This window comes from Rhodamnia argentea, chromosome 10, assembly GCF_020921035.1.
Source record: "Rhodamnia argentea isolate NSW1041297 chromosome 10, ASM2092103v1, whole genome shotgun sequence".
Classification (NCBI taxonomy): domain Eukaryota; kingdom Viridiplantae; phylum Streptophyta; class Magnoliopsida; order Myrtales; family Myrtaceae; genus Rhodamnia; species Rhodamnia argentea.
The window spans coordinates 24,155,060-24,274,152 of record NC_063159.1 but is presented as its reverse complement, the minus strand read 5'-3'; the positions used below and the strand labels follow the sequence as shown (position 1 = coordinate 24,274,152).

The 119,093-nt window shown below is 39.6% G+C and overlaps 6 protein-coding genes and 1 long non-coding RNA gene across 19 annotated transcripts; 5 read left to right on the top strand and 2 right to left on the bottom strand.

Moving 5' to 3' along the window:
* The first annotated feature begins 27,764 nt into the window (after positions 1-27,764).
* On the top strand, positions 27,765-46,507 carry LOC115730342 (glutathione S-transferase L3-like). Its single transcript, XM_048271861.1, has 12 exons — positions 27,765-28,069; positions 28,162-28,242; positions 28,384-28,444; positions 28,557-28,643; positions 29,020-29,118; positions 29,366-29,468; positions 29,543-29,619; positions 29,827-29,934; positions 30,541-30,621; positions 39,752-39,765; positions 46,232-46,264; positions 46,504-46,507. Exons 1-12 carry the CDS (start codon positions 28,059-28,061, stop codon positions 46,505-46,507), a joined length of 759 nt encoding a protein of 252 aa, XP_048127818.1. The 5' UTR covers positions 27,765-28,058.
* LOC125312745 lies at positions 36,157-36,780 on the top strand. Its single transcript, XR_007196791.1, has 3 exons — positions 36,157-36,206; positions 36,299-36,368; positions 36,552-36,780. It is a non-coding gene; the product is annotated as an uncharacterized LOC125312745 (long non-coding RNA).
* A 6,030-nt stretch (positions 46,508-52,537) lies between the features above and the next one.
* On the top strand, positions 52,538-55,456 carry LOC115735065 (glutathione S-transferase L3-like). 4 transcript variants are annotated; one of them, XM_048271893.1, is made up of 10 exons: positions 52,538-52,674; positions 52,773-52,844; positions 52,986-53,049; positions 53,162-53,248; positions 53,629-53,727; positions 53,815-53,917; positions 53,992-54,068; positions 54,276-54,383; positions 55,019-55,099; positions 55,236-55,456. In XM_048271893.1, exons 1-10 carry the CDS (start codon positions 52,664-52,666, stop codon positions 55,245-55,247), a joined length of 714 nt encoding a protein of 237 aa, XP_048127850.1. In that variant the 5' UTR covers positions 52,538-52,663; the 3' UTR covers positions 55,248-55,456. The 4 variants fall into 4 exon arrangements, with proteins under 4 accessions (XP_048127850.1, XP_030521975.1, XP_048127848.1 ...); XM_030666115.2 differs by having other exon boundaries at positions 52,773-52,847; positions 52,989-53,049; XM_048271891.1 differs by having other exon boundaries at positions 52,605-52,674; positions 52,767-52,844.
* A 15,623-nt stretch (positions 55,457-71,079) lies between these two features.
* LOC115735064 (TBC1 domain family member 8B) lies at positions 71,080-86,811 on the top strand. 5 transcript variants are annotated; one of them, XM_030666112.2, is made up of 18 exons: positions 71,083-71,255; positions 71,954-72,023; positions 72,380-73,358; positions 73,494-73,621; positions 73,742-73,855; positions 76,355-76,413; positions 76,856-76,922; positions 77,061-77,112; positions 77,212-77,304; positions 77,441-77,524; positions 77,623-78,044; positions 80,063-80,124; positions 80,781-80,850; positions 83,108-83,188; positions 83,275-83,376; positions 85,311-85,435; positions 86,048-86,132; positions 86,566-86,811. In XM_030666112.2, the coding sequence occupies exons 1-18, from the start codon at positions 71,209-71,211 to the stop codon at positions 86,644-86,646; spliced, it is 2,721 nt and encodes a 906-aa protein (XP_030521972.1). In that variant the 5' UTR covers positions 71,083-71,208; the 3' UTR covers positions 86,647-86,811. The 5 variants fall into 5 exon arrangements, 4 of the variants coding, with proteins under 4 accessions (XP_030521973.1, XP_030521972.1, XP_030521971.1 ...); XM_030666111.2 differs by having other exon boundaries at positions 71,084-71,255; positions 72,380-73,363; positions 73,475-73,621; XM_030666114.2 differs by lacking the exon at positions 71,083-71,255 and adding an exon at positions 71,430-71,750 and having other exon boundaries at positions 72,380-73,363; positions 73,475-73,621.
* Positions 86,812-88,038: 1,227 nt separating this feature from the next.
* On the bottom strand, positions 88,039-93,222 carry LOC115735096 (WRKY transcription factor 44-like). Of its 4 annotated transcripts, none has more exons than XM_048271889.1 (7): positions 92,952-93,222; positions 92,804-92,864; positions 90,427-90,725; positions 90,212-90,343; positions 89,376-90,097; positions 89,086-89,241; positions 88,039-88,601 (listed from the first exon to the last, which is right to left on the bottom strand). In XM_048271889.1, the coding sequence occupies exons 3-7, from the start codon at positions 90,643-90,645 to the stop codon at positions 88,415-88,417; spliced, it is 1,416 nt and encodes a 471-aa protein (XP_048127846.1). In that variant the 5' UTR covers positions 90,646-90,725; positions 92,804-92,864; positions 92,952-93,222; the 3' UTR covers positions 88,039-88,414. The 4 variants fall into 4 exon arrangements, with proteins under 4 accessions (XP_048127846.1, XP_030522033.1, XP_030522034.1 ...); XM_030666173.2 differs by having other exon boundaries at positions 90,427-90,726; positions 92,805-92,859; XM_030666174.2 differs by lacking the exons at positions 92,804-92,864; positions 92,952-93,222 and adding an exon at positions 92,632-92,771 and having other exon boundaries at positions 90,427-90,723.
* An 11,350-nt stretch (positions 93,223-104,572) lies between these two features.
* Positions 104,573-107,366, top strand: LOC115735200 (zinc finger CCCH domain-containing protein 11-like). Of its 2 annotated transcripts, none has more exons than XM_048271793.1 (8): positions 104,573-104,884; positions 105,165-105,246; positions 105,345-105,485; positions 105,618-105,706; positions 106,018-106,206; positions 106,363-106,493; positions 106,642-106,744; positions 107,018-107,366. In XM_048271793.1, the coding sequence occupies exons 1-8, from the start codon at positions 104,711-104,713 to the stop codon at positions 107,189-107,191; spliced, it is 1,083 nt and encodes a 360-aa protein (XP_048127750.1). In that variant the 5' UTR covers positions 104,573-104,710; the 3' UTR covers positions 107,192-107,366. The 2 variants fall into 2 exon arrangements, with proteins under 2 accessions (XP_048127750.1, XP_030522184.1); XM_030666324.2 differs by having other exon boundaries at positions 104,575-104,884; positions 105,162-105,246.
* Positions 107,367-114,601: 7,235 nt separating this feature from the next.
* Positions 114,602-115,797, bottom strand: LOC115735120. 2 transcript variants are annotated; one of them, XM_048271366.1, is made up of 4 exons: positions 115,621-115,797; positions 115,318-115,481; positions 115,099-115,275; positions 114,602-114,950 (listed from the first exon to the last, which is right to left on the bottom strand). In XM_048271366.1, exons 1-4 carry the CDS (start codon positions 115,765-115,767, stop codon positions 114,677-114,679), a joined length of 762 nt encoding a protein of 253 aa, XP_048127323.1. In that variant the 5' UTR covers positions 115,768-115,797; the 3' UTR covers positions 114,602-114,676. The 2 variants fall into 2 exon arrangements, with proteins under 2 accessions (XP_048127323.1, XP_030522078.1); XM_030666218.2 differs by having other exon boundaries at positions 115,099-115,481.
* Positions 115,798-119,093: the final 3,296 nt, after the last annotated feature.

Sequence of the window (119,093 nt, the reverse complement as noted above, 5' to 3'; positions counted from 1 at the left end):
AGGATGGAACAAGAAGAGCTCGCACCTCGTGTGGGTAATCCGGAGAATCAAATGAATGTGATCGCCACAATGGTGGCGGAGATGAAGGCAATGATGATTGCAAGCCGGGGGAGATACCCCGTTGACCCTAATTCTCAAGCTCTGCGGGGCCATCCGATGGAGCAAACGCTAATCCGGCGCCCGCCGCCAATCCAACTCCGAATCCGGAAAGACCGCCTAAGGATCCTCCCATTGTGATTGACCTGGAGAAAAAGGAGAAGCAAGTCCTCAAAATGGAAGAGGAAATTAAGAGGCTCGCTAAGATCGAAGAGTGTTTGGCGAGTCAAGGTTATGAGCTCTCGAGATTCGACAAGGTTGCACCGTTCGAAAAGATAGAGGTTCCCGCGATTACAAGGAGCCGACTTTGTAAGAAAATATAATGGGACCGGGTGTCCCAAGGCGCACTTGAAGTATTACTTGCGTCGAATGTCGCAGTTCTCCGACAACATTCCACTCTTGGTTAACACTTTCCCGGAAAGCCTATCTCAGGGCAGCCCCGGCGTGGTTCATTGAATTGGAGCCGAGAGAGGCTCGCCGATTGGGATAAACCGGCGCGGGCGAGTTCCTTCGGCAATACAAGTTTAACACTTTGACCGCCCTAACTAGAGAGGACCTTTTAAGGACAAGTAAAAGGAAAGAGCGAGGCCGTTCGCGCCTACGCCCGAGAGATGGAGAGCACCGGGCGTGTGCAAGTAAAACCGCCCGTCCCGGAAGATGAACTAATAGATCTGTTTTCTCAAGGCCCTTCCGTTTGAATTTTTCGACAAGCTGAACACCTCTGGGTGTCGGACATTTGCACACCCGATCAAGGTGGCGGAGCGTCATGAGTGGGCACCGAGAGAGAAGAAGATACCCGAGGCGCATTTCAAACGCCAATACCCTTTGAGAAGGGATATTAGGGAGCAAACCGGAGAAGTAGCTTTTGTCCCTAATCCGCCAAAGCCCGTAAATTTCTCGCCTTCAATTCCTACCCAAGGAACGTCCTCCCGGACCGCTTCCAACCCACCGGAATTCGAAAAGAAAAACCCGGTTGTTTTCACCCCACTACCCCGACCCTTATCCAAGTTGTTACCCATGCTTTTGGAGAATCGTTTAGTTGCAAAAGAGCCACCTCGAGCTCACCCGCCAAGATTTCCTGGGTATGATGAGACCCGGACATGCGTATACCATATGGGAGAAAGGGGGCATAACGCGGATAACCTGTCTCGCTCTCGAAATTCAAGGTGCAAGCATTGATCGACGGAAAAGTTCTGGAATTTGATAAAGCCGAACCGAATGTGCAGCGAGAACCCGCTACCCGAGCATCGTGAGGTGAACGCGATCTTTGGAGATGAAGAGGAAGAGGTTCGGAGAGTTCATAGTGAATATGGATAAAATGCGGGATGTCTTGACATTAGCCTCGCAATACCCGGAAGGAGAGAGTATTTCCCGGGAGCAAAAAGAAACTTGCTTGGAAAAATTAATTAGCTTGGGCGTCATAGGAAGAATGGAAAATGTCGCTTTCAAGGGGACCTACATGGCGGTGAACATGCTTTGTCGAGGAGTTCGCAATGAAACCTACGAGGGGAGCTCTTTTGAAAATACCCTCGGGATATTTGATGAGCGTCAAAGATGGTCAAGAAATTGAAGAGATAGACGAATATGAAGTCCGTCTGGATAAGGCCCGCCGGGCGACAGGAGATTTTTGCGAAAGCCCTAGAGAGGGGCGAAATAGTTGATAACCTGGGGAAGATAGTGGTGGGTACAACTTTAAAGTGCTATATTCGGCGCCCCCAGTTTCTTTGTCAATTCTGGAGATGTAGTCCCCGATGGGTGGGGTGGAATGGATGACCCCACAAGTGACGAATTTGTGGGAACGATCGATGAAGTTAAGGACCAAGCGGCTCCTCGGGATGAACAGAGGAACCAAGAGGTTGATATGCGACTTTCTAATCTGAGACGCATATACGTCATTTGACGACTATGGTAGCGAGAATTATCGCAATTAATGGCCGGGAACAACGCCACAAGAATAGAAGAGAATATGCGGATTCTGGAGATACGGCGGGCCATGGAAACACAGAATCGAAAGATCGCTCTACTACAAGAGCAAGGAGATGACGTGTCGAGGAAAATGGATGAGTTGAAGGAGCTGATTACGCCACTCACCCAAGCGAGAAATGTCCCGCCTCAAGGTGTGAACCCGAGGGTGGTCTTCCGCACGAAGTATAATGGCGCCGGGTGTCCTCCGGCGCATGTCTCATACTATCTTCGCCAAATGGTTGGCCACCATGAAGATGACGAAACACCGATCCGGAACTTTGGACAAAGTTTAATGGGCCTCACGGCTGGTATGGTTTCAATCAATCGATCTAGACCGGGTCCCGAGTCGGGAGGATTTATCGAGCACTTCATACGACACTTTGAAGCTGGAATCGAGGGTTATTTCACTAAGGCTAATCTGTTGAATATCCGGAAAGGGGAAGACGAGAGTTTTGAACTCTTCACTAGGAGGTGGAAGAAACACGCTGTGATGGTACAACCGCCACCTGTCGAGAGAGAGAAATGTTGGAGTTCGTATCGAAGTCACTTCCGGCGGAATACTTTGATCGCATGTATGCATACACTTACTCGTCGTTCCAACATATGGTGGAGATTGGTATGAGAATTGAGGGGATTATCCTAAGAGTCAAAAGGGAAAGGCGAGAGAGATCCGGATGAAGAAAACGCCACGCCGATAAGGCCCGGTCCGAACATAACCCCGAGGAGGTTCATGAGGATGAAATGATTGGGATGATAGATGCCCCAATTCGTTTCGTGATTGATTTGAACAAAGTTGATAGCTGGGAGTTAGAAGCTTCTAGTTCGGAAAAACCATCAACATCCGAATCACTACCGAAAAGATCATACCGGTGAGGATTAAATTACCGCTCGTGGAAGAGTACAACTCAAGGGCGCTTCATTGGGATTATGGAACGGGCGAGATTGACGCCATAATGAGATCCGGAAGATGTTATCCCCGAGAGAAGTGGATTCGAAAAGAGAATCCCAAGCTGCGGAAGAGGTTGAGAAGTTGCAATCGGTCGTGAGGACCGGTGAATATGATGTCGTTGACCAACCTGCGGAAGATGCCCGCACGCATTTCCTTCTTGGATCTCTTCAAAAATTCTGAAAAGCACAAAGACGCCCTTTTGAAGGTGCTGGATGAGGTGCATGTTCCGAGAGACAATTAACGAAGTGCAATTGGGAGACTTTGTGGGTGCTATCCTTCCGAAGGACCGGATATCCTTCTCGGACGAAGACTTCCCGAAAGAAGGGCGAGTTCACAACAAAGCCCTTTACATAGCTGTGAGGTGTCACGGAAAGGAGGTTCCTCACGTCTTGATTGATAATGGTTCCGCTTTCAACTTTGTGTCCACTAAGCACTTTGAGAAGCTTGGGGATCAATGAAGATTTTGTGAAGACATCCAAGGCCACCATCCGATCATTTGATGGAGTCTCCAAGAATGTTGTAGGAGAGATTGAGCTGGACATTGACATTGGACCGGTAACTTTCTCTATACCGTTCCAAGTATTGGATATTCCAAGCGCCTTCACCTTGCTCCTGGGAAGACCGTGGATTCATGTGTCCGGAGCGGTACCTTCCTCTCTGCATCAAAAGTTAAAATTTGTGGTCAAGGGTCAATTGATCACCGTCCATGGCGAGACAGGACATCGGGCCGCTTTAAAAGGGATGGTTCCATACGTCGAACCCTCAAAAGAGGAGGAGCTGAGTTATCACACCTTCGACATTGTATCTGTCATGCATGTGTTACCGGATGCAAAGGTGGCTATACCCGCAGCTTTCAAGACCTGCAACTATGGCGGGAAAAGTGCTACTCTCGAATGGATTTATTCCGGGTCTGGATTAGGGAAATATGGTCGGGGAATCCGTAACCCTTTGAATTTGGGCTCAAATGACCACAAGGTTGGTCCGGGTTATAGCGGAATAGTGGAAAATAACATAGGTCGAGGCCGAGGTCGAAACAATCGTTATGGAGACCATGGACGCCGTGGACGCCAAGGTGGCCGTTTCATAGGTACCGATGTATGGAAAGCTAGAGGAAAAATGCTCCTAAACCCTTTATTCGAGGTATTCTCTAAGGGAGGCAAATGGCTGGAAGATGAAGACATCTCCGAGGATGCGAGCCAGGACTTATTCAACCCGTTCCTGGATAATCGGGTGAACGTGATAATTGAGTGGCTGGACGATGATTTCCCCACCCCCGAGTAAAAGGCTCTTTCTCGAACTTTATCTTTTAATGCATTTTGATTACTGCATTTGCTTTAAAGCTTTTTGATGTTTTTAGCACCTTTGGGTCACATGCTGTGATCCGGAAGTGCAGATCTTGTATTGTTCTTAGTTGCATTTATTAATGAAAAACATTTCAAATTTGATTACGAGACATGTGGAGCAACGGATTGGTCCGATGATGACAATTGATTCTACCATGAAACTTGAGGCCCGATCCGCCATATGATCTAGGATTTTAAACGAGCTTTTGAGAACCGGGATGTCCGGGAAGATCGTGGACTAGTTCTCCTTTCCTTATCTAAGAAAATTGAAATTTGAAAAATGTTTTCATGATAGGAATCATGCATCCTTCAATTTTATCATCTTTGAATACTAACCTATCATGGTGCATTTCGGGCATGTCATCCCACCCATACATAACGAGGTTAATATGTGACTCATATCAGCTCGATGACTATGCATGCGAAGTTGATATAGACGAGGTTGATGTGAGCGATATCAAGAAAGAATGGGATTGTTTCGAAGAATCTAAGCCTCCTATTTCGAAGAACCTATCATCATTAATTTGGGAGATTCTGATTGCGTCAAGGAAGTGAAAATAGGAGGACACACGTCGGCAGCGAGATATTTTAAGAATGACGGTGTTACTCAAGGAATATCAAGATATCTTCGCCCGGTCGTATGTTGACATGCCGGGTCTAGATCGTGAGATTGTGGAGCATGCTTTGCCCACAGATCCTTCTTGCACACCAAGTAAATCAATCACCCGGAAGAATGAATCCCGAACGGCGGATAAAATCAAGGAAGAGGTGATGAAGCTCCTTAAAGTTGGATTTATCGAGGCTGTCCCATATGTTGATTGGGTCGCCAATATCGTACCGATTAAGAAGAAGGATGGGAGAATTAGAATATGCGTGGATTATCGGGACTTGAACAAAGCTAGTCCCAAGGATGATTTTCCCCTACCGCACATTGATGTGCTCGTCGACAATCTTGCGGGTTTTGAATTGTTCTCCTTTATGGATGGATTCTCGGGATATAATCGAGATCATCTTTGAAGGAAAAGATAAGATCAAGACCTCATTCACTACACAATGGGGAACTTTTTGTTACAAGGTGATGCCATTTGGGTTGAAAAATGCAGGTGCAACATATCGTAGGGCTATGGTGACCCTTTTTCATGATATGATACATAAGGAGATCGAGGTCTATGTGGATGATATGATTGCCAAGTCCAAGCCTGGAGAAGACCATGTTAAAGTGCTTTGAAGAAGTTATTTGATCGATTGAGAAAGTATAAGCTCAAGTTGAATCCTGCGAAATGCGTATTTGGCGCAAGATCCGGAAAGCTGCTAGGGTTTGTGGTGAGCAGACCGTGGTATTGAAATTGACCCTTCCAAGATTAAAGCCATATGGGAAATAGGAACTCCTGCTTCTTGTTAAAGAAGTAAGGGGTTTCTTGGGAAGATTGAATTATATATCCAGATTCATATCCCAACTATCGAAACGGCAAAACCCTTCTTCAAGTTGCTAAAGAAAGGTACAAAGGTGAAATGGGATGCGGAATGCCAACAAGCATTTGAGAAGATCAAGGAATATCTCGGTACAACCTCCAAGTATTGGTACCTCCTATCCCCGACGTTCCTTTAACTCTATATCATTGGTAATGATGAGTCCTTGGGAGCTTTACTTGCCCAAACTAACCCCAAGGATCGTAAAGAGCGGGCCATATATTATTTGAGCAAAAAGTTTACAACATCTCGAAGTCAAATACCCAACAAGTGGAAAGGACTTGCGTAGCATTGGTTTGGGTCCTCCACTGATTGAGGCGAGATACACTTGCATTATCATATAGAGCTGGTCACCGAAAATGACCCCATCAAATACCTTTTGGAGAAGCCAACATTGTTGGGAAAAATGGCTAAATGGCAAATACTTGCTTTCGAGTTCGATATCAAAACCTCTCCCCAAAAATCTGTCAAGGGAAGAGCAATTGCGACATGCTAGTCGAGAATCCTCCTAAGGACGTTTCGAGCAAAACAAGGGAGGTCAAATCCTCGAATATATCCGAAGACAAATGGACAATGTACTTTGACGGTGCGGTGAACCTCACTTGGATCGAGCATTGAGGCGTTCGATATCCCCCGAAGATCAACATTATCCAGTTTCAGCCAAGTTGGTATTCCCCTGCACCAACAACATTTCGAATATGAAGCCTGCATACTAGGATTACAATTGGCTATCTCATTAAAGGTGAAGAAGCTACTTGGTATACGGAGATTCCATGCTAATCATTTTACAAACTCAAGGGGAGTGGAAGACAAAGGATCCCAAGCTTATTCCTTATCATAAATACCTCGAAGAGCTGATCCAACACTTTGAGGAGATTACTTTCGAATATCTCGCGAGAACTCGAACCATTTTGCTGATGCTTTGGCCACATTATCAGCCATGTTACAAGTGCAAAATGGTCTTGAGATAGAACCGTTAAGGATTGACATCCTTGAGCAACCCGCATCTTGCATGGTCATTGAAGAAGAACCCGATGAGGAACCGTGGTATCATGACATCAAGAATTACCTACCGAAGGGCGAATTCCCTTGAGCAGTCAACCGAGAAGATAAAAAGTACATAAGCAAGATGGCATCTAAATTTTTCCTCGGCGGACAGATCCTATACAAGAGATCCTTTGACTCGATCCTGCTGAGGTGCGTGAATTCCAAAGAAGCAAATCTCATTATGAAAGAGATTCATGAAGGGGAATGTGGACCGCATATGAATGGCCACCTCCTCGCCAAGAAGATTATGAGACTCGGGTATTACTTGGTTGACTATCGAGTCGGATTGCAACCAAGCATGTTAGATCCCGTCATCAATGCCGGGTATACGGCGACAGGATAAATGCGCCGCCAACCGAGCTACATCAAATGTCGAGCCATGGCCATTCTGCATGTGGGGAATTGATATGATTGGCCCTATCAACCCAAAGGCCTCAAACGGACATCGCTTTATTTTGGTGGCTATTGACTACTTCACTAAATGGATTGAAGCCGGCTCATATGCCAATGTCACTGCGAATAGTGTGGCTAAGTTTATCAAGCGAGATATCATCTCAAGATATGGAGTGCCAAGAGCCATCATTACGAGACAATGGCTCAAATTTGAACAACAAGGTTGTCGATCAACTATTGGAACAATTTAAGGTACGACACCTTAATTCTTCGCCTTACCGCCCGCAAATGAATGGAGCCGTGGAAGCGGCAAACAAGAACATCAAGAAGATATTGGCCAAAACTGGCGAGAAATATCGAGATTGGCACGAAAGATTGCCATATGCTCTCATGGCCTACCGAACTTCAATTCGTACTTCAACCGGGGCAACTCCTTACTCTTTGGTATACGGTATGGAAGCAGTCCTACCAAGTAGAGGTGGAAATCCCCTCTTTAAGGATTACTGTCTCAAGTAGGGCTCACGGAAGATGAATGGAGTCGACGAGACACGAACAATTGAATTTGATTGACGAAAAGCGATTAAGGGCTATCTGTCATGGTCAAAGTTATCGAAGAAAGTGGCCGAGCTTTTAACAAGAAGGTTAAACCTAGAAGTTTTGAAGCGGGGATGCTAGTTGTGAAGAAAATGCTCCCAAACGCACAACACCCAGGAGGCAAATTCATGCCAAATTATGAAGGCCCCTATGTGATTCAGAAGGTCTTATCCGGGGGAGCTCTTATACTTGTAAACATGGATGGAGAAGAATTGGCAAGTCCAATGAATTCGGATGCCGTGAAGAGATATTTTCCTTGAAATAAATTGAGCTTCGGAGCGGTTGATGAGCAGATATGAGTCACATGAAAATTTTGCATTTGCATGACATCTCGCATACATGCATTTGCATACGTTTGTATTTTGTAGGTGGACTCGGGAATCATGAAGAACTTTGCAGAGCAACCGATCAAAACAGGGAAGTTATCCATTACTTTGGATCACGGATTTTGAATATCTTGGACTAATTGTTTCCTTTTGTTCTTTACGAGGAAACAGGAGTCGACACCCGAAAGAGGAGACAGGAGTCAACATCCGAAGGAGATAAGAAGAAATCACTTCGGGATTTGAAAATTTGAATATCTTGGACTGATTGTTTCCTTTTGTTTTTACGGGAGACAGGAGTCAACGTCCGAAGGAGACGAGAAGAAATCGCTTCGGAACTTAAAATTTTGAATACCTTGAACCGATTGTTTCCTTTTGTTTTTACGGGGACGAAGCCAATATTTGAAGAAGACAGGTTTGAGGTTCTCTTTCTTTACAAAGAATTTTCATACGCCGTCGTGCTTGAAATTGAAAAAACTTGGAATTATAGAGCCACAAGGCCCTTTCAAAGAAATATTCCTTACAAATTACAGAAACATCTTTTGAATATTATCTTTGATGAGAACATTTGGCAAACGATGAATTTTGATGAAAACGCCCGAGTTTCTATAAAAGGGCATGCTTTGAAAGCTTTTCAAAAGAATGATCCTTCAAATGAAAAGAGGCAAACTTTGTCCTTAAACACGTCCCCGACACACTTGAGTGATGAGTGAGAGTGATGGAGCGAAAGAGCTTAATTTTGGGACGTAGGGATCATTCGCGGTGATTACATGGATTAAAATGATGAAAGGCATTTCCATTTCAAAATTATCCATACACATTTGTATCCCTTGATAACCACTCGAGCCAAAAAGGGAGAATTTTATGAATATAACCCTGTCAAGAACCACCCCACAATGGGGCATATTTGGAGGTTCATTGGATGATTCCTTGGAGAAAAGGTCGTAAGACTTTATTGTACTCGACCTGCATCAATCTTTTTGTGATTAGCTTCAGGTGATTTCCGGCAAAGACTTGGAACACCTCAAAGTGAAGAAAAGCATTTCATCTCTATATCCCAAACACTTACCCTTTGAAAAGCCAATTTGAGCCTTTGAATATTCATTTCTAAACCCTTGTTGGTGATCACCCCCCCACACTGGGGCAAAGCAAAGGAATTACCAGCAATGAATCAAAAAGCATGATCGGAAGAATTTTGATACTTGGTCTCAAAAGAACCGATCGGTGCGAAAATGATGAAGAATGAAAGGGCTAGAAAAAGCAAAGTGCCTGGTAAAAGCAAGGCCAAAGCCCATGAAAAGAGCATCCCGAAAAGGGGCAAATCCTAAAGAAAAATCATTAAGATGAAAAGAGGAAAATCCTCAAAATCAATTGGAAAAAGAATGATTGTGAATCTTCCGCAAAAGGCAAATGAAAGCTGGAGAAATGTCAAGGTGATCACCAAAGTTCACCCTCTTTTGAAAATATGGCCGTTCTTAAAGAGCCCACCTTAAACCAAAATACAACCTGTCACCGAACTTTTCCGATCTAAGAGGTGTTTCGGGTTAATGCAAGAAATCATACAGGAAGCTACCGCTTAAAGAGGTAAGTACAATCCTGTCTTATCATGACTTCGGGGTTCTTGACTTGTAGACCCGAAGAAGCTATTTCAGATCAAAATTCATTTCTAAACTTCAAAATGAATATCCTTTGAAAAGCCTTTGACCCGGCCTGAATTACGGTCCCTTTTAAAATGCCTTCTCCGATTAGTCGATTGTATGAATCTCGAATGATCCCGAAACCTCGAGGTTAGGTTTCCTGTGAGCGAGATTTGAATTTTAAGAAAAGCCTTCCTAAATGGTGAGAAGCCCTCTTGGATGAAGGAAAATCCTTTTGAAAATTTTTTAAAACAACCTTTTTGAAGAACACTCGGGATGTGTCATTCAAAGTCCATCCCCAATGGAGATTTGAAATTGTGATTGGAGACATTTCCCTCACAAATACACTTTGAAAATTTGTCTAGAATTCTTGAATTTTTTCCAAGAACTTAAAGTTGTCATACTAATGATGTTTGATTGAACTTTCGCAGGTTCCCTGGTGACCCCAAATCCTCGGAAAAGTTGCATTTTAAAGATTTGATTAACTTGGATTTTCTGCAGGTCTTTTGGCATCCCCGTGTCCTCGGATCCTCTGCTTATTTGAGAATTTGAAATAGGGTTTGAGCTCGTAGGTACACTAGTCAACCTAGGTCCTCGAGATGGCACCCTCTCGGACGGTTAGTAGCTTGGAGAGACGAAAACCGATCTGCTTATTTGAAAATTTGAAATAGGGTTTGAGCTCTGTAGGTACACTAGTCAACCTAGGTCCTCGGATGGCACCCTCTCGGACGGTTAGTAGCTGGAGAGACGAAAACCGATCTCGCTTATTTGAAAATTTGAAATAGGGTTTGAGCTCTGTAGGTACACTAGTCAACCTAGGTCCTCGAGATGGCACCCTCTCGGACGGTTAGTAGCTGGAGAGACGAAAACCGATCTGCTTATTTGAAAATTTGAAATAGGGTTTGAGCTCCGTAGGTACACTAGTTAACCTAGGTCCTCGAGATGGCACCCTCTCGGACGGTTAGTAGTACTGGAGAGACGAAAACCGATCTGCTTTTTAGATGGTGAGTCCCCGCATGGAGGATAGCCAATCTTTTTAAATAGGTGAAACCCCTTTGTTACAAGGGTGAACCTCCCCCTCGAACGGTTAGTAGTTGGAGAGACGAAAGCCGATCCGCTTTTTAGATGGTGAGTCCCCGCATGGAGGATAGCCAATCTTTTTTAAATAGGTGAAACCCCTTTGTTACAAGGGTGAACCTCCCCCTCAGACGGTTAGTAGCTGGAGAGACGAAAGCCGATCTGCTTTTTAGATGGTGAGTCCCCGCATGGAGGATAGCCAATCTTTTTAAATAGGTGAAACCCCTTTGTTACAAGGGTGAACCTCCCCTTTCGACGGTTAGTAGTTTGGAGAGACGAAAGCCGATCTGCCCCCTTTTTAAATGATGAATCCCTAGTGGATAGTCAAACCCATTTTAAATAGGTGAAACCCCTTTGTTACAAGGGTGAACCTTCCTTCCAAATCTTCAAACCACCACTCGACATCATACGGACGCCGACCATTGCAAATCTCGTCGCGCCATTCACGAGTAATTCCATACACTGAATCTTTCAACCTCGGATCGACAAATCTCAAACCATAGACAGGTGAGCTACGGGTAAGTCTCTCTCTTCTCATTTCTCTTTCACATAAAATGAGCATGAATCGAAATAATTCCCCACGGAGTCGGAGCTTAAACTGCGAAGGTAAAGCAATCGAATGTCAAAGACTTATTTTCTTTAGATTTTTCCCCAGCAGAGTCGATTAAGGATCCAGGTGTCACCTTGTCTTTGAAAGCAACCTCTAACCGAGATTACTTTCAAAGAGGGGCAATGTTGACACCCGAATTTTTAGTCGGTTTTCCTTTAGTTTTATTTTCCAAAATTCATTAAAAATTCACAAAAAATCAAAAAATTAAAAAATCAACATTGGAAGCCTTGGCCAAGCTTAAGGAACCAATTTGGAACAAAAATATTTTTTCATATTTTTCGCATTTTTTTTATTTTAGGAAAATAGGAAAATACTTGAAAAATTCATAAAAAATACTTTTCGAGGTCGCAAAAATACATAAAAATGTTCAATATTTTTCTTTTAATTCCCTTTTAATATTGACCTCAATAAAAATCAAAAATTGAGTTTAATCTTAGGTGTTTCTTCACAACGCCTAAGGTTGAATTTGCACAAAAAATACCAATTGAGTCTCTTTATTTGCAATTTTTGCACATTTGTTGTCTAGACATTCAATTGCAGTCCCTTTGAACTTTAATTTGATCAATTCCACCCTCAATTGCACGAATTGCACGAATTAGGCAAAATCCCCAAAATATTTTCAATTTAGTCCCTCAATCGGTCAATTTTTGAAATTACTTTTAATTGAGGGACTATCATTGCAAAATCGGACTGTCACCCTATGTTTTCATGCATTCTAAATCGATTGGAATGGGTTTCAGGATCCAATTTGGTCAAATTGACACTCAATTGAACATTTCCCCAATTTGGGATTTTAGAAAAATTTGGGGTTTTTGTGCAAATTGATAAGAAATTTTGGGCGAAATTGCATTTCTAGATAATATCCAGGCCCCTAAGTGCAATTTTCAAATTTAATTGCAAAAATTCCAAGTCAATTTTGTTTAATTTTGAAAATTACGCGAAGTTCATTGTCCGAACCGGTTCGGACCGGTCTGACTACCGGTCGGACCGGTCGAACCGGTCCGGGACAATGCTTCGTCTTCCTCAGAACGCCCGTGCATATGAACAGTGAATGGCATGATTTGGACGATCAAATTGACAGGCCAATTGGTGATAATCGAAGCAATTAATTTAGGCGTTTTGTTCCCCAGGTTGATACGCGTTGATTGAGCCAAGTATCAAGATCAATGGCCGCCGGAGGAGCTCCGGCGAGCCGGTCAAAGTCACGGCGACATGAAAAAGTCAACAGCCACGCAAATCAAGTGCAATTCGCGCGTAATTGACATCGCCGGAGCACCAAACGGAGTCCAACGGAATTGCATTCCGTTCTTGACGCCGTTTAGACCATTTGGCACACTTGAGCACGTGCGGAGGAAGCTCGGCCAGCTCACATTCGACGCGCAAATTCGAAAGTGGGTATAAATAGCTGGGAAGCTTCGCGAATGAGGGAGGTTCATTTGCTCGCCCGAGCAACAGAATAGAGATAGAGAGAGAGAGAAAGCGAAGGAGAGCTCACCTTCTCGCCCGAGCGATCGAAGGTTTGAGCTCGGTCTGTGAGTTCTTCGCGAAGGCAATCCGGAGAGAATCGAACCTCGCCGCTACTTCAGGAAGCTTGCCCGAACCTTGGAGAAGCGATCGCGGCCTCTGGATTAGCTCGAAACCTTCAAAATCGGTGAGTCGACTTCTCAAGCTTCTTCTTGTGCAATCATGGCGTCGCATCATCCCGAGCATGATTGTTGCAATTAGTTTGTGCGTTTTACTCCTTGAGCATCATCGACCACAATCGCACTTCGTTTTTGCATCGATTTCCCTCGAATCACGCGAGTCGAACCCCCAACCTTGCTCGGTGCGGCCGAACACCGGCCAGGCTATTTTAGACCTTGCGAGCTCGATTCGAGCTCGAGGTAAGTTCACTTACCTCTTATTCGCTTCGTGTGATATGATTTGATTGTTATGCTATATGCTTTGTGCGTTTGAAGTTCGGGTTGTCGCGATCGTGATTGATCCGATTCTCGCGATTTAGTGGATAAAATACTTAGATCTTTGGATATGTTATAGAGGAGGTTCGGGTGAGTTGTTTGGCGTTGGTTTCACGTTATTCCGGCGAGATCTCACCGTCGGATCTCGCCGGAGGGATGTCGGCCCGTCCGTTTAGTGGTCGTCGCGAGGAAGAAGAAGAAGGTGACGTGGCGGTCAACGTGGTCGGCGGTCGACGTGTCGGGCGCTGGGTTGGTCCAGCTAATCGGCCGACTCTCGGCTCGGCCGTTGGCGCGGACGAGCCGAGTCGAGATCTCATCCAACGGCCCGGATTATTAGTTGAGTTTGATTACGGGCCGTTGGATCTTTATTTTTATATTTTTGGATATTAGATATATTAGATTAGAAAATAGAAAATGTAAAACGGTGTCGTTTAATGTAGGCGATTCGGCGTCGTTTTGGCTATAGAATGGATGGACGGTCCGGGATCAAGTCTAGGTTAGATCATGACCGTTCATGCATTTAACCGATCCGGCGTCGTTTTAGCAAGAGTAGGACGAATGGCTGAGATGAGATCTAGGTTAGATCTCGGCCGTTCATTCGATAAGCGGATACGTCGTCGTTTTGGTTCCGAAAAGATTGGACGGTGCGATCGGGTTTAGAATTAATCGCAGCCGTTCATTGCTATAAGTGATGCGGCGCCGTTTAGACTAAGACCCGTAAGCGTCGTCGTTTTGATTAGGGTAGAGTCAATGGCTGAGATTGATTTAAGAGTTGATCTCAGCCGTCCATTTCTTTTATATATTTTCGAATAATAGGAAATTAGTTTAGAAAATAAAAAAAAATCAAATAAATAGCATACGGCGCCGTTTTAGCCGTAGAGGGGTCTGCGAGCGGTCGGACCGGGTTGACCGGCCGTTGACCGGTTTGACCCGGTCCGGTTCATTAATAAAAAATAATAAAAAATAAAAAGAAATTTCCAAAAATCCAAAAAAATTGTAAAAATACTTAGAAAATTCATAAAAATTCCCGATTTTCACAAAAAATTTCTAAAAATTCCTAGATCGATTCGGGACTCATAAAGTCTGGATCGAAAATTTTTGAGACTTCAAGGGTCGATTAATTTCGATCCGGAAAATTTCCAATATTTTTTAAAAATAAATAAAAATTCCAAAAAATAAAAAAAATTAGAAAAATTCAAGAAAATCACAAAAAATGAGAAATGGCCACATTCAACTGGCCAAATCGAAATTTTGTGATTTTCGGTCCCGAACCCCAAAAAATGACCATTCTACCCTTCCGGGCCATTCGCCCCAAATTTTTACCAAATCACCCCGATACCCAAAATTGATTTTTGTGTGGGCCGATAGGGCCATTTTAGACATATCAAACCCCGATTGATTGATTTGATTGCTTGTAATGATTTTGACTGCGCGTTAATTCCTCCGATTGTGATTGATTAGGATAGAAAAATCCCATCTCGTATGAATACTTAGATTTTTTAGGACCTACCTCATCTTATATCGCATCCGCATGAAATCTTAGGTTAGAAAAACAATCAACATCGGTAACCGAAAGGGCGTCAAATATGAAACTTGGCGTAACCAAATCCCCGGACCCAAAATCTCTGGTTTTCGCGGAACCGAACGGTTTCTCCCGACCGCTCGGTAAGGTTTTCCGATCGTACCTTCCAATAAATCGATCGGTGGCGACTCCAAATTGCATGTACATCTCGCACATGCCACCCGACCACACAAGGTCAATTTCGATATTTGAAAAATTTTACCCGACATCGCGATTCGAGTAATGGGTCTTGGGAGAGACTCGCGATCCCCCATATATATGCCTATAAAAGGAGGGATCGGCTCGTTAGCCCTATTCCACCCCGGGAAGGAAATTTCCGGGAGGGTCACGACAACAGAGAGCCAAAGTATAAGCTCTCAAATGGATGGTACGAAGGATAGTTTGAACGATTCGACTTGTGGTAGCAAGAAGTTGATAACGGTCGAATTAAGTATCAAGATTGATTGTTGCCGCCTTATGAGATGATGATCGAACTCGTTTAAGGAGTCACGAGAAGCATGACCCCGAGGAAACAATCATTATATGCTAAGTACGAAGAGTACGAGTTTTGGATCCGAAAAGGTGGAATTCATTGGTCGTGTGAAGTCCAAGAGAGTGGATCCCTATGAATCCTTCATGGGTAGAAAGTGATGATGGATCGACAAAGGTCGATGTGAGTTATTGAAATTTGAAGTTTCCTGGAATTGATGGATTGTCACGGACGGATCGTAGGAAGATTCCCCATAAGAACTATTCTATTGATGAAAAGGATTAAAGACGAGACGTAGAGTAAATGGATGAAATTGTTTACGGAGATGGGAGTGTTGCTTGTGCAAGGAATGACCTCGCCACTATGTGAACTACAAGAGTTAGAATTATTAACTGCCCCAAAGAGGACTGAAGGAAAGGTCATGACTGCGATGCCCTTATTGCTAAGGAATGATGAATAAAGAAGCGGATGCATACAATTGAAAATTGAGCGTCTTGCATTTGGCAATGAATGGACAGATCTTACCTCGAGGAATAAAAGATTCAACTTCTAAATTGGAAGTTTGTCAATTGACTAGTTTGATGGCTACTTGAAGCATCAAGCCTGAAGGTTAGAAAGGAATTGAGATGTGGCGATGGATGGACCCGGACTTCTAAGGGTTATAGAAATGAATAGAATAGGGAGGAAATCCAGACTTCTGAGTACTTGGAAAAGAAACCTTGAAGTTGGGTACAAAAACCGTGAAGTCCCATAGACGAGTGTACGAGTTCAATATTGGAAAAGAATCTAAAAACATGACCTCATCGGAATTTGAGGGGAGAATTACGGTGTCTAATGGAATGAACTGAACGTTGAATTAGTCTCACATGTGGTCAAGGATTAGACATGCCGGCCAAAAAGAGGCATGACCTTGAAGATCGAAATACTACTATGACCGTTGGAGGTTTTCGAATGGGATTGAGAGCGGATTACTACGAAAGTAATCTTGAACTTGCTTAAGAAGTCGAGAAGGTTACAACTCGATTTGGATAATAGAGGGCAAGTTGATAAAGGCCATGAGTCCCCGATGGTACGAGAGGACGTTTGGAGGGAGTAATATGCCAATGGTATGGGCACCAAAGAGTGCATTCTTGCAATGGTTTAGTAATGATGATAAACAAATACATGAATCTTATGCGATGTTTTGGAAAGACCTTCGGTCCGTAATTAGAAAAGCTAGATTGTAGTAAGGTATGCATGTTATTCTTGGACCAATAGTCAATGGAAGAGGTGATTGGAATACTCGAGGGCGTACTACCAACAGATATTGTGAATGTCAAAAGGGAAGAGGAAGGTGAACACAGTTGAGGACCAAAGGAAACGAGTTTTGAAGGATGAAAACAATTACCGTTAACGAAGTGTCAAGTGACGACAAGAACTACTTTGAAAGGCATGGTAGCGATGAGGCATCGGTACCCCATAAGACGAGATGATTGGAGGATTGCAAATTTCTAGGATGAAATTTTTGTAAGGGGGAAGAATTGTGACATCCCGTATTCCGACTCACTTTTGAAGCTGTGAAGGAATGAAATGTCTCATCAATGTATTTCAGCTAAATCTCACTCGGAATTCATCCCTCTCGAGTAGACTAATCAAATGGAAATGGCTAGCTAGAAAAATCAAGTACGTTGACCTAAGAACTTGATCCTGGATTGACTCTTTAGCCCCGAAAATTGTCGATGGAATATTCCGGACCAATATAGGTCGATCTTAGAATGATTAAGGAACGATTTGGATAATACCCTACGCTTGAATCACTGGTCATTCCGTTTGATCTCGTATGGGTTCCGAACGTTCATAAATTATTTTCTAACGATCGTGTCCATCGGGACTAGTGATTGACCCTCGCAATTGAATGATAACCAAAGTCGCCATGGCTCCAAAAATTCTTAACGTGATATTAATCACGGATCGATACGCGTAACTCGGAAAAGCCGCCCGTTAGTTTGAGATACGCTGAAATTTCTATTGATAGAGATTGATCGCGAATCGAGCTTCAGAATTTGACATCGGACTTTCGGGGGTTTCAATAATTAAATTTTGGACATTTCTTCATCCAGTGTATGATTTCTTCGCGGTTCGCCCAAAGGGTTCGGGAAAAATAAAATTTGGACTGAAATGGGAAAAGACCCATTTGCCCTTGGAGAATACCCAATTTTTCACTTGGACCGAAGGGCATTTCGGTCATTCCTCCCTCTTAGCCAAAATTTGACTAGTCTTGTGGGGGAAAATTCCATTTTTGCCCCTCTTGCATTCAAGACACCAAAAATATTTAGCCATAATATTATCTTACCCTTTTATTATTAAGTCTTGGTCTTCTTCTTCTCCAAATATTTCAAGAATACACTCTCTCTCACCTCACTCTTCCCTTGGCCGAACTTCATTGCTCTCTTTCTCCCTCACCGAAAATTCTTCAAACAACCACCATAGTCGCCTTGAATCGCCGAGGCTCAACCATCACCGTGAACCACTTTGGATCGCTGGAGTATCTTGAATTTTAGCCCAACAAAGGGAGTCGCCGGAGTCGTCGGATTGGGGTCAAAACTTCTCTCGATTTCTTGCCGGAAAACTTGCTAGAACTGTGGTAAGTTGGTCTCTAACCTTAGATTAGGTATCCATGATGCTAATAGACTTGAGATTGAGTTGTTGTGATGAAGAATTTGATGATTTTGTGCTTGATTATGGTGTTGGCCGAAAATGAGAGGGAGAGGAGAGAGAAAAAGATGTGTTCTTGAGTGAATAGTGAAATGCAATGAGTAGAAATGGATGGCTAGGATTTAATCTAGTTGATCTTGCTTTAATTGGACGGTCCATGTTGAATCTTGCTTAGGAAGATTAATCTGATGGCCGAGATTAAATTTTGTTATACTATAGATTAATTGAGTGGTGGAAATTTATTGCATGTGGGGATATTTTAATCGGACGGCCCCGATTAATCGCCACGTTAGTATAGTTTGATTAATTGGTGCGTATTAATTGTACATTAGCGAAATTTCAATCGGACGGTAATAATTAATTGCTATGTTAGTATAATTCCGATCGTGTGGTGCAGATTAATTTTTGTGGTGACAAAAATTAATCGTGTGGCCCGGTTGGCCATTGGTCTTATGTGACATAATCGGGTGGTCCCAATTTATTAATTCTCTAACGTGAGTGAATCACGTGGTTCCGATCGAGTATTTGCCCAGTACAATTTAATCGAGTGGTCTCGATTGGGCAAATGAGGAAAATTAGAAAGATCGTGTGGTCCCGATCTTTTGTTGAAGAGAAATTGAGAAGCTCGTGTGGTTCCGATCTGTTGTCGGAGGAAATGGGTGAAACCGGGTGGTCTCGATCTGCTAATCAGGAAATTTAGCAAGATCATGTGGCAAAGATTGATCGATCGGAAGGATTTAAGGGACCGTATGGTATCGGATGAGCGATCGACGAATTGTTGTTGTTATATGATCTTAAGTGGAATAATTGGGAGGAAGTGTGGAAATATACCCCGAGGCGTTATTACGCTGGGGTTTGTGATTGTAAGACCATATTTACCCCGAGGCGTTATGACACGGGCTCTGTTATTATTAATTTACCCCGAGGCGTTATGACGCAGGGTTCGTATTTTGTAAGACCATATTTAGCTTGAGGCGTTATGACGCAGGCTCTGTTATTATCATTTTACCAAGAGGCGTTAAACGCAGGGTTGTGCTTATTATAATATCTTAAGGCATTAAACGCGGGATAGTGACACGAGGCGTTATTACGCGAGTCCGTCTAGTTATATAATAGCCTAATGCGTTAAACGCGGGCTCTGGACCAATGTGGAATTTTATATGATAGCCTGATGTGTTAAACGCAGGCTGCGGATCAACGTGGAATATTTATAATGGCCCGATGCGTTATTACGCGGGTTTGTCCATTTATATTATAGTCTGATGCGTTAAACGCGGGCTCTGGACCAACATGGAATTTTATATGATAGCCTGATGCGTTAAATGTGGGCTTTGGATCCACGTGGAATATTTATATATGGCCCAATGCGTTAAACGCGGGCCCTGGAGCACGTGGAATATTTTATTGACGATCCGAGGCGTGGAACGCCGATATGGGAGTAACGTAGAATATTTGTGAAGGTGTGGGAATTTTCGGAAAAAGAATGGAATTTTCCGAAATTTAATTGTGGAATTTTTTATTGAAAGAAAGATTGTTGGAAATTGTTCACCGAGGGCGTGTCCGGAGGCATTAGAGCCATAACCTAGGATTAGAGACTTTCTTACTAAGATTTTATCTCACCCCGTCGTGGGATTAACATTTTCAGGTCTCAAGTGATGGATCATGTGATCGCCATGGAGTGACATCGGAAGCCATCTTTGGGAGGACTTAGATGTTAACCTTTTGTAGCCTTAAGAAATTGATAATTTTGTATTGTCTGCTTTGACTATGCAGCTAGTTTTGATGAATACTGAGAGAGGTACCATCCTTCGTCCTAAGTCATCTCTGTTTATACTGAAAGGAGTTTTGCATTCGTTTCCGCATGTGCATTTCTTTTGCATTAAGCTTGAATTGGATGGCCGAGGGATCCTCGGAGACTAAAGGAAGTCAAATGGCCTGGTCGGATGTTTGCGTGCCTGTTGGGTTCAGGGCGTGACAATAGCAATACTAGCAGTGTCAATTTGCCACATACTCTGAATTAATTTCCATGCTTTTCACTGCTGAGCAAACTAATGAATTGCTGCTCAAAAATCATGATTTTAGACCTGCTAGCTCAAAAGCATTGCTTGTAGCACATGCTAACATTGAGAAAAATACTGGCCATTTTAAGGGCTATAAGCGCCGGCAAGAACATACTCCTCGAAGGGGTGGCAAGAAATTTAATCGCCCTAGGAAATCTAACTTTGGGCCGAATCATGACAAAGAAAAGAAGCCAAAGAAGGTGACTAATTAAAGTATTTGCCATTGTTGTGGCATGATTGAGCACCGGTCACGTACTTGTCGTACGCTAAAACATTTTGTTGATCTATACCAGGCATCTTTAAAAAATACAGGCAAGCATGATGAATCTCACGCCATTAAAATTAATCCTACTACTATAACCACTGTTGAGGCCAACAATATTTCTATTGGTGGGACTTCTCTTGCTCCTGAAGTAGCAAATGCATCCTTGGATGTCTCCGATTTCTTTGACGATTTCTAATCGCTTTAACGAGGCATCAAATTGGTGGATGACAACTTAGCCTTTGAATTTTATGATTCTAATAATTTTTTTTCTAATTGCTTTTCTTTAAATGTATTACTTTTTATTGTTCTCTAATATGATTATGTAATGAGATGATTATAAAGCTTATATAATTTTTGAAAATTTTGATCCTATAACTAATGTGCAAATTTTATAATACTTAACACCTGAAGTTGTCAATATAAGTGCAAATGGAAAATACCGAGAAAAAGGAAGATGTTTGTATGCTTGATAGTGCATCAACACATACTATATTTCGTAGTAGACACTTTTTCTCAAGTATGACATTGCGTAAGGCATATGTCCATACAATATCGGGTTCCGTTCGGATTATTGATGGTTTCGATAATGCCACAATTGTTTTTCCAAATGGCACCGTCCCGCATGTTGAGGGTGCATTTCTAAGCAATAGATCAAAAATGAATCTGCTTAGTTTCAAAGATGTATGCCGTAATGGGTACCATATTGAGACTATTTATGAGCAAAATAAGGAATATATTGGCATTATCTCTTATAAGATGGGCTTGAAGACCATCAACGAGAAGCTAGAAAAGCTTCTCCTATAGGTTTGTATTGTGTCATGATTAAGGCCGTTAAAACCTATGTTACCATGTCCTGGAAATTGATAAACCCTTATCAATTTGGACTGTGGCATGATCGCCTTGGTTACCCTGGTGCTTTAATGAAGTGCAAAATAATTCAGAATACAAAAGGACACCCTTTAAAGGATACAAAAGTATTGATGTCCAAAGATTATAATTATGAAGCTTGTTCATAAGGAAAACTCATTACCAAAGCTTCTATAACGAAGGTTAATCTTGAATCCCCTTTATTCCTACAAAGAATTCATGGTGATATATGTGGACCAATACAATCACCAAGTGGACCGTTTCGATATTTTATGGTACTAGTGGACGCATCCCGTAGATGGTCCCATGTTTGCCTATTATCCACGAGCAATGTCGTCTTTGCACGTTTACTTGCACTGATTATAAAACTTTGGGCACAATTCCCTGATTATCCAATTAAAAGCATAAGGATGGATAATGCTGGTGAATTTACATCAAGGAGTTTTGATGCGTATTGTGTTTCACTCGAAATCGAGGTTGAGCACCCAGTCGTATACTTTCATACTCAAAATGGATTGGTAGAATCCTTGATTAAACGTATCCAAATCATTGCCCACACTCTATTATTGAGAACGAATCTCAATGATACAGCATGGGGTCATGCGGTTTTGCATGCAGCAACATTAATTAGATTGTGCCCCCCACTACTAGTCTCTTACAATCTCCCCTTCAAATGGTTCTTGGTTATGAATCTAATATTTCACATTTAAGCACTTTTAGTTGTGCGATACGATGCCAGTATCACCACTAAAGAGAACAAAAATGGGTCCCTAACGCCGTTTAGGCATTTATGTTGGGTTTAATTCACCGTCCATCATTAGGTTCTTGGAACCAACTACTAGTGATCTTTTTACTGTAAGATTTGCAGATTGTCATTTTGATGAGACAGTGTTCCCATTAATTGGGATACCTACAACTTCTATGGCTCAAAAGCAAAAACCGATTAAGGTTATCTCATGAAATGAAAATAATTTATCTCAATTAGACCCAAGAACTCTTGAGTGTGAAAACGAGGTGCAACGCATAATTCATTTACAAGCTATGGCCAATAGACTTCCTAACGCCTTTAATGATGCTACTAAGGTAACAAAGTTTCATATTCCAGCTACAAATGCTCTAGCTAGAATAGTTGTTCCCAAAGGAGATGCTAAAATGGATCAAAATCCACCACACTTAAAGCGTGGTAGACCGATAGGATCAAAAGATCTTGTTCCTCGAAAACAAAGAGGAAAGAATCATGAATCCGCTCTAGAAGAGCCTAGTGTTGTGCTTGCTCCCAAAGAACTTATTGCCCCTGAAGAGGCACAAACCCATGAAAAGATCACCAACCCTCGGAATACTGAGAATTCTATTATATATTGTAATGAGATTTGGGATCAAAATGAAATCATCATTGACAATGTTTTCACATTCTCGGTTGCTTATAAAATTATGGATGATGATTGTGAGCCGCAATCTATTATTAAATGCCATCAAAGGCAAGATTGGCCTAAGTGGGAGGAAGCAATTAAGGCTGAATTAGCTTCTCTAACTAAACGAAAGGTTTTCGGACCTCGTAACTCGAACCCTCGATAATGTAAAACCCATTGGATATAAATGGGTATTTGTCCGAAAATGAATGAGAAAAACGAGGTTGTCGGGTATAAAGCCTAACTCGTTGCCCAAGGATTCTCCTAGAGACCCGGGATTGATTATGATGAGACCTATTCACCTATGATGGATATGATTACATTTCGTTTTCTAATTAGCCTGGTAGTCTCTAAAAGATTGAAAATGCGTCTTATGGACGTTGTGACGGCATATCTATATGGCTCATTAGACTCTAATACTTATATGAAAATTCTCGAGGGATTCAAAATGCCCGATGCATGCACTCCCCACAACTTATTCTCAATAAAGTTACAAAGATCTTTGTATGGGTTAGAACAATCCGGTCGCATGTAGTATCAACGCCTAAGTGAGTACCTACTCAAAGAAGGGTACAAAAATGATCCTATCTGCCCATGTGTGTTTATTAAAAAATCAGAAACCGGATTTGCCATTGCAGCAGTTTATGTTGACGATATGAATTTAATTGGAACTCTAGAAAAATTATCTAAAACTGCTGAATATTTGAAAAGAGAGTTTGAAGTCAAAGATTTGGGTAAAACCAAACTTTGTCTTAGTCTAGAGCTTGAGCATAAAGCAAATGGAATAATTGTCCATCAATCATCATACATTGAAAGATTACTTAAACACTTTAACATGGACAAGGCTCACCCATTGAGCACCCCTATGGTTGTAAGGTCTCCAGAACCCCAAAAGGATCAATTTCGTCCTAAAGAATCTGATGAAGAGATACTTGGTCCTGAAGTACCTTATCTCAATGCTATTGGGGCTTTGCTGTACTTGGCATAATGTACAAGACTAGATATTGCTTTTGCGGTGAATTTGTTGGCACGTTTTAGTTCCGAGCCAACTCGGAGACATTGGAATGGAGTTAAACATATTTTTCGTCATCTCCGAGGAACCATAGATTTGGGATCATTTTATTCCAACGATTCCACTACCTCCGATTTAGTTGGATATGCTAATGCTGGATATAGATCTAATCCACATAAGGCTCGCTCTTAAACCGGTAATTTATTTTGTTATAACGGCGCCGCCATTTCTTGGCATTCTACAAAGCAATCGCTAGTAGCTACATCTTCTAACCACTCTAAGATTATTGCTCTATATGAAGTTGGAAGAGAGTGTATTTGGTTAAGATCCGTTATAACGCATATTCACAGTTCTTGTTGTTTAACACCGGTTACAAATTCTCCCACTATAATTTATGAAGATAATGCTGCTTGTATTGCACAAGTTAGAGGAGGATACATCAAATGAGATAGGACCAAGCATATCTCACCGAAATTTTTCTATACTCATGAACTCCAAGAAAGTCGACAAATCGATGTTAAACAGATTCAATCCATAAATGAACTTGCAGATCTTTTTACCAAACGTCAACTTTTGAGAAATTAGTATATAGCATTGGTATGCGACGAGTTCACAAGATGCAAGATTGAATAGCCCCTGCAGTAGCTCTATGGCTCAATTGAGGGGGAGACATGATAAACTATGCATTGCACTCTTTTTTCCTTCTGATCGGTTTTTTCCCACAGGGTTTTTCCGGCTTAAGGTTTTTAACAAGGCAATTAATACATCCCTAAAAGGGAGAGATCATAAAATTTGTGCTATGTACTCTTTTTCCCTTTTGTCCTGTTTTTTATCCCACTAAATTTTTTCGGCTTAAGGCTTTTAATGAGGCAGTATCATTCAATGCACATAATGAATATTCAAGGGGTAGTGTTATAAAATACATGAATGAATATTCATTATATTCATGTATCTATTATGGTATATTTGTATCTTACATTCTATGTACATCTCCATATCCAATGAATGTTCATTTCTTTACCCAACATATGTATTAATGATAAGTACATCCTTATTCTCCTATAAATAAGAGCTTACTTTTTGTCATTTGTAGTGAGTCGGAATAAAAAATCTCTCTATTGACTTTCTCTACTCTCTTTGTTTTCTCTCTATTGGATACTTGCAATATAATATTTTACAACATTGATTTTTTATGTAATCTAATTTTTCTGATATTTCCTTTAAGTATTTGTTCTTTTCTTTTAGGGTTTCTACTATGTTCTGACAAATTCTATTATTCTTTTCTGAATGGCGTTCTAGGGAACTTCCTAGGCTGATTAATAGATCTATTATACTATTCAGATGTCGATCTTCACTATGTAGCTTATGCTTGTAATCTCTAGAAAACCTGCAAAGGATCTTATGATGATCTAAGGTTACTATAGTTCTTTCTTTAGATCCTAATTCAAGATCTAAATAATCTATTCTTTTAAGATCTATGTTGTTATTCTATAGATTTCTGTAAGTATTCTAAAATACTCCCTAGGTTCTAAAGAGTATCTTCTTGTCTTTAATAACTGTATAAGGAAAAGGTCTGTAAATTCTCTGTGTTTTCTTACAATATTGTATTTTCTCTCTAAAGGGCTGCTCAAAGTCTCTAAAACTCAAAATTTTCTTTAAGTCTATCCCAGAGGATAATTTTATCTGGTTCTTCTGTAAATGCCTCTATAGTATTATGTATCTCAGCTATCTGGTTGTCTACTGTCTTATTTCTTAGTTCTATGATATTGGTTCTGCTCGGTTCTAATAAGCAAAGTTCTAAAGCAATGTCTTCTGGACTAAGAAAGCTCATCAAATTTGCGGATTTTTCCTTTATGATGTAAAATCCTTACTCGGTACTCGCCTTTTTCTATTAGGTTATAAGAAGCATTTTCCCCTCCTTCAAAGAAAAGCAAAAAAAAAGGAGTATAGAAGGTTAGTGAGAAGGTAAATAATTTAAAAGAGATTTTAAAAAAATAATCGCTCATATCATTTTGAAATAATTAATTCATGAGGAATATTCTTGTATTTGCCTCCCCTCTCTCACGTCAATTCTTGGTTATTTCCCATCAAATATAGATTCGTCTTATGCTAATTTTATTCTGTTTACGACACATTCAGACACGTTGGATTGTACAAATCAACATGCTATTTGTGTCAACACATCACATAAACATAACATAAACATATCTAAGCAAGTTTATGCTTGTCTAAACACACTTTAACACGTTTACATGCTATAGTTCTTTTTCTTGGACGTGCTAAGTACGACATTTTGGGTAACGTTCAGTGAATACATGGAGCTTTGGTTTTAAAATGTCTTGAAGATAAAAAAAGATGCTTCTTATTCGTTCAAGCTTAGACTGAATTTAACATGACTTGATTATGATACATATACACAAAGTGTCGATCCAAGTATGATCGGATCACAAATATGTATAAGAGCATTAAGTTCCCTTTTACAAATTGTTAATTCGCTAGCTCTTGTTTAATCTTTAAACTCGAAAATGAATTACTATGAAATTATAACACAAAATTCGTTATCATAACCCGTCATCGTGATCTCTTACTTAAATCTGAATTTCTTAGAGTAGAAATTGAACCCAAGACTCCGGATACTAGAGCTGAAAGTACTAAAAGACCAGTATATTAGGACAATCCAAGTCTCTAATGACTAATCACATTGTGATTTTTTTAAACCTTTAGAGGATGCTTTCGTTTCATATTTTATCACCTTTTTTTTTTGCATTGTTTTTTCAACTTTTTCCCTATTGAAGGAATTGTCTTACGTAAAGGGGCAAGCCATTATTGAGCCAATTTATGGATGGACTCAGAAACCTTGACCCGGCAAGATCTTGGAAGAAGAAGGTGACAACATGGCTTAGATTAATTGTATCTTGAGCTGAGAGAAGATGTGATGTCACTGATGTGTGGATGTGCTAGTATGCAATCAAAACAAAAACAAAAAATTAGAACAAAACCAATTAGAAAATGAGAGGAAAAACGAACGTTTCAAGAGCCTAATTTATAAGATTGACCGATAAAATATGATAATTTATCTTCGACTCTAAGCTTGGATAGAGTGATTAAAAAGAAAAATGATAGGAAGAAGAGAAAGGAAAACTAATTTATATTTTCGTTTGGATGCTAGCGAGAGTGGGGAAAATGGGAAAATAATATATTACGACATAAATGCCTTTTTTTGTCTATTTATAAACAGTTGTGAAATAAGGGTTTAAGCTAGAAAGATGATGCTCAAATCCCTCTAAAGCCCTCCATAACTGGCGAGATAAAATGTACATAAAAATCGAATAGATTACTTTCCCATAATATTTCTTAATAACTCGCGAATTGTATTTTGAGGATTCTTTCTCTTTCTTCCTAATCATTTTTCGCAAACATAGTGTGAGTGAAAAAGTTAAAGAGAAAGACAAATGCAAACATTGAATCTGAGTAATAGAACGCGTATGAACTAATCTTTATATCTCTAACTTGTTTTTCAACATGATGTCACCCGAAGAAAGTGACTTTTCTTTTTTGTGGTGGTCGTACCTTAGGATTAGTTTTCGCGTACTAGACTAAATTCACCTCTTCAGTCCGATCAATATATCACTCTTGATGTCGGGATTGAAGATCTAGCAACAAATCATCTCTTTACGGCGATGTCCTCGAATAATCTCATCAAGTAAAAATTAAACTTGAAAACGCATGCTTCTCGGGATGGAAAGCCCCAAATCGCTCTACCATCCAACCAAAATCCCTCGATGTTGATGGCCGCCAGTTCAATGGAATTCGACGCTCACGCACCACTTTGCAAAAAAAAAAAAATTTGTCAAAGCACCAATTTGCATTTTTTTTTTTTTTTTTGTCGAAATGCCACTTTGCATTTGCCAGGCGATACTTTCAGACTTTTCCATCTCGGACGAACAGGCTAGAACTTCACGGCCAAATACATAATTCGCTTTCTCCCTTATATCAATCAATCAATCCAAGCCTCGAGCCACCACAAACGAGACAAATATGACGACATGATGACGTCATCACCCTCGTTTCGTCACTGCACGCGACATCACTGCTCATGCCGTCGCCCCGCTGCCTCCCTCTTTAAATAGCTTCGCGCCTTGGTTCCATTATCGCTCCCCTTCTTCACCGTCACCGACAACGACACACACAAAAACAGACGTACTCGCAGGTTTTCCCTCCAGGAACTACGTACGCTAATGGCTCCTCCGTAAGAATCCCTCGCGATCTTGCGTTTTCGCTCTCTTCATTGATTTTTTTTTTTCTTCACGATCGCCTGCTTGATTTTTCGTTTCGATACTGTCGCAGTGCCGTGGTAGAGAACTTGCCTCCTCCGTTGAACTCCAGCGCCGAGCAACTTCCTCTTTTCGATGGAACAACGAAGTCCGATCCTTTTCCCTTTCTTTTTGTTTTTGTCCTTGAGCGTCGTTTGAGTTGATTCAGCGTGATTTTACTGATTGAATTGTTAAAACAAGAGATTGTCGTGTTGTCTGCTTAAGTTCATATTCTCCGAAATGTCTGAAGGTTGTACACCTGTTACACATGCCCATTTGCTCAGCGCGTGTGGATCACGAGGAACTGTAAGGTGAGCTCTTTCTTTGTGATCATGTGAAATTTAACAAAAATCAAGCGAGTTAGTTCATTTTGATTGGGTTCATGATTGGTTTCTGAATTGGGATTGTGTTTCCGAGATTCAGGGACTCCAGGACGAGATTAAATTAGTTCCTCTTAATCTTCAAGACATGCCTGCTTGGTACAAGGAGAAAGTCTACCCCATGAATAAGGTGATTCTTCTTTTTGCTGTTTTAATTCTTTCTGTGTGTTTCAAGTTGGTAGCCCAGATGCTTCGCTGGACACTGATTGTCAAAGCCCAAATTGGATTAATTTAGGATTCCAAGCGAATGCTGCAGGATTCCGGAGTCTAAAGATTGGCTCCTTGTGTTGCTAGTTTTCGTGTATTCCAAAACCAAGAGTGGCTCAATTGTGATGCAACTGATTCTAGAATGTTTTGACTCTTAAAGGGTAGCTGATTTTAGTTTATGGGAACTAAATTGGCTGCCGGCTTCGTTTATTTGTCATTTTAATTAAATGAAAAGGGTTTTAGCCATTGTTGATCTGATGGGTATATTTTGCTTTTCTCCTGCTGTAACCTACGGTTAGGTCCCGGCGTTGGAGGACAACGGGGAAATCGTCGGAGATAGCCTACACCTCATCAAATACGTGGACAGCAACTTTGAAGGGCCTTCTCTTTTCCCTGATGTGAGCACCTGATAGCAATTGTGCATTTCCTTTTTTCTGTGGCTTGCACATAACAGCATAACCAAGTGGCTGCTCACTGTTATGTAGGATCCTAAAAAGAGGCAGCTTGGTCGTCAACTGTGGTCGTATGTTGATAAATTCATGAACATAGTCTACACTTCATTCTACCTGATAGCAATTGTGCATTTCCTTTTTTCTGTGGCTTGCACATAACAGCATAACCAAGTGGCTGCTCACTGTTACGTAGGATCCTAAAAAGAGGCAGCTTGGTCGTCAACTGTGGTCGTATGTTGATAAATTCATGAACATAGTCTACACTTCATTCTATGGAGAAGGACCGAAAGAATGTGGTAGGTCCTCTAAGCCACTTTCTTTGATGATAGGTACCTCCATTACTGTCAGTGAACTTCATCTTCTGCATCAGGCTCTGCTTTCGATCATTTGGAGGGTGCTCTTCGCAAATTTGAGGATGGACCATTCTTTCTCGGACAGTTCAGTAGGGTATGTTGGCATTCTTGCATTTGATAAGGGGCTCTTGAGTGGTTCTTCTTCTTCTAGATAGGTTAAACAAGAGATCTGTTGATCCATGCGATCCATATGATGTGCGAACCAATCCTGTAGAAAGAAGTGTTGCCTGATATGTGGCTATCAAGATGTAATTCTTTCTATTGTTTGACTGTTATTTAGGGTCTAATCTTGTGATTTCAGGTGGACATTGCTTACATCCCATTTGTTGAAAGATTCCAAGTCTACTTATCTGAAGTGTGGAAGTATGACATCACTGCTAGCAGACCTAAGCTAGCAGCATGGATTGAGGTATGGGAAGGAATCTAGTCTCTGGCCATTGCTTGTTTTAAGCTTCATTTCTTTTCCATTTTCAACAAAATTCTTTCTCCCCACGAACAAAAGAAAGCTAAAATCCAAGAGCGGTTATGAGTAAAATGGTGAGTCGGTGATGATAGTTTCAGGATGGTCTCTAGAGCTAAACTATGGCCTTGTTGAACCTTTCGTAGTGTGGGAACATGTCTCTGGGGAGATTATAACCTGCGGTGAGGTGATCGTTTTCTGAAGTCATCAAACATACTTAGTGCGATTTTGATTAATAGCCTCCATAGTTTTCTTGTGCAGCCATATATAGAATGAGAGAGTCCTCAATCTCCACCGACCTTCAAATCATTCACTGGTCGGCGGTGACTATATTTTCCATGCAAATGCATCCTCTCTTGAGCGGTGACCGTGATCGAGTTACCTTTAGAGACCAATTAGTTTTACGAACGACATCGAGATCTAGTGTGCTTATACTACTTGGTAAATGGCAAGTCATATTTGTTACTCGTTGCAGGTTCAGCAGCTCTGCTCAATTTTATCCTTGCTCAAAACCAAGTTATGCATTTATATTTCCTTTTACTTCATCCCATGCAGGAAATGAACAAGATCGATGCTTACAAGCAGACAAAGACTGATCCTATAGAACTTGTAGAACACTACAAGATGCGCTTCACTGTAATGCTTCTAACCCAGACTCAAACTCGATGTCACGAATTCTTCTGAACAATTTTTCTTGCCTCTCTGGGCGCCAGTGAGTTCGTTTCTAGTCGCTATCCAGTTTTTTTTTTTTCCCTCCTTCAAATGCAGGCTCAGCAGTAAATGGAGTCATGACCATGCTAGGCTCCGTATGAAGGGAATAAGGGGAGTAAGAAGAGAGCTGAATGGCTTGATAGTTGATATAACCTTCTTTTGATGTTTCTCTGAGGCCGGTTGTGTTGTGTATCCGCTCTAGATCCAGCCATGTCTCTTTTACAGCTTGAAAACGTTGTCGCCTTACTAGGATTTCATAAATAAAACAGCTCATTTTCAAATCCTTTGCGTCTTCATATTGATGTTTCTTTGGCTTCCTCGCATCAAAGTTGCCAGACTACCCTGGCTGTTCCTGATATTTGCTCATCTTGAGGCTTATTGACTTGGATAGAAGAAGCTGTTCATTGACCGATACTTCGCTAGGTATATAAATCTAACCTTAGTCGACGCACGTGGCATTAACCGATACTTTGATAATTCAAATCAAGAATTTAGAATCGGACAAATGATACGAGACCCCATCAATAAATTTTACTACAAATACAGAAAAGGACGATTGCCAAGGCATAAAGACGCCATTTTCCAGGCGAAGGAAAATTTCTTTAGCAAATTAGTGGTGTGACGGCACCTCATTAGTTGAGATATTTTATTTTCATCGCTAATATATTGGTGGTGACGATGACTTGTTAGTCGAGATGAGTTTCAGAGAGTGACGACGAAGGAATAGAAACTCCCACGACGGGGTAATTCAGTTCTTACGTGAAGTGATCTGTGAGGCTTGGATCTAACCTGAATTAACCTGTCAAGAGGGGTTCAAAGAAGAGTCCTAATGTTGCGTTTAAGCAAGTCAAAAGGGCTTAGTTTTGGAAAGATTCCAAAATTTCTAATGGAAATCCTGTCTTGATGACATTCTAAGATTTGGGGAGACCAGGAATCATGCAGAAGGTCTATCCTGAAATGACCCGTGAGGCTAAGATCTAATATGAATTACCCTATCAAGAGGGATCTAAATAAAGGTTCTAATCTTGCGTTTAGGCAAGTCAAAAGGGCTTGCTTTTGAAAAGATTCCAAAATTTCTAATGGAAATTCTATTTGGATGATATTCTGAGACCTGGGAGACCATGAATCATGCAGAATTTCTAGCCTGACATGACCCATGAGGCTAGGATCTAACCTGAATTACCATGTCAAGAAGGATCCAACAAAAAGTCCGAATGTTTCTTTTTGGCAAGTCAAAAGGGCTTTAGTTTTGAAAAGACTGCAAAATTTATAATGGAAATCTTATTTTAATGAAATTCCGCGATCTAGGGAGACCAAGAATCATGCAGAAGTTTCGTTTAGTATGCTATGATATATGAGGTTTTCCAAGACATCTTGTAAAATGATGAACATGATAAAGATGAGCAAAATTTCTTGTGGGGAAGATTTTGAATCAAATGATTTGAAATTGTCAGAAGAGTTTGGTTAAAACATCGGTTGGAGCACCTTCATCGGAGAGGACTTCTTACAATTTCTCAAAAGATTTAAATTCCCATCTACTCGAGGAATGACAAGTTTGAAAACACTCGAATTATCTCTCCTAACCAAGGTCTTAAGCTTTCAAAACCATTCGTAGTGTATACAATTTGATTGATCTGAAAATATCTTTCAAATGGACTGCAATGTTGGTTAGGTCAAAGGCTTTGGCAAAGGACAGGCACTTTGAGGCTAAGAACAAAATATGAATCAAAGCATTTCCTTCGGGTTTATAAGTCAAGAACCTCAAAGATAAGATAAGACAATATTGAATTTACTTCTTTAGGAAGTAATTTCTTGTGTGAAATTGCATGTTGACTCGAAACATCCTAATCAGAAAAGTCTTCAGATATGGTCGTCTCGCTGGTCCGGGTAAAGCTAAAAAGGCCTCAATTTTTAAGAATAAGGGGTATTGAAAGTTGGTGATTACCTTCGCATCATTACCTTCCTTAACATCCACTAGGGATTTTACATTTGTGACTTTGTGAGTCAACTAAATGCTCATCTTTACAACTTTGAGAGCTTTGCTCGTTTTTTCTTGTTTTACTTGGCAACTTTGCCCGTGATGTAACTATTTGGCTTTCAAATGCATTTTGATTCTCATTTTCTCTAAATGATGGGTTTTGGCCTTGTTTTTACAAGGCTCTTTACTCTTTCTTTGTCGTCTGGCTTCATCAAGTTTGTCTTAGCTTTCTTTTTATTTGATTTGAGCTCTAAGGACTCTTTCACAATATTACCTAGGGGTGTGCAACCGGACCGGGTAGACCCGAAAACCGGACCGGACCACCCGAAAAATCAGTCCGGTTTCCGGTTCTCATTAGAATAGGACCGGTTCCCAGCTCCAAAAATTTGGAACCGGTTTAAACCGGTCCCGTTTCCGGTTCCTAGTAAAGACCCACCCGAAATTGGACCGGTTTAAGCAAAGTAAGAAAAAAACCCTAATATATAATAATAGTCTCGGACTTGCCGTTTGTTTGACTTTATTCTCCGTTCTTGTTGCCGCCTCACTCTCTCCATACACTACGCAGCAAACTAGCAACCCTTTCTCCTTGATCGTGTTGGTCACGGCTTTACGCAAGTGCCAAGTGTAAAGGTAGGTTGTTGAATTGGATGGTTTGATTTTTTTTTTCCTTCATGTAGTGCAATGGCTTTGGCGTTTTCTTCCCATCAACGAATGTGTTTAGCAATTTGCTGTTCAAGAATCTTTATTTTCACTTTTCATAATTAGATGGACCTAAAACCAAAAAGGGTGTATGTGATACAATATTGAATATAAAGTCTGAAGAAGAGCTTGTTGTTCGGATGGCTGTGATGGCGCCATTGAGGTCATCCCTTAAGGCTTCCAATATAAAAGTCGGTTGGACTCTAGGTTTTAAAATATTTTGCTCCATGTGCAGTCCATTTCCTTGTTGGTTGATCTCTTGGTTTTAATTGATTTGTAAAGAAGACAAATTCGTTAACGAGAAAGAAGAGAACAAAAAGAACCTATGCCTATATTATTGTTGCATTCTTGCAAGTCTTATTGTTAAGCACAACTTTGAAAAATAGTATTTGTGACACTCACTATGCTAGGTAGTAAATGAGCTACTCTGGTATAAAAACGCACGAATTCCTTCCGCCTCTTGTCTTTGAACAAGTACCTATCACAATATATTGCTGTTTACGAACGTTATTAATAGGAAAAGCCCGAGAAGTGAGTCAGCCATTTAGATAACCTTTTGTGGACTTCACATAGTGCAATTGAAAATATTAGGATCACACAAAATGCTCCTTGGTCCTACATTGTTGTGTAATTTATTTTCAATGGAAGCAATATTGTACTAATTATTTTTGTCTTTGTCATGTTGATATGCAGTTGATGGATCAAGATATGTCAACGGAAGTGGATGGGCGCGATGAAATGAGTCCACTCATGGAATTGTCATTCCATGGAGCTGAAGAAGTGGCATCCGCGACCGCCGGTCCGATAAACAAGGTGAGGGTACCTAGTTCCTGTCCTCCACTTGGTAAAAAGCGAGTTAATCAATCGGAGGTGTGGGATAACTTTTCGAAAATCTTAGATGAGAAGACAAAAAAAAAAACAAGGGTAAAGTGCAATCACTGTGGGGATGACTATGCGTATATCGTTGATAATGGTACGTCTTCAATGCGGAAGCACTTGAGAAAGTGCAAGAAGTATCCCAATGCAGATAAGAGGCAAATGCTATTTGCGCCACGTAATAAGGATGTGGCTACCGAGGCAGAGAGAGATACTGGTTGTGGTAGTATTTTGACGACATGGAAGTTTGATTAAGAACGTTGTAGGCGCATGCTTGCTCGGATGATCATAATTGATGAACAACCTTTTTCCACAGTTGAGCGCGTCGGTTTTCGTGATTTTGTCACTGAATTGCAACCTCTCTTCCAACATTTGTCACGATTTACAATTGCTAGAGATTGCATGAAGTTATATCTGAGCGAAAGAAATTGTTTGAAAACTTACTTTGGTAAGCTTAACTCTAGGATTGCACTCACGACTGATATGTGGAGTTCCATTCAAAACTTGAACTATCTATGCCTCACTGCACATTTTATTGATGATAACTGGAAGTTGCATAAAAGAATCATCAATTTTGTGGTAATGCATAGTTACAAGGGTAGAGAAATTGGGAAAATGGTGGAGAAATGTATTTTTGAGTGGGGTATAGAAAAAAAAGTGCCCACGATAACAGTGGACAATGCTAGTTCCAATGATGTGGCAATTGGATATTTGAAGGACAAATTTTCAAGACAAAAGTTATTGATCTTGAATGGTGAGGTTTTGCTTATGAGGTGCACTGCTCATTTATTGAACTTAATTGTAAGGGATGGATTGTATGAGGTGCGTAATTCTATTGCACGTATCCGAAACGTAGTTAGGTACGTGAGAAGTTCTCCCATGAGAGCCAAAGTATTCCAATCTTGTATTGAGAGTGAAAGGATCACATACAAGGGTTCGGTATGTCTTGATGTTGCCACTAGATGGAACTCCACTCATCTTATGCTAGAAACCGCCATAAAGTTCAGAAAAGCTTTTGAAAGGATGGAAGAAGACGATTCATCTTTAGCAAGGGAGCTTGACACCGATTCTCCAAAAAATGAAGATTGGGAAAATGCCACCATTCTTTCTAAATTTCTGAAACAGTTTTATGATGCCACCAAACAGATGTCGGGGAGTTCATATGTTACTTCAAATGATTATTTTGAGGGGATAGCTCTTTTGTATAAATACTTGAACGATGCGGCGAATTCTTTGGATCCTAAGCTTCATGCTATGGGTACAAAAATGAAAGAGAAGTTTGACAAATATTATGGGAGTTTGGATAAAGTAAATATGATGGTGTTGATTGCGGTTGCGTTGGATCCTACAAAAAAATTGACTTATGTGAAGTTCTGTTATGGACAAATTTATGACGATGAAGCAAAAATTGATGAGAAGCATAATAACGTGAAGCATGCCTTGGAGCATTTGTTTGCATTTTATGAGCAATCTTTCGTTGGTTCTTCTAGTAACCGAAGTACTAGAAATGTTGGCGGTTCAAGTGTGAGTAGTAGTGGCAATGGTTCTAATGCTGATGACAATGAAGGTAACAACGAATATGACATCCAAGCCTGGCGAAAAAGCTTCCTTCATGCGAAGAAAAAAGTGTTTGATGACAAAAAATCTGAGCTCGATCGGTATCTTGAAGCTGAAAGTGAAGATGTCCTTAATCTGGACCTTTTGATGTGGTGGAAGAGTACTGGGTCAAAATATAAAATCTTATCTTTGATGGCTAGGGATGTTTTATCTATTCCCGTGACTACCGTTGCTTCGTAGTCGGCTTTTAGTACATCGGGCCGTGTGCTTGACAGCTTTCGAAGTTCTTTGACTCCTAGAGTTATAGAGGGTCTAATTTGCACTCAAGATTGGTTGAGAGCTGTTCATGTGCCGATTAATATTGAAGAGTGCATTGAGAATGCAGAGAAGTTTGAGTCGGGTAAGGGTCGTGTATATTTCTTTCTATCTTATAATTCATTCACATCTCTATATATTGGATGAATATTTATTCAATCTCTTTTTGGTTTTTAGATTTGGATTGTCTTACCAAGGACATTATCATTACTAAATAGACTTCATTTGTGGAAACTTTGATTTTGCGGTGAGTAAATATATTTCTATTAATGATTCATTGTTTTTGTCTTTTGGTAGGTTGGTTGGAATTTTTTGCCAAGTCTGCATTGTATTACTAACATGTATATGCCGACATCCAATCATCTATTAATGATGTTGCGTTCATGTGTTCATTTAGCTAACTCATAGCTTGTTTATATGTTTATTGCAGCGAGTCTACCACTACTAGCACTCTCGTGGCTTAAGCTGGACATGGACCTTGGATCAATTTTGATGTAGTTCTCGATTGTTGTTGGCCATCCATCCTATCTCTCTCCATGACATTTTCCATCATCTTGGATCAAAGAACTTTTTTAATTTATTTTACTTGGAGATGGGATAGATAGATAGATAGATAGATGAGTTTAATTTACTATTATGAATTTTCAATTTTACCATGTACTTTTAGCGATAATGTCTTAATTGTGAAAGTAGCTTATCTCTTGTTGCTCAACAATTCCGAACCCTCCTCGAGGTTCATTCAAAGCAAAATGTGGGAGGATATTTCTTTTTCTATTGAGGATGCTTGGGTATAGTAATGATGAAACAATGACCTCAGTGTTGCCTTCATCGTTTAAAGTCGGCTTCGGGGAATTTATTGAAGCAACAACAACTATCCTGGAAATACTTGATAGTAGTTGTGATTTTTGGCGGATATTGATTTTTATTATCCATCTTTTACTTTGAATCGTTTTATTGCTATTATTATTTTGCTGAAAAAATAAAACTAGATAAGGAACAAAAGAAAAATAGGTTCTCGGGTAGACCCCGAAACCGGACCGAAAAACAGGGTAGGTTCCAAAACTTGTCCCACGACAAATGGGGCGGGTTCCAGGTTCCAAAAAATAGGAACCTGTTATAACATGGTAGGTTTCGGGTTCTAGGTCCGGAACCTACCCACCCTGGAACCGATCACCCCTAATATTACCATGATGTTTTCCCTTCTCTTGGTAAATCATATACATTGGCCCAGTGTAAGGAGGTAATCACTAATTGGGCTTTGAAATGAAGATTTCGGGCTCAAATTGGCTTATCAATAGATAAATGTTTGGATAGATAAATGAATTGCTCTTCCTCACTTTGGGATATTTCGAGCTTTCACGCGATGTTACCTAAGGCTATCACATAAAGATTGATGCAAGTAAGTACAATAAAGTCTTTCTTGATCTTTTCTCAAAAAATGCGAACAAAATGAACCTCCTAAATTGCTCCAGTGTAGGGTGGCTCTTGAGAGGGTTGTTTTGAGAATTTCTTCCTTCTAAGCTCCAATTGGCTTGCAAAGAGTTAAACTTGTGTTTGGGATATGGAAATGAATGGCCTTCGCCACTTCAACCCATGTAAATACTGCGAATGATTTCTATGACCTTAAACAAAGGTTTCAATCACCTCGAAATCTCTCGAGTGTGTATAAGGGACATGTTTGGTCATGGTCCGCCTCTCATCCTCTTAAGTACCTCCTTTTGAAAGATTTAAACATTCTCTTTTGAAAAAATTCATTCCATTTTGACAAATCTATCCTCCATGAGGATTTTTTTATGCATGATGCACGTTTCCAAACATGTTTTAGATAATTTCAAAAGTTTTTCCAGTATGAATGCAAATGAAGTGAGTTTGAGAGTTCTATACACTTTTCTAGACATAAAATCACCAAGTGCATCTATACTGTCTAAAATTTCTAAGTTTTGAAGGAATGGGGAACTTACCTATCTAGCGTGGTGGTGATCCTTGTAATGATAAAAAATAACGTGTCAATATGCATTCCCATGTTCAAAATGAGTTGCAACGATACAGCCATACTCTTGATGATATATTCCAATTCGAATGCAAGCGAATGAATCGTAAAAATCTGCCATCTACTCAAAAAACTACACAAATTATATTATTCTTGCAATTTTTATACATTGTCGTAACTGCCTCCACTTAACAAATAACCATCTAATTTTTTTTTTTTGGAGGGGGGAGGGAGGTTTGGGGTTGTTGAAAATCTGAACAAGTTTGGTTTGCGGCGCTAGTAATGAAAATTGTTGGCATCTAATCAAATTTCAACTTCGAAGTTGGAACTCCAGGAATTAACGGCAAAAGCGGGAAGGAGAAATTTACTGAACAAGAAACTCGATTACGAGACAAAATCAAAGGAGAAGAACCAAACTCTCTCTCTCTCTCTCTCTCTCTCTCTCTCTCTCTCTCTCACACACACACACACACAAAATCCAGCTTCATTGCTCGGACTTGCTACAATGGCGGAGAAGTACCCTAAGAATATTCTAGATGACTCAAGAAAACCCTAGAGGCTAAGACACTTCAAGTTTTGTGGTTCATTCGGGTTATGTGTTCGGCCGCTTAGCTCACGATACCTCCGGTCCGCTATTGGAGAAAGTATATCTCAACAGCAAAGCATCTTCAAAGATTGCTCTCAATTAGATCAAGACCAACCAAGCAATTATGACACTCTTGGCAAGTGCAGTGAGAGTTTCCAAAGTTGACAAAAAATTTTCCTTTTTTGTCTATAGGATTTTATTTTTCCATGTATAAAGTCATAGCTTAGGATATATACTGTATTACATTTATTGTGGCTAATATCTTTTCATAAAGTATTAGCGATCCTGTACTTTAAATGCTCGCAAGAAATAAAGTGATATCATTTAGTCCAATTTTTACATGGTATCAGAGCCTCTTGCTCACAAGCATATCGTTCCTTTTTTCTTTTAATGGCGGAAGAATCCTCAAACACTCCTACGATAGTCACCGGCCCTTCTTCAAATAACGCCGCCATGCTTGTGTCGATCAATGCAGCTGTGCAACAACCTTTCAAGTTAACTTCGATGAATTATCCGTCCTGGTTGGCACAATTCAATTCTTTGCTTCTAGGCTACGATTTAATGGGGTATGTAGATGGAATGCTATTGTGTCCGTCCAACACCATCATTACTGATGGAAAAACTACTGTCAATCCGTCTTATTCTCATTGGGTACGCCAAGATCAACTATTGCTTCATGCAATCATAGCTTCCACTTCAGACTCAATTGTTTCTCTCATTGCTTTTGCCAAAACAAAACACGAAGCGTGGAACAAACTCTCGCATCTCTTTGCCAACGGGACACGTTCGCATGTCATGAGTCTCAAGGAGCGCTTAATGCTCACAAAACATGATACTCGATCGGTAGCTAAGTATTTATAACTCATCAAAGGTATTGCTAATGAACTTGCCATCATCAATTCTCCCATTAGTGATGATGATTTAATAATACACGTTCTAAATGGGCTTGGCTCTGAATTCAAGGAAATCTCTGTTGCCATTAGAGCACATGAATCACCATTTCCTTCGAGGAACTCCATGATAAACTCATCGATTTTGAGCAATATCTAAAAAGGGAAGAGAGTCGGGGTGAATCGATTATTATCACTGCAAATTTTGCCAGGAGAGGTTCTTATAGGAACACCAACCAGCGCTATATTTCAAGTGAAGGCCCGAACTCCTACCCATCTACGTGACAATGTCATTGGAGAAGGAGCAACAATTATGATCATAACCAGCCCATTCAAAAAGCACAAGCCCGTTGCCAATTGTGTGAATGGGTAGGTCACTCAGCCAAGCAATGCCATCAAGCCAAACAATATTTCTGCTCTCCTCCTACTACAAATAGCACAGTGTTATCTCGCCAAGCCAAAGAAGGATAGCTCATGGACTCTGGAACATCTCATCATGTCACTTCAAGCTTGGAAAATCTCTCTTTGCATTCTAATTATGAAGGCGCGGACGAAATCGTCACTGGTGATGGCTCGGGTTTGCAAATAATACACACGGGTTCAACTAAACGTTCCTCCTCCATTGCTTCATATTCATTATCGAATGTTCTATGTGTTCCCGATATTAGTAAAAAACCGATATTTGTTTCTAAATTTTGCAAGACTAGCTAAACGTTCGTTGAATTTTTTCTCGACCATTTTTTGGTGAAGGATTTGCGCACGGGGGCGACTCTCGCATAAGGCCCGAATAACAATGATGTCTATGAACTACCATATTCACTCCATGTGTCTCATACACCACCCTCAACTATGATTGGTGTTCGTGCATCCTCTAGTGATTGGCATCGCCGTCTTGGTCATCCCTCTCATCGGATCTTAGAGTTTCTTTTTAAGTCAAAGCAAATTCTCTCTCTTTCCAAGTCATGTTCCAAATTTTTGTATGAGTCGTGTCAATGTAATAAAATTCATAAACTTCTGTTTGGTGATTCTACATTGTCTAGCCAACGACTTCTTGATCTCATTTACACCGACGTCTAGGGTCCCGCTCCAATGAAATCAATAGATGGCTTTTCGTATTATATTATTGTCGTGGATCATTATACTAGATATATCTGGTTGTACCCAATCAAACAAAAATCCGAGATTTTCTCTCTATTTCCAAAATTCAAGAACTTGGTGGAAAATTACTTTCAAAATCCCATTGTATCAATTTATTCTGATGGTGGAGGAAAGTATCAAAAATTAAAAGTATTTTTCTTATCTCATGGGATTGCACATTTACAAACATCTCCCCACACGCCCCAACACAAGGGGATTGCTAAACATCGTTATAGGCACGTTGTTGAAACTAGTCTTACACTACTTCATCAAGCGTCTCTTCCATCTTCATTTTGATCTCAAGCTTTTCAAGCCACAACATTTTTATAAATCGTCTGCTTGCACAAGTCATAGGACTCAAAACTCCTTTTGAGTCTCTATTCGACTCATGTCCAAATTACTCTAAACATCGAGTTTTTGGTTGTTTGTGTTATCCTTGGCTTAAACCACATGCAAAACACAAACTTGAAAATCGATCGAAACCTTGTATCTTTCTTGGTTACTCGCTCAATCAAAGTGCTTACAAGTGTTACGATCCTCGGTAAAACAAAGTTTTTGTCCAACGTCATGTGACTTTTTATGAGTCAATTTTTCCTTACTCCGAATATGTTAAATCGCTTCATCATACCAATTCTCTACCATCTCAAAGTACCCATGCACCCCTTCATTTTTTAATAGAGAATTTAGTCACCTCTTCCAACACCAAAAAGCTAAGTCAACCAATACATGATCAATCAAGTCATTCAAGTTCAATGGTTGGAGATGTTCTAGATTAACATTCGAATGGCCTCACAAATTTGGTGGAAAACACGAATTTAGCGACCCCAAGCGCAGATCCATCATCAGCTACCGAAGCTCCATCTATACATCCCGTAGACTTAAACACTTCATTTGGCCCCTCAAACACATTTCCACCAATGCCCACATGATCACATCCGATGATCACTCGCTCCCAGAATAATATTTACAAACCCAAACAAATACATTTAGCCTCTAAACATCATCTACCTCCATCACTTTAACCAAGGTATGTCTCCTACGCCTTAAAAGATTCAAAGTGACGTGCTGCTATGTCGGAATAATTTAATACAATTCTTCGAACTGGTACCTGACAACTTGTACCACCCGAGCCTCATCATAATATTATTAGCCGCAAGTGGATATTCCGAACCAAGCAAAACTCATACGGTAGCATAGCTCAATATAAGGCACGATTTGTTGCTAAGGGATTCCACCAATGGCCACGGCTTGACCGTGGCCACACGTATAGTCCAGTTATTAAACCCCCCACAATTCGAGTCATTCTTCATTTAGCATTATCCAACGGTTAGCCCCTTCTACAGTTGGATGTCAATAATGCCTTCTTACGGGGCACTCTTATGGAGGAAATCTATATGCAACAACCGCTGGGATTTGTCGATCAATCACATCCTAATAGCATATGTCGATTGAAGAAGGCTATTTACGGTGCGAAACAAGCTCCTCGTACATGGTATCAAGCATCCAGTTCCTTTGTTATCTCGTTTGGATTTATGCAATCCAAATCAGATTCCTCACTCTTTATATACGGATATGATGGCATCATTGCTCATTTCTTGGTTTATGTAGATGATCCGATCTTAACAGGAAGTGATACGGATTTTTTGCAAAAGTTCATCAATGCTTTTGCGGGTAAATTTTTATTAAAGGATTTAGGAGATCTACATTACTTTTTGGGAGTTGAGGTGATCCGCACAAAGTCCGGTCTCTTTCTCACACAACATAAATACATAAAGGACATTCTTGATCGAGCCAGCATGTTAGGAGCCAAGGCGATTACCACCCCAATGACTATCGAGAGCTCTTTCACTCTTGTTGATGGATCACCTCGCAAAGATGCAATTAAATATAGGAAGATTGTTGGTGCTCTTCAATATCTTGCATTTACAAGGCCTGATATTGCTTTTGTCGTCAAGAAACTCGCTCGGTTTATGCACCAACCAACAGAGTTGCATTGGAGTGCTATTAAACGTGTTTTACATTATCTAAAAGGGACTATAAATCTGGCCCTACACTTGCAAAGTAGTCCCCCTCCATCTCTCCATGCATTCACTTATGTTGATTGGGCAGGCAAATTGTATGATCGTAAGTCTACAACTGCATACATAATTTATATTGGTAATAATCCTATATCGTGGTGCTCTTGAAAGCAAAGATCTGTTGCTTGTTCATCAACCGAAGCCGAGTATCATGCGGTTGTTGCAACAGCGTCTCGGCTCACATGGATTCAATCTCTACCGCATGAACTCGTAGTATCTTCTTTGGCTAGACCTAGCATCTATTGCGATAATATTGGTGCTACATATGTGTACGCTAATCCTATTTTTCACTCCAAGATGAAACACATTGTCATTGATTACCACTTTGTTCGCAACATGGTTAACAAAGGTATGTTACAAGTGGGTTACGTGTTTACCCATGATCAACTCACGGATGCACTAACAAAACCTCTCACATGACAACAGTTTACTCATTTACAGTCCAAGATTGGCATTTGTGATCGAATACCTCTCTTGGGGGGGCGTATTGGAGAAAGTATATCTAAGCAGCAAAGCAATTTCAAATATTGCTCTCAATCAGATTGTGACCAGCCAAGCAATTTTGATATTCATGGCAAGTGCAGCGAGAGTTTCCAAAGTTGACAAATACTTTTCATTCTTTGTATATAGGATTTTTTTTTCATGTATAAATGTCATAGCTTAGGATGGATATTGTATTACATTTATTCTAGCTGATATCTTTCCATAAAGTATTAGCTATCCTGTATTTTAAATACTCATAAGAAATAAAGTAATATCTTCTCGTCCAATTCTTACATCCGCGACATGTACTAATGGTGGTGAATGCAATAATCAAGTCTAATGAAAATTGTGGTTTTTTACGAGAATTTTTTCCTGTAGATTATGCATTTATCGATGTGACATCATCTCAATATTGTACATCCGATATTTGTATAGTTAAGGATATAATTACCGTGAATGTTCATGTCATAGGACGTAATTTTTAATGGAAGGATTGTTATTTCAAAGGATTTCGAACTAAAATGGACCAATAAAATTTTCAAAGGTAAAACTATTGTCACCCTCAATATAGCCAAAAATATCCTTTTTATTGTGCAGCAATCAAGCATCTCTAATCCCTTCTCTCTTCTTTCTCTAACCTACTTCGACTCTTGCACTTGCATGTTTCTCTCTCGAGCCCCTCCTCTGCCTCATTCCGCCAGATCTATTACCCATTACCACCTGGCGACACCAGTGCCACCACTTTACCTCTATCACCAATCATTACTTTGCCTCTCTTCGTCTCGCCTGCAGTGCTCGCCTCTCCATTTAATTGTTTCTTTGTGTATCTGATATGATGTATATTCGAGTGAACACTATATATGGTGATTTTGATGGTTCTAAATGGTTCTTAAATGGCTAAAGATATATTCTGCATTGTCATTGCACCAAAGTTAGAGCAAGCGTATTGTCAGCGTGATTATTGGGATATGAAGATTTTCTGTCTGAGCATTTGTTGGAGAGTACTCTGAGTTTGATAGTCAAGAAAACGGAATACGTGGTGCTATACCTTAATTCTGACTATGCATCGTCGAGAAAGGCTATTCTGAAGCCAGTTTGTTGTCTCTTTTGCTCTTTCGAAGGGCTAATTTATATGTTGATGGTGTACCACTGTACCTCCATCTTCTAAGTACTCTAGCAGAAAATGGTGTTGCATACGGTGACACGTGTAAAGCTTATTCGTATTGGGATAAGTTTATGTTGGTACAATTCACGAAGGAGTCGACAATGAGACATACGGATCCTCAGCTAATAACACTTCTTAAATCTTCTTAGTCTTCCGTCTCTCCACTAAATTACAGTATCTTGCACAATGATATATATAGTTTTGAGATGCTTGAAGTCCACTTTCCAGCGATTATTAATAAGGAATGCTTTATCTTTTACCCTCGCGCTTTTTTTTTCCCTGGCTTTATATATCTTGGGAAAGCCCTGGTGATATCGTTTTTATTTCACCCTATTGCAGGTGCATATCACACAATGTGATTACGATGCGAAGGCTATCATTGTGTCATGGGTGACTACTGATGCGCCTGGTTCGAGTATAGTTCGCTTTGGAGCATCTCCAGAGATTGTTGAACTTTTTCAATGTTCTCATTCTATGGTGAATTTCGTATCAATAGAATTTCAAATTCTTCCTCCGGTAGCCTTTGGTCTGATAACAGGTAGTAGCTACATATGTTTGAGACTCTTAACTTCGCTTGACAAAAAATGTTTTGAATGGTCACCGGAATATTTATGTTAGATTGAGTATCTATAGAAACTTTGGTCGCATGTTTTTTGCTTTTGTTCATCTATTTTTTGGTTTGCAATCAGGTTGGTGACCTAACCAGTGATTACTGGCGTTCAATTGCAATTTTATGTGAACTACTCGCGAAGCTTCTAGTAGAATTACATGTGTAATCTTCGTTCGTGCTTGTCCCATCGACTATACTCGTATTTTCAATTATTATATACTTATTATAAGAGCTTAGTGTGTCATCACATAATTAAAATTTCCATGCGGGTTATCGAGAAGTGTTCGACCGTGGCCATTCCTTGCGTTTTTTAGAAATTGAACGAAGCTTTGGCGTTTGAAAAGAATTGGAAGATTCTAACTAATTTGTTAATAGTTTGACCAAAAAAATAAAAAACTAATTTGTTAATATGTGTCTTTGCATTACTCTTAGCATGAAAATATAAAAGTTACTGTCATTGTTTTTTTATTTCAATTTTCAACAAGTAAAATTAAAAAACTTAATTGATTACTTTTCACATATATGTTTACGAAATAGCATTTCCCCCAAAGTAACTTTCAATTACACTTTACCAAACGGTCTTTGCATTTCAACAAACCCTTTTGGGGCAAAGGCCTTTGCCTTTTCCCAAAGGCTTTCCTCTAAAACCAAACCAAATGTACCCAAAAAGTAGGCAGTTAATTTTATGGACTTGCGTGGAAACGAGCCCACCACCATCAGTGGGTGGAGGAAGCCATTGCGTTTAACGACAGTGACATGCAGTGGAGGTAGCAACCGGAGACGAGGAGAAGAAAATCATGAGTATTTAGATTATTTTTAGATAGTTCTTGTCGGATCCCATCCAATTGAAAGTGAAATTCAAATCGAATAATGGTGCTTTTGGATATTCATTAGTCCCTATTCATTTTTTCTATTCATCGATTTATTGCGGGCTTTGCTTAATCGTAAAGAAAATGATACATTGTAAATAAAAGTTATTTCCTTAAAATGGAATGAAAAGGAATGAAAATTAGAGTGTTGTGCACAATTTAAGTTGGCAAAGACAAAGACAATGAAAAAGAGTACAATTATGTTCTTGAACAAGTTTGGTTTGCGGTGTGAGTAATGAAAATTGTTGGCATCTAAACAAATTTCAACTTCAAAGTTGGAACTCCAGGAATAAACGGCAAAGAGGGAAAGAGAAATTTGCTGAAGAAGAAACTCAGTTAAGAGACAAAATCAAGGAAGAAGAACCCCCCCCCCACACACACACACACACTCTCTCTCTCTCTCTCTCTCTCTCTCTCTCTCACACACACACACACACACAAAATCCAGCTTCATTACTCGGACTTGCTATAATGGCGGAGAAGTACCCTAAGAATATTCTAGATGACTCAAGAAAACCCTAGAGGCTATGACACTTCAAGTTTTGTGGTTCATTTGGTCTATGTGTTTCGCCAGTTAGCTCATGAAACCTTCGGTCCACTATTGGAGAAAGTATATCTTAATAGCAAAGTAATTTCAAAGATTGCTCTCAATCGGATCAAGACCAGCCAAGCAATTATGATACTCTTAGCAAATGCAGCGAAAGTTTCTAAAGTTGACAAATACTTTCCCTTTTTTGTATCTAGGATTTTATTTTTCTATGTATGAATGTCATAACTTAGAATATATATTGTATTACATTTATTCTAACTAATATCTTTCCATAAAATATTAGCTATCCTATACTTTAAATACTCGCAAGAAATAAAGTAATATCATCCCGTTCAATTTTTACATGGTATTAAAGCATACTGCTCACAAGCATATTGTCGCGACCCGCTTTCGTCCTCCCCCGAGGGTCCGGCGTGTTTAGAGGTATTACCATAGGTTAATGGTGTGGACCCTCCCAAGTCCTAACTCGCATGACATTGGATTTCTTTTCTCTGATTAGCCAACTAAAATGCTACTAAGAGTTGCCACTAGCCTATTGGGGTCGGCTAGAAATCAATCGAGACACGGGAGAATTATCTCAATTCCTACACAACTAGGGCTTCTAGATTCATGGACTTGTTTACGCTAAATAGATAATTAACGCCCTTTTGGTACCTAACCGATCGATATTCCCTAAAGTGACCACACATTCTGCATATCATTTTAGGCTTATCAAGTATCTAACAAGTACTAAATGATCATGCATAATGTTTTTCTGTCATTTCGTGCAATTACCTGTTTATCCTTAATCTAGCAGATAGGAAAAACGATTAACGAGCAATTTTTCAAAAGACAGTATTATAATAAACACTCAATCAGGTAAATATGCAAAATAATAGACTGGAATAAGCACATGCAGACCAAATCTATGATAGCGATATTTAAACAAACAATTTTGACTCGAAGGTCGGATTACAATAATATCGGACCAGACTGGACATCGGTCTTCAATCAATGCCAATCCGAGACTTCAAAATTCACATCGGGGGTAAAAAGGTCATGAAAATCAATTTTCTAATTTTCTGAAATTTTTTGATTTTTTTTGGAATTTACTATTATTTTTTTAATATTATTTTATTAATTAAAGGGGACTAGGTCCGGGTCGAGATCTCCAACCTGGGCCTTGATCGGGTTATTGGACTTGATCCGGCCCGAGAGAGAGAACCGGAACCGAGCCTGGTCGCCCTAAAATCCAAGCCCACTTTCCTTTGTCTTGCCCGGACAGGGCTTAAACTTCTTTCTGGCCCATCTTCCCCACGCCCAAAACCCTCTCCGAGTTTAAAATGGGCCCAACTTTAGGTAAGAAATAAAACAGGCCTAGCTCGGTCTTCTCCTTTTTTCTTAACCGGCTATGAACACAATCTCCTCTCTTTAGTCTTTTCGGACCAGCCCACCAGCATCTCAAACGGAAGAAGCCAATCCCAGCTTCCCTCTTACTTTACACGCCAGCCCAAACGACTAGCCCAATGCAGCCAATGAAAATGAAAAATGCCACACTGCTATTGTTCATCATCTCCTTCGTGCGTCTACAGCACTCTCGGCACTTGTAGCCATGACCAAAACTCAGCGCCGGTGATCTAGGCGCGAGTCCGGATGACGGCTTCGTCGGCCATCGGTCTTCCACGCCGGTCCGACCCGACCTCCTTCTGCTCACAACGGCATCATCGCTGGTCCGTGTTCGTGTGCCGCACCGCTTAAGCACGCGTCCCTTTTGTTCACGCTTGCGTCGCCTCGGCCTAAGCTTGCATCGCCTCCATTCGGGCTCGCATTACCTCTATTCAAGCTCATGTGGCCTCAATCCAGGTCCACGTTGCTTCTGGTTACACTCGTGCTAACTAAGCAGGCACTTGAGTTGCCTCCGCACCTCCTGGGACTTGTTCGCCGTGCTGAGATGCAAGATTGAATAGCCCTTGCAGTGGATATACGGCTCAATTGAGGGGGAGACATTATAAACTATGCATTACACTCTTTTTTCCTTCTGATCGGTTTTTTCCCACGGGGTTTTTCCGGCTTAAGGTTTTTAACAAGGCAATTAATACATCCCTAAAAGGGAGAGATCATAAAATTTGTGCTATGTACTCTTTTTCCCTTTTGTCCTGTTTATTGTCCCACTGGGTTTTTTCGGCTGAAGGCTTTTAATGAGGCAGTATCATTCAATGCACATAATGAATATAATGAATATTCAAAGGGTAGTGTTATGAAATACATGAATGAATATTCATTATATTTATGTATCTATTATGGTATATTTGTATCTTACATTCTATGTACATCTCCATATCCAATGAATGTTCATTTCTTTACCCAACGTATGTATTAATGATAAGTACATCCTTATTCTCCTATAAATAGGAGCTTACTTTTTGTCATTTGTAGTGAGTCAGAATAAAAAATCTCTCTATTGGCTTTCTCTACTCTCTTTGTTTTCTCTCTATTGCATACTTGCAATATAATATTTTACAACATTGATTTTTTATGTAATCTAATTTTTCTGATATTTCCTTTAAGTATTTGTTCTTTTCTTTTAGGGTTTCTACTATGTTCTGACAAATTCTATCATTCTTTTCTGAATGGCGTTCTAGGGAACTTCTTAGGCTGATTAATAGATCTATTATACTATTCAGATGTCGATCTTCACTATGTAGCTTATGCTTGTAATCTCTAGAAAACCTGCAAAGGATCTTATGATGATCTAAGGTTACTATAGTTCTTTCTTTAGATCCTAATTCAAGATCTAAATAATCTATTCTTTTAAGATCTATGTTGATTTCTGTAAGTATTCTAAAATACTCCCTAGGTTCTAAAGAGTATCTTCTTGTCCTTAATATCTGTATAAGGAAAAGGTCTGTAAATTCTGTGTTTTCTTACAATATTATTTCTTAGTTCTATGATATTGGTTCTGCTCGGTTCTAATAAGCAAAGTCCTAAAGCAATGTCTTCTGGACTAAGGAAGATCATTAAATTTGCGGATTTTTCCTTTATGAAGTAAAAATCCTTACTCGGTACTCGCCTTTTTCTATTAGGTTATAAGAAGCATTCCCACCCCCCCCCTCACCTCCCCTTCAAAGAAAAGCAAGAAAAAGGAGTATAGGAGGTGAGTGAGAAGGTAAATAATTTAAAAGAGATTTTAAAAAAATAATCGTTCATATCGTTTTGAAATAATTAATTCATGAAGAATATTCTTGTATTTGCCTCCCCTCTCTCACGTCAATTCTTGGTTATTTCACATCAAATATAGATTTGTCTTATGCTAATTTTATTTTGTTTATGACACATTCATACAAGGAAAAGTGTCAAAAAAGTCCTAAACCTATTACATTAGTGCCAATTCAGTCCTAAACCTTTTTTTGGTGTCAATTCAGTCATAAACATTTTGTATTGATGCCAATTAAGTCTTAAACCTTTTATTAGTGCCAATTCGGTCCTAAACCTTTTACAATAGTGCCATTTTAGTCTTAAAAATTTTGCATTTATGTCAATTGAGTCAATTCGGCCAATTTTGATTGGAAATCACTGGCATGGATATCAATTATCCTACGTGGCATGGTTGGCGCTAACGTGGATATTTTTTTATTTTTTTTTATATTTTAAATAATTTTTAAAAATCATTTTGAAAAAAACCAAAAAATGCTTTAAAAATTATTTAAAATATTACAATAATATTAAAAAATATCCAAGTTAGCGCTAGCCGTGCCATGTAGGACAATCGATATCCATGTTAGCGATTTTTGGTCAAAATTGGCCGGATTAACTCAATTAGTATAAATATAAAAGATTTAGGACTGAATTGGCAACAATACGTAAGATTTAGGACTAAATTAGCACCAATAAAAGGTTTAAGACTTAATTGGCACTAATGCAAAAGGTTTAGGACTGAATTGGCACAAAAAAAAAATTTAAGACTAAATTAGCACTAATGTAATAAGTTTAAGGCTTTTTTGACACTTCTCCCCATTCGGACACGTTGGATTGCACGAATCAACATGCTATTTGTGTCAACACATCACATAAACATAACATAAACATATCTAAGCAAGTTTATGCATGTCTAAACACACTTTCACGCGTTGACATGCTATAGTTCTTTTTCATGGACGTGCTAAGTACGACATTTTGGGTAACCTTCAGTAAATATATGGTGCTTTGGTTTTAAAATGTCTTGAAGATTAAAAAAAATGCTTCTTATTCGTTCAAGCTGAGACTGAATGTAACATGACTTGATTATGATACATATGCACAAAGTGTCGATCCAAGTATGATCGGATCACAAATATGTATAAGAGCATTATGTTCCCTTTTACAAATTGTTAATTCACTAGCTCTTGTTTAATCTTTAAACTCGAAAATGAATTACTACGAAATTATAACACAAAATTCATTATCATAACCCATCATCGTGATCTCTTACTTAAATCTGAATTTTTTAGAGTAGAAATTGAACCCAAGACTACGGATACTAGAGCTGAAAGTACTAAAATACCAGTATATTAGGACAATCCAAGTCTCTAATGACTAATCACATTGTGATTTTTTTAAACTTTTATAGGATGCTTTCGTTTCATATTTTATCACCTTTTTTTTTTTTTTTTTTGCATTGTTGTTTCAACTTTTTCCCTATTGAAGGAATAGTCTTATGTAAAGGGGCAAGCCATTATTGACCCAATTTATGGATGGACTCAGAAACCTTGACCCGGCAAGATCTTGGAAGAAGAAGATGACAACATGGCTTAGATTAATTGTATCTTGAGCTGAGAGAAGATGTGATATGTGGATGTGCTAGTATTCAAACAAAACAAAAAAATTATAACAAAACCAATTAGAAAATGAGAGGAAAAAAGAACGTTCAAGAGACTAATTTATAAGATTGACCGATAAAATATGATAATTATCTTCAACACTAAGTTTGGATAGAGTGATTAAAAAGAAAAATGATAGGAAGAAGAGAAAGGAAAACTAATTTATATTTTCGTTTGGATGCTAGCGAGAGTGGGAAAAATGGGAAAAGAATATATTACGACATAAATGCCTTTTTTTTGGGTCTACTTATAAACAGTTGTGAAATAAGGGTTTAAGCTAGAAAGATGATGCTCAAATCCCTCTAAAGCCCTCCATAACTGGCGAGATAAAATGTACATAAAAATCGAATAGATTACTTTCCCATAATATTTCTTAATAACTCGCGAATTGTATTTTGAGGATTCTTTCTCTTTCTTCCTAATCATTTTTCGCAAACATAGTGTGAGTGAAAAAGTTAAAGAGAAAGACAAATGCAAACATTGAATCCGAGTAATAGAACGCGTATGAACTAATCTTTCTATCTCTAACTTGTTTTTCAACATGATGTCACGCGAAGAAAGTGACTTTTCTTTTTTGTGGTGGTCGTATCTTAGGATTAGTTTTCGCGTCTTGGACTAAATTCACCTCGTCAGTCCGATCAATATATGACTCTTGATGTCGGGATTGAAGATCTAGCAACGAATCATCTCTTTACGGCGATGTCCTCAAATAATCTCATCAAGTAAAAATTAAACTTGAAAACGCATGCTTCTCGGGATGGAAAGCCCCAAATCGTTCTACCATCCAACCAAAATCCCTCGATGTTGATGGCCGCCAGTTCAGTTCGGGATGGCTAACTTTGATGCCAAAGGTGAGTTTCGAATACGTCTTCAATGGAATTCGACGCTTACGCACCACTTTGCCAAAAAAAAAAAAATTGGTCAAAGCACCGATTTGTATTTTTTTTTTTTTTTGGTCGAAATGCCACTTTGCATTTGCCAGGCGATACTTTCAGACATTTACATCTCGGACGAACCGGCTAGAACTTTACGGCCAAATACAGAATTCGCTTTCTCCCTTATACTCGTCGGTCAGTCAGTCAGTCAGTCAGTCAGTCAATCAATCAATCAATCAATCCAAGCCTCCAGGCCCCACGAACGACACAAATATGACGACATGATGACGTCATCACCCTCGTTTCGTCACTGCACGCGACATCACTGCCTCATCCCGTGGCCCCGCTCCCTCCCTCTTTAAATAGCTTCGCGCCTTGGTTCCATTGTCGCTCCCCTTCGTCACCGTCACCGACAACGACACACACAAAAACAGACGTACTCGCAGGTTTTCCCTCCAGGAACTACGTACGCTAATGGCTCCTCCGTAAGAATCCCTCGCGATCTTGCGTTTTCGCTCTCTTCATTGTTTTTTTTTCTTTTTCACGATCGCCTGCTTGATTTTTCGTTTCGATCCTGTCGCAGTGCCGTGGTAGAGAACTTGCCTCCTTCGTTGAACTCCAGCGCCGAGCAACCTCCTCTTTTCGATGGAACAACGAAGTCCGATTCTTTTCCCTTTCTTTTTGTTTTTGTCCTTGAGCGTCGTTCGAGTTGATTCAGCGTGATTTTACTGATTGAATTGTTAAAACAAGAGATTGTCGTATTGTCTGATTATGTTCGTATTCTCCGAAATGTCTGAAGGTTGTACACCTGTTACACATGCCCATTTGCTCAGCGCGCCTGGATCACGAGGAACTGTAAGGTGAGCTCTTTCTTTATGATCATGTGAAATTTAACAAAAATCAAGCGAGTTAGTTCATTTTGATTGGGTTCGTGATTAGTTTCTGAATTGGGATTGTGTTTCCGAGATTCAGGGACTCCAGGACAAGATTAAATTAGTTCCTCTTAATCTTCAAGACAGGCCTGCTTGGTACAAGGAGAAAGTCTACCCCATGAATAAGGTGATTCTTCTTCTTGCTGTTTTAATTCTTTCTGTGTGTTTCAAGTTAGTAGCCCAGATGCTCCGCTGGACACTGATTGTCAAAGCCCAAATTGGATTAATTTAGGATTCCAAGCGAATGCTGCAGGATTCCGGAGTCTAAAGATTGGCTCCTTGTGTTACTAGTTTTCGTGTATTCCAAAACCAAGAGTGGCTCAATTGTGACGTAAATGATTCTAGAAAGTTTTCACTCTTAAAGGGTAGCTGATTTTAGTTTATGGGAACTAAATTGGCTGCCGGCTTGGTTTATTTGACATTTTAATTAAATGAAAAGGGTAAGTTTTAGCCATTGTTGATCTGATGGGTACATTTGGCTTTTCTCCTGCTGTAACCTACGGTTAGGTCCCGGCTTTGGAGCACAACGGGAAAATCGTCGGAGAGAGCCTAGACCTCATCAAATACGTGGACAGCAACTTTGAAGGGCCTTCTCTTTTCCCTGATGTGAGCACCTGATAGCAATTGTGCGTTTCCTTTTTTCTCTGGCTTGCACATAACAGCATAACCAAGTGGCTGCTCACTGTTACGTAGGATCCTGAAAAGAGGAAGCTTGGTCGTGAACTGTGGTCGCATGTTGATGAATTCATGAAGATAGTCTACACTTCATTCAAGGGAGAAGGACCGAAAGAATGTGGTAGGTCCTCTAAGCCACTTTCTTTGATGATAGGTACCTCCATTACCGTTAGTGAACTTCATCTTCTGCATCAGGCTCTGCTTTCGATCATTTGGAGAGTGCTCTTGGCAAATTTGAGGATGGACCATTCTTTCTCGGACAGTTCAGTGGGGTATGTTGGCATTCTTGCATTTGATAAGGGGCTCTTGAGTGGTTCTTCTTCTTCTAGATAGGTTAAACAAGAGATCTGTTGATCCATGCAATCCATATGATGTGCGAACCAATCCTGCAGAAAGAAATGTTGCCTGATATGTGGCTATCAAGATGTAATTCTTTCTATTGTTTGACTGTTATTTAGGGTCTAACCTTGTGATTTCAGGTGGACATTGCTTACATCCCATTTGTTGAAAGATTCCAAGTCTACTTATCTGAAGTATGGAAATATGACATCACTGCTGGCAGACCTAAGCTAGCAGCATGGATTGAGGTATGGGAAGGAATCTAGTCTCTGGCCATTGCTTGCTTTAAGCTTCATTTCTTTTCCATTTTGAACAAAATTCTTTCTCCCCATGCACAAAAGAAAGCTAAAATCCAGGATCGGTTATGAGTAAAATGGTGAGTCGGTGATGATAGTTTCAGGATAGTCCCTAGAGCTAAACTGTGGCCTTGTTGAACCTTTGTGGTGCGGGAACTTGTGTCTGGGGCGATTATAACCTGCGGTGAGGCGAGATCGGTTATGAGTAAAATGGTGAGTCAGTGATGATAGTTTCAGGATAGTCTCTAGAGCTAAACTGTGGCCTTGTTGAACCTTTGTAGTGTGGGAACATGTCTCTGGGGAGATTATAACCTGCGGTGAGGCGATCATTTTCTGAAGTCAACAAACATACTTAGTGCGATTTTGATTAATAGCCTCCATAGTTTTCTTGTGGAGCCATATATAGAATGAGAGAGTCCTCGACCAATTAGTTTTATGAACGACCTCGAGATTTAGTGTGCTTATACTACTTGGTAAATGGCAAGTCATATTTGTTACTCATTGCAGGTTCAGCAGCTCCGCTCAATTTTATCCTTGCTCAAAACCATGTTATGCATTTATATTTCCTTTTACTTCATCCCATGCAGGAAATGAACAAGATCGATGCTTACAAGCAGACAAAGACTGATCCTATAGAACTTGTTGAATACTACAAGATGCGCTTCACTGTAATGCTTCTAACCCAGACTCAAACTAGATGTCACGAATTCTTCTGAACAACTTTTCTTTCCTCTCTCGGCGCCAATGAGTTCGTTTCTAGTCGCTAACCAGTTTTTTTTTTTTCTTTCCCTCCTTCAAATGCAGGCTCAGCAGTAAATGGAGTCATGACCATGCTAGGCTCCGTATGAAGGGAATAAGGGGAGTAAGAAGAGAGCTGAATGGCCTGATAGTTGATATAACCTTCTTTTGATGTTTCTCTGAGGCCGGTTGTGTTGTGTATCCGCTCTAGATGCAGCCATGTCTCTTTTACAGCTTGAAAACGTTGTCGCCTTACTAGGATTTCATAAATAAAACAGCTCATTTTCAAATCCTTTGCGTCTTCATATTGATGTTTCTTTGGCTTCCTCGCATCAAAGTTGCCAGACTACCCTGGCTGTTCCTGATATTTGCTCATCTTGAGGCTTATTGACTTGGATAGAAGAAGCTGTTCATTGACCGATACTTCACTAGGTATATAAATCTAACCTTAGTTGATGCACGCGGCATTAACCGATACTTTGATAATTCAAATCAAGAATTTAGAATCGGACAAATGATACGAGACCCCATCAAACAATTTTACTACAAATACAAAGAAGGACGATTGCCAAGGCATAAAGACGTCATTTTCCGGGCGATGGAAAATTTCTTTAGCAGTTAGCGGTGTGATGGCACCTCATTAGTCGAGATATTTTATTTTCATCGCTAATATATTGGTGGTGACGATGACTTGTTAGTCGAGATGAGTTTCAGAGAGCGACGACGAAGGAATAGAAACTCACACGACAGGGTAATTCAGTTCTTACGTGAAGTGATCTGTGAGGCTTGGATCTAACTTGAATTAACCTGTCAAGAGGGGTTCAAAGAAGAGCCCTAATGTTGTGTTTAAGCAAGTCAAAAGGGCTTAGTTTTGGAAAGATTCCAAAATTTCTAATGGAAATCCTGTTTTGGTGACATTCTGAGATTTGGGAAGATCAGGAATCATGCAGAAATTCTAACCTAAAATGACCTATGAGGCAAGGATATAACCTGAATTACCCTGTAAAGAGGGATCTAAAGAAAAGTCCTAATGTTGCGTTTGGGCAAGTCAAAAGGGCTTAATTTTGAAAATATTCCAAAATTTCTTATGGAAATCCTATCTTGATGACATTCTGAGATCTGGGGAGACCAAGAATCATGCAAAAGTTCTAACCTGAAATGACGCGTGAGGCTAAGATCTAATTTGAATTACCCTATCAAGAGGGATCTACATAAAAGTTCTAATGTTGCGTTTAGGCAAGTCAAAAGGGCTTGGTTTGAAAAGATTCCAAAATTGCTAATGGAAATCCTATTTGGATGATATTCTGAGACCTGGGAGACCATGAATCATGCAGAATTTCTAAACCTGAAATGAACCATGAGGCTAGGATCTAACCTGAATTACCATGTCAAGAAGGATCCGACAAAAAGTCCTAATGTTTCTTTTTGGCAAGTCAAAAGGGCTTTAGTTTTAAAAAGACTGCAAAATTTATAATGGAAATCTTATTTTAATGAAATTCTGTGATATGGGGAGACTGAGAATCATGTAGAAGTTTCGTTTAGTATGCTATGATATATGAGGTTTTCCAAAACATCTTGTAAAATGATGAACATGATAAAGATGATCAAAATTTCTTGAGGGGAAGATTTGGAATCAAATGATTTAAAATTGTCAGAAGAGTTTGGTTAAAACATCAATTGGAGCACCTTCGTCAGAGAGGACTTCTTACAATTTCTCAAAAGATTTAAATTCCCATCTACTCGTGGAATGACAAGTTTGAAAACACTCGAATTATCTCTCCTAGCCTAGGTCTTAAGCTTTCGGAACCATTCACAGTGCATACAATTTGCTTAATCCGAAAAGATCTTTCAAATGGACTGCAATGTTGGTTAGGTCAAAGGCTTTGGCAAAGGACAGGCACTTTGAGGCTAAGAACAAAATATGAATCAAAGTATCTCCTTTGGGTTTATAAGTCAAGAACCTCAAAGATAAGAAAAGACAATATTGAACTTACTTCTTTAGGAAGTAATTTCTTGTGTGAAAGTGCATGTTGACTCGAAACATCCTAATCAGAAAAGTCTTCGGATATGGTCGTATTGCTGGTGCGGGTAAGGCTAAAAAGGCCTCAATTTTTAAGAATAAGGGGTATTGAAAGTTGGTGATTACCTTCGCATCATTACCTTCCTTAACATCCACTAGGGATTTTACATTTGTGACTTTGTGAGTAAACTAAATGCTCATCTTTACAACTTTGAGAGCCTTACTCTTTTTTTCTTGTTTTACTTGGCAACTTTGCCCGTGATGCAACTATTTGGCTTTCAAATGCATTTTGATTCTCATTTTCTCTAAATGATGGGTTTTGGCCTTGTTTTTACAAGGCTCTTTACTCTTTCTTTGTCGTCCGGCTTCATCAATTTTGTCTTTGCTTTGTTTTTATTTGATTTGAGCTCTAAGGACTCTCTCAAAATATTACCATGATGTTTTCCCATCTCTTTTTAAATCACATACATTGGCCTAGTGCAAGGAGATAATCACTAGTTGGGCTTTGAAATGAAGATTTCGGGCTCAAATTGACTTATCAAAAGATAAATGTTTGGATAGATAAATGAATTGCTCTTCCTCACTTTGGGATATTTCAAACTTCCACGTGATGGCACCTGGAGCTATCACAAAAAGATTGATGCAAGTAAGTACAATAAAGTCTTTCTTGATCTTTTTTCAAAAAATGCCAACAAAATGAACGTCCTAAATTGCCCTAGTGTGAGGTGGCTCTTGACAAGGTTGTTTTGGGAATTTCTTCCTTCTAGGCTCCAATTAGGTTGCAAAGAATTAAACTTGTGTTTGGGATATGAAAATGAATGCCCTTCGCCACTTCAACCCATGTAAACACTGCAAATGATTCTTATGACCTTAAACAAAGGTTTCAATCACCTCGAAATCTCTCGAGTGTGTATAAGGGACTTGTTTGGTCATGGTCCGCCTCTCATCCTCTTAAGTATCTCCTTTTGAAAGATTTAAATATTCTCTTTTGAAAAATTCATTCCATTTTGACAAATCTATCCTCCATGAGGATTTTTTTATGCATGATGCACGTTTCCAAACATGTTTTAGATAATTTCAAAAGTTTTTCCAGTATGAATGCAAATGAAGTGAATTTGAGAGTTCTATACTCTTTTCTAGACATGAAATCATCAAGTGCTTCTAGACTCATTGAAATTTCTAAGTTCCGAAGTAATGGGGAACTTACCTATCTAGCGTGGTGGTGATCCTTGTAATGATATAAAAAAATGATGTGTCAATAAGCATTCCCATGTTCAAAATGAGTTGCAACAATATAGCCTTACTCTTGATGATGTATTCCAATTCGAATGCAAGCGAATGAATCGTAAAAATCTGCCATCTACTCAAAAAACTACACAAATTCTATTATTCTTGCAATTTGTATACACTATCGTAAAGCGCCTCCACTTAACGAGATAACCATCTAATTTTTTTTTTTTTTTTGGGAGGGGGGAGGGAGGTTTGGGGTTGTTGAAAATTTGAACAAGTTTGGTTTGCAGCGCTAGTAATGAAAATTGTTGGCATGTAATCAAATTTCAACTTCGAAGTTGGAACTCCAGGAATAAACAGCAAAGAGGGAAGGAGAAATTTGCTGAAGAAGAAACTCAGTTATGAGACAAAATCAAAGGAGAAGAACCAAACACTCTCTCTCTCTCTCTCTCTCTCTCACACACACACACACACACACACAAAATCCAGCTTCATTGCTCGGACTTGCTACAATGACGGAGAAGTACCCTAAGAATATTCTAGATGACTCAAGAAAACCCTAGAGGCTAAGACACTTCAAGTTTTGTGGTTCATTCGGGTTATGTGTTCGGCCGCTTAGCTCACCATACCTTTGGTCTGCTATTGGAGAAAGTATATCTCAACAGCAAAGCAACTTCAAAGATTGCTCTCAATCATATCAAGACTAGCCAAACAATTATGACACTCTCGGCAAGTGCAGCGAGAGTTTCCAAAGATGACAAAAACTTTTCCTTTTTTGTGTATAGGATTTTATTTTTCCATGTATAAAGTCATAGCTTAGGATATATATTGTATTACATTTATTCTAGCTGATATCTTTTCATAAAGTATTAGCTATCTTGCACTTTAAATACTCGTAAGAAATAAAGTGTCATTTAGTCCAATTTTTACATGGTATCAGAGCCTACTGCTCACAAGCATATCGTTCATTTTTTCTTTTAATGGCGGAAGAATCCTCAAACACTCCTATGATAGTCACTAGCCCTTCTTCAAATAATGCCACCATGCTTGTGTCGATCAATGCAAATGTGCAGCTACCTTTCAAGTTCACTTCGATGAATTATCCATCCTGGTTGGCACAATTTAATTCTCTGCTTCTAGGCTAGGATTTAATGGGGTATGTAGATGGAACGCTATTGTGTCCGTCCAGCACCATCATTACTAATGGAAAAACTACTGTCAATCCATCTTATTGTCATTGGGTACACCAAGATCAACTATTGTTTCATGCAATCATAGCTTCCACTTCATACTCAATCGTTTCTCTCATTGCTTCTGCCAAAACAGCATACGAGGAGTAGAACAAACTCTCGCATCTCTTTGCCAATAGGACATGTTCGCGTGTCATGAGTCTCAAGGAGCCCTTAATGCTCACAAAACGCGATACTCGATCGGTAGCTAAGTATTTGCAAGTCATCAAAGGTATTGCTAATGAACTTGCCATCATCAATTCTCCCATTAGTGATGATGATTTAATAATACACGTTCTAAATGGGCTTGGCCCCGAATTCAAGGAAATCTTTGTTGCCATTAGAGCATGTGAATCACCCATTTCCTTTGAGGAACTCCATGATAAACTTGTCGATTTCGAGCAATATCTAAAAAGGGAAGAGAGTCGAGGTGAATCAACTATTATCACCGCAAATTTTGCCAAGAGAGGTTCTTACGGGAACACCAGCCAACGCTATATTTCAAATCGAGGCTTGAACTCCTACCCATCTACACGACAACCTCATTGGAGAAGGAGCAACAATTATGATCATAACCAGCCCATTCAAAAAGCACAAGTCCGGTGCCAATTATGTGAATGGGTAGGTCACTCGACCAAGCAATGCTATCAAGCCAAACAATATTTCTGCTCTCCTCCTATTGCAAATAGCACAGTGTTATCTCGCTAAGCCAAAGAAGGATGGTTCATGGACTCTGGAATATCTCATCATGTCACTTCAAGCCTGGAAAATCTCTCTTTGCATTCTAATTATGAAGGCGTGGACGAAATCGTCATTGGTGATGGCTCGGGTTTGCAAATAATACACACAGGTTCAACTAAACGTTCCTCCTCCATTGCTTCATATTCATTATCGGATGTTCTATGTGTTCCCGATATTAGTAACAACCCGATATCTATTTCAAAGTTTTGCAAGACTAGCTAAACATCCGTGGAATTTTTTCCCGACCATTTTTTGGTGAAGGATTTGCGCACGAGGGCAACTCTAGCACAAGGCCCGAAAAACAATAATGTCTATGAACTACCATCTTCACTCCATATGTCTCATACACCACCCTCAACTATGATTGGTGTTCGTGCATCCTCCGGTGATTGGCATCGACGTCTTGGTCGTCCCTCTCATCAGATCTTAGAGTTTCTTTTTAAGTCAAAGTCAATTCCCTCTCTTTCCAAGTCATGTTCCAGATTTTTGTGTGAGTCGTGTCAATGTAATAAAAGTTATAAACTTCCATTTGGTGATTCTACATTGTCTAGCCGACGACCTCTTGATCTCATTTACACCGATGTCTAGGGTCCCACTCCGATGAAATCAATAGATGGCTTTTCGTATTATATCATTTTCGTGGATCATTATACTAGATATATGTGGCTGTACCCAATCAAGCAAAAATCCGAGATTTTCTCTCTATTTCCAAAATTCAAGAAATTGGTGGAAAATTACTTTCAAAATCCCATTGTATCAATTTATTTTGATGGTGGAGGAAAGTATCCACAATTAAAAGTATTTTTCTTATCTCATGGGATTACACAAACATCTACCCCACAATATTTTATTTTTACATGTGTAAAATTCATAGTTTAGGATAGATATTGTATTACATTTATTCTAGCTGATATCTTTCCATAAAATATTAGCTATCCCGTACTTTAAATACTCGTAAGAAATGAAGTAATATCATCTCATCCAATTCTTACATCTGTGACATGTACCGATGGTGGTGGAGGCAATAATCAAGTCTAATGAAAATTGTGGTTTTTTTACGAGAATTTGTTTTCCTGTAGATTATGCATTTATTGATGTGACATCATCTCAATAATGCACATCCGATATTTATATGGTTAAGGATATACAACTACCGTGAATGTTCATGTCACATGACGTAATTTTTAATGGAAGGATTGTTATTTCAAAGGATTTCGGACTAAAATGGACAAATAAAATTTTCAAAGGTAAAACTACTGTCACCCTCAATATAGCTAAAAATATCCTTTTTATTGTGCAGCGATCAAGCATTCCCTAATCCCTTCTCTCTTCTTTCTCTAACATACTTCGACTCTTGCACTTGCATGTTTCTCTCTCGAGCCCCTCCTCTGCCTCATTCCGCTAGATCTATTACCCACTACCGCATGACGACACTAATGCCACCACTTTACCTCTGTCGCTAATCATTACTTTGCCTCTCTTCCTCTCGCTGCAAAGGCTCACCTCTCCACTTAATTATTTCTTGAGGTATATGATAAGATATATATATATATATATATATATATATATATATATATATATATATATATATATGAGAGAAGAAATGAAGATTCAAAACAGATCGGGGAAAGATCTAGGCAAGATGGATACTTACTGGATGATCTCCGGGAGGTGTAGAAAGGTTTCGTCAAAAGGAAAGGAAGGATAGACAGATCTCTCTTGGGTTTTGCTCGTGAGGAGCGGTAGAAAGGGAAGAGATGATCCGGAGAAGTTCGAGAAGAGTGAGGCGGAAGTCGCTCTGGGTTCCGAACGTTACGCGGAGTAACGTCCGTAACTGGATATTTAAACACAAAAAGTTACTGTTGCTATAGTGCTACATTTCATATATATATATATATATATATATATATATATATATATATATATATATTCGAGTAAACACTATATATGGTGATTTTGATGGCTATCAATGGTTCTTAAATTGCTGAAGATGTACTCTGCATTGTCATTGCACCAAAGATAGAGCAAATGTATTGTTAGCGTGATTATTGGGATGGGAAGATTTTTTGTCCGAGCATTTATTGGGGAGTACTCTAGAGTTTGATAGTCAAGAAAATGAAATACGTGGTGATATACCTTAATTCTGACTATGCATCGAGGAGAAAGGCTATTCCCGTTGGAGTTGGCGAATACTTTAGGGACCCTTGTTTCTCATACCCGGTATGTCCACGTAAGCTTAGAGAAACCGAAGTATGAACCGACGACATATGACCATGCGCATGGAATGCGGGGGTTCGAGGGTAGCGCTCCTAAAATAGGGGTCCCGCTGCCTAGTCGGCAGGTGGGGGTTCCGCTCGTATTGAAATCTCTTTACAAGACATAGCCCTATTCGGGAGTGAACCTGGGTAAACCGTGCTTCATCTATTTTTCTATTATCTATGTGATTGTTCTGATTCTAATTACGAAACAACCCATCAATTGGTATAAGAGCCTTATGTTCGAGGAATTAGGGTTTATTTGAAATGTCGGGAGGGTCACGAATTGAGATAGAAAAATTCGATGGGAAGCGATTCGATCCGTGGAAGACGAAGATGGAGGATCTCCTTTGTGATCGAGATCTTTGGTCGGCAATCGTAACGGAAAGGCCTATTGCTGTGAAGCCCGGTGTCGTGATAGGCAAGGAAGTGGGGAAGGATAGGGATTCAACTTCCATATAAGCGGATCTGAAGGAGATTGAGGAGTGGGATCAGATTGATCGGAAAGTAAAGGGTTTGATCTGATTTTGTCTCGCGGACTCCATTCTGACGAATGTGATGAGCGAACCTACAGCCCGGGATTTATAGCAGAAATTGGAGTCGCTGTACCAAAGTAAGCTGCTGGTTAATAAGTTATTCTTAAGGAAAAAGCTGTATAACCTTCGGATGCACGAGGGCAACTTTAACATGTTGATAAGCCAACTCATATCAATCGGTGTTAAGTTCGAGGATGACGATAAGGCGATAACACTACTCTGTTCACTGCTAGATTCATGGGATAACTTGATTGTAATAATCGATGGTGGGGATAAGGAATTGTCATATGAGAGTGTGTTCAGCCTTGTTATTAGAGGAGACATGAAGAAAGGGGTCGGGAAATTCTAGTAAAGAGACGCTAGCTGCTAGGGATAGGCCGGCGGAGAAGGCTCAAAACCGGAGAGGGTCTAGATCCAAATCTTATGGGCGATCGAAGAGAAAGGTACAATGTTGGAAATGTGAAGAATGGGGCAATGTGAAGTGAACTGTAAAAACAAGCCTGTTTCTAAGAAAGAAGTTGAATCATCCTCGAGAAAGAAGGAGGTCGAGATAGGAGATATGTATGTAGCTGCTGCATGTATGGCCCGGTCTAACACGGATATTTGGTTCGTCGACACCGGCGCTTCATATCACATGATGCCTCATAGACACCGGTTTTGTGAATATGGAAAATATGATGGTAGAGATGTCATGCTCGGAGAAGATACCGTAGTTCGGATTGTCGAGAGTGGCGGGATGAAGGCGAGGATGAGTAATGGCATAGTGAAGGCTCTTCCGGACGTGATGCACATACCCTCGATGAGTAGAAATTTGTTATCGATCGATACGATGGCTGATTTGGGAGTTACTTTCGGTTGTGATAAGAATTCGTGCTAGATGACTCGGGATTCTATTGTGATTGCACGAGAAGTTCGTCACGGAACATTATACAAGTTACTTGGAGAAACGATAACTGTTGGTGGGGGGTTCGTCTCTAAAAAGGCTAAGGAAGATAAATATGATACGTCCGCGCCGTGGCATCATAGGCTAGGGCATATTGGTGAAAATGGATTGTCTACCTTAGCTTCAAGTCAAATGATAAAGGGAGCACTAAATTGCTCTATGGGTTTCGGGTTCTATGAACAATGTCTTCACGGAAAACAGAACCGAGTTAGTTTCCAACACACCCGTATGAGAGCAACAAATATTCTAGAGCCGATTCACGGTGACGTTTTCGGGCCTACTCCAACTCCATCTATTGGAAGATCCATGTATTATGCATCATCGTTCATAGATGATTTTTCGAGATATAGCTGGATTTATTTTATAAAAAGTAAATCAGATGTATTTGAAAAATTTCGAGAATTTAAGGCTTTGGTTGAAAACCAATTGGGCGTGAAAATCAAGATACTTCTTACGAATAACGGAGGTGAATTCTATTCTGACAAGTTCGAGCGGTTACGTGTGGACAATGGTATTGCAAGGCGTAAAACTACTCCATATACACCTCAACAGAATGGGGTGGCCAAAAGATTAAATTGGTCACTTATAGAAAAGGTGAGATGCATGTTGAGTTGGGTAGGTTTGGAACCCGAATTTTGGGCAGAAGGCGTAGCCACGGCCGATTATTTGAAGAACTAGTTACCGACCTCATCGCTAAAGAACCGTAGACCCTTTGAGGCGGTGTTTGGAAAGAAGACAAATTTGTCGCATGTTCGGGTGTAATGCATATATTCACGAACCCATGGAGAAAAGGGGTAAGCTCGACAAGAAGTCCGAGAAGAACATATTCGTTGGACACAAGGAATTGGTCAAGGGCTGTAAGTCGTGGAATCTAGAATCAAAGAACATCTTATATAGCGGGGATGTTGTCTTTCGTGAAACACAATCTCGGGCAGGCAAACGAAAAAGTGATGAGCTCAAGAAAGTAGTAGTGATTGAAGAAAGTCCTAAAGTTGAAACTGTGGAGATGGTTCCACAAGGTATACCAAAGGAGTCTAATTCTGATTCGAAGTAAGAGGACTTGGTTAATGAAGTCAAGTATGCAAATTTAGATGAAGACACGGACACAAATAGCATGCTTACTCTTAGGAGATCAACACGGGAAAGGCGAGTACCATTTCGGTACTCGCTTAGTGCATTGAGTATGTTTCATGCCTTAAGCATTACTGGAGATAATCCTAGTTACGTAAAAGAGGCGAGATCCGTGGATGACACGAATCAGTGGGAGCTTGCAATGATAGATGAGATGCGGTTGCTCGATCAAAATGAGACATGAGCCTATGTAAATTGCCTAAGGATAAAAAGGCAATTAGGTGCAAATGGGTGTTCAAGTGAAAGTTGAAACCGGATGGGACCGTGAAGAAGTACAAGGCGAGGCTCGTAGCCAAGGGATATTCTTAGATCGAGGGAGTTGACTATGACGAGATTTTTTCTCCCGTGGCGAAATTGACCTTGATACGGTTCGTTACGTCCGTAGCAGCCGCATATGATCTTAAGGTGGAATAGATACATGTAAAAACGGCTTTCCTTCATGGGAACTTAGAGGAGGAGATTAGGTAACCATAAGGTTTTGAAGCAAAAGGAAAAGAAAATCTGGTGTGCAAGCTGAAAAAGTCTTTATATGAGCTGAAGTAGTCACCGAGGATGTAGTATCAGAAGTTTGACATGTACATGCTCCAGCTTGATTTTGTGCGTTCAAACTCTAACCACTGTGTTTATATGAAGAGGACAAGCGATCGGTTTGTCATTCTCACGCTATACATGGACGATATGCTATTAATCGAGAATATAGTGAAGATGGTGAAGTTCGTGAAAATTTTGTTGGCTAAAAAGTTCGAAATGAAAGATTTGGGGCCTGCAAATTTAATTTTGGGCATGCAGATTATAAGGGACCATGAGAAACGGAAGTTATGGCTAGGGTAGGAGAAATACATTAAAGAAGTGTTGAAGAAATTCAATATGATGGACTGCAAGTCTGTTGGTACCCCTATTTCTTTAGAGACCAAGCTATCTCATGAACATTAACCTAAAACGGATGAGGAAGGCGAGGAGATGGCCCGAGTTCCATATGCAAGTGCAGTGGGTAGCTTGATGTATGCCATGGTGTGCACACGTCCGGATATAGCCCAAGCGGTGGGAGTCTTAAGCCAATATATGTCTAACCCAGGCAGAGACTATTGGAATGCGATCAAAAGAGTTTTCGGGTAGCTTCGTGGAACTTGAAATTTTTCTTTATGTTTTGAAGGTATAGGGAATGGAAACTCTATTGATATCATAGGCCATGTAGATGTAGATTGGGGTGGGAATATTGATAGTAGACGGTCCACTAGCGAGCATATTTTCACATTATTTGGTGCGGCGTTGAGTTGGATGAGTAGGAGACAAAGCGTGGTAGTGCGCCCTTCTACGGAAGTTGAGTACATGGCTCTTACTCATGTCGAAAAAGAAGCCGTATGATTATGGCGGTTGTATTTGGAGCTCGGTTTTGAGCAAGGTGCCATGGAGGTGAGATGCGATAATCAAGGGGCTATTTATTTAGCTAAGAATCTAGCATTTCACTTACGCACAAAGCACATCGATATCCAATATCATTTTATCCGAGAGAAGATAGAGAAGAAAGATGGAAAAGTATACTAGAAGTGTTATAACTTTTGTATGACATTCACTTAAGTGCCATAACTTTCAAAACGTTCACTTAAGTACCATAACTTTCAAAAATCGTTTACTTGAGTGCCATGCTGACGTGGACGCTGGAAAAGCCGACGTGACAGTTGGAAAGCCGACATGGTATGCCGGAAAGGCGACGTGCCACGTCGAAAAAGTTATTGTATCACTCAAATGAACGATTTTGCTCGGACATAGCACTCAAGTGAACGATTTTTGAAAGTTATAGCACTTAAGTGAACGTTTTGAAAGTTATGGCACTCAAGTGAATGTCATACACAAGTTATGGCACTTCTAGTGTACTTTTCCCGAAGAAAGAAGTTCGGCTTGTAAAGGTCGACACGATCGAATATAGTTCGGACTTCCTTACTAAAGTCATCACGGGTGCGAAGTTTGAATAGTGCTCTGCTGCGATTAGATTGAAGAGGAATAATGTTGGGAAGTCTCTCATTTGCGTGAAGTATTCACAAAGTGGGAGAATGTTGGAGTTGGCGAATACTTCGAAGACCCTTATTTCTCATATCGGGCACGCCCACGTGAGCTTAGGGAAATTGAAGTATGAATTGACGATATATGACCCTTGCGCATGGAATGCGGGGGTTTGAGGGCAGCGCTCCCAAAACAACAATGGGTTTGGGCTTGTATTTAAGTTAGCCGGTTTGTTGTGGGATCAAAGGGGTTTGGATAGACTTAGGTTTTGGATCCATTGTTAGGTCATATATATTGTACTCGTATGAGAGATCATTGTAATGAGTTGTGAGGCTGTAAATTTAAATCATAGTGAAATCTCTTTACGGGATGTAGTCCCATTCAGTGGTGTACCTGGGTAAACCGTGCTTCATCTATTTTTCTATTATCTATGTGATTGTTCTAATTCGGATTAGGATACAACCCATCATTTTCGAAGCCGGTTTGTTGTCTCTTTTGCTCTTTCGGAAGGCTAATTTATATGTTGATGGTGTACCACTGTACCTCCATCTCCTGATTACCTTGGCAGAAAATGGTGTAATACGGTGATACCTGTAAAGTTTATTTGTTTTGGCGTAGAGTTTACATTGGTACTATTCACGAAGGAGATGACAATGAGACATACGGATCCTCAACTAATAACACTTCTTAAATCTTCTTAGTCATCCATCTCTCCACTAAATTACAGTATTTTGCATAATGATGTATTTAGTTTTGAGATGCTTGAAGTCCGCTTTCCAGCGATTATTAATAAGGAATGCTTTATCTTTTACCCTCGCGCTTTGTTTTTTTTTTACTTGGCTTTATATATCCTGGTAAAGCCCTGATGATATCGTTTTCATTTCATCCTATTGCAAGTGCATATCACACAATATGATGACGATGCGAAGGCTGTCATTGTGTCATGGGTGACTACTAATGGGCCTGGTTCGAGTATAGCTCACTTCGGAACATCTCTGGAGATTGTTGAACTTTTTCATTGTTGTCATTCTATGGTGAATTTCGTATCAATAGAATTTCAAATTCATCCTTTAGTAGCCTATGGTCTTATAGCAGGTAATAGCTGCATATGTTTGAGACTCTTAACTTTGCTTGACAAAGAATGTTTTGAATGGTCATCGGAATATTTATGTCAGATTAAGTATCTATAGAAACTTTGCTTGCATGTTCTTCGCTTTTGTTGATCTATTTTTTGGTTTGTGATCAGGTTGGTGACCCAACCAGCGATTACTGCGATTCAATTGAGATTTTATGCAAACTACTCGCAAAGCTTCTAGTAGAATTACATGTGCAATCTTTGTTCGTGCTTGTCTTGATCGACTCTACTCGTACTTTCGGTTATTATATACTTATTATAAGTGCTTAGTGTATCATCACATAATTAAAATTTCCATACGTGTTATTGAGAAGTGTTCAATCGTGGCCACTTCTCGCATCTTTTAGAAATTGAGCGAGTCTTTGGCGTTTTAAAAAGAATTGGAAGATTCTAACTAATTTGTTAATAGTTTGACCAAAAAAATAAAAAACTAATTTGTTAATTTGTGTCTTTGCATTACTCTCAACATGAAAATATAAAAGTTACAGTCATTGTTTTTTTATTTCAATTTTCAACAAGTAAAATTAAAAAACTTAAATTGATTACTTTTTACATATATGTTTACCAAACATCATTTCCCTCAAAGTAACTTTCAATTACAGTTTACCAAACGATCTTTGTATTTCAACAAACCCTTTTACGCTAAAGGTGTTTGCCTTTTCCCTGGAAAAGTACACTAAAAGTGCTATAATTTTTATACGGCGTTCACTTGAGTGCCATAACTTGCAAAACGTTCACTTAAGTGTCATAACTTTAAACAATCGTTCACTTAAGTGTCATGTTGACGTGGACGCCGGAAAAGCCGACGTGGCAGCCGGAAGGCTGACGTGACACGTCGGAAAGTTACTGTAGAACGCCGGAAAGGCGACGTGATATGTCGGAAAAATTACTGTAGCACTTAAGTAAATGATTTTGCTCCGACATAGCACTCAAATGAACGATTTTTAAAAGTTATGGCATTTAAGTGAACGTTTTGAAAGTTATGGCATTCAAGTGAACGCCGTACATAAGTTATGGCACTTCTAATGTACTTTTCCCCTTTTTCCCAAAGGCTTTCCTCCAAAGCCAAAACAAACGCACCCAAAAAGTAGGCAATTAAATTTATGGACATGCGTGGAAATGAGCCCACCACCATCAGTGGGTGGAGGAAGCCGCCGCATTTAATGGTAGTGACATGCGGTGGAGGTAGCAACGGGAAAGAAGGAGAAGAAAATCATGAATATTTACATTATTTTCAAATAGTTCTTGTCGGATCCCGTCCCGCAGAAAGTGAAATTCAAATCGAATAATGGTGCTTTTGGATATTCATTAGTCCCTATTCACGTTTTTTATTCATCGATTTAGTGCAGGCTTTGTTTAATCGTAAAGAAAATGATACATTGTAAATAAAAGTTATCACCTTAAAATGGAATGAAAATTATGAGTATTGTGCACAATTTAAGATGGCGAAGAAAAAGACAATGAAAAAGAGTACAATTATGTCGATAGATTGAGAAAGAGAGATTATATTGTGTATTTATATATATTTATTTATCATTGCATAATAAAAGTGTGTTTTCAGTTGAAAATGGAAATAACGCCACACTTAAGGATCTTAGGGCCTATTTGGTTAAGCATTTTCAAAAGACTTTTGGAGCTCTAAAGTCCCTTGGCCAAGTACAAATAGAGTTTGGTTCTTTTTTTGATCAACTTTGAGAAAATGCAATTGCATTTCCAAAAGCACCTAAAGGTCTTTAGCCTAAAGTAGCTCTGGAGGTACTTTAGAAAGTTGCATTTCCGAAATGCAACTATTTTTTTTTTCCTTTTAACTTTGTTACCTCCACCTATCGCCAACCGTAGCCACCCATCGCCGCCCGCCATCGCTTGCTGCCCACCGCCTCCGCCGCTTACCGCCGCCACCCGTCGACCGACGCTCACCACCTGCCGTTGACCATTGTCGCCCGTCGACTACCACTCACCATCGCCATAGCTCGCCGCTCACCACCGCCGACGGTCGATCGCTACTCGTCGAACGCCGCCCATGACTTGCCGCTCACCACCGCCGTTTAACACTCGGCGCTCACTACTACTTGCCGCCGCTCGCCTAGCCCGTTGACCGCCACCCACCGCTCACCACCGCCCCTCGACCGCTACCCGCTGCTCACTGCCGCCTCCCGCCGCTGCCACCCACCGACGGTAGTCGACCTCCCCCGCCGCTCACCATCGCCATAGCCGCTCGTTGCTCACCGCCGCCGCTTGCCACTCGCCGCCGTCCTCGCTGCCGGCCAATTGCCTCCCACCGTTGCACATTGCACATCGACCGCCACCCGCTGCTCATCGCCGCCAACCGTCGACCGCCAATCGCCTCTCACTGCCGCTGCCCACCGCCAGCAATTGGCCGGGAAGTAGTTTATTTTTTTTTTTAAATAGTAAAAATTCTTTTTTTCAAAAAGTAAAAATACTTTACAAAGTGTATTTTTAAGCGAACGACATTTACGTTAAAATTATTTTTCAATATGTTTTTAAAATATAATTTATTAAATATTACTGGCATTTTGAAAATCTCATTTAGCTTAAAGACATTTGTATTTTTTTAAAGATATTTTTCAAAACGGAGCCAATGTTCAAGATGAACAAGTTTGGTCTGCGCCGTGAATAATAAAAATTGCTGGCGTCCAATCAAATTTCAACTTCGAAGTCTGTTGAAGAAGCGAGAAAAGGAAAAAATTGAAAAAGTCTGCTGAAAAGGAAACTCCGTTGCGAGACAAAATCGGAAGAGGAGAGAACAAGAAACACTCTCTCAAGCTCGGTCCAGCTTCATTGCTCGGGATTTGCTGTAATGGCGGAGAAGATCTCTCATCTCTCCCACACATTAGAGCCGAAAAGGTAAGCATCATCTACATGCACTAACGAATTCGTCGTTCGCACTTCAATCGCTGGCACATGTACTCTAGTCACGTCTCCACGCGTCCTTACGAGCTTTGGTTTCGCTCACGGTGCTTGACTGAGTTTCATCTCGTATATTTCCTGGTGTGCTCTTCCCCTGCTTTGACCCTGCATATCAATTCTTTTCGTCGATCGTGCGTGGTTGGTTGGGCGCTGAATCATATCAGTTTGGGATTGCAAGCATTAGCGTTAGTGGAATCTCCCCGGAGTCAGTTCGATTTTGATGTTCTAGTTGGTAGATGCATTGCGGGAGTTGTTGTCTGTAAATGCTGGGCACTTCTTTTGGGATAACTCTTTTTTGATGCTCTGTTGGCTCTGGTGTTGATAGTTTGGTCTAAAAGGGAAATGAGAGCTATGGGCTTTGTGGAATTGAAACTCCTGGTGAAATATGTTGCTGTCTTTGTTGAGTAGGCGCTCATTAGAGGTTGATTCTAGGTGAGTAAGAATGGGTAGCAAATCGTTCTGTAGTGTGACATTATCTATTTCATACCAATGTCATGTCAAGTGCAGTGCGTGGTCTTTTATCTCTAGAATCAGTTTCCTGAATGTCCTTTTTAAGCTAACCAGTTGCAACTCCGTTTATAGTTAGAATCTCTTCTCGGGGGATTTTAAATCAAATTGTGCATTGATTTCAACAGGGATGCATATGGGTTTGCTCTAAGGCCTCAACACTTGCAAAGATATAGAGAGTATGCTAATATTTACAAGGTAACTGCCTTTTCAGGTTACTTCTTTTTGGAGTAAAGCAGATGGTATCCTCTGTTTTGAATTTGACATGATCTGTCTATCCATCCCTAAGTTGTGAAGCGGATCCTAATTAACATTTGGTGCCGTCTCCTGTCTAAGCTGGTTAAGATGGCAGACCTACATTTTGTCACTGCGAAAAAATCTTATAAGCAAGATTAGTTATAAATCTTAGGAGGTCTCTAAAGCATTAAAGCTTACTAAGTAAAGTGTGCTTGAGCTTTAGTTGAAATTCTCAATGAGACACTTCCAGAGAATTATCCTCTAATTTAAGAATGAAGATAAGGCTTTGCATGCTTAGTTGTAATATTCCCTGTCAGGAAGAGGAAGACGAAAGATCAGAGAAATGGAAAAACTTCCTCGAACAACAAGCGGACACAGCTCAAAATTGCTGGTCTCAGAGATTGCATAAGGAGAGTTTGCCAAGTGGAGTAAGTGAGCACAGAGACGGGACGGTTTCAGACAGGCCTGCGGAAGGGGATGATCCAAGTGACAACAAGCCTTCTGATAGTCGAATTGGAAGTAGCCCTGAAAGGGAAGTTCATTCCACAGAAAACTTAAGGTCTAGGGAGCACAAAGACAGGACGGTTTCAGACAGGCCTGCTGAAGGGGATGATCCAAGTGACAACAAGCCTTCTGATAGTCCAATTGGAAGTAGCCTTGAAAGGGAAGTTCATTCTACAGAAAACTTAAGGTCTAGTGAGCATAGAGACGGGACAGTTTCAGACAGGCCTGCGGAAGGGGATGATCCAAGTGACAACAAGCCTTCTGATAGTTCAATTGGAAGTAGCCCTGAAAGGGAAGTTCATTCTACAGAAAACTTAAGGTCTAGTGAGCACAGAGACGGGACGGTTTCAGACCGGCCTGCAGAAGGGGATGATCCAAGTGACAACAACAAGCCTTCTGATAGTTCAATTGGAAGTAGCCCTGAAAGGGAAGTTCATTCTACAGAAAAACTAAAGTCTGATAAGGTGCCAAGATGGGCAAATATTAGACCAGTCCTCGGTGCAATTGAGAATATGATGAGTTTCCGTATCGAGAAAGCAAAAAATGTGGAGGATGACTTGAAAGGTGTAAATGGTGCTCATCTTCCAACAGTTGATGAAGTAAGTCACTTGGGACAAAATTCTGAAGACGATAGTGAGGGAGATGTCGAAATTGATGAGGCATCAAATGGCAGTACCCATTCGTGCAAAGGAGAAAGAGCTGCTAGTGAAGGGACGCCCTTGGAATCTTCTTTCCCGTGGAGAGAAGAACTAGAATGTCTTGTTCGAGGAGGAGTACCCAAGGATCTAAGGGGTGAGGTAAACTTGGCAACTTTTACCATGTCTACAATATTTACGAGCTATTGTTACCCGGGAGCTTGTTATATCCCTCTGAGAAAATGCTGTCTTCACCACAATCATGTGTTTTAGGTATGGCAAGCCTTTGTAGGTGTAAGAACACGTCGAATAGAGAGATACTACCAGGATTTGCTGGCACGAGAAGCTAGTGATGACGAGGGGAAAGCGCTTGACAATTCATGTGATGTACAACAGAAATTGAAAAAGCAGATTGAGAAGGTCATTAGATGCATGCAATGGACTTTATCCTTCAGTCTTTTAAATTTGTAGGTGCCATTTCTTTTGCTTTGCATTGCCATGAAGGATTTTCCTGAGCTAATTATTGTTCTCTTTTTGCAGGATATACCTCGGACATTCCCAGGACATCCTGCTTTAGATGAGAATGGCAGAAACTCATTGAGGCGATTACTTATAGCATATGCACGACATAATCCCTCTGTTGGATACTGTCAGGTAGTTATGAGGTGAAGCAGAATCTCATTGTAAAATCCTGCTTTTTTTTAGGGATTTATCTCCATATACCATGTTGCCACTGTTGTCCCGTGAACTTCATCATTAATAATTCTCTTAGTTGTAATGAAGCAATTTTAATTTCAGCTTGATATGTTGCTGGTGTTTGCTTTCTCGTCGTACTGTATGGGACATTTATAATCCTTCCACTCTGATGCCATTTTTTTTTGGCATTCTGTCTAAGATTTAAATTGTGTATTCCGGACCTTTGATACCTAAGTATCTAGAATTATGGACAATGACGTGACACAACCAATAAAGTCTTACACTTGTTCAGTTGTCCTCCCATTAGTTTTAATTGTTTTTGAATAAGATCTTAAGTTTCCAAAATATTGTCTTGCCGTTTTCAACTGGGTTGTATCTTGATAGTTAATTGAATAACTGTAATATTTCTCTCTGTCTTTTGCTCGTCTTCTTCGGGAAATCTTAAAATTATGAAATGACATCAGATATAAGTGAAACAGGTTGATACAACGGCAACATTAAAGCCTTATCTGGCTAAGTAGGTTTGGCTATGTGAATCCCGTTATGCCATTAGACTTGATTTTGAATGAAGGCTTCTCTAAGCTCTAGGTGGTTTAAATCTTTCCTTATTGTCTTCTTCCACATCTTTTTTCGGTTTTCTTGCCCTTTCTAACTCAAGTTTCCTTTCCTCAATCACATCTCCTCACTGAAGCATTTGAAGGTGATAGAGCCTACAATATAAGTTGTTTGTGCCCTAAGCAATAATGATAACACCGAGTTGTGATGATTGGCTGTTGTGTTGATTTATAACTCAAATGGGAGCAGTAAAGGAACAAGATCCTTCTCCAAAAACAATTAGTAGCATTATCTATTCGGATCTGAAATCTCTTAGGATTGTAATAGGTTTATGTATTTACATTTGGAGTAGAATATCAGGTTGCCTATTTCCATCATGTTTGTAGATTAGATATTTTTTGTTACTGTTAGGATTATGATTTATAGAATATTTGATATGTATGGCTGCAATTATTTCAATCCCATATATTATCATGGATATTATTGAAATTTGGTAAGATTTTTCTTTTGAGTAGTGTCATGTGATGCAATTCTTATGGAACCCTAGGTTTGACGGTTGGGAAGCCCTAGGTGATGCTTGAAGTAATTCACTTGTTTTAGTGAACACATCATGATTAATTACTCCTCCTATCAACAAAAAATTCGAAATGCCTCGACTTATTTTATAATTCATTGGGATTTCTCTTCAAATTTTCTGTCGAACCGGGCTCATTACTTGGGGAAATTATTTGCCAAAATTAGAAGGCCGTCAACTTGATCAAACCATAAAAACAACCTTCCCTGATCTTATTCTCATTGGAGCCACACTTACTTTTTTATCGAATAGATACATTTCTAATCCGTCTTTCTCGTGTGTGTCTGCACATCCATCACAGCATTCTCGTCCCTGCTACACTCATTTATGCACATGCGAATGCTTAACCATCCAACATTAGATGCCACGAAGCATTGTCAGTTTATTTGCTGTCTAACTGATTTATCCCTAAGCTTATGCAGCATTCAACAATCGCACAAAACACCAGATGCACTTCACTTCACGTTTTGGATATGTCTTGTCAACTCCTACATCATCAGTGCAAAAAGATAAGGACTTAGAGCTCATTCTCGATTCAACTCTTATTGTTATAGGGTAGTCATCCATTGATCCACTAGAATCCTCCAAGGAAGCTCTCTAGATTCCTGTCACATGCTTTCTCTAAATCTATAAAGGCCATATGCAAATCCTTTTGGAGTCCATCTACTTTTCGGCCAACGTTTGTAACAGGTAAATAGTCTCTATGTTAGATCTTCCTTTTGCAAAACAAATTTGACTGTTTAAGATTCATCTCTTTTTTCTTAACTCAAATTTGGTTACTCTTTCCCAAAGAGCCATTAGATGGGCCATTAGTTCAATCCCTTTGTAGTTGTAGATAGGAACCAAAGTGCTTTTTCTCTGCTCATTAGGCATCTTCTTTGATCTGAAGATTTTATTAAAGACGGTTGCAAGCCAAAATATACTGATCTCCCCATTGTTTTCATTCTAAGAGCTCTACAACTGAGGAGCGTGAGGTACTTGAAAGTTCTCTATTAATAAAACTTTTATCTTTTAAAAGTTTTGGTAGTTTAGCTAAGGGCCAAAATTCCTATTTGTTCGCTCTAGATGACTATTGTAAGTAACTGTCCGTCATTGTTTAAAGGATTTAGGTAATGCAAATTACTCTTAGTATAAGCTCTGAGAGAAGTTAGAAAATTGTTACTCTGTGGTCTTCATTGCTTTGTGGGGTTGGACTTTAAGGCTGGGTTTGTTCTCACTGCATGATATGTAGATCTCGAGAAGATTTTGCACCTTTAATGTGCTTTAGTCTTGTCAATTTAATAATATCTTTTTTGCCTTCTGCTCACATGTTTATGTAATGTTCTCAGGCAATGAACTTCTTTGCTGGTTTGTTATTGCTTCTGATGCCTGAGGAAAATGCCTTTTGGTATGTTGTGGAAGTTAATCTCTTGTACTTTTATTTTTACCTTTTTGGGGAATTTCACGAAGGTTCAAAAAGTTTGGCACTTAATTCCCAGAATGCAATTCATTAAATTCCCTTCACTGCACTTTGATGGGCAACATATGCAAGCATTATTCGTAGCTTTTTATAACTAAGATTAAGCTTGAGCAACCTTATAATGAAAATGGATTCTTTGGTGACTAGAATGTATCCTCTTAAACATCAGGGACTAAGTGAAAGGATTTGGTAAATGACAAGTTTTGTTATTATCCGTGTTCTTTCCTCTTCAATCAACTTGCCTATAAAAAGTAAGAGGAGACTGGGAGTGCTAAATCTTCTCTGTTAATGGAAGTCATCGTTACTACTACGACTAACTATTTCTACTGAAAACAGCTGCCTCATTTTTAAGAGATCTGTAAAATTTCAGGGCTTTAGTAGGCATCATTGATGACTATTTTGGTGGGTACTACACAGAAGAAATGATAGAATCTCAGGTGATCACTTATCTGAGTACTTTCACGAATTGACAATGTTCACCACTAATACTGAGAAATCTTGTTGACATTGTCAAGCAATCATTTAGAAAATATATCCTCAGGGACTCATTTTCTTTTGCGTATACATTTTTCAAGGTGGACCAACTCGTTTTTGAGGAGTTGATGCGGGAGAGGTTTCCCAAACTGGGTTGGTCTTCTTTTGACATTTAAAAGACATGAATGATATTTGAGATTTTAACGTAACATGGAGCAGATTTTTTTCACTTCATTTGTGCTTCTTGTGCAGTTAATCATCTGGATTTCTTGGGAGTGCAGGTGGCATGGATCTCCGGGCCATGGTTTCTTTCAATTTTTGTGAATATGCTTCCATGGGAGAGCGGTGAGAAATCGAGGATGTGAAAATTATGCTGTAACATGCGAGATAGATGGCAACTGAATTGTTATATAGTGCTTACAAAAAGCTTGAACAACTCAATTTTTTTAATAGATACTTAGGAAAATCTTCTTTTTTACAGTCCTCCGAATATGGGATGTGCTTCTATTCGAAGGGAATCGCGTAATGCTTTTCCGAACTGCTCTTGCTTTGATGGAGTTGTATGGTAAAGCAATTAATTATGGTATTTGGTGGTATACTATTGCTCGAAATGTCATGTTCTGTCCCTTCCTGCAGAGATCTTATTGTCTCTAGTTTTATCAGGTCCTGCAATCGTCACAACCAAGGATGCTGGTGATGCAATAACTTTGCTACAATCTCTTGCGGGTTCCACATTTGATAGTAGCCAACTTGTTTTGACTGCTTGCATGGGTTTCTTGGCCATAACTGAAGCTCGACTCCATAACTTGAGAGAAAAACATCGTCCCTCTGTCCTAGAGGTGGTTGAGGAAAGATCAAGAAAGGGACGAGTGTGGAAGGACTCTAAAGGGCTTGCCACGAAACTATACAGTTTTAAGCACGATACTCCATCACTTGTCAAAGAAACAAAAAGCATTGAAAGGCCAGAAGATGTAGCTGCGGATGCAGATGCGTCTCATTTGGACAATTCCTCCCACCTGGAAGATCTTCTTGGTGGCTTGGCTGTTGATTCAGAAGTTGATTCTCTGCCAGATCTCCAAGAACAGGTACTTTTCTGGATAGAAAACCATGTTTTGTAGTTGCCCAATTTTACTAGATCCATTCACAAATTGTGCCCCATTTATACTGTAATGTCTATAGACAACAGATATATTTTAGTGCCGTAACATAAAAACCCGCGACTCTAACTAATAGCCACTTCATCAAAGAAAGGATACTGATAAGACTAATGCTAGGGACACTAAATCTCGTCTGGTGTTGTTAAAAGTGCTAGTTTCTCTTAAGGCGCTTGGACCCCCCAATGCTTTAGATCTTGGGTGCCAAGTGAGGTGCTTGCCTGAGAGAAGCGAGCGCTAGGTAGAAGTTTGGTAGAATCCTTCAATAAATAAGATGAGGTCTTTCCATGATTTATAATAATTAGGACAAAACTCCAATTATCTTATGTAATGCAAAAAATTCCTACAGAAGTGTTAGAAAGTCTAACCCAAAAGTTTAAGCTAATAAGTGGAGGGAGACCACATGAATATAAAGAGCGTACAAGACCCATTTACAATTGAGGTGGGACAACAACAACAATTTCGACACTCCCTCTCACGTGCAAGCCGGATTACGAGCGACGCATGAAAATTGATTAATGGGCGATGGACACACATTTGTGGAAAGGGATAACACCGGCTCTGATACTATGTTAGGAAGTCCGATCCAAAAGCTTAAGCTAATAGTTGGAGAGAGATCACATGACTATAAGGAGCATACGGGACCCATTCACAATTGATGTGGCGAGAAGCATTCAGGAAGCTTTTACCTGTGTGATTATTTTGGCTTTTTCCTCTTTGGTTTGTAATGGTCCATATCATCCTCATCCGGGCTCTTAGGCGAGCACTTGGAGCACCTTCGACAACACTGGACTTATCTACTTAATTGGTTTTCTAAGAGCTGTGGCGCTCTGTCAGTGATTAGTAAAATTAGCCTGCCCATTTGAGAACTCAGCATGGACTTACCACATCAGCCTGTGGACCAATTTAGTATACCGGCCATACTATTTTTATCATTATTCTACTGATAAATGTCTGTTTATCGTTCAGACTTCACTTTGTCGGTGGACTTTCACAAATTATGTTTTTGTACCAAATGGAATGAAGTGGTGATTTCATTTATGCAGTAGAAAGTCAGGAGGGAATATTTGAATATGAGATCTTTAGCATCATGAAATCTTAACTCTATTTTTCTACTGTTCACTAAAGTTAAAACGATGTTGTTTTTCGTCATCGTTTTTATTTTAGGCCTCTATAAACAGTATCTCCAAATATTGTACTCCACTATAGGTATACCGTTTGAAGAAATGAAAAGATAAGTCACTTATTGGTTCCCTTCTTTGGATTGCTTATACATCAATAACCTGCTTAATTAAGGTCACAAAACTAATTTACTAATTTAATGCCTTGTCCTGGTTGGAGGCGTTCTGCTTAATAGATGCATATTAAACAACTAAGCAAACAGAGTGTTGAGCTACGCTAATTACAAATCTGTTAGCCAAAGTTATTCCCCTTTATGACGAAAGGAAACTGTACAGCAGTTCTTAAGAGAAGCATATTTGATGTTCTCAACCCCCAAGTCAAGTAGGATAAGAGTTTTAACATGCCACAAAAGGTTGATAATTGTTCTGCTTCCAGTCATGCTCGAGTGGCCATACCTCTCCGCTGCGGATCATCTGTCCATGCTAGAAGCATATTTGATGTTCTCAGCCACCAAATCAAGTAGGATAAGAGGTTTTTTTTTTTTTTTTGGTCGAATGGATAAGAGGTTTAACATGCCAAAAGAGGTTGATAATTATTCTGCATCCAGTCATAATATGAATGATCATGTCCGTTACTGTGCATCCTAATCTAAAAGCTTAGAAGGTTCGCTACTTTAATAGGTAATTATAGGTGATGCAGGAAGGTTTCTAGATACTCAATTTCATTCTGCTTTAATTTAGTAGTATTGTTCTTTTTATAAAAAGACAGGCTGTTCTGCACAAGCCCTCTAGAGTTCCAGCGACCAACAGGTTCTGTGCGCTGCGCAGGTTGTTTGGTTGAAGGTTGAATTATGCAGGTTGCTGGAGGAGAAGAGATCTGCCATACTCAGGTTGGTTGCTCTCAACACATCTATAGATCTTGCACCATCATGTGTGGTACAATTATAGCTATGACATGGTATAGATAGCTGACCTGGAACTAAGAAGTTTTCTCCTTGAAAAAAGTTTTATGCTTTCATACGCCTGTCTTCTTTCTTTTTTGCTTCTGGCTGAAATACTGATGAAAACTTGGATTTCAGAATGGTTTTGAGATGCCAACCATTTCTAGAGTCCTGGGTTTTCTACGGTCTTGATCATTATTGTATCTGCTTGGAGAGTTACTCCTTTGATAGACACTAGCACTAAGTAACTACACATTGAGAAAATTACCATCGCCTTTAGGCACTCACTGTCAAGGGATACTATGTTGTGGCTTTTGGCGCGTGATGATAGACATACCTCGTTGGCCCTACCTTTTGTCTGCCTTTCCATTGTATCGGTTGATTCACCCCTTTGTAACAACTAGATGTAAATGACTTATTTAGCTCCTGGTGATGATGACTCTAAATATTGTTGAGCTTCTTAAACGTGACATTTAATTATAGAGATTGAGATCAATAAAGTTATACTTGCAAGTAGTTTCCGTTCATTTAGTATTTGCTTCACTTTGGCACGAGCTATTCTGTGATATACTAAATCATTTTTACATTGTTGTGTTATTATAAAGAGCGGAGGAACTGGAGACCGCGCTTATGGAGATGGTGCAGCAGGACAATCGGCTTCAATTGAGTGCGAGGGTACGCTCAATTAACATAGATAATCTTTTTCTTTATCGTATTTTGAGTCTGGCTCTGCATTAAACATATTTGTGAGGAGCTCTATTTGATCCAGTGTTGGATTAGAGAAAAATGGGTAGAATGAAGCTTTGTGTTGAGCACATCACCCCAACGATCTAATCCTCTCATTATATTAAGAAAATTTCCAAAACCATCTCCATATTTTACGTTCGCATCAATTTGCATCCTAAGTTTTTAAAAATTCAATTCGCATCTCCAAACGGAATGGCCAAATCCAAAAATACCAATCTCCCCTCAATCTCATCCAAACCTTAAACCATTCCTCACTCCTCCTCTCTCACTCACTCTCTTTCTCTCTCTCTCATCGTTGGTCTTTCTCTCTGCTGTGGGCTCCCAGTATAGAGCCCAACATATGCCATGACGCCCCCAGTTCCGGCCGACGGCTCGCTGCCACCAACCCAGGCCAAGCCCTCTGTGCATCTCTCTCTCTCTCTCTCTCTCTCTCTCTCTCTCTCTCTCATGCTCTATGCATCTCTCTTCTTAACTGCGACCAAGGTCGACCAAGAGTATCTGGTTCAAACTCAATAGATTTGAATTGAGCTCGATGTCGGCAGAGTTCAACCGATTTCTCCAGTATTTGGGTTGAACTCAACAGATCTGAGTCGAGCTCGATGCCAGCGGAGCTCCACAAACATGGGTTGTGGCTCAGCTGGGGCGACGGTTGGCAGTGAATGGCAATGGCACGTAAGGCATTGGCAGCGGTGTGAGGAGAGGGGTTGAGCAATGGTTGGGTTAGGGTTTATGAGTAGATTTGAAATGGTGGCAGGGGTAAATGGGAAGGAGAATGGAAAATTCGTAATTAGTATCGGATGTTAGATGCAACTTGTGATGTTAGTTGTCGGTTTTCAAAACTCAAAATGCAAATTGATATGAGGTTGTTATGCGTAGATACTTTTTGGTGAAAAGGAGAGAAAAACACTCAATTACACCCTTACCAAAAAAAAAACACTCAATTACACCTGTTAATAGCAACATTGATGTACTTTGACCTTAATTTCTGTGGCTTATTAATTTTGATATTCTTTTAGAATAACTGATAAAATGAAATTGACCCACGTGAAAATTTTACATTAACATATTTCATCATATCATAATCTAGTAAAACGTGGTACAAAAGTGCAACATTTTTCATTTGTTCTAATTGACTTTAGAATACTGATAACTCCAAAACGAATCAAATTTTTAAACAGAGTTCTTTAAAAATCGTTCATGCGCGGGAGTTACTATAATATAATGCTGTACTTTGGTAAAATTTGTGGCATTCTTACAGTTTAAGATGTACACTAACCGCTATTAGTCTGAGTCATAATCTTGCTTACGCAGAGCTTAAATCCAAAGGAATATTGGTCTTTCAAGCATCTATATGAAATTATGACTGCTGTACGTAAGGTCTCTTTAGCTGGAGCCGTTGGATCCCTTGTTAATATGAGGTCAATTTACTCTCAACAAAAAGGGACTTTTTCACCAGAAATAAAGGAGCATAAAAATAATCTAATCAAGATTCAATTTAATGAAAATGGTAAAAAGTAAGAGATCTTCTTTTAACCATCACATCTCCTCCTTTCCTTGGTAAGATGATAAGAAAAATGGTAATCAGCCGATTATACCTCCTTGGCATAATCTTTTGCTTGGTTGTTAATGGAAACTAAAAATGCACAGGACAAAAAGAGGAAATTAGATAAGATTGTGACGCATGTCACTATCTTTGATCAAATAGGATTTGCTTTTAGAAGATCCAGAGTTATATTGAGCTAGAGAAACTGATATATGTTATCCTTATTGCCAGTTTGTCTATCTCTCTCATGTCCATCAAGGCTTCTGTTTGATTGCAATCCAGCCTAAGTGTATTTAAATTTTCTCTTTCGTAGAGGTTCCTTGGATGTAATCCCCACAAATTTGATCATAAAATGCAGAGTTTTTCCGCTATTTGGAGTTTCTTACGTCTCTAGTGAGTGCACTGGTATCGGCAAAGTTCAGATAGCAACTTCTCGATCTTTCATGAAATTCCTCTGAGAAGCAACACCTTCTGACCACAGTGTCAATGAATCTCACCTTATTTCCATCTCTTGATATACGCCAATTTCCTTGGTGTATCAAGTTTTTGTATATGTCTGCTTTTCCATCTTTTGGCTCAATAGAAGTCTTTAAGGGTCACTTCTTTAATAGGTTTTGTCCCTCCCCTCTTCTCTGGTTTTAGATGGAGCAGCTGGAACAAGAGGTTACTGAACTAAGGCAAGCCCTTGCTGACAAGAAAGAACAAGAAACGGCAATGCTTCAGGTTCTCATCGAATGTCTCATTTGCATAGAGAGTAAAAGTTCATGTGTGTAAGACTTCTCATCACATAAAATTAGTCATACTTTTAGGTCCTGATGCGGGTAGAGCAAGAGCAGAGGGTAACTGAAGATGCTCGCATTTGTGCGGAGCAAGAAGTTGCTGCTCAGAAATATGCAGTTCATGTACTTCAGGTTGATCTCTGCATGTTGTCTATGTTCATTAATTAGATAATATTTGATCCGGTGCGTGTGGAAGTTCATGAACTCCTGGTGATTATACAGTACTTTTAGAACTTAAAATGAATCTTTCATATGGTCATCATTTTGGAAGCTGTGGATTTACTGCCAACACCCGAGCCAAGGTTTTTTAATATTAGGGAAGGCCCTAGCCTCTCCACCAAAGACATGCTACCAATGATAGGATGTCTTATATTGTTAATTCATGTTGCTAAACCATAATTCGATAGATGAATAAGTGAGAGAGCCAAGAAAAGGCAGAGATAGGTGAACGATGGCATATAGGGGGACTAGAAGACAAAATAGGTTGGTAAAACTAAAAATATATATATGGAAGGAGAAGAGGTTAAGAGCATGAAAAGATTAATGCATTTGAACCACATTATAATGGATAGTTTTGTCTTGTTATGAAGATATTCCTTAGTAAATTTGACTATGGAATCATCTTGTATTCATCAGGGAGGCATTTGAGACTTTTACAAATCAAGCAAATGGGATATTTGCTCTTAGAAAAGAGTCATTTTAGACGTTTATTTTTGGGGCGAGGACAAAAACTGAGATAGCTATAAAACTTGTGAAGCTAAAAGGACCCAATGAAATCTGAAGACTTCTCAGAATACTTTAATAGACATGACTCTATCATAAATTTGCCAACAATAACAACTAGATGTAAAGAAGCAAAAAACATGAGTCGTGTGCATTTTGGATGTCATTCTCCTGTGCGTTGTAATAGTAAATTGCTGTTTTTTTGTGCATATTTAAAGCATGAGTAGAATTTATTAAAATGGTGGATTATGTGATTCCAGGAGTAAAATTTGTGTCTCCCATAAATGTAAACTAGTTCTTGGAAAACAGAGCTAAAAGGATCTTAGAAAACCTTTTATATATATACATAGAAGTCCATGGGATGCTATTGCTCCATATTTCATTCTTGTCAGAAGTTCAAATTTGGGAAGCCGCCACTTAGCTTCATAAAGATTCTTCTTCTTGTCATTGTCATCATCATCATGTCATTGTTGTCGCTGCTGCTTCTGTCTGTTCAAAATTTGGAACTTCTACTTATTGTTAGGCTGTTGATTTTTTACCGGGGTGACAAATTTCAAATAGCTGGAGCTGATAAGGATAGTCCAAAAATAGTGGGCTATTTCATTTATGAGCATGCATGAAGGAGTCAGATGCTTCTTCTATTCTTTTCCTTGGCGCAGCTGGGCCATCTTGGACTTGAACCAAAGACTCCGACAAAATGCCTAATCGTTCGCTACAAATACAAAAATGTAACTAAATAAAATAACAATAATTTTTCTTTAGGCTCCACTTAATAAGTGAATTTTAATTCAAAGGAAAAAAAGCGTGAAGCTTGAATAACTCACTCAAAATACCCTTAAAAAGAAAATCGAGGGTGAAATTGAATTCTTTCTAAGACTTCTTTAGAAACCATCTAACGACCGAACAAATGACTATTCATGATTCCCTAATTGAATCAATTACATATCAGCTCCAAACTAGAGGCATGTTATGGTAAAACTTCATTTGAAACGATGTGGTAGAAAGCAACGCGCAACTTGAAGGACATGATCAATTGTGGATTCTTACATCCACTCTTTTGATTATATAGGAATGAAGGTGCTCTTGGCTCGACATCCTTTGTTCCACTAGAACCCTCATTTTTTCTTGGGTTGTAGTGTAAACAGTATGTGATGTATCTCGAGTAGAAAGTATTGATTTATTTCTCAGGGCAAGGATCTAGGGTTAGTGACAATTAATAAGTTCCATTCATTTCATATACATTTGGTGTCATTGACATAAGAGATGTCGTTTCTAATCTCTATTATTTTATTTCGATTTGCTACTTTTACTGCATGTGTTGTAACCACTAGGACATCATGCAGGAAAAATATGAGATTGCTATGATTTCCCTGGCTCAAATGGAAAAGAGGGTGGTCATGGCAGAATCCATGCTGGAGGCCACCTTGCAGTATGAATCTGGCCAGAATAAAGCACAGCAGTCTCCAGGGTACATGAGTGACTCACATAACGTCACCTTTATGTTTGCATATGCACTCTTTCCTCCCTCCTTGTCCCCTCTTTACCATCCATCATCGTTTCTGGATAGTCACACAAAATGGACTCATTTTTATTCCAACACGTGGTGATCCACAAGTGAACGTTTGGATACACGTATTACTTGTGGGGAGTGTAGACAGAAACGCGTCATCTCTCATTTTGTTATCCAAGTAATGCTGTAAGGTGCTTCACCCTTAAAAGAGAGAGATTATAAAGTCCAGTGGGAAAGTAGAAGTGTATAAATTATCATGCACCTGTCCGGTCTTCCTCTACTCGTCTTCTTTTCTTTTGCTCTGCCTTGGGTTGGGGGTCTCTCACAAAGACCACAAATTTACCAAGGAAGATGACATATAGCACAGCTCTAATGTTCTGAACTTTTGACTGATGATGTCTCTAAAGGTTTATTTATGTTAATACCGCACTCCTGAAATGAAGTGGCGACTCTATCAACATGTGAAGTGCCTATAAACATACCTTGCACAAGTAAAGGAGAACATAATTTTTTTCTCATCAAGCGTTTTGCTTTCAAGTGATTTGATGCCTAACAAAGGTAGGCTTGTAGGTCTGCCCGCAGTCAGAGCTCTGCGCAGGAAACTCCCGCAAGAAGGATAGGCCTTTTTGGACTTGGCTGGCGTGACAGAAACAAGGTGCTCATTTTATTGTGTACCTTAAGTTTTTCCTGCCTGATAGGCAAGGATTGGTTTATCTGAAAGGAGAGCAAGAGGACCAACTATTTCTCAAGCCTTCTTTACATCCGAGTCCTCTTAACAATCAATGCCCACTTCCCATGAATACTCACCAAATCTTGCACATTTGTTCATGAAGTTCTACACAGAACCACGGCAATTTGTTGTACTTTTTATCCCATCCGGCTTTTGTTCTTGTCTGCGCCACATTGAACATTTCTTGTAAAATGCATCTACCTCAGTTGTGGCGGTATTAGGATAGTTCTTTTGCTTGCTTTTTTCATGCTCTCATTTTTCTTTTATTTTACTCTCTCTCTCTCTCTCTCTCTCTCTCTCTCTCTCTCTCTCTGCACACTTGCAATTTCCTCATGAATTTAATGTTTCTTTTTGACAGGGAAAACCGAGCGTCGAGGAGTCCTGTGAGAGTCCACAGAAAGAAATTACCAACAGAGAGCTGGAACAACAGCCTAAATAGAGGTGACATGCTGGTTTTGGTATTCCATTGATTTGTAATTGATCTCCCAAACAATTTTTTGTCACAACATTCTTCACATAATAATAATTACAGTTTCACTTAACAATTCCTTCACTGCTCAAGAACAATGGATGCATTTTTGTGTATCACCTCTTTTTTCTTCCATACTCCTCGTTCTAGCTGCAGTTGAATCTTTCTGATACGCCCCATGCATGACACTCATTAGAAAGAATAAATGCTAAGTCCTTATCATCTTCTCTTGCATCATGATGATTATGGGACCCCCACTGGCAAATAGTAATCAGGACTATCATCAGCGTTTTCTTCAACCTGTGCATCATTTATATGACCGTAGGACCAGTGTGCTACGAGTGAAAATCGTTGAGAAAAGTTTTTCACGTAGTGACCATTCCGGGCGAGCCCTATGTATTGAGGCAATTTCTGGCTTGTGCACGGCATTGATATGATTTGTCAAGAACCGGCCTGGATCTGTAAACACATACCTAAAAGGAGTACTAAGTGATCACTGTTTGGTGGTAGTTCTTTACTTAAAAATGCGAAGTCGCAAGCTCTCTCCTCCTACTAGACGTGGGGTTTGAGCGTTGGCCTGTAAATCCATGAAATTCAGGTCTAGAAGATGTTCGGTAGGAGAAATTAGTTCTATAGCAGTTGTATTTCTTTTTCTCTCCTTCTTTATTTTCCATTATATTATATAAAAAAATCATAACTAGCTACATGAAAAAAGAGATCACTGCAGGATAGCAGGATAAAAATTTCTTGATCTACAGGAGATGTAATATAGCCGCGCAATTCTATGCATCCAAGACTATCCCTCCGGCCGATAAAGGGCTCTTGGAAAGTGTCATTGCAGCGAATACTAAAGCACGTTGATTGTCAGTAAGAACGTACATTATTCTGGCATCTTTGCAGCTCAATACCTTGTTTCATTCTTAAACAAAATTGGCCGGATGATATTCCGAAGGATTTCCTGAAATACTAACTTAAGATACTGAACATTCATTGAAAAGTCTGCAAAAAAAATAACGAGAAGCGCCTCGGTTAATCAGACGGCTCCATCCACATGCAGTGTGCCAAGGATGGGCTCAACTTACTCCGTTCGGATAGCTTGATCCCTTCTTATATTCAGAGACTTTGCTCTTCATTCATTGCTGGATTTTATTGAGGTCTCATTGATACTACCCAGTCGATGTTATGATGCTTGCTAAAGGCTGCAGGCATTCATGGGACCACGTTTTCCCCTAAATAACCATAACACATTGCACAATGATTTGGTTACTTAGCAGCAGAATAGTCTATGGAATGCTGAAATTCTAGGGGCCATCTGGATCAGGAGCATAAATGAGAAGACGAATAAAAATTTGGCCAGTTACATCGCTTCTCAACCTGAATATGATTAGCACCTATGATTAATCCAAGATACTGAACGAACAATTCATGGCTGACAACATATTTTGACAAAACTTTTAGTAAGTTTGGAAGAGAACTTGCTACAGGTGGGCTATACACTGAAATGTTGACGAGGACAAATGAACTTAATATCTGAAAGGAAAGAAATCAAGGGAAGAATTCTTATCAAGTCAAAGCTAACATCAGTTAAAAAAAGTTCTTCCAGCAGGTTACTGGAGTGACCACTCTTCCTTTCAATGCCTTGAGTCGACCCTTCCTCTTTTCAAGCTCTTGTTTGACTTGTTCTTTCTTCTAGTCCTCTGCCCTTCATAATGCTGTCAGATATCACTTCAGGTAGCAGTTAAGGCTTATCTTTACTGGAGGTCGCTTGCAGATCGGACTCTGAGCCTGCCGTGTTGGTACTCCTGAGCGGCATCTCATGGTTATGTTTCCCCTCATATGTTGTTATAAAGGCTCTCGGATCATCTGACGCTCTTTCGACGTGTTTCCGCACGTTGCACTTGAGACTGGTGCATCTGTAGTAGCTTCTGTTGAAAATGAAATACCGTCTCATGAGATTCTGTGAAAGAGACCTCTCTTATTCCTCTTTCAGCTATTCTCCACACCTGGTGTGCATTGCCATTTATAAACTAGAGTTTGAAATATCTAGTTATTCAACTTTTGTCTCGATTAACAAACTACAAAGACAGAGTACTGATCTCTTAAACTTTCAATGGATAGCATAAGTTCAGTTGTTCAGTAGCTAAGTTCTAGCCTAGATTCGACCAAAAAAAAAACATGTTCTACTAGCGTAGAAACTAGTTCTCACAATGACCATCCTTTCCAGAGTGATAGGATATTGATCAACCAGCAACACTTGAGCCCATGTAATTAGTTGTGTCCTTAAAATAAACCATCGTGTCAAGTGTTCATAAACTAGAAAAATGTAGATTCCAGAAATCTCTAAAACACGTACTATTCGGTTTCGGAATGTATTCAAATACAGGTTATACTACATGTTCAAAATCTCACCTGGGATACGGGTTTCCTTTCACAACCTTTTGGCCGTACTTCCTCCACCTAAATCCATCGCCTACAATCTCCGAATCTGTTGAATTTTGCACAGCGCGGGGTTCTTGTATTGCTTCGCCCGAAGTGCCCGGTTCATTCAATTGATTCTCACTTTTCCTATAAGAAGAATTCATTAGTCAGAACAAATGATGTGATACTGATAAAGAGGTTGCCCATGTGGGAAAACAAGACTAAAAGAACGGCTAATCTGGAACCTTCTAAGCTAAAGGCCGATGCTCGCTTAAGCTAACCTTCTCTTATTCTTGGGCTCATCATCCTCCATTTCCAACTCCTTGCTTCCATCATCGTATTCCCCGCTAATACCGCAAGAATTGTCGGGTGTCCCACCACCAGCAATAGGAGAGACATTTGCGATAGGATCATAGGCTGGGGGACCTTTCCCGTGGGAAGTCAGGAGTGCAAGATTCTTGTTCTCTACTCTACCTTCGGAGCATTCATCCCTTTCATTCGGGTGACCACTATTGTTAAGGTTCATGCTGTCTAAGCCAGACCCTTCCAGTACATTGCCTAGCGCTTGTGTTCCTGAAGAACCGCGTTTCGGAGGCTGAGGCTTCGGATGGTTGTGCTCACCTTTATAGACGATTTCTGCTATCTGGCCATCGGGAGACCTCTCGACCTTTTTCTTCACCGGGCAGTTTGGGTGCGTGCATTTGTAGTAACTTCTAGGATACTCACTTCCCTTGACTTGCTTTTGCCCATATTTCCTCCAATTATATCCATCGTACGAAGGGCGATCCACATTCAGAGCTGGTAAAGTTCTTGCATCTTCTTCCATGTTCTGAGAGGCCAATCTCAAGGGTTCGCTCGTCCCATCCATATCTGCTTGTGTAGAGACACTCCGATGAAGATTTCCCCTGGGCTGTGATCTCGAATTGTGTTTGTCCTGCAGTTGAGATTTAACTCGTGCTTCGGCAACTGACGATGTTTGTTGGTGAGCCGTATTGAAGCTTCCCTAATGAAAAAACAAATGATATCCTTCTAAATTAGATAAGAACCAGGTATAACACGGTTTTTCTGGAGCTTGAAATGGCCTCTGTCATAGGATAAATGCAATTCAGGTACTGACCATATTAGCCAAGAGCGAGATGGTTGACCTTGAGACAAGCTTTGCCAACGGTTTGTATATTATGGTAGGTTTTTCATCCGAGTTTAAATCCATATCAGTGGAATTGCCGGTTGCTGTTCCAGACACTTCTGCCTGAATTTGTCTGATTCAGTCAATCTTAAAATCTCTAGAGGCTGAAATTAAGAAGAATCGTATCCACAGAACAAACGTGTCACCTGGGATGAATTCACTGCAGTTGGAACTCGATTTAGCACCGGCTTAAACCTCACTGTTTTGGGTCTAATGGTGGCAACTGCAGATTCAGTGCATGCATCAGGTGGCGAGGAATTAATGGCACCAGCAAGGAGCTCCGAGAAGGATTGAAAATTCGAGCCAGTGGGTCGTGAAGCAACTGGCTTTGCGATCACAACTCTGTCTGTCTCTTTCGTCTCCATCTCCGATTAATGGATGACTTTGTCACATTTTTCTTGGGTTATGTGGGAAGTACTATTCCCTTCCTGGACGCAATCATCCTGAGCATAGATCACAGAAGTTATGTGCTAGGAAAAAGAAATAGATCACTGAAATTGAAATGATTTCTCTGAGTAAAGCTTGATATTCTTCCAATGATGTCATAAATCTCATAATATAACAGAAAGATGAACTGGAAGACAAACATGATCCAGAGTCATTACTGCGGTGGGGCAAACAGCAGTATGGAGTCAGTTTGGTAAGGACTATAGAGTTGCAGACAGAGACTATCCAGACAGATTTTCTCTAACACTACTTTTAAATGAATTCTAGTTGATTTATCAAAGTTTTGTGCCTCCATCAATGAGGCAAAATGAATGATTATCAAAATAAATAAGCCATGCGAACATGCTTTACTCCACTTCCACTTAACACTGGTACACTACTACAGATTTCAATCTCTATGGAAGCATCGCTCTTTCGATCATGTTTAGCCACTAATACACTCGTTGATTGTCCAAGTTTGTTCTACATCTTTTCGTCTCTGCCATTTCATTGGCCCTACTATTTGCACTCCTCACTGTAGAGAGCTTAACCTCTTCCGGCTTGGATTCTTCAATAAGCAGTTGTCCCACAACCTTGAAAACGTCTTAATTATTCATTCGATCTCGGTAAACATGGTTTCATCTTCCCAGCCTTTAAAGTAACATAATTTCTTTGGACAGTATTTCTCCAACAACACTTTAAGCCAAATAATCCCTCATGTAACCTTTCCAAAATAATGTACAATAGCTTAAAGAGAATACAATACTTGCACGTATAGTTTTTTTTTTTTTCTTTTTTATCAGCCAAATTTTGCTCAGACAAACAAAAACCAGCAAACTAGACATTGCGGTAGGTAAAACAAAAACCAAAAATTTGCCACACCAATGTGGTTATAAAAGAAGCCGAAAAGAAAGGCAAAAATGGATGGATTTCCCATTCAAAACCTAGTGCACAGTCATCTTAACTAAATAAATCAGTCCACTAGTTGAGAAGTGTGATTCTAGCCTAAGAACTCAACTGATGAAAACTGCAGCTGAACAAAAATGTCTTTCCTTGGCCAGCGAATTGTGAATTCATCCCAGAAATGAAATTGAATTTTTCCCTGACTTCCTCAACTTCTTGGCTAGTCATTAGTAGCCTAGCTAATACCGCACTCGAGATTTTTTGAGAGTATAAGGGCACAATCAATTGGTACAGCTATCTATTACTTTTCTCTGTAAAACTCCCCTAGATTGTAAGGGTGCAAAAAACTGGTTTACAAAATTAGTACAAAGTGACGCGACAAAAAATGTAAGTGCGTGTCCGAACGGATGCCCGATATTCAAGCACAAAAAGAAGTACGTCGCTCCAATTTGTAAACCAGTCTTTATACACCTTCATGTATCTTCATACTAAAGTTTTGGCCTGTGTGGACATATATTTTGATTGAGGGTTTGGGTTGCAAAGGCCTCAAGCACAGCTGCCACCAACTCATGTCTGGAAATCAAGCCACAATCGGTCGTACAAGCTTTTTGAAATCAACTGCAGAAAGGAGCCTCCTCCTTAATAGTGAACACTTTATTCATCACTTGGCAAGCAAATTAATTACCAAACAAAATTATGGTACTTTGTTTTTCTACACTACACCCCTCAAAACTAACAAGAAAAAAATAAATAAATAGAAGATTTAGCAAGTAAATCTAATCCTTTTAGAGTTCTTACAACGAACTAAAATGTCTGTGTGTGTGTGTTCTTTTCTTCTGACAAAGCGAACGCAAATTTGCACCAAATAACTGGAAAATGGAAAAAAGAAAGAGATTCAAAAAGATGACGAGAAGTTATGTCAACCACCCACTACAAGAGAGAGGACAAAAAATTCCCATTTGCAGAAACTGCGGTTGTTTCTAAATCTCACCATAAGCAAAAGAACACACCACGACACAAACCTCTTCGCAAGACGAAGCGGATGACAAACGAGGAAACCCAAACATCCTCGAGAGACGTAGCAACGACAAGAACAGGCAAACCCGTACGTACAGCAAAAGCAGAAGAAGACCCAGATTCTAATCTCGAAACAACTTCACTGCAGGTAAGTGAAGTAGTGATGGGACTAACCTGGGAAGACGACACTGTGCTCTACAATAACTCGAGGAGGCTCGGGCCTTCACTCTCCTCTGCACTGGATGAGAAAACGCGAGAAACTAGAAAATCATTGGATCCAATTAAATCTAGAAAAGTAATAAAAACCATGCACAGAAAGTTTTACCTTGGAGATTCAGAAACCGGGAAAACGGTGCAACACGCGCGCAGAAAGAGAAAGCTTATGTACAGCGCGCAAATTAAGGGGGAGAAAAGAAGAAGAAGAAACAAGCTTGGCGAGCCCTTTTGGACAAGGAACAAGATGCTCTTGAACAACCCAAAGAACTCTGAAGAGCGTTCCTGTCTGGTTTTTCTTTCAAATTTACGTCAGATTTTCACCCTTTTTGGTGAAACCAGAGAGAGAGAGAGGGAGAGAGAGGGAGAGAGAGAGAGAGAGAGGGGGGGGGAATGGGAGACAGTTCACTCTTTGAGACGGAAGGAAAGTTTTCAGCAGAAAAAAGAGAGGAGAACAAAAGATAAAAATGAACAAAATGCAAAGTTAAGTTATCTTTTTCTTAATTATTTTTTTTTCTCAATCTGGTGCAGCAGCGTTCCAACGACATGGTGGGATTCGCGTAGTTTTTCTCGTAGCAGGTTTGGCTTGCACAAAATACATCGTCTTCTGTGGGTCCCCCCCGACGTTTATTAAGCAACGCCATTGGTTGTCGGGACCACGGATGACGAAACGCTCTCTGTGTAGTCAGTCATGTCTGCTTGCGTTTTTGGCAATGAAGCTTTCTTGGTATTGACAGGACGGCCCATCTCTCTCTCTCTCTCTCTTCTCGCTGTTGACTCTACTGTCATCGAAAAGCCGAGACGGCTTGAAATAATTCCTCAGGCCTCGCGTTGCATCAAAAATAGAAACTCCTAACGACGGCGCGTCCATCACAAGCGCCACCGGCACGTGGGCGGAGCTGTTAGAGTTGTGCTCGTTTTCTCGCGCCCTCGTCTTCGAAGGAAAAAGCTTTGAGATTAGCTATATGCCCGACGTGGTAAACCAAAGAGGTTATAGAAATAATCCTTACTAATAATCTCTCGATCTATTTAAAGAGTGTGAGCTAAAAGCCCGAGCGAGCGAGTAGTCTAAGTATGAAATAATTTATATTCGATTGTGTGAAGATTCGAATGTCCGTTTTGGGTGGTGTCATACCCGTTCCATAATCACTAGGCATCCCGAGTGAATTAATTTTCTTTTTTATTGATTATATGACAAATCAAATTTCGACAATAACATCGTGAGGCATCAGACAATGTCTCTAACGTCGTATCTCTTTTAACTTTAAACTGTGAGTATCGTGCAACATCAAGCTAGCACAACACGATCCAAAAGCGTGCTGACTCGAATGATCCGCGATCAAAACGAATAATGTCGTCCTGTCGGTGCACCCCCGGGTGGGATCACGCCTTTACAACAAAAGTATCATGCCCTAAAATCAGCAGGATGTATCGGTGCACAGCACAGGTGACGGAGGGATGCATAGAGGAAGATGACTGACCTAACCCTGAATTATTAGATTGAGATGTTGAAGGGAGAAGGGTATTATAGTCAAACCATGCACATTTGCAGATCATGTACTATTTTTTTTTTTTTTTTTGGCGAGGGAATGATGCAGGATTCTCCAGTATTCCCACTCAGAATGCTTACCTTTTAGGAGGGAATGAGCCAAATTAGCTTTTACACGCATGCATCATGCATGCAAAAGCAGCATTGAGGTCTGTGCACTGCCATACCATATTTCTCGGAAGTAACCATTCTATTTTCGAAAGCTATTTCTAATTAGAAATAGCCTTTTCTATTCATATTTCCTGGATAAATTTCTGAGTAAAGAAGCGCATTCGATAACGACGCAATGCCAAAGTGACGGAGACCGCACGCGAGAGAGGGAGTGAAGAGCGAGAAGAATTCTTATTTTTGTTCCAAAAATAGAAAAGTAGAAAATTTCTATTTTTCATTTTTGTTCCAAACCTATTTTTGAGATCAAAATTTATTCCAAAATGTTAAAAAAAATTGAAATTATTTTACCAAAAAAGATTTCTGTTCTCGGGAACAGAAAAATAAAATGATTATCATTCGCGCCCTTACTTTCGAAACTCGTCCGTCAAGACCAACCATTGAAATGCATTTCTCTTTGAAAACTAAAGTAACAAAACTTTAAACACTAAACAACAAGAGCTAATTAAATACATCTGGAAAATGCACCCACCCATGACCTTAAAGCTGAAATTCTGCACCAGTAAGCATGAAAAATCCCAGTCGCTCTAGAACTCGGTGTAGGCCAAGTGGTTGCAACTTGAATCAATCCAATTGAAATTTTCCATTTATTTATTTATTTTTCCTCGTGATTATTAATGATGATTGTGATTGGACGGTGGCCTTTGCCCATGAATCTTTCCTTGCCCGATGAGATGATCCTCAAAAGCACTTTGCATAATTAAAGAAGGATTCATGATATTCATCCCTAATTTCGACCATTGCATGCATAATTGAATTAAAAATAATAATAATGACTCTGGCACTTGGCAATCATGCCTTCATTAGTACGACTGAAAGAGTGGTGAACCCCACTGAACAGCTTTGATTAGAAAAAGAGAAGATAATGGAAAAGAATCTGCCATTTTTCTTATTGTGAAGAACTCATCTTAGATATTTAAATTTTAAAAAAAATTTGAACGTTTTTCTTTTTTCTCGTAGATCCCTTCAATTCTTATAATCTCGCTCTAACTCTATTGAAGCAAAAAACATCCATTATTTAGGTTGTAGTTTCAATACATCAATTGCCTCGACTTTTAATAAAGTCCTTGTAGATCCGACGAAACGTTAGATTCTTATGTCGCCTTAAATTAACTCACATCACAGGTTTTATATGCTTTTCATACACACGTAGTCTCCTTCGACCTGTAAAATTAAGTTGTAAAGCGGGATATTTCATCATTAGAGCCAGGTTATATCCCAATTTCAAATATCACATGTTGTTTCTAATTTGCCACGCACATTTTTGACGGGTTTTATATACCGATCAGAGTAAAGTTATACCCCAATTTCAAATTTCACGGGTCGTTTCTAATTTGGCATGCACATTTGTGACATATTTTATATATACGCTAAATAATGGCATGAAGTGCCCTCATTATTTTAGAAAAGGATATGACCAAGGACATTCTCATCATTTATTTTCCATTTAATTTTTCCCATTTATTCTTTTCTTTGTTGCGGTCGGCGAGGGCCCGACAACTCTCATCGGCCACCGAGCGAGGATTGGAACCCCCTCTAAACACAGGCGAGGGTCGGCTCACGTAGCCCTTGTCTAGAGCTGCCAATGGCAACCTCGTCGGTTGTGGGCGAGACGACCCTCCCCCGGATCCGGAGAGGGCCGATCTTGACTACCACAGCCGTGGGCTACCCATCCGACCCTCGTTGATGACCGGCATGGCCGAACACCGAAAAAAAAGAAAGGAAAAAAAAGTAAATAATAAAAATGTCATTGGTTATGCCAGTCTTTAAAATAAGAAGAACATTTTATGCTCTTATCCGAAATAATGTCCAGTTCAAGCTCTTATTTGAGAAAATAAAGAGAACATTTCAAGTTTTTATTTGAAATTTTACTTACATTTTGACTGGTAAACTTAAGTTTTTTAGTAAGATAATTCAATAAATGCAAGAGAGAGGGAGAGTGGGGGGAGAGGGTGTTAAGAAGCCAAAATTCGAATTAGCAAAAAGGCCAAATGCAATCATGCAAAAGTCGGTGTAATTAGTGGGGGTGGAAGTTTTGTCACATAGTAGAAAAGAAGAAAGAGGGGATTAGGTCGAGAGTTTTGACTTTTGGAATGTTAGTTGCAAGCGAAGGCCGACGTGGGTCACGTGCGATGGTGTCCTGTCCTCCTCTCCTCATGTTCTTCCAAACCGACATTCTACGGTCGTGACCGGTAGTTGCGCAACCCCGCGCACGTGCCCACAACCCACTTTGCTCACCCGTTCACACCGTCCACCACCACCGCTGCTCGCCAATGGTTACTATCCTCGGACGAGGAATAATCGGTTTAAGATTTGCTTTGAGTTTAGATAAAACGTATGGGCGAATACAACTTTGTGATTCCCCCGATCATTAGTGGATTATTTGTTGCTGGCTCTCCTCGAGAAGTTGGCACCGATACTTAGATCTGACCAAGTAATTCTTGGACGTTCTTTATTGATCTTCGTTTGTTTCTCCGGTGATTTCGCACTGATTTAATTGCAAGATCTAATTAGCATGCACGTTATATCACAGCTAGATTATTGGTTTGTTCAAACCTCCAATTAGACCGTGCCGATTGTCCAATTGCTATAATTATAGCCGGCGTGGTTGCGTCGTGCAGCAAGTGTGCTTAAATTGTTGAAACTTGTGTGTTTTGCAATGCATATTTTAGAAAATGCCGCACCTAAGAGTACAAACTCGAGTGTGACATGGCGTTAATTTCGCGCCGCGTCAAAAAAATCAAACTTTTAATGAAAAGGAAAAGCCAAAGCGGTCTTCTCTCTCTCTCTTAGTTGTTCTTTTTTGAATTTTTGGCCTTTTTTTTCACAGCTTTTATTTATTTTTGTTTTTTTTATTCGAAATTCCTCCTTTTCATTTTGTGCCTTTTTCCGGGCCACATCAGAGCCACATATTCAATCGCACTTTTAAAAACTTTTAGGATTTAATTTTAACTTTTGACCGAATTTTTCGATATTTCGGCGTAACTTGTTTCTTTCGATATCCAACTCTATCTCACATGAGGCTCGTCTTTGATTCGAGAAACGTACAAATAGAGAAACGACATCGGTCTGAGCGGATTTCTTAAACGTACTTCTCTTCATCTCCATTGGGCAAGTCGATTTCGAAAAAAATTGTTACGGAAATGGAACAGCGTACTATGTTGAAAGCCTCGTTGTGGTTGTTCTTTTGTACATGAAGGAGTAACTTTCTCTTATCTTCCAATGTCATTGGCTGACACGACACTTTCGAGCGTTGGCAACAAAACGATCTTTCCTTATCTATGAAAGCCGAACTTTTCAAATGGATCGAAATGAGTAGCATTGTGAAGTTTCTTTAACTTGGGATTTCACCAAACTCCTCCGGCTGTTGGCGGAGAGAGGTAGAAGAGGCAACCGTCTTCACCAACTCCCTAAAAGTTCGTTAGTGTTTGGTTGGAATTGTGATTAGATCGAATGCGCGAAACGTCGTACAACTACAACAACAACAACAACAACAATCGATTGTGGCAAAAAGTTTTTTTGGGCCTACCCTACTTTAGATCGACGACCCTTTGTTAAAGTTTTCCACTTTTCTCTACCTCAATGCCTACATTCCGTCGCACCCACAAATGGGTTTGCCTTCCCTACCACCGACGTATGTAGGTCATTGTCCTGCCACCGTCTCACCACAGCCTTGCCATTTTCTTGCCCATATCGTTTGCTCAAATAGCCGCCTCTGTCAGCACCACTCGAGCCCCTCTCTCCACCGCCACCTTCATCTCGTCCGTCGATGGAGGAGATGACCAGTCCCGTCTCGCCCATCGACGGAGGAAACCGATCTCTTTTCGTCCAACATTGACGGAGGTGAAACCCAATCGTCTTTTGACCGAAAAAAAAAAGAGAGAAACCTAATTGTCTCCTTCGTTGACAAAGGAGGCATATAGATCAAGTCTCAATATCTGATAGAATTGACTCGCCGTGAAAATATTGCTCACATCGCTTAACGATTGGTCTTATATGCTCTTTATAGTCATGTGTTTTTCCCACGTCTATCAACTTAAACTTTTGGGTTGTATTTTCTTAATATGGCCACAGAGTTAGTACTGTTATCTATTTCTCTCCTAAATATTGCTCATACATGCATTAGTTATTCCAGGGGAGAAGTGTCATAAAAATCCTAAACCTATTGCATTTATACCAATTCGGTCCTAAACTTTTTGCATTGGTGCAAATTCGGTCTTAAATCTTTTGCATAAATGCCAATTGAGTCAATCCAGTCAATTTTGGCTTGAAATCGCTAATGTGGACGTCGATTGTCCTATGTGGCATGGCTGGAGCGGACGTGTATATTTTTTAGTATTATTTTAATATTTTAAGCATTTTTTTAATATTTTTATAAATATAATTAAAAATACTTAAAATTTTAAAATGATATTTAAAAATGTCAACGTCGGCGTCGATCATGCCATGTAGGACAATCAATGTCCACATCAGCGATTTCCGATCAAAATTGACCGAATTGACTCGATTGGTATAAATGTAAAACATTTAGGACTAAATTGACATCAATACAAATGGTTTAGGACCGAATTGGCACCAATAAAAAATTTATGATTGAATTGGTTGCAACGGATTTAGGACTTTCTTAACACTCTCCCCATCTTTCCAACATTTACCAATTCAACTTTGTGGACTAGCCGAAACACATTCAAACGTTTTTCTCCAATGCCCACATCACTCAGCACACAGGTTTTTTCTCAACATCTTGCCCAACCCCTCTTCTTGCATTACTCTCAAACCCGTTCCTACACGGAAGATTCATATTTAAAAGCGAAGAGTATTACCTTTACTAGCTTCCACTCTTAGTCCCACCAAGTGCGCCAAAATATGTTTCTTTCAAACTTGGTCGAATCAATGCCAGCCCAGGCAGATATGAAAAACATGTACTCCTTGCACTATTTGGTTAGACGATTATGATCTAGAAAGGAACATGAAGCAGATTGAAGGATGTCTCAGAGCCGGAAATCCGACAGCGCAATCTCAAACCAAACTCGCAAGAGCGAGAGTTCGGCAAAATGAACGAAGACGGATCAAGCCAGCACTTTTTCTTAGACATTTAACTGATTTGGAATTATGTCGGACATTTCCATCACATATGTGATAGCTAGTTCTATAGCATGTACGCTAGCTGCGTATGTAATGTGTCTGTCTATGATTACCACATCTCTAGATTCCAATGTCGTGGCCTTACTCCTCTACTTATCTTTTTTTAGGGAAAATGACATTACACGTGCCATAACCCTTTGTTACCAAATTTCTTCACCGAATCACTCCAGTGCCATTTTTGAGTGGAAAAAAAATCACTTAAGTACCAATTCCGATGTAGAAAGCCGTTAATTTAATGTGACAATTCTTTTATCAATATTAGGGATCCACGTGGCTCGCCGGTGTGCTCAGTTAGCATTATTAGTCTCAAATGACGGGGTTTACATGTTTCCCCAAATATAAATCCTAATTTGGACAAATCAAGCCATTACTCCAAAATTTTCAAACCCTATTTCATCGAGACTTGATGAAACCAATCACGATTGATCGAGTATAAAAGGAATACCTGAAGCAATGAAGGATTGAACCTGAACAAGATTGCTGCGAAAGCAACTTTGAGGATTGGATTCAACAAGTGAAGCTGTGGTGGCCACGACATGAGCGCGTCAACAATAGGGTCCGAAAACGGGGGTGACCAGAGGTCCGCTTGGCAAGGCTTTGGGCGCGACGGAAAGTAGCGGCGGTGGCGGTATTTTGGTGATTTGAAGACGATGCAGGAGACTCAAAATGAATACAACTTTGAACAGAGAGAAGTTTGATGCTCGTCTTGGTCTCTCTCGGTGAACTCTATTTGTAACCTCCGGAATGCTCTTCAGCATTGACCTTCGGAATCGGGGCTGCGACTAGTGATTAAGACGCCTATAGGAACTTCGATGTTTTTTTTTTTTTTTTTTTTAATGGGGGGCAGTGGTCGGGTACTAAATCAAGCACCAACGTCGTCGGCCACCTACTTTGGGGAAAAAGCTGATTGAAAGAGAGGTTTGGTCTACATGGTAGCGTCGCCGCTCCCTATTTTGCTGTCGAGCGCCGACGATCTTGCCGGGTATGTGAGGGTGGCGATGCTCGCCCAATGACAGGCCCCAAGCGCGGCAAGTTCTGAGTTGCACTATTCAGGCTTGAAACTTTTTGGTGGAATAGTCACGTTATGTAGAATCGGAACAAGTGATTGTTGAAATTCGCGTGGGAACGTTCACTTTCAATTTAAAAGAGCGGGTTCGAAAACATATTTATTCTGACTCAGAGGGAGAAATGTATTGGAGTACCAATGTGTGCCATGCACCCGAATTTACATATATAGTAATGTCCATTTTTTTACCGAAAACAAGTAATTTATGGATATTATCGGAGGGTTTGTGCGGATCCAAGAATTTATGGATATTATCGGGGATCACATTGTACATCGAACCAAAGTTCATGGGCCATTTGTAATAAAGAAGAAGAAGAAATAGTTTTGAAGAATAGTCAAAAGCATAGTCAAGCATAGGAGGTTGGATAATGTATGTGTCATCTAGAATATTTCAAAACATGTTGAAATCACTTTTAAAAAGTTAAATCCAATGAGATGGCACAGCCCCAATTCAAACCATTTCAATCAAATATCACAATTCTCTGACCTTAACGGTCCAAATTCAAAAAGAAAATAATAGACTATTCCGATCCCCTTTCGTCTCGCCTCTTGAGTCTTGATCAAACGCAGCCCTTGCCACACTTGTCATTGTCCACCTCTGACCGCAATTGAGGTGCCCACATCATAGAAAGTAGATGAAAATTCTTAATTTTCCTTGCTTTCCTAGATTCTTAAATTGCTTTAGATTTGTCATTTATTTTCCTAATTAGTCGATCTGCTAAATCTTTCGTTTTTTATGTGACGAACACTTGCTAAAAAACTTTCACCGGCTTGATGTGGTGACGGCGGTAGAGGAGGAGATGGTAATGACGTTGACTTAATCAATATACTCAAAATGCAAGTAAATGGATGACACAGGGTTGGGTGTGGCCCTCCGAATCGTACGGTTGTACTGCATGAAAATTGGCGAATACGAGTTAAACAAGTCAATTGCTGTAGACATTGCCGGTCAAACCCGACCCGACGCATCGTTTGACACTTTAGAACACATGCAAGAACATTTTTGGGCTCATGGCCCAATAACGAATGGCGGGTGGGCTCCATTTGCACTCTTCTCAAAGCCCAGCTATGGCCCAATTTGACCGCTAAATTTGTCATTGCTTCTAAAATTGAATATTCCGAGAGATTGCCTTCTTAATCGTTAATCGAATAAAGGCGCAGTATATATGTTTATGTACAAATAAGCATATGATCGTAATGTAAACGAAACAAAGGAAAGTTACCGGAAGAAGTCATAGTAGTCACTTTTCATTGTGTCGACCGGTTTTCGATTTTCATGACTCAAAACAATTGATTTGAGCGTGGTTGATTATGATCCTCAAATTAAGGATGGATAAGATTATTTGTATAAATTTTGGTTTACCGTGGCGGTGTATGCTTCATTTGCTAGTCCATGCAGTAGCAACCGGCAAAAAGCAATACTAAGTTCATTGGTTTATTTTCTAGGGATAACTGTAAAAAGAAAAAAAAAAATCTTAAACTTACTGTACGCCAACCAATTAAGTCCCAAACTTTTTAATTTAATCAAGTTAGTCCTAAACCTTTTAAAAAATTTGTCAATGTAGTCTTTCCGATCAAAATTGGTTGGAAATTATTGATGTGGCAACCAATTGTACGACGTGGCACGGCCAATACCGACGTGAATGATATTCACAAATTTTTTAGAACTCATGAACTTTTTATGAAATTTTATATTTTTGTTGTCTTTTTTTTCCTTCTTACTAATCACTTCTCAAAAAGGTCCCATGAGGGCCATCGCAGGTGGCCAATTTAGAGCAGTAATTTTTTTTTTTTATAAAAACTAATTTATGTTATCTGCAATTTCAGGCCAATTTTAGTCGGAAGGACTACGTCGCCAAATAGTCAAAAGGTTTAGGATTAAACTGGTCAAATTAAAAAATTTATGATTGAATTTTTTTGATTGAATTGTGATTGAATTGACATTCATATAATATAATAGGTTCATAAACTTTGTAGTAATATTCCTAAAACTACTATGGCTTGTTAATCAATTAACATATGAGTGAAACAGTCACTTGACATTGAAAGCCCACTGTTTGAGGCTCACGTCAAGAGTAAAAGTCCAAGTTAACGATCAAGTTCATAACCTCCACCAAAGAGGAGTCTCTTGCACATAACCGATCAAGCGGAATCACCTTTTCCTCATGAATCTATTAAGACGAATCTTAGGTATTTACGCACAAAAAAAAAAAAAAAAAAGGGGGGATAAAGTAGGCAACTCACCATTTGCAATTCTCTTTAAAACGTAATAGCTTAAAGTTGATGAAACTTTCAATGTGCTTATGAATTAATTCATGTATTCTAAGAGTTGTTATGAATTATGTTATATAGGTGAGCTCATATACGAAATAAACTTGCTAAATGTGGAAACCAACTGTGAAGTCCCTGAAGTAATTCTTTGAATGAATGCCGAATCATGATTATAGAAAAATGGATATTCTAGAGAGTTATTCGATCGGGTGACTTGTGACATGCACGACAATAATTCTATTTTCCTGTTTTTCTACTTTCTGTTCCGAGGAACAAGTTTGGAACAGAAATTCGTTCGGTAATGTAATTTCATTTTTTTTATTATTTGGAACGGAAATAAGAAGTACGAATTTTCTACTTTTCTGTTTATGGAACAGAAAAAGAAATAAAAATTCTTCTCATTGATCATTTCATCTCTCTTGCGTGCGGTCTCTCTCTCTCTCGGGGATCGCGAGTCTCCTCTCTCACGTCATTCGTGCCCTTGTAGAAACCCACACCCAATGACTGCTTGTGAAGTCTCTATTGGTCTTATCCTTACCGCGCCCCGCGAAGCTAATCACTCCAATCTTTCCCTAACCCAACTTTGGATCCTACAAGAAATGAGAAGTTCACATAAGAAAATTTCCATATGTAGATCAACTTTGTGTAAATCCGAAATGTATAAGATCCAACTAATAGATGTTATCGATATTAATATATTGTGATAGACCCATATGACTTAACAATCATGTGATTACATTTAATAGATTGAAATCAAAGATTGATGCATATACCACTTAGAACTTTTACGGGAGATTTTACACAAGCTGATTGATTATGATTGGAGAGACTTGAAGATTTCGTGGATTAATGGCTAATTTGTTCGGGGATACTCGAGATTAATTCAACAGATAGCAATTCGGACTTTAGAGTTCAAATTTTGGTTCATAGTTGCTTGAATTATTGATAGTATATATCGTTGTGGCCAGTGAGGACTTGGTGGTCCTTGCCAATGGGCCGCCGGCCCTTTGAACCAAAAAATTAAGAAATTGAGAAGAAAGAAAAAGAAAAAAAGATCAATAAAATAAAAAGTATAAAAATGAACTAATAACATATTATTAAAAATTGTTTATGTCAATGTCGATCATATCACGTAGAAAAGCCGATGTTTACTTCAACGATTTATGGCTAAAATTGATAAGTTGAATTTAATTGACAAAATGTGATAATGTTAATGATTTAATTGATAAAATTAAAAGGTATAAATATTGAATTCTTTAGAACTTCGTGGACAATTCTTCCGGCATTAATCGATTGAGACATCAATGGAAAGTGCAACTGGCGCAACGAATATGCGCCACCTTGCAGGGGCGGGGAGCATAAACCAAACTGCTTATCGAAACCTTTGACAAGGAAAAACGCTCGTGGGGCCCACCCAGTCCCTTACAAAATCTGCCACGTGGAAAGTTGTAATGGCAGGTTCGGTAATTTGAAACTGCCAACACAACACTCCTCACGCGTAGCTTCTGGATACCGTTCAAAAGTTCATAAACGGATCACTCCTTCACGGCTCCTCCTCTCCTCTGCCCTTTCGTAGACACTCCATCGGAGAAAGCCTCGCCAAACTGGACCTCGTGAGCAGAAGCTGATTCCTAGGAATCCTCGGGTCGATTGATGCGGACGCGATCAAGGGATGCCGCCGAAGCAGGCCGCGAAGAAAACCGACGTGGCGAAGAAGCAGAAGATGGTCGAGGACAAGACCTTCGGGCTCAAGAACAAGAACAAGAGCAAGAACGTCCAGAAGTACGTGCAGACCCTCCAGCAGTCCGTGCAGCCCAAGACCGATCCTTCCAAGAACGCCGCGAAGGTCCGATCGTCAACCTTCTTCTAAGTGTTTCCGCTTTCGTAACTCTGGTTTTCTCAGGAAAATAGGTCGATGCAACATAGACGAGGAGCTAAAAATGGTGTTTGATATGACAAAAGGCCTTAATTTGTTTGTGACCACTTACGTTTTGCACACTAATAATAGCTTAGGTTGCTAGTTACGATCGGATAGAAGCATAGGTTTGATAGGTTCGAGTGAGTTCTTGCATCAGTTTCCACGAAAAGCGGAGGAAATATATATTTTTTTTTTATGATTTCAGAAGAAGAAGGAAGAGGGTAAGGCGAAAGATAAGGAGCTAAACGACTTGTTTAAGATTGCCGTGAGCCAGCCCAAGGTGCCTGTCGGTAATATCTCTCGGCTTTTTCTCGCGCCTTTGTATCTTTTTCGCTACGAAGCGTGAAAGAGTTCAAACAGATTCAGTAATGATTGGAGGGTTGATCAGGTGTCGATCCCAAGTCCATCGTGTGCGAGTTCTACAAGGCAGGGCAGTGTGCTAAAGGTTTCAAGTGCAAATTCTCTCACGATTTGAATGTTCAGCGCAAAGGAGAAAAGATCGATCTTTACAGCGACAAACGGGACGATGGTACCGGCCGACTTCTCGTTTCCTTGTGATCAGTATTGTCATCACAAGCTTAGCTTAATTTAACTGTTGCTAGTATTTGCTTATCGTGTGTAATTTGTAGCAAATGTTCCGATTTTATCTCCTTGACTTCAGGTACAATGGAGGAGTGGGATCAGGAGACTTTGGAGAAGGTCGTCGAGTCTAAGAACAAGGAGTATAAGCAGAATAAGCCCACTGACATCGTAAGCATTTCATTAATTCTTTGTCGAGTAACATGATTCTAGGTACAATCGCTTTCTCTGAGCACGAATATACAGAATGTCTGCTCTGTATCAATGTGTTGAGCTCAGTTCTTTGGGGTTCCAAAGATCAGGTTTTCATCGGTTTTTTCTTAGGATATCAAGTTCTGGAAAATGGTCGCAGGCATGTAGTAATTTGCCTAAAAGAGCTGGAATCGTGTATGTATAACAGAAGGAAGCAAATGAGCTCTTGACTCTGTCGTCGGTCTTGTTAGATTATGACTTCTTGTTCTTTCTTCCTGTGACATGCGAAGGTGTGCAAGTACTTTTTGGAAGCAGTGGAGAAGAATCAGTATGGTTGGTTCTGGGTCTGTCCAAATGGTGGGAAAGACTGCCATTACCGGCATGCACTTCCTCCTGGATATGTCCTGAAATCCCAAATGAAAGCTTTGCTCGAAGAAGAGCGCGAAAAGACGCCCCTCGAGGAAGAAATCGAGAATCAGGTAAGTCAGTCAATTTCTGGGCTCATCCGGTTCGATCTGCCCTGTGTTTTCCTATGGACTTGAGTTTGCCGGCACTGAAGCAGTGGCCATCGATAACTTCGTGTTCATCTGATACCGGCATGTTGTGCTCAATGGGAATCTGTTTTGGGGTTGCAGCGTGCCAAATTGGCTACTCTGACTCCTCTGACTCCCGAATTGTTCGCGATATGGAAGAAGAAGAAGATTGCAGAGAGAGACGCTCGGTCAGCGGCACTTATAGAAGAGAGGGCTAAGAATGACCGAATGAGGTACTATACTTTCTTCTGCTGTATCCAGGCAGGTGTAGTAACCAGATGCAAATCACCTGTCGTGCAGCCTGTGTCTGTTTTGTGTCGGATTGAAGAGCGAGATATTCTGACTTCTAATTTCGCGGGAATTTTTCTGTATGCTTCTCAGCGGCCGCGAGCTATTCCTGTCCGATTCAAGCTTGTTTGTCGATGATGTTGAGGCATGTGAAAAGCAATTGAGAGAGGAACAATCTCGCATCATGAAAAAGCAGGTGCGAGTTTTCATTTGAACCCATCTGTTTAATGGAGTTTCCTAGAAACTTAATGTCCATCTTGCTTGTGAATGCCTGACATTTCTTGTTCTTGGCAAGAGCTCTCCCTGCTTATGAGACCCAAAGAAAATGTTGTCCATTAATTTTTTTTCTCTCTTTTGCACTATAGTTTGAACATGGTGATGGCTTTCACTTGGTTAACTTTGTCAAATCTGGTGCTTGATCTCCATTATGCAGTCCATTCATGCCATATAATGTCTTGTAAAATTTCAGGTGGATGGCAGTTCGGCAGGAGATGGATCTAGCGCCTCATCGATGGAAGTTGGCGATGGTGAAGTCCTTCAGAACGAGGACGCTGACGAGCTGGATGCTAATGAACTTGATGAGCTCGAGGCTAGCCTGTCGGGAACAGCTATACATATCCAGGAGCCGCGGGTCGGAGCATAAACTATGAACTCCAAAGCGATCTTCAGATCTCCAGCTCGCTCAGATACTCGAACCAGACACGCAGTTTTATTTATATAGTTACCACGCAAGATCAGCCTTCGGGATAATTATGGCCATTTGGCATTTAGAGATAATCAGATAAATGTCTCTTTCTTTACAACGATATTTGGTTCATGATAACTTGATAAGAGAGTGCAGTTCTTCACTTAAATACACATCAGGCTCAGATGTGTCGAAATTATTTTTAATAATTAAATCATCCAATAAATGAAAAGGGCAACCATGAACTGATTCCTTGGTTTTTGATGCTCCGAAAGTAGTGCTGTGTTCATCGTATCTTGCAAGGAGACAGACATTGCTTTATCACATTATTTGTCGTTGCATGATTTTTTTCTTATTTCCATGATTAATAGACCTAAATAAATACGATGAAGAGTAGGTGTGAGCAAAAGGAACTGTTTGAACTTGTCGGTTTTCGGAGGAACTGGTTTGATTCTCGGTTCCGAAAAATTGGAACCAGCAATTTTCAATCCGGTTTCCGGTTTCATGGGTGGATCCGCCCACCCAGATCGTTAGACTGGATCGCTTTTTTTTTTTTTTTTTTTTGTGTGGTGGTGGTTGTTGTTTTGCCTGAGTGGGACAATTCATTCAATTTCTTCCAAGACCTGCGGATTGATTGGGTGGCTATACTTGGTATCAAGCTGCTCTCCATTTTTTTTTTGGTGGGGTGGGGGAATTCATAATTAAGCTGCTTTTGTTTCAAATGTACCATCTCAAGCATCAAATTAGATCAAATGCTGACGAATTTGTTCTGCTAAGTGCTAAGCTAAGCTTGCTAAACTATGCGCAGTACAAGGTGTGTGGTCTAGCAATTTCAGGAAATTCATGGTTGGTTTACAGAAGAAACCCACAAAGAAAATGTCACCTCTGGAAGGAAATAAGTAGATGCATAACACATTGAATGGAAAAAAAGAGCAGAAAGAGCAAAAAGAGAGAATATACTGAAAAAATCATTAAAAAAAGGAACATGCAACTCATTCTATTGGCCCAGTTGGGAATCGGGCCGAACCGGTCCAGTTCGATTCCTATTTCCAAATATTGTGAACCGAACCACCCGGGAACCATTCGAGGAGATTGGTGAAGCTGTGTCTATAAGAGGAGGTTTGCATCAAGACTTGGTTGGAGTAGGTAGATAAAAAGTGTTGTGAGAAATTTTACGCAGAAGCAGGTTACCAGATAATCTTAAAATATAAAAATGTTCAAATAGACATCTAGAAAAAAAGATTATTTAGGAATAGAAAGGTAGAACTATCTTGATGATTGAAGAAAATGAAAATGATGATTATTTTTGTGTAACTCATTGAGCGTTTTGCATGTATAATAAATCGAACTACATGCAATCAAGGTGCTGCTTTCCAGGAAGCTTAATTTTACCTTCACATATATATCATTTTAATTTCCTCATAGGATAGTTAACAGATTGTTTTCGAGAGGTTCGTCGATACTAGAAAGATCCATGTCTAGATCCTTTAAAAGTATAGGTGAACATGAAAATTGAGTACCTACCGAAACCTATGTTGGACATTTTAGTTTCTGATGTTAACAAATTTTTGTTCGGTTAATGATAGTGAAAGTAAGAGAGCATTGCGCATGCAGCTCATGCACATCGTTATTGAGAAAGTGGATCAGGTAGTGCTCGGGCCAACTTCCACACACCTCCATGGGCACGCCTCTCCTACATTGGTACGGTGCATTTAGGATTTTACTCAAGTTTGAACCAAGACCATGAGGACATCTAAACCAATAGGTCATCTGTTATTCACTTCCACTTAGACTTGCCACCAACAAAAAGGATGAGGTGAAACTCTCTTTCATTTCCAACAATACTATCACTGAGAGAACAATTTAAAACGAAAAGGATGAGGTGAAACTCTCTCTACCATACATTGAGACTACGTACCACGAAAGAAAAATTTAAAACGTGAGATTAAGCAACAGCACGTTTGATCGATGCAACAGAGCTTCAAATGGTGAGATTGAGAGAGCAAGAAGCTAGTTCATGGAAATCATTCGAACAAACTAAGCACTCTTAATCCAATTGTTGTAGAGATGGCCATGGGCTGGAACCGGTGGTTCCGATTCGTGGCCATGGGTGAACCGGAACCGGAACCTTAAGGGGCGGTTCCAGTTCCGATTTTGAACCAGCGGTTCCAGGCCGGTTCAAGGCCCGATTCCGGTTCAAAACCGAAAATGGAACCACCGATTCCGGTTCCGATTTTTAAATTTAATTTTTAAATAATGAATTATGAAATTAAAAAAATAATAAACTATGAAATTATGAAATAATAAATTATCAAATACAAATTGTAATCAAATTTGAGGAGGGAAAAAAGAGAAAGGAAGGGGTTTGAACTTAACGAATTATCATTAAGCGCCTACATATCTTTTTGGGAATAGAAGAATCAAAACCCATGTAGATCTTTTACCTTTGATAACCTCATACTTACATCATTATCAATCATCGCTACTTGTTTCTGCATTGGTACCCGTGGTAGTGGTATCTCCATCATCGAAGAATTCGGCTTCATTACTGTGATTCATCTCTTGTTGTCAATATTGAGCCATTGTCCAATCATCAATACAAGCTTGAGCCTCCTCCGAATTGGGAGCTAATCTTGAACGTTGGTTGTCCAAAATATTATCTCCAACGCTAAATGCTTGTTCAACCATATATGTTGAACAATGGGTTGCTAAACCCGTCCCGCAATGAGAGCGAGAATTGATAATTGGGTTGAATGCCTCTTCCATCAATCTAGAATTGTGAAATTTGTGCCACCTTCGGATTCATCAAACTAAAAAAAAAAGGTTAAATATTTCATATTGCTCCCTTTTATTTTTTTTTGCCTATTTATTAAAGTTTGTGTCCCGTACTAATTTTACCTACGTTCCTGTTTTGTATCTCACTATGTTGGGAAGATCCACTATCACCTAGATTATATTTACTACAAAATTCATTATACAATTCTACTATTGCATTTTTAACCATTGTTTGTATAGCTCTAACATTTACCATATCAATCAAATGTAAACATTCATAATATATAGTCAAATAATCACCCAAACCATCTAATTTGATACGTGGATCGAAAACAGAAGCAACCAAATAAATAAGAGGAATTTCGGTATAATAATGTAGCCATTTGTTCGCATTGCTATAATAGTTGGACACAATTGATCATCTTTTTCATTTTCTTCAAAAAAACTAGTCATATTAATACACTCTATTAAAAATAAATATGTTGTAGGATAACAAATACCGGATAAAGTATAAGTTGCATCATTAAAAACTTTTAAAAAATCTAATTTGTTTTTTTTTGCGAATATCCCACTCTTGGGGGAATAAATTAATTTGAGAAACATTATTCGAAATAAATGCATATACTAAATCTTTATATTCAAAAGATTGATTAAGAAACTTGTATATAGAATTCCAACTAGTTGGAACATCTCTTGAAAATCATTTTGGTCTTCTTCTATTTGCTTTACAAAATCTGCTTCATTCTTTCATAATTTGGGGATGTTTCCATAAAAATTGAATTGTTGTTCTCATTGAGGTGGGAAAAATATCAAGAGTTTTTAAATTATTTTGTACACATAAATTTAAAACATGACAAGTACATCAAATGTGAAAAAATTATCTACCAAAAACGGGTTTACAAATCTTTTCTAACTCGGGAATTGAATCGGTATTTGCTGCGGTATTATCAAAACCAATTGAAAAAATTTTATCAAGCAAAAAATATTCTTCTAAAACTTGTCTAATTATTCTATAAATATTATTTGTCGTATTCTTATCATCAAAAACTCGAAATGCAATAACTTTTTTTTTAATGTTCCAATCATCATCTATGCAATGACATGTAATACCCCTATAAGAATGAATTTGCCAAGGATTACTTCAAATGTTGCTACCTATTTATGCACACGTCCATTAAAATTCATAATTTTTTTAAAACTTAATTTTCCCTTTTAAAAGATCAAAAAGTTGACATTTAAGCGTATTTCTCGAAATAGATTTTGCTTGTGGAGTACATGCAGTTTGTATAAAATGATTAACACCAAAAATTTCACCAAAATTAAAAAGATAAACGTTCAATAGCAACACATCTAGCTAATTCTTCTTTATAAACTTTGTCACCGTAACGAAATAAAGAGGAGTGTTAGGATTGACGTACTCAAAATTTATTGTTGCCTGGTGTCAATCCCCACTTGCGTTGAATGTTTCGACCTTAGATGCCGTTTAAATGTTCTATTGCCGCCTCCACTTGTGAAGTTGTATGTTGCCCCACAATATTTACACATTACCTAATACTTGTTTTCGCCTAAATGTTCCGTCGTGAAGTGTTCCTATTTGTCAGATGTAACCTCCTGTTCCAGCTCCTTTATTGTTGACATTTCTTCGATACCGATAGGAGGATAAAGACTTTCTTACGTTAGGACGTGCTTGATGTTGGGAATAATGTTGATATCATCAACATTGTCTCTCCAATAAGCAAAATCACGAGAATCATGAGGATAATCAGATTCTTCCATCGGGTTCTTTTCTCTATCACTAGCTTTGCTTCCACTTGCCACTTTTTGAGAGAATTGAGCGAAAAGCGGATTCAAAAAATTGAGAAAATTGAGAGAATTGAGCAGATTGAGAGAATTGAGGGAATTTGAAAGAAATTATGAGAAAAAATAAAAAATGGAAAGTGATATTTATAATAGTTACGATATAATTAATAAATTAATTAAAAAAGAAAAAAAAGTGGGGGAAATAGCCGTTGCCTTGCAATGATCGGGGAAAGAGCCCCCACTTTTTATTTTATTTTATTCTTTTTTCAAACGGCTATAAAGCCGGTTCCACGTAACATGGACCCGTAACCGGCCCATATGGGACGGGCCGGTTCCGGTTTGGAACCGGCAGCCCGATCAATAGGCCGGTTATGAGTTTGATCCGGGCCGGTTCCGGGCCCAATTCGATCCGTGACCACCACTAGATTGCTGTGCTTTACTCAGCCAAACAGCAAACTCCCATGGCAGTGTTCAGTCACAATCAGGGACAACCGTAGGGACTAGACAGAGAGCAAAAGTGCATTTGTCCAAGCCCTTTGGCCCTGGCGATAGTACCAAAAAGAAACTCCCAACCCCACTTCACATGCTCTCTGTCATCATTTGCTTCACATTCGACCGACATGGTTGTGGGTTACCATTTCAAGCCAGATGAAAACTTACCACGCAATGAGACTCTAGTTTTGGTAAGTTGAACATGGAAACCACTTTTAAACACATATTGTTTTCGTCTCCCTCTCTGTCTGGTTGGCATGACTATTGTGTTGTTGCTCTCAAAATTATGTTTCGAATTTTTTGCCGAGGATCTATCGTGACAAACAGAAGACGGGTTCGTGAAAGGTTCGGGCAATTGAGAGTTCAGTTTCAAACCTTAAGCGGTGTTTTTAAGAAGTTGGATGTCCCGGCCGAGCGGACGCCTAGGCTACCACCACTGGCCTGGAATGGCCAGGCTATTGGTCATTTGTGCCGAGTGCGGGGATCATAATGCCTAGGAAACTGAGTAAACCGAATTTCAATTACTGTTTAATGGATATTTCTGCAATTTTACTGGAAGTTACACTTCCTGGCCATCAAAGAAAATATTTAGGTTCTCTCCACTTGTGTTCTTAGTGAGAATTGTTAGAAATACACTTGACGGACATCGACGTATAATTGGGGTTGAGAAACACTCTGAGATTTCGTGAGAATTCAAGCATGATTTTTAATATTCATTATTTCCACATATAATTAAATCTCCGATTTTTTTTCCTATGGATGTAGTTTTAATCAACCAAACCATGTCAATTTGGTATGGCATTTTTTTCTCCTTGGTTGCTTATGTATTATCCCTAACATGCCTCGGCAAAATGTCTATGTAATGCTTAGAAAAGGAAAAAGGATACCACGATTGGCCTTGAGTATGACTAAACATTGTGCTTTCTGGTAAAAGGCCATACAATACTAAAAAGTGTCATATGCGATTTTGGCCTGGAATACGAGAAAGCAAAAGTCCCACTTAATGAGGAAACGATGTCAAGTCTAACGCCTTTATATTAATATGACTTGTATCACGATTGCACAATGAAGAGTTATACCATCCTACTAAGCAAAATCTTGTTTCATTTTGATGCACTCGAGTTTTTTCATTAACTTGAAGTAAACGGATAATCCTAGCTGGCATTTTCAATATTTTCCAAACCTTCACAACTCTTTTAAGCATTTTTTTTAATCCTTGCACATGAAATCATGTCGTTATGCGGTGCCATATTAGTAGAGTTTATGGACGTAATAATTAGAAAATTGGAAATGTAAGTTTAGAAAACAATTCATATCTTAATTGGCTCAAATGTTACTGGTTGAGTCAACCCATTCATAAGAGGTCATTCTTTTTAACAGTTTTTATATTATATATATGTTCAATTTTTAATTTTTTCTAATTTTTAATTTAATTTTTAAATGATCGACTTTGCAACCTTTGCTCATTGCTGGAAAGGGCTTCACAACCCTCTATGGATTTTGCAAAGGAAAATAAAATATAAAAAAAATCAAATTTTTCAAAAAAATTATAAAAATTATCCACATGGAAGTGTTTTAATAATATATTTTTTTCTAAAAAAGTACAAGAAACAAGTTTTCTTAAATTGGGCAAAACATGAAAGTGTTTAAGTAATATGGATTGGGTATATATCGGGTCATTATATTTGTATCACTTGAAAATGAATCGAAATGAGTTAAATAAATCAATTTGGATAGGATAATTTTCGACTCGGCTCATACCCGATCTGACCAGGCATGGCCACGAGCCGTGAACCGTCGATTCCGGTTCTTGGCCACTATGGAACTGGAACTGGCCCTTGAAGGGGTGGTTCCGATTCCGGGGTGGGGCCCGGGGGAGAGGGAAAGAGCAACGACTCTTTCCCTAATTTTTTTTTTGGCCTGTTTGGAATCGACCTATGAGGAGTTGGGCTAGTTCTAGTTCGAAACCGCCGGTCCCGGTCAACGAGCCGGTTCTAGTTCTTCCACGGGCCGATTCCGAGCCCAAATCGGCCCGTGGCCATGTTTAGAGCCGACCCACCTGTTTTACAGGTCTAGATGGCACAAGGAAAAACCAACTGTGCATATTCGTGTGGTTGGTGATCGATTGAAGCAGTTCATGTTTTTTATCTTCCTCATCTAATAAGCGGAGGCGATCTGTGGTAAGACAAACCCCACAGGACATTGCAACGTAAATTTTTTGTTCTTTTTTTTTTCAAACGCATCATCTACAACCAAACGAAATCACTTCGCTGACATTTCCTCCCACCTCAAGTAATCACCAAAAGGAAAAGGAAACAGAGACTACACTAGACTATCAATTAAGGGTCTATCGCCATCTAAACAAACATGAAATCGTTAACAGAGCTGGGCAGCTTGAGGAGGTGGGCCGACTCTAATCATGCAGCTTCGCTTCTCCATTGATCTCCGAATGCTTTCTCTGGCATGCCTCAGCGCGTCGAGCACTTCACTGACGCTCGCACTCATTATCATCATCTTCGCATTCAGCTCTTTGCTCTCTGGCTCTGCTTCTGCCAAAGTGACTGGAACTAACGCTAGTGAATCGTCCACCTGATCAGCATAGTCAGAACTGTTCTCGTTCTCCGTCACCGAATTCCTCGTGCTTGTACAGCTGAAGAACAAAGATTTGGGAAAAAGGAATCAAATTTGATCGAGACAAGCAAAACCCAGATTGAAAATAGGTAGATGAACGCATTAGAGTGAAAGAAGAAAGTAAAAAGAGTTGGCCGCTTGAATCGAATCGAATGGAATGGTTTTACCTATGGCTATCTGTCTTGAATTCGTTGAATGCGTGGCCCGATTTCTCACAGGAAAAATCTCTGGCGTCGGAATCGCGCTTATCTCCGGCGAGAGTTCTTTTAGACGCATTAAGCTCCAGATGGGGCGATGCGCCGTTGTTCTCGAAACGGGACTTAGATTCTACCTCGGCTTCTTCAGTAATTTTGGGTTCGGAGGCGATAGTGACTGTGGAAGACGAATCGGTGGAAACGATGCCGGTTCCGCAGATGCTGGATTGCTCTGGTTCGTGCAATGCGGGTGAGATTAGCAGGGTCTCGAGCTTCTTCTTCAGGAACTCGAGCTTCTTCTCTGTTTTCGCCGTCATTTGGGTCTCTTCTCGCAGCTGGTTCTCTAGTTCCACCAACTGTGACAGTCGGAGGAAAACTGAAAATTAAGGGGACGAAGGGCAAACCCAACAAATCTCGAGCAGTGTGTAGTTTAAACTCGGTAGAAGGAGCAAGAAGGTGGAAAAACTAAAGGCAAAGAAAGTGGGAAGAAGAGACCTTGTTGGCCATGAGCTGAGCTTGTTCTCTAGCAAATCTGGAAGCCTGTCTCTCTGCAAGGAGTCTTCCTCTGAGGCACTCCACTGTTCTCAAACCCTCCTCCATTTCTCTAGTTTCTGTGATACTGTATGCAGAACAGCAATTCATAACCCAAAATTAACGAGAGAGAGAGAGAGAGAGAGAGAGAGATGGGAACCAACCTCCTTTCTTCTTTGTTGAAGGGTGTCATCTTCTTCAAGAAATGTGAAACGCCTGGTCGGATAAACTCAGAAGGAGAAGCAGCTTCTCCTTCCTTCAAGAGGAATGTCTTGTAATCCACGTGAGTTCACCACCAAACGACAACCCTCGGAGTGGTTTTGTCTTGTCATCAACCTCTCATCTCGTGTTATTTATCATGTAAAAGATCATCATATTAGTCGATGAAAAAATAAAATCATATTTAATAATTTTCTAAACGAGGTGATATTCAACAGGTTGATTGCGTAATCAGTTTTCGATAAATCTTATCATTCTTCCAAGATTTGTTTCATATTTGACTTGATATAGTTGATAAATACATCCATCACAATAAAAAAATAAAAAGAATGATAAGATTCACATTATAAAAATGAGTTTGACTTGGGTGAATTAAATAAATTTAGGGAAAGGCTTATTACTCTCGAAAAACTTTGTTTGTTTCACAAAAAATAAATAATTTAGAAAATATCGTTTCAATCGCTTGAAATAATTAATATATGAAAAATATAAATTAAACTTAATCATTTTCATAAACGATGAAAATATATTTTATTTATCAATTTTTTTCTTGATACTCGAGTTTCTTGACCTCTCATTTATAAGTCATACATGTGGTCATTTTTAACGTAAAATATTTTTAATTATTTATTTTTCGAAAATAAAAGAAATAACTTTATTCTTCTTTTCTTTAAGTTACTGTCATTTAATAAGTATTGTTCCATCATTCTGCAAGAGACAGTCCCGGTTCCTGCACGGATTTAAATTTTGAAAAAACGAGGACAGATTTTTCTTTTTCGGATTTTTGGTCCGAAGAGAGGGCAGCTATAAATAACAAGTTTTATTTTTGGTTGCTGTTGTCACGGGATGCCGTGAGTTGTCCCTCTCTCTGTCTCTCTGTCCCTTGCATCTTGCTCGTGCCTATTCCGACGACGAGGAGTTAATTATCTGACTAGATAGGGGGACCGAAGACTGCAGCGCCTACCCAAAATAATGTTCAAAATCGAGGACCATTATTTCATGCTGGCAATCGAAAATTATTTCGACTAAAAGCAACCAAAAAAATAGCGGCGAGCATTGAAATCGGATCGAATTAGATGATTCTTGTGCGAATCGAACCGATTTCCGATTCCTAAAATTTTGATTCGGTGATGTTGGTTAAGATTTCTAGCTCCATATGTGAAATCGAACCACTCAAACCGCTCCGATCCGACCAATTCTGTTTTTTTTAGCAAGTTAATGATACTTCATTATATTTTACCACGCCTTTAGTGTCTTTCCATTAAGATTTTCATTGATTAGAGATCCAAAATGCCAAAGAATGATAGTTTAGACTATGCGAAAATACTTGTAGTCTTACAGAGAATAGGAAGAAAAAGAAAACTTATCACCGCCGGCTCCTCACCCGAGAACATTGATTGGACCGGTCGGTCTGATATCCAATTCCACAAAACCGGAAAGCAACCCTTCTAATTTAGTTCTTGGTTCTAGGGTGGGAATCGAACCTTCCCGAAGCCGATTATCCTTAGGGCTTATGTTCGGAGGAAACTAGGGATAAGTACACTAGAAGTGCCATAACTTGTGTACAACGTTCAATTGAGTGCCATAACTTTTAAAACGTTTACTTAAGTGCTATAACTTTCAAAAATCGTTCACATGAATACTACAAGAACTTTTCCGCGCATGCCACGTTATCTTTCCTATTGTCACATCGCCTTTTTCGTGTGTCCACGTCAACATGGCACTCAAGTGAACAATTTTTTAAAGTTATGACTTTAAGTGAACGTTTTGAAAGTTATGGCACTCGAGTGAACGCCGTACAAAAGTTATGGCATTCAAGTGAACGCCGTACAAAAGTTATGGCACTTCTAGTGTTCTTACTTCGAGAAAACCGCCATATTCTACTACAAAAAGGGCGTAGCTTTATTTGATTAGTTACCCTTTTTGTACACACGCTTTTATGCAGCTATAGACTAGCAACGTTGCATGAGAAGTATACTTTATTGTAACTTATTTGCTGAATTGTACCACACTTCATATTGGTTTTACCTCTTCTGGACAAAGTAAAGGCGGAACTCTTAATTTATTGGGTTAATACCTCGAAAAAATCTAAACTAGTACATTTATGACAAATTTACTCCAAACTACTTTTTTAACCACCAAAAATTCCACACTGTTACATTTGTGACAAGTTTATTCCGAACTAACTACTTTTTTGACCATAAAAAACTCCAAATTGTTATATCTGTGATAAATTTACCTGAACTAAATTTTTTGACTAATAAATACCCCAAACTAGTACTCATGTGATAAATTTACTCTTCGTTAGTTCCCGTTAAATCAGGTTAATACTACAAAAAATTTCGAATTGATGTATTTGTGATAAAAATCCCAAACTAGTAGTATACCCGTCAACTGTCACATGTTATCAAACTCAACAATTTGATGGTAAATGTAACAAAAATATAACGGAGGGTAAATTTGTTATAAATATAGCGATTCAAGATAAATTTGTCATGAGTATACCAATTTGGGATTTTTACCGATAAAGAAAATGAATTTTTTCAAGGTATTAAGCCTAGTTTATATTGTTTATTAATCTATATAATAGGGGCGAGATTACAATTAGAAAGCTCTTAATATTATAGTATATTATTACATGTAATCAACAACATTTTGGCCTATTCAAAGAAAATAATAAGGATCTTCTAAGGAAACACTTTACAGGAAGAGTTGAAGATGTTGTAAATTTTATTTCAAAAATTGCTACTTTGCAACGTTAAAATTCATTTTTACTAATACTTTTTGGTTAACGAAATTCAAGATGTAAAATGAGATCAGCACAATCCAAGTTGGAAGGGTGATAATCTCTTAAATTGTGACAAAAAGGTACCCCAATTGCTTGCGTGGCATCTAAGTCCACTTGATGAAAATTGCAGCAAAAACAATTCTAAAAGGACAAAGAAGGCATCTCTCGTTATTTAGAATTAAGAAAGAGCCTGTATCGTTTTACTTGGATTTAAATTGCATCATATCAATGTGTAAATGATTGAGGGCACCAACTAGTATCTTCATTTTATAATAAAAAGCATATGATTGAAAGTTGTCTAAAAGAAAAAAGGAGTTGTCTTGACTTGCACTTGAAGATTTCACTATTTCCCTTTGTGTGCGTGTGGAAGTTTGCTTCTCACAAGGCCATACCGGGGCATTAATGGAGAGACAAGTGCTCTAAGAATACT

What these genes read in the sequence shown, in the direction of transcription:
- LOC115735065 (XM_048271891.1), top strand. An exon ending in CCTCTTTTCGATGGAACAAC is followed by an intron (nt 52,845 to 52,985) that starts GAAGTCCGATTC and finishes CCGAAATGTCTG; the next exon opens with AAGGTTGTACACCTGTTACA. An exon ending in GGATCACGAGGAACTGTAAG is followed by an intron (nt 53,050 to 53,161) that starts GTGAGCTCTTTC and finishes TCCGAGATTCAG; the next exon opens with GGACTCCAGGACAAGATTAA.
- LOC115735120 (XM_030666218.2), bottom strand. Translation starts at nt 115,767, where the DNA reads ATGAATTGCTGTTCTGCATACAGTATCACAGAAACTAGAGAAATGGAG. An exon ending in CTCAGCTCATGGCCAACAAG is followed by an intron (nt 115,482 to 115,620) that starts GTCTCTTCTTCC and finishes CGACTGTCACAG; the next exon opens with TTGGTGGAACTAGAGAACCA. An exon ending in TTCAAGACAGATAGCCATAG is followed by an intron (nt 114,951 to 115,098) that starts GTAAAACCATTC and finishes TTTGTTCTTCAG; the next exon opens with CTGTACAAGCACGAGGAATT.
- LOC115735096 (XM_048271889.1), bottom strand. Translation starts at nt 90,645, where the DNA reads ATGGAGACGAAAGAGACAGACAGAGTTGTGATCGCAAAGCCAGTTGCT. An exon ending in CTGCAGTGAATTCATCCCAG is followed by an intron (nt 90,344 to 90,426) that starts GTGACACGTTTG and finishes AGACAAATTCAG; the next exon opens with GCAGAAGTGTCTGGAACAGC. An exon ending in AAAGGAAACCCGTATCCCAG is followed by an intron (nt 88,602 to 89,085) that starts GTGAGATTTTGA and finishes CATTTTCAACAG; the next exon opens with AAGCTACTACAGATGCACCA.
- LOC115735200 (XM_030666324.2), top strand. Translation starts at nt 104,711, where the DNA reads ATGCCGCCGAAGCAGGCCGCGAAGAAAACCGACGTGGCGAAGAAGCAG. An exon ending in CTTCCAAGAACGCCGCGAAG is followed by an intron (nt 104,885 to 105,161) that starts GTCCGATCGTCA and finishes TTATGATTTCAG; the next exon opens with AAGAAGAAGGAAGAGGGTAA. An exon ending in CTCGCATCATGAAAAAGCAG is followed by an intron (nt 106,745 to 107,017) that starts GTGCGAGTTTTC and finishes GTAAAATTTCAG; the next exon opens with GTGGATGGCAGTTCGGCAGG.
- LOC115730342 (XM_048271861.1), top strand. An exon ending in GGATCACGAGGAACTGTAAG is followed by an intron (nt 28,445 to 28,556) that starts GTGAGCTCTTTC and finishes TCCGAGATTCAG; the next exon opens with GGACTCCAGGACGAGATTAA. An exon ending in AGAAGGACCGAAAGAATGTG is followed by an intron (nt 29,469 to 29,542) that starts GTAGGTCCTCTA and finishes CTTCTGCATCAG; the next exon opens with GCTCTGCTTTCGATCATTTG.
- LOC115735064 (XM_030666111.2), top strand. Translation starts at nt 71,209, where the DNA reads ATGGCGGAGAAGATCTCTCATCTCTCCCACACATTAGAGCCGAAAAG. An exon ending in TATGCTTCCATGGGAGAGCG is followed by an intron (nt 77,305 to 77,440) that starts GTGAGAAATCGA and finishes TCTTTTTTACAG; the next exon opens with TCCTCCGAATATGGGATGTG. An exon ending in TGCCAGATCTCCAAGAACAG is followed by an intron (nt 78,045 to 80,062) that starts GTACTTTTCTGG and finishes TGCGCTGCGCAG; the next exon opens with GTTGTTTGGTTGAAGGTTGA.